Source organism: Oncorhynchus mykiss, chromosome 30 (genome assembly GCF_013265735.2).
Source record: "Oncorhynchus mykiss isolate Arlee chromosome 30, USDA_OmykA_1.1, whole genome shotgun sequence".
Classification (NCBI taxonomy): domain Eukaryota; kingdom Metazoa; phylum Chordata; class Actinopteri; order Salmoniformes; family Salmonidae; genus Oncorhynchus; species Oncorhynchus mykiss.
Window position 1 is genome coordinate 30,806,074 of NC_050570.1, and position 128,979 is coordinate 30,935,052.

Here is a 128,979-nt window from a genome sequence, read left to right on the forward strand (position 1 = left end):
CCTGAACGTGAAATAAGAGTGTGCTCCTAATCTCAGTTTGTTACCTGTATAAAAGACACCTGGGAGCCAGAAATCTTTCTGATTGAGAGGGGGTCAAATACTTCTTTCCCTCATTAAAATGCAAATCAATTTATAACATTTTTGACATGCGTTTTTTCTGGATTTTTGTTGTTGTTATTCTGTCTCTCAATGTTCAAATAAACCTACCATTAAAATTATAGACTGATAATTTCTTTGTCAGTGGGCAAACGTACAAAATCAGCAGGGGATCAAATACTTTTTCCCTCACTGTACATGGTGTATGTTATTACAGCATAATCAAAGTGAGGACAATCGGCAATCTGCTGTATACTTATGGCCTATTGTAACCTGGAGTCACACCTTTCCAGTACTCCTCACTTGCAATCTCCTCACAAAAGCTGCCATCCACCCATGATGGGCTATTAGCAGGACAATAGACTCTTAAACCTTTATAAAAGGATAGCTTGACTAGGACTGGAAAAAAATCCCCCAACTTGCAATGTATTAAGTACTCGAAAGTTTTACATTTCTAACTCTTAACCTAATGCAACCGCAAAATGTTGGATACAGCATAATAAACATAGTAAACATAAACATCTGTATTTTGAAAGAGTATTTTTGTTATTATTTTATTAACGAAAGCATAAAGATGTTGAAGAAATATTGTACGGTATGTACAATATTTCTTTAACATCTTTATGCTTTCGTTAATAAAATAATAACAAAAATACTCTTTCAAAATACAGATGTTTATTTCAACTATCAGCAGGACAATAGACCTGCAGAGTTTAGGGATAAAAAAAATATTAATGGATCCATAACGAATTACTATGGGAATAAATATCACAGAATGACATAGTATGGGGACTGGTGTTGATAAATCAGTCAGATTTTATTTAGAAATGTTAGGATTATTTATTATTTATTATTATTTTATTTTATTATTTATTTTGCAAATTGTAAATTATATCATAAATAGGACTGGTGGAGTTATGTCATACATGCAGCAAACACAAATATATGGAAATGTCTGCTCTACCCAAAATTACAACCAACTAATTGCAGCATTGCACCGTACCCAAACTGGACATGTGTGTGCGCATGATCGTGCTCAAATTGATTTTGTCCCCCCACACCAAACACGATCATGACATGCAGGGTGAAATATCAAGACAAACTCTGAACCAATTACATAAATTTGGGGACAGGTCGAAAAGCATTAAACATTTATGGAAATGTAGCTAGCTAGCTTGCAGTTGCTAGTTAATTTGTCCTATTTAGTTAGCTTGTTATTCCTAGCTAATTTGTCCTGGGACATAAATGTTGAGTTGTTATTTTACCTGAAATGCACAAAGTCCTCTACTCAAAATGTGTCCACACATAAAACGGTCAACCGAATCGTTTCTAGTCATCTCTCCTCCTTCCAGGCTTTTTCTTCTTTGGACATTATATGGCGATTGGCATCAAACTTTCGCAGGTGTATTACCACGACAGACCGACCGAAGTTCATCTTTCAATCACACACATGGATATAACTAATGAGGAGATGGCAAGTGGGTATCTGCTTCTATAAACCAATGAGGAGATGGGAGAGGCAGGACTTGCACCGCGTTCAGCGTCACAAATAGAACTGACTTCTAGTTTAGCGCTTGGCAACGCAGACGTTCGTTGTCGCGCGAGCAGTGTGGGTGCAATGATTGTATAACATGTATGTGTACATTTATTTTGCAACGGTCACGCACGTGACGTGACGCTAGCGGTGTGGTCAGCATGTTACCGCAAAAATGGAAGAGGCAAGTGGAAGGGGGAAAAAGTAAGGAATTTCTCAACAGACAAGTTCCTTACCTGGAAAATATGTTTTCAAACACTTGGTCCCGAAAACACCTATTTGACATAGGGTCCAGCATATCTCTTGATGATGTCATTGAATGTCTCACCAGCTTTGATCTATGCCTGGGCCTGCAGCACACAAAGATCTTTGTTTGTCAAACGAATCATTGGGTCAAAACTACAGAACAGTACAAAGCAAGAGAACACACATGGTTAACGTTCTGGATTTTTTTAAAATAAAAACTAAATATGTATGTATATATACACACACACTGCTCAAAAAAATAAAGGGAACACTAAAATAACACATCCTAGATCTGAATGAATGAAATATTCGTATTAAATACTTTTTTCTTTACATGGTTAAATGTGCTGACGACAAAATCACACAAAAATTATCAATGGAAATCAAATTGATCAACCCATGGAGGTCTGGATTTGGAGTCACACTCAAAATGAAAGTGGAAAACCACACTACAGGCTGATCCAACTTTGATGTAATGTCCTTAAAACAAGTCAAAATGAGGCTCAGTAGTGTCTGTGACCTCCACGTGCCTGTATGACCTCCCTACAACGCCTGGGCATGCTCCTGATGAGGTGGCGGATGGTCTCCTGAGGGGTCTCCTCCCAGACCTGGACTAAAGCATCCACCAACTCCTGGACAGTCAGTGGTGCAACGTGGCATTGGTGGATGGAGCGAGACATGATGTCCCAGATGTGCTCAATTGAATTCAGGTCTGGGGAACGGGCGGGTCAGTCCATAGCATCAATGCCTTCCTCTTGCAGGAACTGCTGACACACTCCAGCCACATGAGGTCTAGCATTGTCTTGCATTAGGAGGAACCCAGGGCCAACCTGCACCAGCATATGGTCTCACAAGGGGTCTGAGGATCTCATCTCGGTACCTAATGGCAGTCAGGTTACCTCTGGCGAGGTTATGGACTGACCCACCGCCAAACCGGTCATGCTGGAGGATGTTGCAGGCAGCAGAACGTTCTCCACGGCATCTCCAGACTCTGTCACATGTGCTCAGTGTGAACCTGCTTTCATCTGTGAAGAGCACAGGGCGCCAGTGGCGAATTTTACAATCTTGGTGTTCTCTGGCAAATGCCAAACGTCCTGCACGGTGTTGGGCTGTAAGAACAACCCCCACCTGTGGACGTCGGGCCCTCATACCACCCTCATGGAGTCTGTTTCTGACCGTTTGAGCAGACACATGCACATTTGTGGCCTGCTGGAGGTCATTTTGCAGGGCTCTGGCAGTGCTCCTCCTGCTCTTCCTTGCACAAAGGCGGAGGTAGCGGTCCTGCTGCTGGGTTGTTGCCCTCCTACGGCCTCCTCCACGTCTCCTGATGTACTGGCCTGTCTCCTGGTAGCGCCTCCATGCTCTGGACACTACGCTGACAGACACAGCAAACCTTCTTGTCACAGCTCGTGCCATCCTGGATGAGCTGCACTACCTGAGCCACTTGTGTGGGTTGTAGACTCCGTCTCATGCTACCACTAGAGTGAAAGCACCACCAGCATTCAAAAGTGACCAAAACATCAGCCAGGAAGCATAGGAACTGAGAAGTGCTCTGTGGTTATCACCTGCAGAACCACTCCTTTATTGGGGGTGTCTTGCTAATTGCCTATAATTTCTACCTGTTGTCTATTCCATTTGCACAACAGCATGTGACATTTATTGTCAATGAGAGTTGCTTCCTAGGTGGACAGTTCGATTTCACAGAAGTGTGATTGACTTGGAGTTACATTGTGTTGTTTAAGGGTTCCCTTTATTTTTTTGATTAGTGTATATAAAAATGTCTTACAGAGCCTTTCCATAAGCCCACTCAAGTTTCTTCAACTGTCTTTCACCGATCATGGCTTGAATAGTCTCGCTGGAAATGGAGTACAGTGTAAAAATGTGTAGCATACAGTAAAGACCAGCAGTCGATTTATTTAAGCATTATTTTTTTGCATTATTAGGCCTGGAGTTCTTTTAAGAATACAATAGACTCTTACCGAGTCCACCAAATGCATTGTTTTCTAATGTCATCTGGATGGATCCATAACGAATTACTATGGGAATAAATATCACTGAATGACAGAAATATTGGAATAAAGCAGGCTAATGAATGCAGGAAATTGTTGCTTACTGGAACACCCAAAGTCATCCAATTGTTATAATAGGATTTGATGCAATAGCCTACCCGCATGTGGTCAACTATCTAAGCACCGTTTCACACTGTTCTGAGACAAGCATGGGGACTGGTCTTGATAGATCAATGAGATTTTTATTTTCACTGAATCTCTATTTCGGTATTGGTTAGCCTACAATTAGGGTGTGTAAATGTTAGGATTATTTTGCTCTTCACTCGCAGTCACTTAGTCGCCTAATCCCAACCGGTCACGTTGTACAGCACCATATTTTCCTAACGGAAACCCTGAGGGTTTCCTTTTTCCTTGAATAGAAACACCATAGTATTAATCTAATTAATTCACTGTTTAATATTTTGTTTTCTGTGTAATGTAAGTAAGTGCCTTCATGTGTTTAGACCCCAGGAAGAGTAGCTGCAGCCTTGGCAGCAGCTAATGGGGATCACTAATAAATACAAATACAAATTCCATCATGGCCACCTAATCGTCCCCCTCATTCCTTATTTCTTACTGTAAATCACTCCTCACATCTCCACCTATTAGCTGATGTGTGGTGAACATTCTGGCAAAACAATTGTCACCGTGCATCACCCAGGTGGGTGCTACACATTGGTAGTGCATGAGGTGAGTTTCCCCCTACTATGTACTATGACTACCTCAGTTGGTAGAAAAACGCTTTATAAATCCAATCAAGTATTGTTTAAGGACACATACTCAATTATACAATGCATGCATTCACACAGCAGTCTCTTTCAAAATGAAGTGCAGGAGACTTCCCACTAGCTGAGAGCCTATCTGAGAGGCATCCACAATCTCTCTATCAGATGATGATCAGCCCACCATGAGTAGATTACATGGGGCTAACCCATGAGGCTTCCTCCATAATTACTTTACTGATCAGAAAAATAAGAGCCCCTTACGAGCTCTGTCAATCAACCATGCTGGTATGTTCAGATACTCTCCCCAACTGCTGCCTAGTTAAATAAAGGTTAAATAAAATACAAATACATGTATTTGTACAGTGAAGCTAAAACTTTTAATTTGTCTCTTTGCTCCAAACAATGTTTTATATGAAGTGGCAGTACAGAATATCACCTTTTATTTGATGGTATTTTCATAATTTTCTATTTAACCATTTGGAAATGAATGCACTTTATGCATCCCCCTATTTGTATTTGGACAAATTCACTGGCATTTTGTTGAAAGTTTAGTATTTGGTCTCATATTTCTAGCACACAATGATTACATCAAGCTTGTGTGTATTTGAAGTTTGTTTTGGCTGTGTTTACGATTATATTGTGCCCAATAGAAATGAATGGTAAATAATGTATTGTGTCATTTTGGAGTCACTTTTACTGTAAATAGGAATATAATTTCTGAACACTTAGGATGAAACAGTCAGAGGTCACCAAGCACAACATAGCTTCAGCGTGTAAATCAGCTAGAAAGATGTGTCGGCATCGGATAATTGTCTCATGCCCCCTCCCAGTTAGGGGGAGTGATGAGCTCTACAGCAGAGTCTACCAACTCAATCGCTGGTTGAAAACTGTTTTCTGCCCCTCACAAAAGATAGAATTTGTAGATAATTGGCCCTCTTTCTGGGACTCACCCACAAACAGGACCAAGACTGACCTGCTGAGGAGTGACGGACTCCATCCTAGCTGGAGGGGTGCTCTCATCTTATCTACCAACATAGACAGGGCTCTAACTCCTCTAGCTCCACAATGAAATAGGGTGCAGGCCAGGCAGCAGGCTGTTAGCCAGCCTGCCAGCATAGTGGAGTCTGCCACTAGCATAGTCAGTGTAGTCAGCTCTGCTATCCCCATTGAGACCGTGTCTGTGCCTCGACCTAGGTTGGGCAAAACTAAACATGGCGGTGTTCACCTTAGCAATCTCACTAGGACAAAGACCACCTCCATTCCTGTCATTATTGAAAGAGATCGTGATACCTCACATGCCAAAATAGGGCTACTTAATGTTAGATCCCTTACTTCAAAGGCAATTATAGTCAATTAACTAATCCCTGATCATAATCTTGATGTGATTGGCCTGACTGAAACATGGCTTAAGCCTGATGAATTTACTGTGTTAAATGAGGCCTCACCTCCTGGCTACACTAGTGACCATATCCCCCGTGCATCCCGCAAAGGTGGAGGTGTTGCAAACATTTACGATAGCGAATTTAAATTTACAACAACAAAAAAAATACGTTTTCGTCTTTTGAGCTTCTAGTCATGAAATCTATGCAGCCTATTCAATCACTTTTTATAGCTACTGTTACAGGCCTCCTGGGCCATATACAGCGTTCCTCATTGAGTTCCCTGAATTCCTATCTGACCTTGTAGTCATAGCAGATAATATTCAAATTTTTGGTGACTAATATTCATAAGGAAAAGTCCACAGACCCACTTCCAAAAAACTTTCGGAGCCATCATCGACTCAGTGGGTTTTGTCCAACATGTCTCTGGACCTACTCACTGTCACAGTCATACACTGGATCTAGTTTTGTCCCATGGAATAAATGTTGTGGATCTTAATGTTTTTACTCATAATCCTGGACTATCGGACCACCATTTTATTACGTTTGCAATTGCAACAAATAATCTGCTCGGACCCCAACCAAGGAACATCAAAAGTCGTGCTATAAATTCACAGACAACACAAAGATTCCTTGATGTCCTTCCAGACTCCCTCTATCTACCCAAGGACGTCAGAGGACAAAAATCTGTTAACCACCTAACTGAGGAACTCAATTTAACCTTGCGCAATACCCTAGATGCAGTTGCACCCCTAAAAACTAAAAACATTTGTCACAAGAAACTAGCTCCCTGGTATACAGAAAATACTCGAGCTCTGAAGCAAGCTTCCAGAAAATTGGAATGGAAATGGCGCCACACCAGACTGGAAGTCATCCGACTAACTTGGAAAGACAGTACCGTGCAGTATCGAAGAGCACTTACTGCTGCTCGATCTGTCATGTACTGTCATGTTGTGTCTTGTCTCTGTCCTTTCCTTTCACCCTGTCTCCCTCTGCTGGTCGTATTAGGTTACCTTTTCTCCCCCGCTTTCCCCCAGCTGTTCCTTGTCTCCTCTTGACTACCTCGTCACCCCTTCTCCCACCTGTTCCCCTTTTCCCTCTGATTAGGTCCCTATATCTCTCTCTGTTTTTGTTCCTGTCCTTGTCGGATTCTTGTTTGTTGTGTTTCATGCCTGAGCCAGACTATCGTCATGTTTGCTGTAACCTTGTCCTGTCCTGTCGGAATCTGCCGGTCTATCTGAGCCTACCTATGTTTGGTTATTAAAGAAGCTCTGTTTAAGTTAGTTCGCTTTTGGGTCCTCATTCACTCACCGTAACAGAAGAATCCGACCAAGAATGGACCCAGCGACTTCGGATCCTCTCCACTCAGCCGTCGGGATCCAGGGAGCGATGCTAGGCAGACACGAGCAGGAAGTGTCTGCTGCTCGACATGCCGTTGAGACCCTGGCCACCCAAGTCTCCAACCTCACAGAACAGGTTCACCATCTCCGCCTCGATCCACCGGCCACTTCCAGGGCTTTCGAATCTCCGGAGCCCAGAATCAATAACCCGCCGTGTTACTCTGGGGAGCCCACTGAATGCCGCTCGTTCCTCACCCAGTGTGATATTGTGTTTTCTCTCCAGCCCAACACTTACTCCAGGAGCACTGCTCGTGTTGCCTACGTCATATCTCTCCTTACTGGACGGGCTCGTGAGTGGGGCACGGCAATCTGGGAGGCAAGGGCTGAGTGTACTAACCAGTATCAGGACTTTAAGGAGGAGATGATACGGGTTTTTGATCGATCTGTTTTTGGGGAGGAGGCTTCCAGGGCCCTGTCTTCCCTATGTCAAGGTAATCGATCCATAACAGACTACTCTATTGAGTTTCGCACTCTTGCTGCCTCCAGTGGCTGGAACGAGCCGGCTTTGCTCGCTCGTTTTCTGGAGGGTCTCCGCGCAGAGGTTAAGGATGAGATTCTCTCCCGGGAGGTTCCTTCCAGCGTGGATTCCTTGATTGAACTCGCTATTCGCATTGAGCGACGGGTTGATCTTCGTCACCGAGCTCGTGGAAAGGAGCTCGCGTTCTCCGTTGCCCCCCTCTCCGCATCACTACCATCTTCCTCTGCCGGCTCGGGTGCTGAGCCTATGCAGCTGGGAGGTATCCGCATCTCGACTAAGGAGAGGGAACGGAGAATCACCAACCGCCTCTGTCTCTATTGCGGTTCTGCTGGTCATTTTGTCACTTCATGTCCAGTAAAAGGCCAGAGCTCGTCAGTAAGCGGAGGGCTACTGGTGAGCGCTACTACTCCTGTCTCTCCTTCAAGATCCTGCACTACCTTGTCGGTCCATCTACGCTGGACCGGTTCGTCAGCTTCCTGCAGTGCCTTAATAGACTCTGGGGCGGAGGGCTGTTTTATGGACGAGACCTGGGCTCGGGAACATGACATTCCTCTCAGACAGTTAGAGGAGCCCACGGCCTTGTTCGCCCTGGATGGTAGTCCTCTCCCCAGAATTCAGCGTGAGACGCTACCTTTAACCCTCACTGTTTCTGGTAATCATAGTGAAACCATTTCTTTTTTAATTTTTCGTTCACCTTTTACACCTGTTGTTTTGGGCCATCCCTGGCTAGTTTGTCATAATCCTTCCATTAATTGGTCTAGTAATTCTATCCTCTCCTGGAACGTCTCTTGTCATGTGAAATGTTTAATGTCTGCTATCCCTCCTGTTTCCTCTGTCTCTTCTTCACAGGAGGAGCCTGGTGATTTGACAGGGGTGCCGGAGGAATATCACGATCTGCGCACGGTGTTCAGTCGGTCCAGGGCCACCTCTCTTCCTCCACACCGGTCGTATGATTGTAGTATTGATCTCCTTCCGGGAACCACCCCCCCCCGGGGTAGACTATACTCTCTGTCGGCTCCCGAACGTAAGGCTCTCGAAGATTATTTGTCTGTAGCTCTTGACGCCGGTACCATAGTCCCCTCCTCCTCTCCCGCCGGAGCGGGGTTTTTTTTTGTCAAGAAGAAGGACGGGTCTCTGCGCCCCTGCATAGATTATCGAGGGCTGAATGACATAACAGTGAAGAATCGTTATCCGCTTCCTCTTATGTCTTCAGCCTTCGAGATCCTGCAGGGAGCCAGGTTTTTCACTAAGTTGGACCTTCGTAACGCTTACCATCTCGTGCGCATCAGGGAGGGGGACGAGTGGAAGACGGCGTTTAACACTCCGTTAGGGCACTTTGAATACCGGGTCCTTCCTTTCGGCCTCGCTAACGCTCCAGCTGTCTTTCAGGCATTAGTCAATGATGTCCTGAGAGACATGCTGAACATCTTTGTTTTCGTTTACCTTGACGATATCCTGATTTTTTCACCGTCACTCCAGATTCATGTTCAGCACGTTCGACGTGTCCTCCAGCGCCTTTTAGAGAATTGTCTTTTTGTGAAGGCTGAGAAGTGCACTTTTCATGCCTCCTCCGTCACATTTCTCGGTTCTGTTATTTCCGCTGAAGGCATTAAGATGGATCCCGCTAAGGTCCAAGCTGTCATTGATTGGCCCGTCCCTAAGTCACGCGTCGAGCTGCAGCGCTTTCTCGGCTTCGCGAACTTCTATCGTCGTTTCATCCGTAATTTCGGTCAGGTGGCAGCTCCTCTCACAGCCCTTACTTCTGTCAAGACGTGCTTTAAGTGGTCTGTTTCCGCCCAGGGAGCTTTTGATCTCCTCAAGAATCGTTTTACATCCGCTCCTATCCTTGTTACACCTGACGTCTCTAGACAGTTCGTTGTCGAGGTTGACGCGTCAGAGGTGGGCGTGGGAGCCATTCTTTCTCAGCGCTCCCTCTCTGACGACAAGGTCCACCCATGCGCGTATTTTTCTCATCGCCTGTCGCCGTCGGAACGTAACTATGATGTGGGTAACCGCGAACTGCTCGCCATCCGGTTAGCCCTAGGCGAATGGCGACAGTGGTTGGAGGGGGCGACCGTTCCTTTTGTCGTTTGGACTGACCATAGGAACCTTGAGTACATCCGTTCTGCCAAACGACTTAATGCGCGTCAGGCGCGTTGGGCGCTGTTTTTCGCTCGTTTCGAGTTCGTGATTTCTTATCGTCCGGGCTCTAAGAACACCAAGCCTGATGCTTTGTCTCGTCTCTTCAGTTCTTCAGTAGCCTCCACTGACCCCGAGGGGATTCTCCCTGAGGGGCGTGTTGTCGGGTTGACTGTCTGGGGAATTGAGAGGCAGGTAAAACAAGCGCTCACTCACACTCCGTCGCCGCGCGCTTGTCCTAGGAACCTTCTTTTCGTTCCCGTTCCTACTCGTCTGGCCGTTCTTCAGTGGGCTCACTCTGCCAAGTTAGCCGGCCACCCTGGCGTTCGGGGTACGCTTGCTTCCATTCGCCAGCGTTTTTGGTGGCCCACCCGGGAGCATGACACGCGTCGTTTCGTGGCTGCTTGTTCGGTCTGCGCGCAGACTAAGTCCGGTAACTCTCCTCCTGCCGGCCGTCTCAGGCCGCTTCCTATTCCCTCTCGACCGTGGTCTCACATCGCCTTAGATTTTGTCACCGGACTGCCTTCGTCAGCGGGGAAGACTGTTATTCTTACGGTTGTCGATAGGTTCTCTAAGGCGGCTCATTTCATTCCCCTTGCTAAGCTTCCTTCTGCTAAAGAGACGGCACAAATCATCATCGAGAATGTTTTCAGAATTCATGGCCTTCCGTCAGACGTCGTTTCGGACAGAGGTCCGCAATTCACGTCTCAATTTTGGAGGGAGTTTTGCCGTTTGATTGGGGCTTCCGTCAGTCTCTCTTCCGGCTTTCACCCCCAGTCTAACGGTCAAGCAGAACGGGCCAATCAGACTATTGGTCGCATCTTACGCAGTCTTTCTTTTCGCAACCCTGCATCTTGGTCAGAACAGCTCCCCTGGGCAGAATACGCCCACAACTCGCTTCCTTCGTCTGCGACCGGGCTATCTCCTTTTCAGAGTAGCCTCGGGTACCAGCCTCCGCTGTTCTCATCTCAGTTCGCCGAGTCCAGCGTCCCCTCCGCTCAGGCTTTTGTCCAACGTTGCGAGCGCACCTGGAAGAGGGTCAGGTCTGCACTTTGCCGTTATAGGACGCAGACTGTGAGGGCTGCTAATAAGCGTAGAACTAAGAGTCCTAGATATTGTCGCGGTCAGAGAGTTTGGCTCTCCACTCAGAACCTTCCCCTTAAGACGGCTTCTCGCAAGTTGACCCCGCGGTTCATTGGTCCGTTCCGTATTTCTCGGGTCATTAATCCTGTCGCAGTTCGACTTCTTCTTCCGCGATACCTTCGTCGCGTCCACCCGGTCTTCCATGTCTCCTGCATCAAGCCCGTCCTTCGCGCCCCCGCTCGTCTTCCCCCCCCCCCCCCCATCCTTGTCGAGGGCGCACCCATCTACAGGGTCCGTAGAATTTTGGACATGCGTCCTCGGGGCCGTGGTCACCAGTACCTCGTAGATTGGGAGGGGTACGGTCCTGAGGAGAGGAGTTGGGTTCCCTCTCGGGACGTGCTGGACCGTGCGCTGATCGAGGATTTCCTCCGTTGCCGCCAGGTTTCCTCCTCGAGTGCGCCAGGAGGCGCTCGGTGAGTGGGGGGGTACTGTCATGTACTGTCATGTTGTGTCTTGTCTCTGTCCTTTCCTTTCACCCTGTCTCCCTCTGCTGGTCGTATTAGGTTACCTTTTCTCCCCCGCTTTCCCCCAGCTGTTCCTTGTCTCCTCTTGACTACCTCGTCACCCCTTCTCCCACCTGTTCCCCTTTTCCCTCTGATTAGGTCCCTATATCTCTCTCTGTTTTTGTTCCTGTCCTTGTCGGATTCTTGTTTGTTGTGTTTCATGCCTGAGCCAGACTATCGTCATGTTTGCTGTAACCTTGTCCTGTCCTGTCGGAATCTGCCGGTCTATCTGAGCCTACCTATGTTTGGTTATTAAAGAAGCTCTGTTTAAGTTAGTTCGCTTTTGGGTCCTCATTCACTCACCGTAACACGATCATCCTATTTTTCCAACTTAATTGAGGAAAATAAGAACAATCCGAAATTCCTTATTGATACTGTCGCAAAGCTAACTAAAAAGCAGCATTCCCCAAGAGAGGGTGGCTTTCACATCAGCAGTAATAAATTCATGAACATCTTTGAGGAAAAGATCATGATTATTAGAAAGCTAATTATGGACTTCTCTTTAAATCTGCGTATTCCTTCCAAGCTCAGTTGTCCTGAGTCTGCACAACTCTGCCAAGACCTAGGATCAAGAGAGACACTCAAGTGTTTTAGTATGATATCTCTTGACACAATGATGAAAATAATCATGGCCTCTAAACCTTCGCTGCATACTGGACCCTATTCCAACTAAACTACTGAAAGAGACGCTTCCTGTACTTGGCCCTCCTATGTTGAACATAATAAACGGCTCTCTGTCCACCGGATGTGTACCAAACTCACTAAATGTGTCAGTAATAAAGCCTCTTGAAAAAGCCAAACCTTGACCCAGAAAATATAAATAAACTATCGGCCTGTATCGAATCTTCCATTGCTCTCAAAACGTTTAGAAAAGGCTGTTAAGCAGCAACTCACTGCCTTCCTGAAGACAAACAATGTATACGAAATGCTTCAGTCTGGTTTTAGACCCCATCATAGCACTGAGACTGCACTTGTGAAGGTGGTAAATGACCTTTTAATGGCATCAGACCGAGGCTTTGCATCTGTTCTCGTGCTCCTAGTCCTTAGTGCTGCTTTTGATACCATCGATCACCACATTCATTTGGAGAGATTGGAAACCCAAATTGGTCTACACGGACAAGTTCTGGCCTGGTTTAGATCTTATCTGTCGGAAAGATATCAGTTTGTCTCTGTGAATGGTTTGTCCTCTGACAAATCAACTGTACATTTTGGTGTTCCTCAAGGTTCTGTTTTAGGACCAATATTGTTTTCACTATATATTTTACCCCTTGGGGACGTCATTCGAAAACATAATGTTTCACTGCTAGGCGGATGACACACAGCTGTACATTTCAATGAAACATGGTGAAGCCCCAAAATTGCCCTCGCTAGAAGCCTGTGTTTCAGACATAAGGAAGCGGATGCAAACTTTACATTTTTAAACTCGGACAAAACAGAGATGCTTGTTCTAGGTCCCAAGAAACAAAGAGATCTTCTGTTGAATCTGACAATTAATCTTAATGGTTGTACAGTCGTCTCAAATAAAACTGTGAAGGACCTCTGCATTACTCTGGACCCTGATCTCTCTTTTGACGAACATATCAAGACTGTTTCAAGGACAGCTTTTTTTCCATCTACGTAACATTGCAAAAATCAGAAACTTTCTGTCCAAAAATGATGCAGAAAAATCAATCCATGCTTTTGTTACTTCTAGGTTAGACTACTGCAATGCTCTACTTTCCGGCTACCCGGATAAAGCACTAAATAAACTTAGTTAGTGCTAAATATGGCTGCTAGAATCCTGACTAGAACCAAAAAATGTGATCATATTTCTCGAGTGCTAGCCTCCTGACACTGGCTTCCTGTCAAGGCAAGGGCTGATTTCAAGGTTTTACTGCTAACCTACAAAGTATTACATGGGCTTGCTCCTACCTATCTCTCTGATTTGGTCCTGCCGTACATACCTACATGTACGCTACGGTCACAAGACGCAGGCCTCCTAATTGTCCCTAGAATTTCTAAGCAAACAGCTGGTGGCAGGGCTTTCTCCTATAGAGCTCCATTTTTATGGAATGGTCTGCCTACCCATGTGAGAGACACAAACTCGGTCTCAACCTTTAAGTCTATACTGAAGACTCATCTCTTCAATGGGTCATATGATTGAGTGTAGTCTGGCCCAGGAGTGTGAAGGTGAACGGAAATGCTCTGGAGCTACGAACCGCCCTTGCTGTCTCTGCCTGGCCGGGTTCCCCTCTTTCCACTGGGATTCTCTGCCTCTAACCCTATTACAGGGGCTGAGTCACTGGCTTACTGGTGCTCTTTCATGCCGTCCCTAGGAGGGGTGCGTCACTTGAGTGGGTTGAGTCACTGATGTGATCTTCCCGTCTGGGTTGGCTCCCCCCTTGGTTTGTGCCGTGGCGGAGATCTTTGTGGGCTATACTCGGCCTTGTCTCAGGATGGTAAGTTGTTGGTTGAAGATATCCCTCTAGTGGTGTGGGGGCTGTGCTTTTGCAAAGTGGGTGGGGTTATATCCTTACAGTTTGGCCCTGCCCGGGGGTATCATCGGATGGGGCCACAGTGTCTCCTGACCCCTCCTGTCTCAGCCTCCAGTATTTATGCTGCAGTAGTTTATGTGTCGGGGGGCTAGAGGGTCAGTTTGTTATATCTGGAGTACTTCTCCGGTCTTATCCAGTGTCCTGTGTGAATTTAAGTATGCTCTCTAGTTCTCTCTTTCTCTCGGAGGACCTGAGCCCTAGGACCATGCCTCAGGACTACCTGGCATGATGACTCCTTGCTGTCCCCAGTCCACCTGGATGTGCTGCTGCTCCAGTTTCAACTGTTCTGCCTGTGGTTCTTATTATTTGACCATGCTGGTCATTTATGAACATTTGAACATCTTGGCCATGTTCTGTTATAATCTCCACCCGGCACAGCCAGAAGAGGACTGGCCACCCCTCATAGCCTGGTTCCTCTCTAGGTATCTTCCAAGGTTTTGGCCTTTCTAGGGAGTTTTTCCTAGCCACCATGCTTCTACACCTGCATTGCTTGCTGTTTGGGGTTGTGTTTCTGTACAGCACTTTGAGATATCAACTGATGTACGAAGGGCTATATACAGTGGGTCAAAAAACTATTTAGTCAGCCACCAATTGCGCAAGTTCTCCCACTTAAAAAGATGAGGCCTGTAATTTTCATCACAGGTACACTTTAACTATGAACGACAAAATGAGAAAAAAAATCCAGAAAATCACATTGTAGGATTTTTGATGAATGTATTTGCAAATTATGATGGAAAATAAGTATTTGGTCACCTACAAACAAGCAAGACTTCTGGCTCTCACAGACCTGTAACTTCTTTAAGAGGCTCCTCTGTCCTCCACTCGTTACCTGTATTAATGGCACCTGTTTGAACTTGTTATCAGTATAAAAGACACCTGTCCACAACCTCAAACAGTCACACTCCAAACTCCACTATGGCCAAGTCCAAAGAGCTGTCAAAGGACACCAGAAACAAAATTGTAGACCTGCACCAGGCTGGGAAGACTGAATCTGCAATAGGTACGCAGCTTTGTTTGAAGAAATCAACTGTGGGAGCAATTATTAGGAAATGGAAGACATACCAGACCACTGATAATCTCCCTCGATCTGGGGCTCCACGCAAGATCTCACCCTGTGGGGTCAAAATGATCACAAGAACGGTGAGCAAAAATCTCAGAACCACACGGGGGGACCTAGTGAATGACCTGCAGAGAGCTGGGACCAAAGTAACAAAGCCTACCATCAGTAACACACTACGCCGCCAGGGACTCAAATCCTGCAGTGCCAGACGTGTCCCCCTGCTTAAGCCAGTACATGTCCAGGCCCGTCTGAAGTTTGCTAGAGAGCATATGGATGATCCAGAAGAAGATTGGGAGAATGTCATATGGTCAGATGAAACCAAAATATAACTTTTTGGTAAAAACTCAACTCGTCGTGTTTGGAGGACAAAGAATGCTGAGTTGCATCCAAAGAACACCATACCTACTGTGAAGCATGGGGGTGGAGACATCATGCTTTGGGGCTGTTTTTCTGCAAAGGGACCAGGACTACGGATCTAAAGGAAAGAATGAATGGGCCATGTATCGTGAGATTTTGAGTGAAAACCTCCTTCCATCAGCAAGGGCAGTGAAGATGAAACGTGGCTGAGTCTTTCAGCATGACAAATATCCCAAACACACAGCCGGGCAACGAAGGAGTGGCTTTGTAAGAAGCATTTCAAGGTCCTGGAGTGGCCTAGCCAGTCTCCAGATCTCAACCCCATAGAAAATCTTTGGAGGGAGTTGAAAGTCCGTGTTGCCCAGCAACAGCCCCAAAACATCACTGCTCTAGGGGAGATCTGCATGGAGGAATGGGCCAAAATACCAGCAACAGTGTGTGAAAACCTTGCGAATACTTACAGATAACGTTTGACCTATTTTCCACCATAATTTGCAAATAAATTCATTAAAAATCCTACAATGTGATTTTCGGGATTTTTTTTCTCATTTTCTCTGTTATAGTTTAAGTGTACCTATGATGAAAATTACAGGCCTCTCTCATCTTTTTAAGTGGGAGAACTTGCACAATTGGTGGTTGACTAAATACTTTTTTCCCCCACTGTAAATACATTTGATTTGATTCCACTTTAATATGGATGCTACCATGATTACGTATAGTCATTAATGAATCGTGAATAATGACGAGTGAGAAAGTTACACATGCACAACGATCATGCCCCAAAAACATGATAACCTCTCACCATTACAATAACAGGGGATTTTTTGGAGGGTATGATGTTTATGCTTCTTTAAGTTTCTCACTCATCATTATTCGTAATCATGATAGCCACATTAATATAGAAGTGTTCAGAAACATATTTTATATTTTTTACAATAGACTCCAAAATGACACAATACATTATTTAGTAAAAAAACATTCGGCACAGAAAAACATCCAAATCACACAACCACTGCAAATGCATCCAACAAGTTTGATGTGGTCATTGCGTGTTATGGGACCAAATACTACAATGTGGTCCAAATACTTATGACAGATTCAAGCATTTCAATGTAAGGTACACCTGTTGTATTCAGAGCATGTGACAAACACAATTTGATTTGAAATGGGGGGGGACTAGATAAATAAAGTGCTTTCATATGTAAATGAGAAATTAGATTTGAAAACACCATCAAATGAAAGGTGACCTTTTCTACTGTCACCTCAAACATTTGATCTCAAATCCAAAATGCTGGAGTATAGACCAAACTGAACATTTTAGCTGCACTATCCAAATAAATACATAGCAGAGTGTATATTACAGGGTGAGAAATCACCCATTCTTCTTGGTTTTACATTCTGGGAATTATGCAGCATACCTAAAGGTTGGCCAATTTACCAATTTCACAAACAAACACTGGGAAATGCATCAACCTCTCACATATAAATATGCAGACGTTTAAGCTCCAGTGATCACAGCCTGCAAACATGTTACCAAATCTTGAAACAGCTATGAAACGTGTATGTGTGTGTGTTGTAAGTAGCCTAGCGGTTAAAAGTGTTGGGCCAATAACCGAAAGGTCACTGTTTCGAATCCCTGAACTGACTAGACGGAAAATCTGTCAATATGCCCTTGAGCAAGGCACTTAACCCTAATTGCTCCTATAATTCACTCTAGATAATAGCGTCTGCTAAAGGACCGAAGTGTATGCCTGCTTGCAGGCTGAGCAAACATTTCATTAAATGTGGTTTTTGTTTACTTTGTTAGATAGCCTGGCCTTGTTATTCTCATTCTGCTGTGGAATGGTTTGCTTGGGAGAACTCTGGCCTCTGCAGACCTGGGGCCTCATTTATAAACGTTGCATATGCACCAAATATACCGACAAAATATTTGTGCGACCGTTTTCACGCAAAAGTTTGCATTTGTTTAAATGTTACTTGACATGAGAATGTGCTTGTCCATTTGACTAAGTGTACGCACCGTCTCTAGTGGTTGAAGTACTGCATGGCATGTAAGCAAAAACCTAGTAGTAGCCTTGTGCAAATGGGGAATATATGATGACACTCTTATTCACAACAAAAAAACAGGTAGCTATATATAATAACAAGATGCAATAATTTGCCATTAGTGAGAACAGCTAAAAATCTATTTATTTTCTCTTTACATTCTAAAATAATTAGATAAAGGGGGAATAATAAAGAGGGATAATGCCTTCTGGAACATGTGAACTTTCATGTGCCTTAACAATAAATGTGTGTGCCATCTGTAAATACGAATACAATTATTAAATTATAGCTCAGGGGATAGAGAAAATTCTGGCGTTTGAAAAGAAAACACGCAGAAGGCTGTTGTATAAAACACCTATCTCCGGATTACATCTTCAAACTAAGGGCAACCGTGGCATCCGTGATGGAGAGGGAAAAGCATCCATCCATGTATACTGGTAAGATAGTCTAGCTAGCTACATTTTCAAAATGTAATACTTTTCTAATTTTATCAGAAAGCCCTTTTCATTTCAAGTTAAAGTGTACAGTTAGCTATCTAGCTAGAGTTGTGTATGATCTGTGTAGTAATATTATTTGTATCTCAAAGCTATTTGCATTGTTAGTTATAGCTTAATGTTAGCTAGCTAGCTAACATTGAACCCAGTTGGTTAGCTACCTGCAGATTCATGCAGGGTAGTAACATTATGAGTTGGGATTATGGTTCATTGTTTAGCTAGCTAGATGTCTAAACAAAACACTCCACTATGCAAGTAACCATTTAACTACACCTTCTGTATTGTGTGCATGTGACAAATTAACTTTGATTTTATTTGATATAATATTTATTTACCAGAAATGGTAATGTGAAGAACATGATGAGCACGAAAGTCAAATTAGAATATAACGTTAGGCCAACAAGATAGTGTCCAAGTTCTAAAATTCTCCAGTAGAATGCCCTCCTTTTATTTGATCACACTCACAACCATAAGGTATTGTATGTAACTGGCTCGCCATTAACTTGTAAATAATGATCTTGTTGTGAGTTTATTTTCCTGTAATAATGATGACAAATTAGCTAAAGTGAAGACGTTGTCAGCAATATGATATGATCATTATTTGAACTAGCTAGCCAGCTAAGTTAACATTAGCTGATTAGCTAACAAGTTAGAAACTAAACAAAACATTGTTTAGAAAGTTGCTTTTAGTTGCCTGGTTTGTATAAATTGACATATACTATATTCATTTTTAAACGGGTGGGTTTATTGGTGTTAAAATACACTAGTTATGCTATTTTGGATGACCAGGCTGCTGATGTCATGCAACCTGCAGTTTTTGTGTTCATACTTTCTCATAACGACAAGTTTGATGTCGGACGACATTAGAATGTTCATGATGTCAATGCAACAACTGTCGATAGACGTAGTATAAACCAGCCTATAGTCTTTGGTTGCTTGGTCCATGGCCTCACATGTGAATGCTTAAAGAGATAGGTGGGGCTAAGGCTGAATGGGTGTAGACAAAGAAGGGCTCTCCAGTACGCTCACCAAAACATTTTCCTATAAGTGAGGTTACAAGTTTATCAACTTTCAAAGCAGAATTACCTTCCCATTTTTCCTCAACTGTAGTGTATGATACAGTATATCATTTTCTAGCTCCGAGTCTCTACTTTTATCCAATGTAAAAAATAAAAAAAAACACAATTTCAAAATGTTGCTACATAAGACCGAGTCGAGCCAGTCGGTCACATTATTTCTTTAATAAACATAATGCATGATACATATACTGTAACATAACCATTGCATAATACATCCCTCACATTTTATGGCCATGATGAATTCATATTCCCGAAGTAGCCGTAGAAGATATTACCTTCCTCATCTGTCATTTCATTGGGCCAATTAGATAGATATTATAATTTCAAGTTTTTGCTCTCCGAAAGGGAGCACGGTTTATAACATACAGTAGAATTTAACAGGTGAACAGACAGTTGCTCTTTTGCATTGAAGTGTGTAGGCTTACCACTGTAAGTATAGCCTACTGAAGTTTTTTTTTAAACAGTAGGCAATGTTTCAGATTTCGCTGGCAGTGCAGCATATTTAGGGTCGGGGAAAAAGTAAATGCAACATTATTGAATTCAAACTATTTGTTTACAAGTCCACAACAATTTGCAATTGTTTCTGTCTTTCAGAAATGGTCAGATAGTCTACCGCAAATGTCATTGCAAAAGAAAACATTCTGGCCAACACCTCCAAAGACAGTAGATCAAGTTAGCCATTGCTATTTCCTTCAGATAATGTCTTGGCCTAATTCCAATACTTCCAAATTATACAGTAAATAAGGGCATTATTGTCGCCATAGAAGGTGAATGATGGGAGTTTTTCAGGCAGAGTTTTAATGCTTGTTCACATGCTCAGTTTTACGATAGGTCTGATTTATAACGGGAAACATGCGAATGTATGACGTGTGCAAGTTTATAAATCTCCATATTTTTGTGCATGCAGTCTTTTCAAAATGACGCACGTAGATATTTGGTGTAAAATGTACACAACGGTTATACATTTGGCCCCTGGGCACTGTCAGTAATGTGTGTGTGCAAAACTGTATGTTTGTGTGTGTCTGACCTTCCATTCCGCTATACCATTAGTAGGGCTCTGTCAAACGGCTTACGAACAGAGGACCACAGTGCAGTGGGGAGGGCACAGGGCAATGGAGTGCAGAAAGCCAACCTGTGGTGCGTTACAGACCGACGCACACACCTGCTCATCATTCTGACACCAACATGCAGGAGGCCTGTCAGAGATCCATGGCATGGTGCTCTGAGTGTTTTTGCATTAAACACTGTAGGGCAGAGGTGGGCAACCCTGAAAACAAAAGCATGCACACATGTTGGCTGTCGCTGCCTAAGATTGTCCACCCCTGCTTTAAAGAATTGTGAAATAAAATAAATATACCTAGTGACATGTGTTTTATCCTGTATAGGAAAACAGCATATCTATTATTACATCTGCAGCAACAGCTAACAGGTCCTGTATGGTTACCAATAGGATCAAGAGAGATCAAGAATCATGGTTATTCACCTCTAATATGTGACTCATTTCAGGAAACTAGGTGTATGTCGCAAGTCACAACTTCACAGAAGTAGAGGAGAGTAATTTGAACATTATTTTAAATGTTTGGAGGGGGTCTCTCGAGTGGTGCAGTGGTCTAAGTCACTGCATCGCAGTGCTAGCTGTGCCACTAGAGATCCTGGTTTGAGTCCAGGCTCTGTCGCAGCCGGCCATGACCGGGAGACCCATTGGGCAGCGCACAATTGGCCCAGCATCGTCCAGGTTAGGGGAGGGTTTGGCTGGCCGGGATGTCCTTGTCCCTTCGCGCTCTAGCGCGAACTCCTGTGGCGGGCCAGGTGCTGACATGGTCGCCAGGTGTACGGTGTTTCCTCCAACACATTGGTGCGACTGGCTTCCGGGTTAAGCGGTCATTGTGTCAAGAAGCAGTGCAGCTTAGCTGGGTCGTGTTTCAGAGGACGCATGGCTCTTGACCTTTGCCTCTCGAGAGTCTGTACGAGAGTTGCAGCGATGGGACGAGACTGTATCTACCAATTGGATCCCATGAAATTGGGGAGAAAAAGGGGTAAAAAAAATCTAATTAAACCTGTTATGGATGATGCGAATTTTCGAAGCTTTTTGTTAAAAAATTGCGCAACATTTCAAAGTCCTGCTACTCATGCCAGGAATATAGTATATGCATATGATAAGTATGTGTGTATAAAAACACTCTGAAGTCTCTAAAACTGGTTAAATCGGGTATGTGGCTATAACAGAACGTGTTTAGGAGTAAAAATCCCTGGTAAAACTGTTTACCAGAAACACAAAAAAATATTTGTCCGCCATTCAATGTATTGTTTAAGGCGACCTAAAATAAATGAGGATCCCCTGTAAACGCCTACAGCTTCCACACGATGTCGCCATTACTGTCATTTTCTGAGTCATTTGTCCTTGGTTACAACACGAATAGGCCCCTCCTTTCTTGAGGCGCACCACAGTATGTTGTGAAACTGAAAAAATGGACGATGATTTCCAGACTTGCTGCTATCGAATACAGATCGCCCCGTGATCAATTTGATACATCATTAACGTTTATTAATACCTAAAGTTGGTTTAGAAAAGTCGTTTGAAGTGATTTGTAAAAGTTTATAGGCGACTTTTGTCATTTTAAAAAGTGACGTTGCGTCTTGTAAATGGGCTTTTTGCAGCATCAGACTGGCCTTCAGCAAATGACATTTTGGGTATACAATGACGGATTTAATCTGGAAAAATACCCAATTGTGATGTTTATGGGACATATAGGAGTGCCAACAAAGAAGCTCGTCCAAGGTAATGAATGTTTTATATTTTATTTCTGCGTTTTGGGTAGCGCCGGCTACCGCAAAATCTGTTGTTTACGTGTCATGCTGGTATTTTGGGGGGGTGCATGCTATCAGATAATAGCTTCTCATGCTTTCGCCGAAAAGCATTTTACAAATCTGACTTGGTGGCTAGATTCACAACGAGTGTAGCTTTAATTCAGTATCTTGCATGTGTATTTTTATGAAAGTTTGAGATTTATCGAGTACTATACTATAGTACTATAGGTGGCGCTCTGAAATTTCCGCTGAGCTGTTCCTGTGCAGGGACCACCTCCGTAACAAGTTCAAAAATTAAAAAATAATACATTTTTGGCAGAAATGCCTTCTGGAATATTTCAAATTTTATGTGCTTGAATAATAAATGCGTATGCCATCTGTAAATACAAATAAAATGGTTAAATTACGAGCCTAGTTGGTTTAGCCGCAGAATAAGAGCAACCTTCCCGCTAGCCGAGAGATGAGTTTGGCAACAACACCTGACTCCGTACTTCAGGTCAAGCATTACCAGCACTTCAGGTGAATATCATTTTCATTGCATTGTATGAGGTTATTCTTCTTATCTAAACTTGGGAGATGAATTGATGTTGTGCAAGGTTGTAATGTATTCTCAATTTTCTTTGTTATATCCTGTTTTTTTGTGTGTTATTGTCGCCTAGGAGCGTTCGGAGTCAGTCGGGACCAGGTTTCAGCTGCTGCGCAACGCTGACATCTTTCCTCCCAAGCATCACCTGGACTGGACACAGCTAGACAAACTTATCTTTTTGAGAAGATCAGGGAGCTTTGCGACAAAGAGTCTATGGACATCACATGACCTGCACCAAAGTCAAGGGCAGGACAGAAACAGGCTCTCCGAATATAGATTCCCTTGTTCATGCGTGGTTTGGACAGACCAGTTCATCACTAGGAGCGAGTCCACAGTCATCAGTACTATCTTCAGTGCCTCTATTCAAATGAATCTCAGCTAACACACACACAATTTCTTTATCCTGCTGCTCAGCCACTTTACCCCTGATTGTATCTATATAACTACCTCGTCTATCACTGATATCGTTATTGATATTGTTCTTGTACATACTGTATATTATTTTCTTTATATTGACATTATCTATTTCTGATATTGTTACTATGCAAGTAATCATTTCACTGTACCATTTACACCTTGTGTAGAGACAGATCCACTTAGCAAGATGTGGCTGGGGGTTATAGCATTTATTGAAAATGTGTCTGAGTAAGTGCCATTTAATATTTTCATCTGGACACTTTGTTTGCCTGGATTTTTTCCTTATTGTAGGCTACTACTTCTACCACTTTTAATCTTAATATACTACTCACTGTTTAGCATATGACCTCACATGTGAATCCTTAAAGAGATGGGTGGGGCTGGTTTAAGAAGGTGTGAACAATGCTGAATGTGTCACGTTCTTACCTTTATTTTGTCTTTAGTTAGTTGGGGTGGGCAGTCTATGTTTTGTGTTTCTATGTTTACGTTTCTGTTTCGGCCTAGTGTGGTTCGCAATCAAAGGCAGGTGTCATTAGTTGTCTCTGATTGAGAATAATACTTAGGTAGCCTGGGTTTCACTATTGGTTTGTGGTTGTTTGTTTCCGTGTATGTGTTTGTCACCACACGGGACTGTTTCGGTTTTCGTTCATGTTCACATGTATTGTTTTGTATTTCTTAGTGTTCAGTTTATGTTTTATAATAAACGATATGGACACTTACCACGCTGCGTTTTTGTCCGATCCCTGCTACACCTCCTCAGACAAAGAGGAAATCTGCCATTACAGAATGGGTATAGACAAAGGAGAGCTCTCCAGTAGGTACCAAAACATTCAAAGGAACTTTGATGAAAAGTTTATCAATTTTCAAAGCAAAATTACTTTCCCATTGTTCCTCAAATGCAGTGTTTGATATACCATTTTGTAGCTCTATCTCTGCTTTTATCTAATGTATGAAACACCATTTCGAATTTTGCCAAATAACACAGAATCAAGGCGGTCAGTCACATGTCTGTGTTAGACCACAGAACACCCTGCTGTGAGGGTCTGAATGGAAGAGAATATAATGTATTATTGCCCACATGTCCTATCTTTTCTCTTCTCATCCATCTGTCTGCTGAATTACCCATTTAGACCCTAGTGCAGTCCTTGTACTTGTCAAAAGGGAAGGGATCACAAAGCTTTTGTGATGTGAAGTCTACCATTAGCCCCCTCCACACTCTCGCAAGTGTACTTAAGCTACAGTATATAGAGTACCAGTCAAAAGGTTAGACACCTAATTCAAGGGTTTTTCTTTTTGTACTATTTTCTACATTGTAGAATAATAGTGAAGATATCAAAACTGTGAAATAACACATATGGAATCATGTAGTAACCAAAAAAATGTTAAATCAAAATAAATGTTATCTTTTAGATACTTCAAAGTAGCCACCCAATAGCTTTGCACCCTATTGGCATTCTCTCAACCAGCTCACCTGGAATGCTTTTCCAAAGTCTTGAAGTAGTTCCCACATGCTGAGCACTTGTTTTGCTGCTTTTCCATCACTGTGGACCAACTCATCCCAAGCCATCCCAATTAGGTTGAGGTCAGGTGATTGTGGAAGCCAGGTCATCTGATGCAGCACTCCATCATTCTCCTTGGTTAAGTAGCCCTTACACAGCCTGTAGGTGTGTTTTGGGTCATTCCCCTGTTGAAAAACAAATTATAGTCCCACTAAGTGCAAACCAGATGGGATGGCGTGTCATTACAGAATGTTGTGGTAGCCATGCTGGTTAAGTGTGCCTTGAATTCTAAATAAATCTCTGACAGTGTCACCAGCATAGCACCCCCACACCATCACACCTCCTCCTCCATGGTTCACAGTGGGAACCATACATGCGGAGATCATCCGTTCAACAAAAATCCCACATTTTGACTCATCAGACCAAAGGACAGATTTCCACCGGTCTAATGTCCATTGCTCGTGTTTCTTGGCCCAAGCAAGTCTCTTCTTCTTATTGGTGTCCTTTAGTAGTGGTTTCTTTGCAGCAATTTGACCATATAGACAGATTTACGGTCTCCTCTGAACAGTTGATGCCGAGATGTATCTGTTACTTGAACTCTGAAGAATTTATTTGGGCCATAATGTGAGGTGCAGTTAACTCTAATGAACTTATCCTCTGCAGCAGAGGTAACTCTAGGTCTTCCTTTCCTGTGGCGGTCCTCATGAGAGCCAGTTTCATCATAGCGCTTAATGGCTTTTGCGACTGCACTTGAAGAAACTTTCAAAGTTCTTAATGTTCCTGATTGACTGACCTTCATGTCTTAAAGTAATGATGGACTGTCGTTTCTCTTTGCTTATTTGAGCTGTTCCCTGCCATAATATGGACTTGGTCTTTTACCAAATAGGGCTATCTTCTCTATACCACCCCTACCTTTTCACAACACAACTGATTGGCTCAAACACATTAAAAAGGAGAGAAATTCCACAAATTAAGTTAACAAGGCACACCTGTTAATTGAAATGCATTCCAGGTGACTACTTCATGAAGCTGTTTGAGAGAATATTATCTTCTTAAAATTAGATTTTATACCTAATCCTAACTAATGAAGGCCATGATTGATGAGTTGGTCCAACAGACCTTTCGTACATTTGGGCGGAAGTGTCTGGGAACGAGATTAGGTGTAATTTGACTAACATGACATCACTTTAGACCGTATTCTAATCATTTGACCAAAAATGTCACCCTTTATAAAGCACATGTTTATATCATATTCAACATAGTGGGTTATGTCACACAGTTATGCCACAACTATGAACCCTTTATAAACCTCATGACATAGGGTTAGATACTTTATAACACATTTATGTAGTGCTTATGAAGGCATTATGAAGGCTTTATGAAGCCTTTACAAGCTGAACATCATTTAAAGCGGGACCCAAGCAATCTGTTTTACAACAGCAAGAAATGAACAAACTCTATGCCCTGAGGCTAAATTTGCCTAAAATTGCCTAACTACCCACTAAATGTGTCGCAGGTGACTACTGCAAGAACATTTCAACACAACTGTCTTTTAAGTAAGCCAAAAAATCTTTGACTGTTGCTGTGCTTTTGTAAAAATTTAGAGAGCCCTTCAGAACTTGTTGCTGCTTTTACTTCAGGATAAAAGAGCCCATTAGACATCCATTATTTCCCCATCTGTTACTTATTACTCACGTTCTTGAGAATGTGGATTGTTAATGGAGTTACACTTGTTGATGAAGAGTTTCTGCCCATTCTCTTCCACCAAGACATTCATCACACAGAACGACTTCTTATTTCTAGTAAGCTTCAGTGAGGAGGACGGAAGTAATGGCCGCTCTGACATAGACTATACAAACTATACCATACTAATATTTACACATGGCTCCATTAGATAAACTGGCGGCTAATTGTACCATTCCACAACTCATAACAACTCGTGGCCTCCATTAGCGCCAATGTAATTAGTTGTAATTTGCATCATTAAAGAGCAAACAATGGCCTAATCATTTATGAATACTCAATCAGAAGATAATTACCGTAACTTGATCTGCATCTTCAGGCGGCAGGCTGGAAAGGAGAGGAGGAGAGGACGTAGTCAGATTACAGGACATTATCTTTCTCTCTCTCTCTCTCTCTCTGTGTTTGTCTCTCTCTGTGTGTGTGTGTGTGTGACTCTTTCTCACAGCTGAAACAAACACACTAATTTAGTCACTGGGAAACAACTGTGTTTGTTCATGTCTGGTGGCTTGTCATGTGAAATTGTAAAATATTTGTCCTTCTCATGTACAGTATATCACAATAGTGAGTACACCCCTCACATTTTTGTAAATATGAGTGTTTCTTTTCATGTGACAACACTGAAGAAATTACACTTTGATACAATGTAAAGTAGTGAGTGTACAGCTTGTATAACAGTGTAAATTTGCTGTCTCCTCAAAATAACTCAACACAGCCATTAATGTCTAAACCGCTGGCAACAAGAGTGAGTACACCCCTAAGTGAAAATGTCCAAATTGGGCCCAATTATCAATTTTCCCTCCCCGGTGTCATGTGACTCGTTAGTGTAACAAGGTCTCAGGTGTGAATGGGGAGCAGGTGTGTTAAATTTGGTGTCATCGCTCTCAACAATGCACCTCATGGCAAAGAACTCTCTGAGGATCTGAAAAAAAGAAATGTTGTTCACATAAAGATGGCCTGGGCTATAAGAAGATTGCCAAGACCCTGAAACTGAGCTGCAGCACGGTGGCCAAGACCATACAGTGGTTTAACTGGAGAGGTTCCACTCAGAACAGGCCTCGCCATGGTCGACCAAAGAAGTTGAGTGCACGTGCTCAGCATCATATCCAGAAGTTGTCTTTGGGAAATAGACGTATGAGTGCTGCCAGCATTGCTGCCGAGGTTGAAGGGGGAGGGAGGGAGGGGGGGGGTCAGCCTGTCAGTGCTCAGACCATACGCCGTACACTGCATCAAATTGGTCTGCATGGCTGTCATCCCAGAAGGAAGCCTTTTCTAAAGATGATGCACAAGAGAGCCCGCAAACAGTTTGCTGAAGACAAGCAGACTAAGGACATGGATTACTGGAACCATGTCCTGTGGTCTGATGAGAACAAAATAAACCTATTTGGTTCAGATGGTGTCAAGCGTGTGTGGCGGCAACCAGATGAGGAGTACAAAGACAAGTGTGTCTTGCCTACAGTCAAGCATGGTGGTGGGAGTGTCATGGTCTGGGGCTGCATGAGTGCTGCCGGCACTGGGGAGCTACAGTTCATTGAGGGAACCATGAATGCCAACATGTACTGTGACATACTGAAGCAGAGCATGATCCCCTCCCTTCGGAGACTGGGCCGCAGGGCAGTATTCCAACATGATAATGACCCCAAACACACCTACAAGACGACCACTGCCTTGCTAAAGAAGCTGGACGTCAGGTCAGCGTAACACAGCCACAGGCAGATCAGTTGAAACTGGGGCAGCAGCATGACCAGGTGGACTGGGGACAGCCAGGAGTCATCAGGCCAGGAAGTCCTGAGGCATGGTCTTAGGGCTCAGGTCCTCCGGGAGGGGAGGGAGAGAGTGAGAATTAGAAGGAACATATTTAATTTCACACAGGACACCAGATAAGACAGGATAATTACACCAGATGTACAGTAACATACTGTCCCTAGCCCCCCAGCACATATACTATTGCAGCAAAGATACTGGAGGCTGAGACATGGAGGGTCGGTGACACTGTGGCCCCGTCCGACGATACCCCCAACCAGGCAGGATATAACCTCACCCACTGTGCCAAAACAAAAAACCCTCCTGGAGGACCTGAACCCTTCAGATGGTTTGGGATGAGTTGGACCGCAGAGTGAAGGAAAAGCAGCAAACAAGTACTCAGCATATGTGGGAACTCCTTCAAGACTGTTGGAACAGCATTCCAGGTGAAGCTGGTTGAGAGAATCCCAAGAGTGTGCAAAGCTGTCATCAAGGCAAAGGGTGGCTACTTTGAAGAATCTCAAAAATAAAATATATTTAGATTTATTTAAGTTTTTTGGTAACTACATGATTCCATATGTGTTATGTCATTGTTTTGATGTCTTCACTATTCTACAATTGTAACGGTATTCCTGTGGTGAAGTAGAGGCGGACCAAAAAGCAGCGTGATTATATTGATTCATGTTTAATACAAAAGGATAAACCCGAACACTACAAAACAACAAACGTGGAAAACCAAAAACAGCCCTGTCTGGTGCAAAACACAGAGACAGGAACAATCACCCACAAACACACAGTGAAACCCAGGCTACCTAAGTATGATTCTCAATCAGAGACAACTAATGACACCTTCCTATGATTGAGAACCATACTAGGCCGAAACATAGAAATACCCCAAAACATAGAAAAACAAACATAGACTGCCCAACATAGACTGCCCAACAATGTAGAAAATAGTAAAAATAAAGAAAAAACCTTGAATGACTAGGTGTGTCCAAACCTTTGACTGGTACTGTATGTACAGTGGATTTGGAAAGTATTCAGACCCCTTGACATTTTTCATGGTCAACCTGACAGCTCTAGAGTTCCTTTTTGGAGATGGGAGAACCTTCCAGAATGACAACTATCTTTGCAGCACTCCACCAATCAGGCCTTTATGGTAGAGTGGCCAGATGGAAGCCTCTCCTCAGTAAAAGGCACATAACGGCCAGCTTGGAGTTTTTCAAAAGGCCAATAGGACACTCAGACAATGAGAAACTGAATTCTCAGGTCTGATGAAACCAATATGGAACTCTTTGGGCTGAATGCCAAGTGATACCTCTGAAGAAAACCTAGCACCATCCCTACGTGAATCATGGTGGTGGCAGCATCATGCTGTGGGGATGTTTTTCAGGGTCAGGGATTGGGAGACTAGTCAGGATCGAGGGAAAGATGAATGGAGCAAAGTACAGAGAGATCCTTTATTAAGATTTGCTCCAGAGTACTCAGACTGGGGCTGAAGGTTCCCCTTCCAACAGGACAATGACCCTAAGCATACAGCCAAGAAAACACATGAGTGGCTTCGGGACAAGTCTCTAAATGTCCTTGAGTGGCCCAGCCAGAGCCCGGACTTGAACCTAATTCAACATCTCTGGAGAGACCTGAAAATCGCTGTGCAGCGACACTCCCCATCCAACCTGACAGCTTGAGAGAATGCAGTAAAATATGGGAGAAACTCCCCAAATACAGGTGTGCTAAGCAAAAAATTCTAAAAAGATATTTTAAAAACATATAATGGGGTATTGTGTGTAGATTGATGAGGAAAACAATCCATTTAAGGATAAGGCTATAACATAACAAAATGTGGAAAAAGTCGAGAGGTCTGAATACTTTCCAAATGCACCATATGTATATACAGTTGAAGTCGGAAGTTTACATACACTTAGGTTGGAGTCATTAAAACTAATTTTTCAACCACAAATTTCGGCATGTCAATTAGGACATCTACTTTGTGCATGACACAAGTCATTTTTCCAACAATTGTTTACAGACAGATTATTTCACTTATAATTCACTGTTTCACAATTCCAGTGGGTCAGAAGTTACACTAAGTTGATTGTGTATGTAAACTTGTAAACAAAAGTTGACTGTGCCTTTAAACAGCTTGGAAAATTCCAGAAAATGATGTCATGGCTTTAGAAGGTTCTGGTAGACTAATTGACACCATTTGAGTCAATTGGAGGTGTACCTGTGGATGTATTTCAAGGCCTACCTTCAAACTCAGTGCTTCTTTGCTTGACATCATGGGAAAATTAAAAGAAATCAGCCAAGACCTCAGAAAAGAAATTGTAGACCTCCACAAATCTGATCCATTCCTGGGAGCAATTTCCAAAAGCCTGAAGGTACCACGTTCATCTGTACAAACAATAGTACGCCAATATAAACACCATGGGACCACGCAGCCATCATACAGCTCAGGAAGGAGATGCATTCAGTCTCCTAGAGATGAACATACTTTTGTATGAAAATTGCAAATCAATCCCAGAACAAGAGCAAAAGACCTTGTAAAGATGCTGGAGGAAACAGGTACAAAAGTATATGTATCCACAGTAAAATGAGTCCTATATCGACATAACCTGAAAGGACGCTCAGCAAAGCAGAAGCCACTGCTCCAAAACTGGCATAAAAAATAGACTACAGTTGCAACTCCACATGGGGACAAAGATCGTACCTTTTGGAGAAATGTCCTCTGGTCTGACAAAACAAAAATAGAACTGTTTGGCCATAATGCCCATCGTTATGTTTGGAGGAAAAAGGGGGTGGCTTGCAAGCCGAAGAACACCATCCCAACAGTGAAGCACGGGGGTGGCAGCATCATGTTGGTTTAAGGACAACAAAGTCAAGGTATTGGAGTAGCCATCACAAAGCCCTGACCCCAATCCTATTGAAAATGTGTGGGCAGAACTGAAAAAGCGTGTGCTGCAAGGAGGCCTACAAACCTGACTCAGTTACATCAGCTCTGTCAGGAGCAATGGGCCAAAATTCACCAAACTTATTGTGGGAAGCTTGTGGAAGGCAACCCGAAATGTTTGACCCAAGTTAAACAATTTAAAGGCAATGCTACCAAATACTAATTGAGTGTATGTAAACTTCTAACCCACTGGGAATGTGATGAAAGATATAAAAGCTGAAATAAATAATTATCTCTACTATTATTCTGACATTTCACATTCTTAAAATGAAATGGTTTGTCACGACTTCTACCGAAGGCAGTTCTTCTCCCTGTTCGGGCGGTGCTCGGCGGGCGGCCTCACAGGTCTACTAGCCATCACCATTCCCTTTTTCCTATTTGGTTTGTTTTGTCTTTGTTTCTTTTTCACACCTGTTTTAATTTGATTTAATATCTGTGTGTAAATATTTACCCTGTTGCCTGCCTAGGTTTGTGCGGGATTATTCTTTCATTGTGATGTGCTCGGTGAGGTTATGCAATTCTTTGTTTTCACGGATTCATAAGAGTGTTATTGTCGGAACTTTGTTTGTTCCTCCGTGCGTTTGTAGGGGTTCTCTGTTGTCGAAGTATGCTTCTCAGACATCTCTGCTCTCCTGCGCCTGACTCCAACTACCTCCTAAACGCAACATTATCACATGGTTATCCTATCTGACCTAACACAGGGAATTTTTACTAGGATTACATGTCAGGAATTGTGAAAAACTTCTGTCTTCAACTGTATGTATGTATGGAGCATAATGTATTTACAGTTTTATTCACGTTTTCAAGTTCTGGTGAGAAATAATGCATTCTGATTATTGCATAAATTGACATGATGTGTGTAAAATATTTTTTTGAAGGTTGTACTGATTATAATTAGCTAATGCTAAGCTATTTGCCAGCTATGTGTGGCTCCATGTCTGTTAACATTATACATTGCATTCTGGGTGTCACAAATGTCTGTCAGACCAAAGATGTTATAACTAGGTGAAGGAATGGTTCACTCATCTTTCGAGTAAACCTCCGGAAGTGAATGAAGGGAAGTGAATTATTGTTGATGATACAACCCTTCAACATGCATACTGCAAACAGACCAAATTCATATTGTCTCCTCTTATTGGCTTTGATAGACACGGGAAAAAAAAACATTGCGGCGCGCACAAACTACCCATTGTCAGATTACCTTCGATTTCTAAAGTTTTACTCAATTATTTCGATCAATGTTGTGCTCACCCGTGATGTGATGAATTATAAATAGTAATTGCTGGTTTCTGTCAGCCGAGAGTACTCTAAATATGACCACTTGTGTTACATCAATCTTTCCTCAGTCAGCGCTAAGACTAATGTAGCCAACATTTTCTGGTTTGGATGATTGTATGCTGTCGCTACTTCTGTGAATGTCTGAACATTGCATCCAAAAATAAACTGGTCACATTCAAGACACCGCTTTGTAAGCACTATGTATGTGCAAATGTTTCTGTGGAAAAACAGTGTGGCTAGCTCAAATGTTGACTGTTGTGTCAATCGAGTAAGTAAGCTCTCTAATCACACCGGTTTGAGCTTACACTGCAAGGACCACTGTAGAATGATCACACCTGTATGTTGGTACTTGTGAAAAGGTTAAAAGGTCGAGACAGAGTCTGCGTCTCTCACATGGATAGGCAGACCATTCCATAAAAATGGAACCCTGCCTCCAGCTCTTTGCTTAGAAATACTTGGCACAATAAGGTGGCCTGCATCTTGTGACAGTAGCATATGTGTAAGTATGTATGGCAGGACCAAATCGAAGAGATAGGTAGGAGCAAATCCATGTAATTCTTTGTAGGTTAGCAGTAAAACTTTGAAATCAGCTGTAGCCTTAACAGGGAGCCAGTGTAGAGAGGGTGGCACTGGAGTAATATGATCACATTTTTTGGTTGTCTTGAAACACAGGCATTCTGTTTGTCACATTTATTTGGGGGCTTCACCATGTTTAATCGAAATGTACAGCTGTATTTCGTCCGCATAGCAGTAACAGTTGACATTGTTTTTCCTAATGACAACACCAAGAGGTAGAATATATAGTAAAAACAATAGTGGTCCTTAAACGGAACATTGAGAAACACTGAAACATACAATTCATTTGTCAGAGGAGAAACCATCTACAGAGACAAACTGATATCTTTCCGACAGATAAGACCTAAACCAGGCAAGAACTTGTCTGTGTAGACAATTAGGGTTTCAAATATCTCCAAAAGAATGTGGTGATCGATGGTGTTAAAAGCGGCACTAAGGTCTAGGAGCGTGAGGACAGATGCAGAGCCTTGGTATGATGCCAATAATAATTAATTTACCACCTTCACGAGTGTAGTCTCAGTCCTATGAAAGGGTCTAAAACCAGACTGAAGCGTTTCGTACACATTATTTGTCTTCACGAAGGCAGTGAATTGCTACACAACAGCTTTTTCAAAAATGTTTTACTTCATCACCAAAAAGTAGAGGAATGGGAGATTCAATATATTTTCTGAATGAAGGTTTGGTTTTTTCAGGAGAGGCTTTATTACTGCCAGTTTTTGTGAGTTTGGTACACATCCGGAGGATAGGGAGCCATTTTTATTATGTTCAACATAGGAGGGCCAAGCACAGGAAGTAGCTCTTTCAGTAGTTTAGTTGCAATAGGGTCCAGTAGGCAGCTGGAAGGTTTAGAGGCCATGACTATTTTCATGAATGTGTCGATAGATACAGGATTAAAACACCCGAGTGTTTCCATTGATCCTAGTTCCTGGCAATTCTGTGCAGATTCAGGACACTGAGCTTTGGAGAAATAGTCAGATTCAAAGAGGAGTCCGTAATTTTCTTTCTAATGATTATAATGATCATGGTCTTCTCATTGAAGAAGTTCATGAATTCATCACTGCTGAAGTAAAGGCCATCTTCTCTTGGGGAATGCTGCTTTTTAGTTAGCTTTGTGACAGTATCAAAAATACATTTTGGATTGTTCTTAATCTCCTCAATTAGGTTGGAAAAGTAGGCTGATCGAGCATCAGTGAGGGCTCTTTGATATTGCAAGGGCTGTATTTTCAAGCTATTCGGAAGACTTCCAGTTTGGTGAAGCACCATTTCCATTCCAATTTTCAGGAAGCTTGCTTCAGGGCTTGGGTAGTGGATTTTCTGTATACCAAGGAGCTAATTTCTTGTGACAAAAGTTTTTTGTTTTTAAGGGTGCGACTGCATCTAAGGTATTACGCAAGGTTATATTTAGATCCTCAGTTACGTAGTGATTTTTGTACTCCGAATTCCTTGGGTAGGTGGAGGAAGTCTGGAAGGGCATCGAGGAATCTTTAGGTTGTCCGAGAATTTATAGCGCGGCTTGGTTTGGGTCTGAGCAGATTATTTGCTGCTATTGCCAACATAATAAAATGGTGGTCCGATAGTCCAGGATTTTGAGGAAAAACATTTAGCTCCACAATATTTATTCCATGGGACAAAACTAGATCCAAGGTATGCCCGTGGCAACGCGTAGGTCCGGAGACATGTTGGACAAAACACACTGAGTTGATGATGGCTCCGAAACCCTTTGAGTGGGTCTGTGGACTTTTCCATGTGAATATTGAAGTCACCAAAAAGTAGAATATTATCTGCCATGACAACAAGATCCGATAAAAATTCAGGGAACTCCAAGAGAAACACTGTATTCGGCCCAGGAGACCTGTAAACAGTAGCTATAAAAAGTGATTGAGTAGGCTGAAAACATTTAATGAATAGAAGCACAAAAGACAAAAACGCAGTCTTTTTTAAAATAAATTATTGAAATTTGCTCTTATAAATGTTAGCAACACCTCCACATTTGCGGTATGCGCGGGGGATATAATCACTAGTGTAACAAGAAGGAGAGGTCTCATTTAACACAGTAAATTCATGAATCTTTAGCAATGTTTCAGTCAGGCCAATCACATCAAGGTTATGTTTAGTGCCTAGTTAATTGACTATGATTACCTTGTAAGTGAGGGATCTAACATTAAGTAGTCCTATTTTGAGATGTGAGGTACAGTATTATCACAATCTCTTTCACTAATGACAGGAATGGAGGAGGTCTTTATTCCAGTGAGATTGCTAAGGCGAAAACTTCCATGTTTAGTTTTGTTCAACCTAGATCGAGGCACAGACACGGTCTCAATGGGGAAAGCTGAGCTGACTACACTGACTGTGCTAGTGACTAACAACCTGTTGCCTGGCCTGCACCCTATATCATTGTGGAGCTAGAGGAGTTAGAGCCCTGTCTATGTTGATAGGTAAGATGACCCCTCCAGCTTGGATGGAGTCAGTCACTCCTCAGCACTTCAGGCTTGGTTCTGTTTGTGGGGGAGTCCCAGAAAAAGGGCCAATTATCTACAAATTCTACCTTTTGGGAGGGTCAGAAAACAGTTTTCAACCAGCGATTGAGTTGTGCGAGTCTGCGATAGAGCTCATCACTCCCCCGAACTGAAAAGGGGCCAGGGACAATTACTTGATGACAACGCATCTTTCTAGCTAAGTTACACACTGAATATATGTTGCACTTGGTGACCTCTGACTATTTCATCCTAACATCGTTGGTGCTGACGTGGATAACATTATTCCTATACCATCTACACTTGCCAGTTTAAGTCTCAGCCAGCACCATCTTCTGATTAGCCTTTACGTCGGTAGCCCTGACCCCTGGTAAACAATGTATGATTGCTGGGGATTATTTTTAAGTCTAGTATTGTGGGTAATGGAGTCAGCTCGGTCTCCGATCCGTTGCTTAAATGGGAGAACCGGTTGAAAGTTTCTGTCGGCTGAATGAGCGACATCGGTTGAGCATACCTACAGCATTTCTTCGAGAAGCCTTAAGTAAGTAGTCAGGCTGTGGAGACTGTGCAATAGGATTTATACTACTATCTGTACTTACTGGTGGCAAAGACGCTGTTTTATCCTTTCCTACACTTAAATTGTCCTAACGATTGCGTCTGAAGCTGGGCTGGCAACTCACCTATCCTCACTAAGGTGATAGTTCATAGTGTAGCATAGCGTTAATGTTTCCAATTCGTTTTCCCGTCTGGTGGAACTCCGCTGGAACCATGTCCAGGTAAAGTGTCTGGCGTGAAAAAGTTGAGCAAGGAAAAAACTAAGACTTTGGTAAATATGTTAAATGCAGAGTTTTGTTTAAATGGTTAACAAATTAAAAGTTTGGCAGGGATCCAAGTAGCAACAAACAGCACAGTACCACAGAGACAAAGCGGAAATGATTAAATGAGATTAAGGAGAACAAATACATAAACAGCAAAGACTGTGTTGAATATGGATGTTGTACAGCCGCTGTGAATGTAAGCGTTATTGTGGGGTGAGCCTGCAGACAGACTGATGTTATTTAGGATAAACACAGACCCACTGAGACTGACAGATTACATATTACATACCTACAGCCAGACAGCAGCAGTAACCCAGACAGTCAAAAAAAATAAACATTAAATGGGAACCCTGAAAGAGAAAAGGTTATAACTTTCTAAGTATTTACATTGCTGCTCTCCATCGGAAGTGCCAATAAGGGAAACAATAAGGAGATGACTTGTGGTTGAACACAATGAGTACATCCAACTACATTAAACGTAGCCCTAACCAATAGGTGTGTCCTGCCACTGAGACACATAGATCCAAACACTTAGGCCATGGAGCAGTGGTAGCTGAGCTTTTAACATGAGCAATAGTGGCCACAGCAACTCTGTGCTTGGCCAGACCCACTGTCAGAGGAGAAGGAGAGGGGGAGAGAGACGAGGATAGGGAGAGAAGCCTAATAGAGACAGAGCTCCCCACAGTGGCTGATAATATGTTAGTTATAGGATGTCAGCTGTGGATTTGGCGATGCATACAATCAAATACTATACTGTACACCAAACGAAAATAAAATGCATAGAGTGTATATATGATTGTGTCTGTGGGTCAAAGAGAGAGAGAGAACGAGAGAGAAAGAGAGAGAGAGAACTTTATGTAGAGCATCGACAGTTAGATGCATCCTCCGCTATGGTAATGTTTGAAACAGTGGAGAAAGGAACTCAGCCAGGCCGCCAACGTACCGGAGAACAAGCGCCCACGCGTGGACTATTCAGCCATAACATCCATCCAGTCCAGATTTATATACCCCCCAGAATGATCCAATGGAGAGCCGCACCTTGAATTGCTTGTTGCGCCCCCTACCTGCTCGGAGAACGAGCGAGGCACATCGCTGTGGGTGGGTGAGTGTGTCTGTCTGCCCATGTGTCTGTGTGTCCGTCTGTCCGTCTGTGTTTTAATGTGTCTGTGTGCACTGTGGCTGGCGCAACCTCGCCGCAACCATAACCCGAGCTCCTTGAAACGTCCCGTGGCTATGTTCCTCTGCATCACCATGTTGGCCCTCCTTTGAGGGATTTGTTCGGCCTAAGCACACCGAGGGAGACTAGGGGTGTGGTTGAACCAGCCCCTTTGCCAGCCAGCTAGTTTTCAACCAGCCAGCCGCCACTGTCTTTGTGTGTGAGAAAGTGAGAGAAGGATGGAGGGCGAGCGATTGAGCGAGTCAGGCCCTGGAGTTGAGCCCTCTCGGCAATCCTGTCCTGAGTCTGGAAATCCAAACACGCTCCCGCTTGCACCTCCGTGCCTGGGACCCCCGATTGTGCTCCAGCCCCATCATCGACAGGAAGGAAGGGTCGTGCTGCCTCAAGAAGTGCCCCACCAGCGGCATATAGGTGTGCCTCTGCATGGCGATGTTGTACAGGAGCTGAGCCATCCTCATCTGCATCGCGCCGCCCATCTCCCCTATGTACGTCACGCCTGACAGACAGCAGTGGATGCCGTACATGCAGTGGGTCGTGTGGAGGAACATGGCGACGGGAAGCGGATTGGAAGCATGGCCCTCGTCGAGGCGTAGAGGACGTTGAGCAGCTGGCAGAAGTGCTCCCCCGGCACCTCCCGCTAGCCGCTCATTAAGAAGCCTCAGATAGCTCTGCACCAGGAGATCCCAGAGGTCGGAGTTCTTCATATTGCAGAGATCCCCCCCGCCACCGCACTACCGGGAATGAGCACCTGGCCGACTGCAGGAAGCCCCGCTGCCGCGAGCAAGGTGTTGACCGCATCCTGGAAGTCATCCTGTTGCTTACAGATGCAATGGAAACGCAGCAGCTGGGACTTGGCCAGGCCTCTGAAGGTGTGCGATGGGTGGTAGCTGGACAAGGGTTGCATTTAATTACATTTTGAGAGAGAGCGAGAGGGAGAGAGAAAAAGAAAGAGGATTTGGAAGGAAATACAATTGTTATTGTTACATTGGAAGTGAACAGGGATTTTTTCCAGTACGCCTGGTGGTCAAATGCTATGTAATTAGGGAGTAGTGTTGCCACAGAGCAACCAGAACAGAACAGAGGAGGGAGAAGAGGAAGGCTGCTGGCTAATCAAGTCTCCAATCAGTATGGGGTGGTAATCACCATGAGTCCATGTGAAAATGCAAATCACATTCATTAAAAATGGATGTCCCAGTCCTGTTTCTCCTGTCATAACAAAATATAATTAAAGTCCCAGTGCAGTCCAATTTTTTCCAGTGTTTTATAAATATTTCCACACTATGAGGTTGGAATAATACTGTGAAATTGTGATAATGCGCATTAGTGTAAGAGCTGTTTGAAAAGACCGCATGAACTTTCTACCTGTTTTGATGGGATGCAGTTTAGGCCTGCCTGGTGACATCAATTATTTAATCAACCAATAAGAAGGAGAGTTCCAAACCTCTCTACCAATAACAGCTAGTTCCCCTCCCCACTCAGATTACTCCCAGACAGTCCTAGCAAAGTTATTGTTTGAGAAATTGCTCATTTTAATTGAAAACAATCACAGTCAGGTATTTCATTGTTACCCAGAAAAGATTTGATATTGAGATAAAATCGTCTGCATTGGACCTTTAAGAAATAATAACGATATTAAAATCTCGTATCCGCTCTCTCTCCATCTCTTTCTGTTTCTCTCTGCTTTTCCATCTTTCTCCATCTCTCATTTTCTCCCACTAGAGAATGGATTTGAGTGAATAGAGAGATTTGATTGTTGTTATTTTCTTCTTCTTATATAAATGAGTCCTCCACAGGTTTGATTCAGTACACATGGAGAGCAGTGGTGGTTATTCAAATCAGGAGCTAATCCAAACTTATTCAGGGGGTCTATATTGCCTATACAAATATCTAGAAGTTTACACAATGTTTACCTAAGGTGTCATTTACACTTGTGAAATCTTTGTAGCTCATTAAGAAATCTTGACTAACTTGGCGCAGTGTTGTAAAAAAAAATATGCATTATCTACTGAAGAAGTCTGCTTCAAGAGCGTAGATGTTGTATATTTTACAGGCATCATTCATCACTCATGTATCAGAATAATTCCCAGCTGGACCACCTCTCATCTCCAGTGCAGCCCTTCCCCTTTACTCAACATCTCTGCTCTCCTTCCACTGCAACCTTTCCCCTGGTCATTGTTGCATAGGAGTAATGCCCTCTCAAATACATAACCTGGTGGGATGAAGGTCAATAAATAAAGGTAAAGAAACGATTTCATCACAAGCCTCAACAGGACTGAGTGTTCTCACCTTGTGAATGGATGAATAGAGGGAGGTTGGCTGGAAGATGAATGGCTGTTTCATTCAGCTTGGCAGAGGCACTGAGCCCAATGGATAAACTGGCCTTCACCTGCCCTTGTACACAGCAAAGCCATGGCCATAGTTCAGAGGGAATTAATGCATGACAAATACATGACAAATAGGAAAAGAGCTAAGATGGGTTTTATGTCTGCACCTGGACACAGACCAAGTGAAAGGCTGGGGGAAACCACATAAAAGAAGCATGGCCAATCATGACCATGGAGGCCAGCATGTGTGTAAAGGCTTTTGTAACATACCTGATTCAACACCATCCACCTAATACATGGTCTTAAACACTGTCCACGGTTAGTTGAGTCAGGTGTGTAAGTGCTGGGCTGTAGAAATGCCTGCATACATTGTGGCACATGGCACATAGGCTCCTGAGAAGGAATGATAATGTTAGCCTGTGCAACATGAAACACAGGCTCATATCTGACAGGTTTGGTTTGTGTTGTCAGGTTTCCAGCTGCAGCAGCCACAGAAGCAGTGTTTTTATAGCACCTGTTCTCATTCTCCCACAGCGTCTCATCGAGGGCTCACAAATCTGCCGGGAGGGGTGGACAGGTAGAGACACTCTGCTGCGTCTGTCCCCAAAGCTGTCGCTTGTCCCCCTTGCTCACTACACTGCCAGTTGTTCTGTCATCAGTCATTTTCATAGCCCTTGTAACTGGGGGACGACGGTGTGTGTGTGTGTCCCCGTCTCCCTCACTTCTTCCTTTCTTCCTCCTTCTTACCCTCTCCTCTGCTGCCTGTCTTCATGGGAGAGTGATGGGCAAATGGTTTATCGTTGAACTGAGTCGAACATCTCTCTCTGATTTTTCAAGCTTCCTTGATTCCCACCCTGGGAATTCCAAAATGCACAGTAAAATCTCTGAATCACCTCTTAACCCTCCCATCTGCCAATCCTCCTCCCAGCCCAACATGTGGATACTTGTGTGTTTTAGCCAGAGGGGAATAGCAAACGGGGGAATAGAATAGGGAAGTCCAACTAGAAGTAGGAAAAAAATCAGTTGTTGAGCATATCGACCAGTGCTAATTTTTCAGGAGTACAAACTAATTTTCAGGGATTTTGAAGGGATTTTGGATAACTATATATATACATTGTAAGTATGAGCTTTATACTTTTCTTTTCCTGTATAGAGAAATAGAGAGAACCTTGGGTTGGGACCGTTCCTTTCACATTCCTTTAATTCTGTACTGAACATCAACTGGCTGACCTAAATTGTTTTGCTGCTTTTGTTTGCATTTCTAAGCACAAAGGAATGATGCTTCATTGTAAGTGATTAGTAGTTCATATATCGTGAGTCTGATACAGAACACTGATCACTGATAAATGGTCAAACATGACAGATTATTGCTTGTTTTAAACTATTTTGACATGGGGAATGCTCCTTACTTCCGTAGCAAACTGTTGGTTACTCATTTTGAAGTAATACTTGTAATCTATTAATGAATCAATAATCATAATGGATGATCAGTGTCTTCTGAAACATCAGCAGATTCTGTAAGCTGAAGTTTAGAGGTTTTCTTTTTCCGTCCCATAATTCATAGCGATACTGTCCAGTTGCTGTTCTGCTTCTGCATTTTTTGGCACAAAAACATCTTTGACTAGACAGGCTTCCTGTGCTCTGTTGCCTCTCTCTCTCCGTCTCTCTGTCTGTGTCTCTCTCTCTGTCTCTCTCTCTCTCTCTCTCTCTCTCTCTCTCTCATATCTGTCTCTCTCTCTCTCTCTCTCTCTCTCTCATATCTGTCTCTCTCTCTCTCTCTCTCATATCTCTCTCTCTCTCATATCTGTCTCTCTCTCTCTCTCTCATATCTCTCTCTCTCTCTCATATCTATGTCTATCTCTCTCTCTCTCTCATTTTAGATCAGCTGTTTCCATCCTCCATCTCTCATGTTAGGTCGAATATCAGGCACAGGGGCATGGACAGGAAGTAAGTCAACATCATGTTCTGTTTAAATGTAAACCATTGGATCATCATCATCATCACCAATATCGCATTCATCATCAACAACAAACAATTAAGAGTCTCTAGGCTTTTTTGTTGTTTCTGTAGGGCCCCCAAGCCCCCGAACGATGAAGTTGTGTCATGGCGACAGTCCCTCAAAAAACTTCTGGAGTGTAAAAGTAAGACAATGTACTCTTCTTTACTCTCTGTCTTTCTCCACTGATACTGTTGATACAGTCCTACCAAAGCAAGTGCAGAGAAGTGGTGCCAGTATAAGTCTGAAGTCCTTGGAATAGGGGGGACAAGTTGGCTGCCATTGTACATATTTTGTCTTGTGTCGATTTAAGTCGGTTCTCCAGCTGTGATTTATGTAATGCAATTAGTGTGAGTAATGTATGTTTGTGTTCCCAAAAGACGAATAACAATTGGCACAGGACCTTTAAGTAAGCTAAGCATTTTGAGAAGGCTACAGTAGGTTACAGGACACAAAGGACAACTATTCCCATATGACATCTGAAATAATGACTCACTCACATCTAAAACAAATGTCATGTTTTTTTGGCATTGTACATTTAACACCCTTATTATGTTGTATATTCATTTACTGTAACAACATTGGAGGTTGCAAAATAACAGTAGAGGACCATTTTAAAATTGAAACCCAGAACATCTGTTGTTGTGCTTGAGCAAACATATTCCTTTAACAAGTCTCTGGCATTTAGGGACTCACTCAAACTAAACCAGTTTGACAACTTCGTGGGCCAGCCTACTCTCTCTCTAAACCTGCAGGTCATGGGCAGTGGCCATGCTCACATGTGTGTGCCTGCCTATGTGAATGTGAGCGTGATTCGGTCTGTAATTCTAATTTCACACCATTCTCCTTTTTCTGTCTCTACTGTGTAGCAGGGCAGCTGGCCTTCAGAGAGTTCCTGAAGACAGAGTACAGCGAGGAGAACATCTTGTTCTGGCTGGTCTGTGAGGAATACAAGACCATCACCTCCAACACTGAGATGGCTGAAGCAGCGAAAAGAATCTACACAGAGTTTGTACAGGTCGACGCCCCCAGACAGGTGCATATAGACATCAGATGGAACATCTCTTTCGGTGCAACTTTATCTTCTTTCTTTCTTTCATTTTCTCTCTCTAGCTCTCTCCCTATAACTGTCTCTGTCTTTCTCTCTATTTCCCCCTTTCTCTGTCCAACATAATGGTTTCACAAAGACAATGTTTCATTCATTACTCAATTCCAGATAAACATCGACTGTGAGACCAGGCAGGAGATTACAAACAGCATGTCTCAGCCGACCCTGAGCTGCTTCGACAAGGCACAGAGAGTGATATACAAGCTGATGAAAAAGGACAGTTATCCCAGATTCCTGAAATCTGAAATCTATCAGGCTCTTTTTGAACCATCAGACGCCAGCTGAGGTTCCAGGACCAGGTGAAGAATAATACCTGTCTACAACCATCAGACTGTGGGCTGACAGTGATTCAACTCTCTCTCTTCTCTAACTACCTGTCCATGTTAGTTCAGCGTGGTTTAACTTTGGGCTGGAGCACAAAACACAGGGCTCTCTCTAATGATAATTCATCATCTAGCTTAGTGGCTCCCAATCGTGTTCTATTATTGTAAGGCGGGATAATCTATCCTTATAAAAATGCTACAATTATAGATATGATTAAACATTTTATACTATAAATACTTTATTTACAGTGTTATGTATTATGTATGTTTTATAACTTGTATTATTTTTTACAAGGTTAGTATTATCCATTGGTTATCCATTGATTGTTACTTTGCACATGAGCTGTAATTATTTATGGTATTTTCCCGCTGTCTATGTAAATTAGGATACTGTATGTCAGACTTGCCATTAATGTACAAGACAACATTTATGTTGATTTGTTCATTTCTGTGTTTTTGTCTATGACAGGAATTCAACAGGCCAACCAATACAATTTTGTGTGTGTGTGTGTGTGTGTGTGCATTTGTGTGTGTGCATGTGTAATTGCAACTCAAAAGGCCAAGCCAACACAATCAGTGCAGCATCAACTGAGGTCGTAGTCTCTGTCTCTCAGTCATACCCTCATGGTGTTCCTCTTTATCTCTCATAACCAGACCAAACCCAAACATTCTGATCCCTAGGCCACCAGGCCAATGGGCCATCGTTTGAAACATCTCTCTCTCTCTTTCTCCCCCTCTGCTTCTCCCTTCTGTTTTCACACATTGCACAACGTGATTTCATGTTGTCTACATTAATCTAATATAGTGCTATGTCTAACACCAGTCCAGGTGTATAGTCTCTCCTCAGCAGGAGTCTATGTACTGTAGAAGCACCACACTATAACACCCATGACATTCCCCTTTTTGCACACAGACCCCCTGCAAGGATACACACCTGGTGTCTTCCACTAGTAAATGTGGATACATGCAAGTGTAGCATGTACAAACCTGCTCTGGGATACAATATCATGCTCACTTGAGTTACACATCAATGTTCTCTCAGTGAGTTACACATGCATGCATGCACCCACACACAAATGGGACTTTAATTGTGTTTCTGGCCAAATCTACTGCATGTGTTGCTGGTATACATCACTCTCTGCAGGAGGCTGTATCATGCTGAGAGGAAACAGCAAGGAATACTGAGACTTAACACAGTCTGTTAAGTCCTGGACTGTAGTCTTATTACTGTCACTATGTCTTCCTCTCTCCAAAAGCTGTGGCAGTTTTTAGTATACTTTTCCATTCATATCAACAAATCTAATCACTGTTCCAGCTGTATGTGCACATGGACATCTTTCCAATTGGTCATAATACATTAAAGCCCTGTCTCCACAACGCTGTCTGAATCAGATGTACTGTAATCATTAGCTCTGGGATGGGATGTGGATTTCTGTTTTACAGATGGATGAAAGTAAGTAGAGTTAGGATTAGTATGTGCAATAGTGTTGCCTTTCCAGGAACACATTGAGAGAATTTGATGCTGATGTTTCTGCCAAAAGGCAGGAGGTTCAACAATGTGACCAATTTGTTACTGTCTGTCTGAGTGTGTGTGTGTGTGTGTGTGTGTGTGTGTGTGTGTGTGTGTGTGTGTGTGTGCGTGTGCGTGTGCGTGTGCGTGTGTGTGTGTGTGTTTCTGTCTCACTACAGAGGACTGGAAAGTTCTCCAACCAAGACAGCATCTGACATTTGGGATATGAAACTTGAAGACAGTGTTAATAAGACAGTAGGGTGATGAATCTGAGATGAGACCTGTAACACAGCATTAAATCAACATAATACTCCGCCAGGCAGGGCTACAGCAGGGATTTAGGAGTCTGCCTCTACCAAACATACTATTACATTCAAATAATCTGTTCCTCTGTCTTCCTCTGTCTCCTTTTCCTGGGATGACAATACAAATGTGCCTGAACCAATACAACGATTCTCAAAGCCATATAAACACAATAATAGGACAGGGCATTGTTTGGGCCTAAAGAAAATACAATAACACTGCATCCTGTATCTGGAAACAAAGAAACCTTACTTCAAGTTCCAAGTTTATCGTGAATTCATGTCCGGTAGCCTAGCTCAAGTTGGCATTACACAGAAAAACACTTTTCTGTGTTTATTCCTTTATACCCTGCTTATGTACACAACATCGAGCAGGTAGGGACAGACAACAACATTGTGTGTGAAATCTCACAACATGACTAGAGGCTTCATGCCATCCAAACCACAGATCCCTCTGGATTGGAAGAGGGCTGGGGACATTGGGAACAAGTATAGTTTTGAAATGCTCTCTACCATCTCTCTCGGTGTGTGTGTGTGTGTGTGTGCGTGTGTGTGTGAAGGACGAACGCCCTCCTGCCTATCTGTGAGAAGGCAGCAATCTTATTCCATTCCGTCACTATTCTGATGGACCCCTGTGAGGACTGGGTGCTGAGTTGGGAGGCAGGCAGGGAGGGGAGGGAGGTGGCATGGCCCCAGCAGGCAGGACTACTCTGGGCTGCAGAGGAGGAGATTACTCCCTAGGACTTTGTGTCTGGCAAAGTAGCTCACGGAGGAAGGGAGATTAGGTGTCTGGGACTCTGCTGAGTCCCACAAATTGTCCCTGGTCCTGACTGGGGAAGGTTTCTTTCACAGTTTAGCTCCTGTAGTACAGCTTCCAGCAACCTAAAACCAAGCTTTAAAGGTTTAGAAATGGGTTTCCTACATTATCTGGGAATGTACCTTATCCCAGGGGTTGGAACCGGTTCAGGGAACAGAACAGAAAACCGGAGAATAACAACATTTTTAAAGGAACAGAAATGTTATTTTAAAACCATGAAACCGGTTAATACCATTATTTTACATTCCAGGCATTTTTTTTCTAGTCCCACAACAAAACACAACAAAGCGCCTATATGCAAAGCCTTTACTCACTCAAGCAGAAACCTATTCCAGTGTCTGCCTGCAAGCTGGTGTTTTTTTTCCTGTGCGTATTTAGGCTACCTGCCCCTCCCCACTCCGAGGCATACGCTACTGTACTGATGTTACAAGCTTGATTCAGAAGACAGGGAGAATGATATTTAATTAGCTTGAGAAGAATGGATTTACTTTTTCAATGCTAGTTAAGGATACTATAGGTCTAGTTATCACGTTTCAAGTTGGATTTATTAACTACAAATGGGTAAGACGTGTTTTTAAGTCCGGTGCTGTTCTGCACAAACAAGCTTGTTAGCTAGCTAGCTCAAAGGACATTCAAAGTTCCTCTATATAAGCCGCTCCTCCTTGGACCTAATTCATATAATGCATGGCATAACACGATAACCAGCACTTCAAGCCTCCTCCCCAACCCTCTCTGGCTCTCTCCCCCACCCACAAGATTTCCTTCGCATCTTGCGCCATAGGCTACACTTGACTATCCATCACGCATGTAAATAACTAGCTTGTCTGCTCTATCCGCACTGATTGATGAAGTAATTTAATAAGCTAAATGTAAAAAATGGTTGATTTCACAGGCTAAAAAAAAGGAACAGAAAATTACAATCTAAACTGTTCTGTTCAGAACAAAAGTGATTGGAAAGTAATTTTGGTTCCAACCCCTGCCTTATCCCAAGTTCTTTCTGAACACCCCAGTCTGAACACATGCTTGTGCTCACACACACACCAACCTCACCTCTGATTCCCTCACTGCATACGCTGTTTGCAGGTTTGTTTGGTCAGTGAGTATCTGAGGAAAGTTAGATTAGATTTTTGTCTATTTTTGTGAATCATATGTTCTCTGTTCTCAGCAGTACGCTGCTACTGAATGTACAGTGCATCTCTCTGTTTCTTATTAAGTCCACTAGATGGCAACAAAGACAACATTGCAAGTGCACGTTTCTGCCCTGTTACAAGCAGCAACAATTTATCTTATGTTTCAAACTAATCTAAAGTCAAGTTTCAAAGACAAATTCAACTTCATGACCAAATAAATCATGGAACAACTTAAATTTAGATTCTTGTCCTAAACATTGAACATTGTATCTTTGAATAATGCCATTGCATAAACTTATTTCACTTATGTGAACAAGTAATTAGTCTCTTGCAACCATGTCAAATAGACACACATGAGGATTTGGATTTCGTAATGCCTGAGCTGGTTTTTCTCTGAGGGGATTTCAGAAACCACACAATGTGAAACTGTCAGTCTGACTTCTGCCTGAAGCCCCTGTGTTTCCTTGGATGCCAAGCCGTTTCACTTCCACCTCAGTTCAGAGGAAGTCTGCGAGGGTTTCAATAAATTACTTGCAACACAGACTCCCACACTGTCCTCAGAGCTGTGGAGAATGGTGCCCCTCATTCCAACACTCTGAAGCCCTGACAATGGATGCCAGCTCTCTAGCACCCCCTACACACTCATACGCACATGCACGTGCACAGGCACACACTTTTAGCTTCCTATTTCCTCATGCACCACTCCCTCTTTTCCAATTTCTAGGTTAGATGCCAGTTATTATCAAATGTTTGCCGCCAACCCATACTTGGAATCAAATTGAATGAAGTTGAGCATTAAGAAACCCATGCATGTTCAACTCAATAGACAGGAGTTGTACTGAAACCAAGCCCAACTGGTTTCTGCTTCTGTTGTCTCCAGCTCTGTGAGACAGGATATCACTCTCTCCTGAAAGGCAAGTTCAGGCAAATTATGTGAGAGATCAGTCCCCTCATCCTCTCAGCTTTCGCTCCGAGGCTGCTTCTCAATAGTCTTAACTTCATTCCTTTCCCCTTCTCCTTTCCTCTATATGTACTGCCATCTATGAACTGAAAGCAAATTATTAGCTGACATCCACCATATTGCTTTCACTCCACCAGGTTTCCGATTGCAGGTAAAGGAAAGAAGGAGGACAGGAAGCCACTTTAGACTATTGAGATGCACCTACAGTGTCCTGCATCACAAAACTGTAATTACCTCAACTATCCTAGGTGTGTACGTCATGAGAGGCAGCAGAATAGGAAGTGTGTGCTTGTCCACATGTCCACACACGACAATAAAGCATCAGCAGCACACAGTCATTTTAATGTTGCTTTGCGTAGTTCGACAATATAATTGGCACCCCTTAGATGAGATTGTCCTTGACATATTTGCACATTTTCCCAATATAGCTACAATGCTTATCTGATAATAGGGCTCTTCATATTGTCTACTGTACCTCCATGTTGTAACACAATAGTAGTCTGCCCTCCTGTTCTAACACTATGTAAATAGTTATTATTGTAAAGAGAATTTGTTTGCTAAATACGAGGTGCCAATGCACTGCAACAATTCCTGATAGTTGGTCAGATATTATTGACAACAGTAAGAACCTCTCAAGAATCAAAATAACTCAGAACTGAGGCAAGACAGTCTTCTTTCTGTTTGTTTGGAATATTGAAATACTGAATTTCACAATTTATGCTATGTTGCTAAAATGAGTTAAAATCAGTAGCACTTTTGCAATAGGGATTGCCAAAAAAAGTGTAATTGGAGGAAATAAATGGTTACATTGACATCCTGAGGCGTTAGTTCACTCATGAGTGTGAGAAAAGTTGTGTTTGCAGTCATATCAGAGGTGGATAGGTGCAAGTGGATTTGAGTGCATTCTATGTAAACCAAAATAACATTTTATCAACCACATCTAGGACCTCTTTCTTGGTACCACACCATCTCATTATCATTGAATTACCACTAAATTAAATTAGCCAGCTGTTTAAAGAGCTTCTAATTGGAGTCATAGGCTGAGGCTCCACTTCAGAGAGAGAGAGAGAGAGAGAGATAGGAAGAGGGTTAGCTGCTCATTGAGGGTCTTTCTTTCCTGGCAGATACAATGGCACAGCATAGTTCCGCTGTACATTTAGGAATGTCCCATCAGCTTTCACAAGTAAGATCATTCCCATCAGCGTTTAACCTTGAGGTCATAGACTACAAATATAAATAATGGTGATTTTAGTGACAATTAGTTGTGATAATTAACCTTCATAAGGGAAGTAAATAATTCAATGAAGAAGATGTTGACTTTGAATGTAAAATAATCTAAACATTTGACTGAAGTCCAAGTGAGGGTAAAAATACAGATGGACCCATTTACAGCATTAATCATTTACTTTCAATCCTGTTTGCTTTGTCAACATGTCCCAATGTCTGCATCCTATGACGCAACATCATGACTGACTGGTCGATACACATCCTGTGATGAAATAATAACAACTTGTAGCTCCACCCTTCAGACCTCACAGACACTACAATACAGTGTTCTTTCCTCCTATAGAATTCCGGTGTGTCTGCAGGCATTTGTTCCAGCACAGCACTAACACCCGAGTCAGCGAATAAAGGGGTTGTTCATTAGTTGATTATATGTTGATTACTGATTGATTGATCCATTTAGCTTGAGTACAATGCTCCATATGTTGGTGGCCTCCTTCCCATCCTCAACTTCAGTTCCATTACATACACCTGGACAAAGAGAGTGAATGGAAATAGAATAATGTCAGAACTAACAGGGGAAAGCACAATTACTTCTGTTTCGTTAAATCACATCAATAGACCTTGGATGAGCATCTGGATCACCCACAGTGATCTTTTCCACCCTGCTACCCAATCTTCAAAATTAAGCACCTGCTATTATAGCTCCTAAACTGATTTGATTTGGAAAAAAACAAACAAAAAAACACACAGTCTTTGTATATTGTATATTGAACAAAAATATGAAAGCAACATGTAAATGTGTTGGTCCCATGTTTCATGAGCTGAAATAAAAGATCCCAGAAGATATGCACAGAACGCTTACTTCACTCAAGTTTAATGCACACATTTGTTTACATCCCTGTTAGTGAGCGTTTCTTCTTTGCCAAGATAATCAATCCACCTGACAGGTGTGGCGTATCAAGAAGCTGATTAAATTGTGCAGGGGACAATAAAAGGTCACTCTAAAATGTGTGGTTTTGTCACACAACACAATGCCACAGATGTCTTATGTTTTAAGGGAGCATGCAATGCTGACTGCAGGAATGTCCACCAGAGCTGTTGCTAAAGAATTGAATGTTCATTTCTCTACCGTAAGCGTTTTGGAGAATTTGGCCTCACAACCGCAGACCACGTGTAACCTCTCCAGCCCAGGACACATCCGGCTTCTTCACCTGCGGGATCATCTGAAACCAACCACCCAGATAGCTGATGAAATGTGGGTTTGTATAACCAAAGAATTTCTGCGCAAACTGTCAGAAACCACCACAGGGAAGCTCATCTATGTGCTCGTAGTCCTCACTGCAGTTCGGCATTGTAACTGAGTTCAGTGGGCAAATGCTCACCTTCAATGGCCACTGGCATGTGTGCTCTTCACGGATGAATCCCGGTTTCAACTGTACCGGGTAGATGGCAGAAAGCCTGTATGGCGTCGTGTGGACGAGCAGTTTGCTGATGTAAATGTTGTGAACAGAGTGCCCCATGGCATTTGAATGCACCGAGATACCATGACAAGAACCTGAGGACCATTGTCGTGCCATTAATCCGCTGCCATCACCTCATGTTTCAGCATAATAATGGACAGCCCCATGTCGCAAGGATCTGTACACAATTCCTGGAAACTGAAAATGTCCCAGTTCTTCCATGTCCTGCATACTCACCAGACATGTCACCCATGTTTGGGATGCTCTGGATGGACGTGTACGACAGTGTGTTCCGGTTCCCGCCAATATCCAGCAACTTCGCACACCCATTGAAGAGGAGTGGGACAACATTCCACAGGCCACCATCAACATCCTGATCAACTCTATGAGAAGGAGATGTGTCGCGCTGCATGAGGCCAGCGTCCTGGAGTCGCCTCTTCACTGTTGACGTTGAGATGGTGTTTTGCAGGTACTATTTAATAAACCTGCCAGTTGAGGACTTGTGAGCCGTCTGTTTCTCAAACTAAACACTCTAATGTACTTGTCCTCTTGCTCAGTTGTGCACCGGGGCCTCCCACTCCTCTGTCTATTCTGGTTAGAGCCAGTTTGCGCTGTTGTGTGAAGGGAGTAGTACACAGCACTGTACGAGATCTTCAGTGTCTTGGCAATTTCTCACGTGGAATGGCCTTCATTTCTCAGAACAAGAATAGACTGGCGAGTTTCAGAAGAAAGTTATTTGTTTCTGGCCATTTTTAGCCTGTAATTTAACCCACAAATGCTGATACTCCAGATACTCAAGTCTAAAGAAGGCCAGTTTTATTACTTCTTTAATCAGGACAACAGTTTTCAGCTGTGCTAACATAATTGCACAACGGATTTCTACTACTACTATCAATTACCCTTTTAAAATGATACATTTGGATTAGCTAACACAACATGCCATTGGAACACAGTGATGGTTGCTGATAATGGGCCTCTGTACATCTATGTAGATATTCCAATCTGCCATTTCCAGTTACAATAGTCATTTACAACATTAAAATGTTTACACTGTATTTCTGATCAATTTGATGTTATTTTAATGGACAATTTTTTTACACTTTTTTTTTCAAAAACAAGGACATTTCTAAGTGACCACAAACTTTTGAATGGTAGTGTACATCTAATTGAAGAATGTGTGTACAACAAACTATTCCATAATTAGATCAACAGTTAAATGGAGTAACAAGTAATCCATAAAAAAACGTGTAATGGAATTATCACTCCATTAATAACCCTATTATTACATTATTGATGCAAAAGTTACAAAAATCACCACAAAAGGTCACATCTATGTGAGTATATTAACTCTTACCACCTGGGGTTCTATCTTTCCATTTCCACAACCACAAACTGCATGACATTACAAGTCTTGGTGTGTGTGTGTGTGTGTGTGTGTGTGTGTGTGTGTGTGTGTGTGTGTGTGTGTGTGTGTGTGTGTGTGTGTGTGTGTGTGTGTGTGTGTGTGTGTGTGCGTGCGTGTGTGTGAATAGGACTGGCCACCCCTCCGAGCCTGGTTCCTCTCTAGGTTTCTTCCTATTTTCCAGCCTTTCTAAGGAGTTTTTCTTAGCCACCGTTCTTCTACATCTGCATTGCTTGCTGTTTGGGGTTTTAGTGTGGGTTGCTGTATAAGCACTTTGTGACATCTGCTGATGTAAAAAAGTGCTAGAAATGCATAACTACATTTGATTGAATGAATGAATGAATGAATGAATGAGTGAGTGATGAGTGAATGAGCTTGTGTGTGTGTGTGTGTGGGCGTGCGTCTGCCTGCATGCGTGTTATACGCACAACAGTGTAACTAACGCCTACCCATTCAGATATTTGAGAGGAAATATATTGCCATGCCTCCTTTCCCCATTACATATTATTTGCCCTCTTATGTCATTTCCCTTTATACTATTCACAGTAAATGAAAGATGTTCTCAGAAAATAGTGAAAGAGTGTGGCTGTGAGTAAACACTGAAGATTATATTAAGGTGGGCAGACAGACACTTCTCTCTTAACAACTGCTCCTTAACATGCAATGTCTTCAGAGGGAATTATTATTGTGTTTAATCTATAAGATGTGTCTTAGGAATTATTTGTAAAAAAAAAAAAAGGGAAAAATTTGTAATAGGAATTTTACAGGAATGTAATATCCATGAGTCAAAGACGTTGCGTCCTAGGGGAGTTTCGGTAAGCGGTGCCAAGGCATCTAGGGGCCTGCACCAGCACACCGCATACATCACCATAACACACCTCTCTTGAGATGATAAATACCTGCCCAGGATGGGCCTGGAATGTTTACTAAGACCGTACGGTCTACATCTAATTCCTAGGAGGAATCGCTGTCAATTATGTGAAGATGCCCAAACTTTTATTTTCAAAGATTCGGATCTATGAATTGAAGGATATACCGCAAAATAGAACACAGAGAAGAAGGTAAGTTAAATTATCTATCTAGGAAAGGGACCTTTATAGGCAGTTCATGATACATTTCTGCTATCATAATAGATTGGATGATAATACATACTACTTCCACAGGATCGATATCCTTCTAAGCAGAAAAAGACAGAAAAAAGACATCCAGTGTATTCTGGCACAAAAGATAAATGATGAGTCCTTTTCTACAAAAATCAAGTAAGTACGGCAACAGTGGAGACTATTTCATAACAATAACATGTCAAATAGTTTTCTTAGTAATATTTACCCATATAATCCCCCCCCCCCACACATTTTTTTTCAATCTTTTTAAGTCTAGAGGACAATAGAGGAATCCAGCCAACTCTTGAGACCTTGTTGAAGGACGAAAGTAATGACAACTGTTTTAACTATGTTGGCCCAGAGTACATTCATTATCATCAATAGTACAGTCTGATTAGACCACCTTCTGACTTTAGCATTAATAATCCCCCAGGGTGCCTTGCAGCCTTCCGAGCCTTCCTGCGGTCCGAATTCAGTGAGGAGAATATTGAATTTTGGCTAGCATGCAGAGACTACAGAAAGACCATCTCACCGGCTGACCTGTTCTGGAAAGCAACAGAGATCTACCAGGAGTTCCTCCATCCCCAGGCCCAGAGAGAGGTCAGTTAGTCAGGCTATGCATCAGCATTCACCTTGGCAGTATCTGGATACAGTTATCCAAAATACTAACATAATATAAGCTAAAGTAGCAGATATAGCTATAATTCCTAGGGTGTGACTATGTAATTCCATGTACTTTGCTGATGTGGGAAATGGACTATTTCAAATATAACTTAGCCTATCACTAGAACAATTTGACAAGCACTGAAACTTTCTGATGTGATAAAATCCCTCCTTCAAAAATACAGATAACAACCTGTTGGGACAAGATATGATTTCAACAAGCTCACGTAGTGAATAAATGAATTGGCAAGCTTAGGGTGGAAAGGTGACCATATTGCTCAGCTCAGGCTTTTCATAACATTAGCTTCACAAATGTGCGTAGAACTTTCCCTTGGCACTCATTGTAATGGTTTGTGTTTTCCCCCTACAGATCAACGTTGACCACCACATCCACGAGAAGATCAAAAGGTCCATGAAAGCCCCTGCTCTATGCTGCTTTGACGAGGCAGTGAGACATGTGTACAAACTGATGGAGAGCGACTCGTATTCCAGGTTCCTCAGGTCAGATGCCTACCTGGGGCTCAGACGCAAAGCCAGGACCTTCTGGTAGAGGTTACGGGTCAAGAGTTTGTGAATCAAAATTCACCAAGTCCAAACAAGGAGGATTCCAAACGAGTCATGGAAACATGAGACTTTAGATCCTGAGGATAGAACTGAAAGATCCCCACAGGAAGTGACACATAATGACCACAGGAAATTAATTATGAGTTGGAGAAGAAGAAAAAATGAGTATAAAGTATGGAGAAGCATTGAGTGTTAGAGATGAGTGATGTGTGGTGATGAGTAGTGTCAATGATTCAGAGTGCTAAACAGTACATTTATTCAAACATCTAGACTGACTGATGCATCAAAAGTGGCGTTGGTGTAAAAATAAATTGTGTATAGGGAATCGTTTTAGGTAAGAACAGAAGGTACAGAATGTCTAAATGGAAGGACTTACATTACAAATGGTTACAGAAATGAGTTACGTATGGTTACAGAAATGAGTTACGTATGGTTACAGAAATGAGTTACGTATGGTTACAGAAATGAGTTACGTATGGTTACAGAAATGAGTTACGTATGGTTACAGAAATGAGTTACGTATGGTTACAGAAATGAGTTACGTATGGTTACAGAAATGAGTTACGTATGGTTACAGAAATGAGTTACGTATGGTTACAGAAATGAGTTACATATGGTTACAGAAATGAGTTACGTATGGTTACAGAAATGAGTTACATATGGTTACAGAAATGAGTTACGTATGGTTACAGAAATGAGTTACGTATGGTTACAGAAATGAGTTACGTATGGTTACAGAAATGAGTTACGTATGGTTACAGAAATGAGTTACATATGGTTACAGAAATGAGTTACGTATGGTTACAGAAATGAGTTACGTATGGTTACAGAAATGAGTTACGTATGGTTACAGAAATGAGTTACGTATGGTTACAGAAATGAGTTACGTATGGTTACAGAAATGAGTTACGTATGGTTACAGAAATGAGTTACGTATGGTTACAGAAATGCAGCACTAAAAGGCTTTTAAGTATTCCATTCAAGTGTTATTTGTTTTGGCAAAGACAAAAATCAGTTTTTTCATTTCATGCTTATTTGACACCCATGATATGGATCTGTCAGCAATATGAAACATGAATATGTAACGGTTCTCTTGTGGTGAAGTAGAGGCGGACCAAAATGCAGCGTGGTTTCTTTGATTCATGTTTAATAACAAAAAGATAAACACGAACACTACAAAACAATAAACGTGGAAAACCAAAAACAGCCCTGTCTGGTGCAAAACACAGAGACAGGAACAATCACCCACAAACACACAGTGAAACCCAGGCTACCTAAATATGGTTCCCAATCAGAGATAATGACTAACACCTGCCTCTGATTGAGAACCATATCAGGCCAGACATAGAAATAGACAAACAAGACATCCAACATAGAATGCCCACTCAGATCACACCCTGACCAACCAAAACATAGAAACATACAAAGCAAACTATGGTCAGGGTGTGACAGAATAACTGTTATTCATTTAACTCTTAATACTAATATAGCATGGATGGACCCTGTCAGTTTAAATATACAGTATACTTCCATAAGTCAGGATGTTGACGTTGTCAGAGTGAAGGGTTATCTTTAATTTGTCCTGTGACACTGAGTAATCGCGTGTGGTCGGTGGGCAGGGAAAATCGGAGAAAATGATTTTCCACAGCCTGCTGACTGTAAGTCTGTTGTGATCACATGTCAGCTGTCTCAGCTAATTGCCCAGAGCCAGCCCAGCGACTATGTATTGAAGCTGGAAAAAAATTGCCCTGTCACCGTTGACCCCACTCTATAGATGGCTCTATTTCTCAAAGTTGTCTCTTAAAAAGGTAATCTGGATGGCTCTAAGAATAACTGTGAGTTTGACCCAGAAACTCCCACCAGTGGATTGGAGTCAGTGGATGCTCTGATGCATGTCAAATTGGCCTGAATGTGTCCCCTTGTTAGGGAAGTAATCTCATCACCAAGGAACAACTGTTCTGTGATGACTTTTAGCATCAGCATGGCGCACTATGGACAAATGTCTGGAGGCTAGCACAGCATGATCTTCAATTGAGCATTGCACAATAATTATGAGAAGAACTCAATGTTATTACTACATACAAGGTTATAAATAGACCACAGGAAGAGTAGCTGCTGCTTCAGCAACAGCTAATGGGGATCCTAATAAAATACTAAATACCTAAAGCAGTCTTCAAAGGGAATGTTTTATGTGAGAGTTGATATGTTCAAAGAGGACTATTAGGTAGAGGGAAGACCAGACAATGGCAACTTCTATTGCAATTTTTTTGCTCGGTAAGTCAATAGTATGGTATAATATATTCAATTAAACAACATTTTGTTAAATAAATTTAAAAAAGGGAAGGGGGAGTTGGCATGAAGGGATATTCTTGCTCGATGACAGGGATCTCACGCCTCTTGCCTCACGACAACATCACACCACTTTGTCCTTCACAGTCTGACGCTGTTTTCCTTTGTCCCAAACGGTTGCCATGACAGCTGAGGGGAAGTGAGTAATGTGCAATGTATTTCTGATACTGTCTGAGTTACTCAATACCGTCACGCAGGAACTTCTAGAATGGATACTGTTCATATTGGTGTAAAGCAGAAGTAGAAAGGAGATTCAGCAACTCTTGGAGGACAATGTTGTTCAAAAAAAATGTTTAAAGCATATTTATGGTGTCAACCACACAGGTGATTGTGGTTTGTTCGTTTAAACCTCAGGTCAGTTTTTACTGTATGATGTAAAGGTCATTGTGTGGAATTGAGGGCACAAGGCAGATTAACTGTAAGTGGACATGTTTTGGTGTCACTTGGTTGTGCTTGACTGCTTGTGGCCATCTTTGGGTAAGTTGAGGAGAACCACATCAGTTACTGTGCGGAATGACAACGGACAGGTCATTGGACATTGCTGCCTAAAGTCACATTGGCCATGAGGTGTCTGTGATGTGACTCTGGCTAATGTATGCAAAGACTATAAACCCACAATCTGCAAACTGAACAACTGACTGTCTATATTGGATTTAATCATCATATCATTTAAGTAAAGACACACCTTGCCGCTGGATACAGTATAAGAAATTAAACATCCCAATGACATTTCAACAGGGTACCGAAACACACACCAAGCGAAGGTCATGATTTGCCTATCACTGTCACTGTCTCTGTCATTTGCATCTTAGCAGCCCAGACCAAAAAATATTGTGGACATAAAGAGCACACTTTGAACGAGGAGCAGTTAGGCTGCCTGGAAAACCGGACCAAGAGAGAGAGAGAAAGCGAGAGAGAGAGAGAGAGAGAGAGAGAGAGAGAGGGGTATCCATAGAGAGAGACGAGAGAGAGGGAGAGAGAGCATGACACAGAGAGAGGTTGAAAGAGAGTGTCGCAAAAAGACAGAGAGCGCATGTCACAGAGAGAGAGAGATAGAGAGAGAGCGTAGGGGCTTCCTCTCTTGCCACGGTTCACTGGTCTGAGTCTGTGTTTCACCTTCCAGCCCTGCATATAAAGGCCTGAGGTGGAGGGAGACCCCACTATACAGAGAGTGATTCACCCCAGCATGAGCAGCAGCAGGGGACAGAGAGTGTGGGGTTAAAACATGCCCAGCCTAATCATCACAGAGACACTGATACAAACACAGCACTTCAATATGGAGCAGGACGACAGGAGGAGGAACAAGAACTTGTGAGTGTAGCTTATAGCTTTTTTATACTCTCAACAGCTGGCGATTTTGGAAAATGTATTGTGGAGCTTATGTATATTTTGTCAATATTAGGCTATATATTCAATGTACTCTCGTAATACTATGGATGTGTCATATACTTTCTAAATACTAAAATGCTTGTACAAATACTTTAGCGTCATACTACATACTTTAGGCCACACATTGTATATAAACACTGCATATGTTTTACTAAACCTGTGAATACCTTCAACCAAGATACTACATACTGAGATGTCCTTATACAGCAATGGAATAAGTTGTTTTATGAGATGATCATGACCGTTCTTTTTTTCTCTCCATAGGGGAAAGAACTTTATGTGCCGACTGCAATGCATGTTCTCACATTCACCCACCTCTGAGAGGTAAGGATTCTTACCCTTTCTTACTCTGTTACTCTGTGTTGATCCTAATGGTTATTATTATTATATTATTTGAAATATGTATTGTATTGTTCAAAATCAAATACCACATATGTTGTAGTGTCCATCTGTGGTAGTGTGTGTGAATTCAAATGAAACTTCAGAAAGCAGGCACGCACAGAGGCACACACACACGCACCCATGTGCGGCTATAATTGTTTCCTAATTATGTTGGTTCTATGTGCCCTTTTGCCCTCACATCAAATACCAGTTTTATTTTTACCCAGATTTGATTCTAGTTGAGTAATCACCACACATTTTCTTCCTAGCAGGCTAAGTTTAGAAGATACCCAACAATGGTCTCAGTCACTGGAGAGACTCCTCGAGTCTAAATGTGAGTTTCACTTTATCAGACGATCAAAATAGTTCAAGATAAATAGCTAAATTAGATCAAATATCTAACTGAAAACAGCCAGATAGAAATGTTGTACAAAAACAGCACGTGTTTCCAGGCTTGGGGCTGTATCTTTGTTTCATGTCTTGGTATGTTTTTATATTCTTCCCCACAGATGGACTGGCGACCTTCAGAACCTTTCTGAAGTCTGAATTCAGCGATGAGAACATTGAGTTCTGGCTGACGTGTGAGGAGTACAAGAAAATCAAGTCTTCATTCAGAATGTCATCGAAGGCCAAAAAAATCTATGAGCATTTCATAAAGGCTGAGGCTCCTAAAGAGGTACGACTGTTATAGTACAGTATATATTACAGTACATGGCTACATGCTAGAGATTCAAATAGCTGCAGTGACATTTCTACAGAAAGCAACCCTGCATTTGAACTCTTTGTAACCTCATTGATGTTTCAATGTATTTCATCAACATCATCTGGTTAATAAACCCCCCTCAAATGTTTATTTCCAAACATGCTATATGAAATCCATCTGTACTTTGTAAATCTAAATGAATCTTGCTCTTGTTCCAGATAAACATTGACTACCACACGAGGGAGCAGATCAAGAGGGCCGTGAAGAATCCTACACTCCAGTGCTTTGACGATGCCCAGAAGATTGTCTATGGGCTGATGGAGAGAGACTCGTACCCTCGCTTCCTGCGCTCAGACATTTACCGATCCCTCCTGGATTCCCTCGCCGCTGACGCCGTCAAGGGCTAATAGGAGCGGATTAGACGACAGGAGAACGTGACAACAGAAACTGGAATGTTTGGGATTCTACAGGATGGAAGGCTGACCAAGCATAGAGAGACTGACAGGCCTGTGTCCCTACGAACCGTGGTCGCCACAACACAAGACCACACCCTAAAACACTGCAAGTGGGATTCGCCCAGAGAAAAAGAAAGACAGAAAGACAGAAGGAAAGGCAGAGAGGATATGAGGAATGCTACAGCGCTGCGATTGCACTGGATGCTGCTGTCTTATCTGTAACTCTGGCAGTGACATCATATCATAGGTGATTAGATCGTCTTTGACAGTGATCACCGAGTGAATGACGATCGAACTGAAACACAACGTCAGCAACCATGCAGTCCCCACTCAACCGGAGGTGCTTCCTGTCCTAAAAAGATGGAGAAGAGAGTGTATGTGTGTTTGTGTGTGTGTTTGTGTGTGAGTGTATGTGCGCAACAGGATGCCTATGATACTGTGATAAGATAGGAGATGCAAGGTGGACTTTCACTAGCAATACTAAAGTACGTGGTCTGGAGTGAAACAAAGGAGAGAGCACGCATACAATGGATACCGGCCCAAAATACTATACTATCCTTAATAATATTCACATTTCGTCTCTAAATTCAAACCAGTTTTTCAAAAGGTGGTTGAATCTTTAGATTTGCAAGGCAGTTAAAGACTTCTTACACTGTCTATCATTGAATGATTACCCATTTAGAAGTAGAGGTTAAGTTGTCTGAGTGCAATTGTAGACAGAAGGGTAGCCTATGTCCCACTTTGTATAATGAACTTTGAACTCCTACTTCTCTGATGCAGAATATGTTTTGATTGCTTACAAAGAAAGCACAAAACAATGTTGATAAATTAAGATTAGAATGTTGTACTATTTATTACACAGTCACTGTTAGGATGCTGACTTTTGCAATGCTTGTAAAAATGTTCACGATTAGATTATTAAATTATATTAAATTAAATTATTAAATTATTTGCAAACAAAATATTTATTGTCAATCACTCTCTTCTGGCTTATTCTCAATTAACAACTAAATTAAAAAACATTTCACTTTGCGGTTGCTCCTGTATGTGTAAGCCCTTATATCTACTAGGCTAGCATATGGAATTGATTTAAGACAGTCATAAAGTTTATAATTTAATTTAATTTTGGACCCCTGTAGGCATACTACATATACAGTACCAGTCAAAGTTTGGACACACCTACTCATTCCAGGGTTTAATTTTGTATTTATTTTTTACTATTTTCTACATTGTAGAATAATAGTGAAGACATCAAAACTATGAAATAACACATATGGAATCAATAGTGCTGTTAAGAAGATAGAGCAACATTTTATTATGGACATACAGTAGCAGTCAAAAGTTTGAACACACCTACTCATTCAAGGATTTTTCTTTATGTTTACTATTTTCTCTTTTTTTATGTCTCTCAGATATAGGAAACCTCGAAACCTTGTCCTTATGATAGATTTTGACTGTCTTGTTTTGCCATGTACAAATGTGTTATTCCATGCATTTCTATAGGCAAAAAAAACGAAATCCCAGCATTTTTGGGACCCATGTTTGGTCACTTTATTCGTGGCACATTTTATTCATGGCACATTTCACCCTCTATTAACTTTTTGCACATTTTACACCCCGGTACTGGTTTACCTTGAGATGAATCCCCTGAATCGTGTGTGTCGTAGACCAGAACACCTGCTCTACGAGGTGAATGTCTCCTTTTTTCATATTGGTGACATTCGTTTGTAGCTCCAAAGGTTCGGTCTGGACAGTCGCTTTTGTGATCTCTTCAAAATGAAGTGGTCCTCAACAGAGACTTCAGACGACTGCAGTACAGCTTGTGGATGCCAAACAACCGACACTGTAGTATTCGTGAGTCTCATCTTTCGATGGTGGTGACTTATTAGTTTCTGTCTCACACAGTTTGGGTTTTACAGACAATTTCGTGACAATTGTCCTGTCCGGATCTTCTCATGTGAAAAAGGCCGCTTCAGAAGCCCATTTTATGGAATAGGCACAAAGAAGGGATTGAGCCGCAGCAATTACAAGAAACGGTAAGTCTCTAACCTGAACACATGGGGAGCTATTCAATATTCAAAATTACGTCACCGTGTGATCCTTGGGAGCATCATACGATTATAGGGGGTGCTTTAACCCTAAAAGTCTCTAGATCATAGCAAAAATGGGCTTTTCATTATTTATCTGACTTTCATTTATCTACATTAGACTCACTATGAAATATTTTACCATTTTCTTTTCCGGACAACCAGGGCTTCAAGTAAAACACAAAACATTTTGACATGAACAATTGCATTCATGAGTTTAATTGATAAATGTACATTTAAAAAAGAACCAAAGAAAAAATGTATTCATATGAATGCTGTAAGTACAGAAATAGTATACTCATTGGAAAATGAATATCCAACTAGTCAGTGATATTTGTGTGAAATTTGGAGTGTGACAGCACTATGTCCTTGGATTTCCTATGATCTTCTATGTAGAAGAACCCCTTACCTTCTAACAACTATTATGTCACTTTTCATAGATAGCTTTTAATCGTTTGTAGCTCAAACCGTGTCCTTTTTACTGGGCCCCTTCAGGATCACCCTTGTCTCACAAACACAGCTCGAGCTCAGTCCCCCTTAATCACACAGACGAATGGTTGGTATCAATGGATGCAAAAGAAATAGATTAAACCATTGGTATAGCCTGGAAGTATGTAACACACAATGCTTTAAAGGGGTTAGAAGTACAAAACACACATGGTGGGACTGTAGGAGTTCAAGTTCACAGCTCAGTACAGATTAAATGGCTCAAGATTCCATGATTTCTTACTACAATGTTTAACCAGCGAAACATAAGTATAACATAACCATTCCATGAAAAGTGGTATACAATTACAATTGTGTGGCAATAGTATTAACAAATTAATGACACGTGATAAATTTGATCCCTTGACACACCTTATTCAAAGATATACATGGGAAGTAGTGAGAGGGCTATGACCACAAAGAAAATCACATGACAGCATGATGAGTTTGAGTACACCTGATGGTCTTGAATGTACAAAAATAATATTTTTCAATAACAAGATACGCTACATTACCAAAACTATGTGGACAGCTGCTTGTCGAACATCTCATTCCAAAATCATCGGCATTAATATGGATTTGGTCCCCCCTTTGCTGCCTTAACAGCATCCACTCTTCTGGAAAGGTTTTCCACTAGATGTTGGAACAATACTGCAGGGACTTGCTTCCATTCAGCCACAAGAGCATTAGTGAGGTCGTCCATCGGACTGCCAGATGGTGACGCATGACTCATCACTCCAGAGAACACGTTTCCACTGCTCCAGAGTCCAATGGCGGCGAGCTTTACACCACTCCAGCCGACGCTTGGCATTGCACATGGTGAACCTAGGCTTGTGTGCGGCTGCTCGGCCATCGAAACCGATTTCATGAAGCTCCCGATGAACAGTTCTTGTGCTGACGTTGCTTCCAGAGGCAGTTTGGAACTCGGTAGTGAGAGTTGTAACTGAAAGCAGACTTTGCAGTCCATTTCTGTGAGCCTCTGTGGCCTACCACTTTGTGGCTGAGTCGTTGTTGCTCCGAGACCTTTCCACTTCACAATAGCAGCACTTACAGTTGACTGGGGCAGCTCTAGCAGGGCAGAAATTTGACGAACTGACTTGTTGGAAAGGTGACATCCTTTGATGGTGCCACGTTGAAAGTCACTGAGCTCTTCAGTAAGGCCATTCTAGTGGCAATGTTTGGATATAGAGATTGCAAGGCTGTGTGCTTAATTTTATATAACTATCACCATGGGTGTGGCTGAAATAGCCAAATTCACTCATTGAATGGGTGTCCACATACTTCTGTAAATATAGTGTGTCTCTTCATCATTGTGGTTAGATATTCCTTCATGCTTTTGTTTTTCATGCTTTTGTTATTTATTTGAAAGACACATCTTCTCTCTTATTTCTACGGTGTCTTTTCTACAAAAAGGGAAGGTGTGAGTTTCAGTTTAATGACAAGGGGGTTTATGAGAAGTAATGTGTTATTACAGTAAATTGAAAGTTAAATAAACCATGTGTGGCAAGAGACTATGATCCTTGAGATATTAAGAACCATGACGTTGCAGATTAAGGTGTTTCATCATCTCAATGACAGTGGGCCCTCCTCATCTGACAAAGACCTTCATGGCTGTTTCTCTCTGCTGTATGTTACAAACAAGGTCTCTGTGCATGATGAATTCTCCATTTGTCAGCATTTATACTGTCCAAGGTATGGCCCTCACCTATGTTCCTCGCCAACTGTTTCAGAGGCCCTCATGTAAACTACTTTAAAAAAGTCCAAAAACACGTTGTTATTTTGCATTGCTTGAAGTGGTTTGGCATGTGTTTAAAGGGTTTTAAGTGATCATTGTGTTCCATCCCATGCATTGCACATTACGACCACTGCCGTGTTTGCCAAGTTTTACAGTACACAGTTGCTTTAAAGGGAAGGTTCACCCATTTTGAATGTTATGTCGTTTTTGTGCATCGCTGTGTGAGGTTCTATCGATTCCCTAGGTCAATTCATGTTTTCATGTGTATCTGAGTTACTGGCATTCAAGCAGTCAGAAATCCGTCCGGTATTGGGTAGCACCGTGACAAAGTCACTCTCCCTACACTGGAAGTTAATAGGAATATGACTTTTAGATCACGAAAAAAATCTATCATACATGTCAGATTTCAATACTGGTCGCATCAATGGCATAACTCAAGAGGATGTCTTCTCTCAAAATGAGCCATTGATAATATTTTTGTGATATTCGTACCTTGAGAAATGTGTCATTTAATGGAGGGTCTAGCACATTTTTCCTATTTGTCTGCCTCTTTAGTCCTGTGTACATTGCAATGAACGCATAATGCCCTACCCAGCAGACTGTTGACCAATCGCGTTCACGTTGTCATGCTGCGTCAAGCAGTTGCTAAACTAATCTTAACGCAATCCCTTCTCAATGTCAGTGTATATTGTATGTTGAGAAATGTGCCTATTTTCCTTAAAAGTATGTCATGTCACGTTTCCAAAGCTATACGATATTACAAATAGTAAGTTAATTATCTCACATCTCAGAATTATATTTTCTATTTATGTACTTCTTGTTGATGAAATTCGTACTAATGTTAGGTTTTTGAACTAGCGCCCAATAGACTCCCATTCACTCCTTGAAGGACAGTGCTCCTTGTGCCAGAATCGCCCAGAATGCACCGCTCGGACCATTGATGTAGCCTGTGCAACATTTCCCATCTCCTCAAAAGTACTGAATATCTTCCGTTGCGAGTAATTTGAAGAACGTCACTTTTATTTTCCCTCAGAAACAACACAACAAAACACGCACATGCTGCAGGAGCACAACTTGTACTTTCGGACTCTGGGATGCTTAGGAATCCTGTCGGGGACAAAATATGGTTCAGTGCTGGGAATTACCTGCTACTACTACGTAAAGCTTTTTGGAAGCAATAGTCTAGGTGGAAACTTGGCTCTGCTCCCTATTCTCTTCTGAACAATCCGATGCTTACACACTGTCTGCACATCATAATAAACAGAACAGACCAGCCCCCTCTCTGTTTTTTGGTCCTCAGCAGGCCTGGTGATTTACCTGCTAGTGCCAATTCACAATGAGAATCACGACAGAGATGCAGACGTACTGTACTAATAATGATCTAGTACAAAAATACCAAAGTGTTGGATGCATGGCCTCTGCTCAAATTTTGTCAAAGATGGATGGATGAATAGAAGCTGTGAGAGTTGACCCACTCATACAGTATTAGGAAGGATTATGTACATGTCACAGTCATTTGAAGGAAAACAGACCCCTCACCAAAATCAAAATGGCAGTCAAACAAATCAACAGGGATGTGGTTTCTTAATGTGGCTAATGGCTTTCATCTGATCAGTTGAGTACATTATGCCTGGGCAGGATAATATGTGCTTTCAGAAGGTATTCACACCCGTTTACTTTTTCCACATTTTGTTGTGTTACAAAGTGGGATTAAAATAGATTCAATTGTCATTTTTTTGTCAACGTTCTACACAAAATGTTATTGAAAAATAAAGCACTAATATATTTTGATTAGATAAGTATTCAACCCCCTGAGTCAAAACATGTTATTATCACCTTTGGCAGTGATTACAGCTGTGAGTCTTTCTGGGTAAGTCTCTAAGAGCTTTGCAAACCTTAATTTTACAATATTTGCAAGTTGTGCCAAAGATTTTCAAGCCGATTTAAGTCAAAACTGTAAATATTTTTATTTTATTTAACTAGGCAAGTCAGTAAATAACAAATTCTTATTTTTGACCTTCTGTTTCAGGTTATTGTCTTGCTGAAAAGTGGATTTGTCTGCCACTGTCTGTTGGAAAGCACACTGAACCAGGTTTTCCTCTAGAACTTTGCCTGTCCTACGCGCTATTCCTTTTCTTTGATCCTAAAAAATTCCCATGACATGATGCAGCCAGCACCATGCTTGAAAATATGGTACTTAGTGATGTGTTGTGTTGGATTTGCCCCAAACATAATTCTTTGTATTCAGGACAAAAAGTTAATTTCTTTGCCACATTTTTTCAGCATTACTTTAGTGCCTTATTCTAAAAAAAGATGCATGTTTTGGAATTTGTATTCTGTAGACTTCCTTCTTTTCAGTCTGTCATTTAGGTTAGTATTGTGAAGTAACTACGATGTGTCACTGGTGTAGAGAGTAGGAAGGAGGCAGTCGCAGGTTTAGAACTACTGCATTTATTTAAGCATCATAGATCGACATGGGACGAAACCCAAACGTTGTTGTGCTCAAAATATATCTTCACAAACAAAAAGTCACAGGGCAAACTCAAATTTCCAAATATAAAGTACACAGAAAAAAGTAGGAGAGATTCCTCTTAGGAAAACAAATAACATTTACAACGACCAACAAAGACAAATGGCAGAGGGAGAATATATACAGTGATAAAGTGGGGATTGGAAGCAGGTGTGTGTAATGATGACGAGACAAGTCCGGGGATGATGAGTGAAGGGCCTTTGCCAGCAGTAGGTTTGGCAGAAGCTAGAAGGCCGGCGATGCCGAACACCTGAGCTGGACAGGAGGGGGAGCCAAAGCGAAGGCTGGTGTGACACAATGTTGTTGATCCATCCTCAGTTTTCTCCTATCGCAGCCATTTAAATCCGTAACTGGTTTAAAATCACCATTGGCCTCGTGGTGAAATCTCTGAGCGGTTTCCTTCCTCACCGTTGACTGAGTTAGGAAGGACACCTGCATCTTTGTAGTGACTGGGTGTACTGATACATCATCCAGAGTGTAATTAATAACTTAACCATGCTCAAAGGGATATCCAATGTCTGTAAGGGACCTTACAGATAATTGTATGTGTGGGGTACAGAGATGGGGTAGCCATTCAAAAATCATGTTTTAAACACCACTATTGCACACAGAGTTAGTCCATGCAACTTATTATCTGACTTGGTAAGGAAATGTTCACTCTGGAAGTTATTTAGGCTTGCCATAGCAAATGGAGTTGAATACTTTCATTTCAAATTTTCATTTATTATTCATTTGTAAAACATTCTAAAAACATAATTCCACTTTGACATTATGGGGTATTATATGTATATCAGTGACACAAAATCTAAATTGTATCAATTTGGAATTCAGGCTGCGCTGTATAAATATTGAACAATCCAGGTTTGCAAAGCTCTTACAGAGTTACGCATAAAGTTTCACAGCTGTAATCGCTGCCAAAGATGATTATTTTCTTATATTCTCCTTACAGTGTGATTGCTTGCATGTGTGGCTGTCATCGATGACCAGACGCAAGCTGCAGCTCGACCGTAAATGGCCTTAACATTGTCTTAAGACTATTCCCCTTTCCTTCCCACTTGAAAGCCCTCAACAGCTCCACAGTTCCTTCTCAGGGTCTCTGACCAGACAAAATCCTAGAGAACCGAATGGCCCATCTCAGTTCTGCCACTATCCCTTTGGTATTGCTCATACTACCCAGTCAATCTTTTCAGATCTATGAGAAGTCAAAGGGTAGCAGCTAGGGGTTGAGGTTGGACTGGGTCTACTGTAAGTGTGACCTTGGACACCCAATAAGAGCGGACATTAGGAGACCACTCCTCATCCAATGGCAAGATCCCAACACATTCTGTCTACATGTAATACTAGCGACTGCCTATGACTTTGAGCACTAATTCAATGACACTGATATAAACGATACCACTTTGTATTTACGGAACATTTAAAACTTTGTTCCTGTATATGCAAATTCACAGATTTCCATCACCTCTTTGTTCATGCCACACTGGCATACTGTACCTACAGGCAGCTGTAATTTCTGGGTAAGGACAAACATTTACGTCATCCACCATGCATTTGCATGAAACCAATGGGTGAATGGAAAGATGCAGCACTACTGGCAAGGCAGGTGATTTGTGTGCTATTATATTATCTTGCTGGTGGGGCAAGAACCAGTCATTCAGGTTGGAGCGCTGCGCTGATAATCCACATTATCACTCTGGGTCAGTTGGACATATACACAACTGTATTTTCTTTCATATGAAGACAGGAGATCATATTTGTTGAGTCTAGATCAGGGGTCTCGAACATGTCGCTCATGAGCTACCAGTAGCTCACAGCCCAGCTACGAGTAACTTTACAAACAATTCTGAAAGTGAATGCAACTTTTTATGTGTTCCATCACAAACGGTCATAAACAAAGTATCAGACACTGCAAGGTTCCAGCTACTATCTAATCAATGCAACTTTGACATTATCCCACCCCTGGTTAGCAACTATTGGCTTAAAAAGACAAACCTAAGATAATTTCTTTGACTTTCCAGCAATATTGCCATTCTCTTTCTGTGTGGGGTGTGCGTTTGTCTATCACTCTGTGTGTAGTCAGTTGACGTGATAACCGTCTTGTGGATTGACAGAAATATTTCCTCAAAACCTTCTCAATTAAATGTTAACTACCAAGTAGGCTTACCTCGCAGAAGTCTATCATGAGTAAGTATATCATTAATATATGTATTATTTGTTATTTGCAAACTTTGCCAAGAAAAGAACAGCAGCAGTACAGAACCATCACTCCTCTTGCATATTAGATGACACATTCCTCATCGCTAGAAGCGTAATTAAAGGGCCAGATGCGCAATTAAAGGGGAATTACACTTCAAAATATATTTGTACATTTTTAGACATAGATGACCGTCAGACGAGTCTTGGTGTGTAGCCCAAACTGTTCGGACACTAAAGACAGAAATTGGTAGATCGGCTGTACCGACTTCAGGCGAGTCCCAAGACACTTGTGAGGGTTGTAGAGCAAAATGGAGAACACAATTTTGTTTGTGAGGGTCTCATCTTTCCATAGATGGGTCATAATAGTTTGTACTGTTTGAAAGCTACAGGCGATTTTGTGAGAAGATAAATTTTCGGGATTTCTCATGGTCTGACAAACACCGCTCTAGCTCTGTCAGCTTTCACAGCAGATGCGGAAGTGCGACATAGGCGGATACGGTGGATTGAGATGCAATCCATGCAAAAAAAACATATTTCTATCTTAAACTGGCAGATTTTTATGGTGATTTTTGTGTTATGCTAATTAGATCTTCAGCGGGGTGCAGACAACGAACTTAGGGGCTTTTAAAGAGATTAGAGGTGAAATGGTTTGGGTCATCTTTACAGAAAAAAAACTGGTTGACCTTCAAAACCTGACCAGTGACCGTGCAAATATTTCCAGATAGTGGTTAACTGCATTAGCTTGCACACTGAATTAGGTAATGTCCCTCTTCTTTCATATCAATCTAACAAAGGCACTTATTAAGTTAATTGCAGGTGAGCACATTTCTACAAATTGACTGAGAAGCACTGTCAAAGACAGAAATGCTTGCAGAATTGCAGCTAAAGTAATTTATTTCCAACCACTTCTTCCCACCTTTCTATTTTTACATCTAAGACTCTATTTATAGAGCATCAACAGGAATGTAAGAAAACGAGTTCGATGTGCTATGGCATTCCAATCAGTACTCTCATCTGACATCTTACTTTGTGTTGTCAAGCGGATATTGCATCAAGTTAAGTCCTCCTCATCATACTTTCCATGCATTATTTTCTTGGCATCTCCCACTGCTTGAAAAGATCTGGTTGGATTAATTCATAAGATATATTTTTGTGTCTATAACAGGACAATTTTTCTATTTGATTTTCAATTGGAAGACCACTTGAAGTATGTTAAAAAAACATTTACAAAATGATTTGATAACATTTTTATTTTGGCCTTCCTGCTATTATCCCATTCAAACGCAATGGATAAGAGACTCACTACATGGAACAAAAGATTCTAAAGGATGTTTGTTCTGAAATGTCTGTACTACAGTTGAAGTCGTAAGTTTACATACACTTAGGTTGGAGTCATTCAAAATCGCTTTTCCACCACTCCACGATTTTCTTGTTAACAAACTATAGTTTTGGCAAGTTGGTTAGGACATCAACTTTGTGCATGACACAAGTAATTTTTCCAACATTTGTTCACAGACAGATTATTTGACTTATAATTCACTGTATCACAATTCCAGTGGGTCAGAAGTTGACATACACTAAGTTGACTGTGCCTTTAAACAGCTTGGAAAAATCCAGGAAATTATGTCATAGTTTTAGAAGCTTCTGGTAGGCTCATTGACATCATTTAAGTCAATTGGAGGTGTACCTGTGTATGTATTTCAAGGCCCACCTTCAAACTCACTGCCTCTTTGCTTGACATCATAGGAAAATCAATCCTTGGACGCAATTTCCAAACACCTAAAGGTACAAAGTCCATCTGTACAAACAACAGTACGCAAGTATAAACCCCATGGGACCACGCAGCCATCATACCGCTCAGGAAGGAGACACGTTCTGTCTTCTAGAGATTAACGTATTTTGGTGCGAAAAGTGCAAATCAATCCCAGAACAACAGCAAAGATGCAGGAGAAAACAGGTACAAAAGTATCTATATCCACAGTAAAACTAGTCCTATATCAACATAACCTGAAAGGTCGCTCAGCTAGGAAGAAGCCACTGCTCCAAATCTAGCATAAAAAAGCCAGACTACGGTTTGCAACTGCACATGGGGACAAAGATGATACTTTTTGGAGAAATGTCCTCTGGTCTGATGAAACAGAACTGTTTGGCCATAATGACCATCGTTATGTTTGGAGGAAAAACGGTGAGGCTTGCAAGCCGAAGAACACCATCCCAACCGTGAAGCACGGGGGTGGCAGCATCATGTTGTGGGGATGTTTTGCTGCAGGAGGGACTGGTGAACGTCACAAAAATAGATGGCATCATGAGGATGGAAAATTATGTGGATATATTGAAGCAACATCTCAAGACATCAGTCAGGAAGTTAAAGGTTGGTCGCAAATGGGTCTTCCAAATGGACAATGACCCCAAGCATACTTCCAAAGTTGTGGCAAAATGGCTTAAGGACAACAAAGTCAAGGTTTTAGAGTGGCCATCACAAAGCCCGGACCTCAATCCTATAGGAAATTTGTGGGCAGAACTGAAAAGGCGTGTGCGAGCAAAGAGGCCTACAAACCTGACTCAGTTACAGCAGCTCTGTCAGGAGGAATTCACCCAACTTATTGTGGGAAGCTTGTGGAAGGCTACCCGAAACATTTGACCCATATTAACCTATTTAAAGGCAACGTCCGAGTGTAAACTTCTGACCCACTGGGAATGTGATGAAAGAAATAAAAGCTCAAATCATGCTCTCTACTATTATTCTGACATTTCACATTCTTAAAATGAAGTGGTGACCTAAAACAGGGAATTCCTAACCTAACTGACCTAAAACAGGGAATTCTTACTTGGATTAAATGTCAGGAATTGTGAAAAATTTAGTTTAAATGTATTTGGCTGAGGTGTATGTAAACTTCCAACTGTATATCTGAGAGATATATGAAACTTTTTTATTTTTACATATATTACATGTATTTAACCCCTTATGTATAAACAGTCTCCATATATAGTAACATACATTTTTTCAACTGGTACTGGGGGACCTTCAGACGAGTCTTGGTGTGTAGTCCAAACTGTTTGAACGCTAAAGACAGAAGTTGGTAGATCGGCTGTACCGACTTCAGACGAGTCCCAAGACACTTTTGAGGGTTGTAGAGCATTGTGTTTGTGGGGGTCTCATCTTTCCATAGATGGGTCATAATAGTTTGTACCGTTCGAACGCTACAGGCGATTTTGTGAGAGGATCGATTTTTGGGATGTCTCATGGTCTGACAAACACCGCTCTAGCTCTGTCACTTTTCACCACAGATGCGGAAGTGCGTCAGGTGGATACGGTGGATTGAGACGCAGCCCATGCAAAAAAAAACATATCTCTAGCTTAAACTGACAGATGTTTTAATGATTTTTGTGTTATGCTAATTAGATCATCCGAGGGGTGCAGACATCGACCTTAGGGGCTTTTAAAGAGATTAGACGTGAAAGGGTTTGAGTCATCTTTACAGAAAACAAACCGGCAGAAATGCTTGGAGAATGGCAGCTAAAGTAATTCATTTCCAACCACTTCCTCCCACCTTACTATTTTTATAACTAAGACTCTATTTATAGAGCGTGAACAGCAATGTAGGAAAACGAGTTTGGCGTTCCAACCAGTATGCATCTTACATCTTACTTTGTGTTGTCAAGCAGATTGCATCAAGTTACGTTCTCCTCATCATACTTTTCATGCATTATTTTCTTAACGTCATCCACTGCTTGATAAGATCAGGTTGGATTAGTTCATAAAATATATTTGTTCTATAAGAGCTGATGTGTGTGTGTGTAAGGGGGGGTCCTCTAAACTATATTTTAGTTTTGGGTGGACTTGGTGCGCCTCTATGTCATTGGCCTACCCGGAGTTAAATATGGAAGCACTTTCAGTAGTGTAACCGTTTACACTAAACAACCAATCACATTCCCTAGCACTTATTTTACTGCCGCAGGCTCTCACTGTCAGCAGATGGGCTAGCCAACTGTTCACAGAGTGGGCCAATCAGGTTACAGATCTGTTACTCTAGGCCGGCCTTCCTAGCATGACGATATCAGAAGGAAAATATAAAGTGCTCTGACTGCTCTAGAGGGAGGTAGATTCATTTGACTGCTATAGTCTGCTATATTCAGTTTTTTTACCACAGAATATTGAGTGTGTTGTATCAGATAGAGACATGGCATGTACAGACTGTATGAAGGCGTCAGATTTCTCTATTGATAAAAAAGGAATCAAGTGAGTTAATTATTCTGTTTGTGTAATTCCAGCTGATTATCATGACCTTGTTAAGCAATGATAGCAGTCACATGGAATGATACTAACAGAAAAAAAATATTTTTCAGGAAGAGAAACTGGAGGACAAGGATACGATATCTCTTGAAGATCACATCTTCTTCAAAATCCATGGCAAGAAGAAGATCTTACAGGTAAGGCTCAGGGGTCTGAATCATGTAGTATTGTGGATGTAAATTTGGGAGTACCATACGGCTCCATATCCTAATAATGATCAACCTTGATACATGTATCTAAAAGCAGTAGGTGCTACTACTACTTGTATGCAAGTAGTATATACAAGTCGTTTTTACTACTTGTTTACTGCTACTACTACAGGCCTCTAATGTGACTGTTCTCTCCTTCCTAAGGCCAACAGTGGATGAAGTCAACCAATGGGCACAGTCACTTGACAAACTCCTGAGTCACAAATGTAAATGCCACACCCTGTCTTTTATAGCTCATATGATATCAGCATGACTGTATGAAATGGGCACAAATGTTATAGAGTGAAAATGTACATGAATGAAGTGAGTCATCTTGAAGTACAGTTGGATCTAAACTGCACCTCTGATTGGTTGATATTTGACCGTTCTCAACTCAGCTTGAAGACATTCTACTGCTTGAGAGCTGCTTTGACATTCTCTCTCCTTCCCTCCCTCCTCTCCTGCAGATGGAAAGGCAGCATTTCGGATCTTCCTGAAGTCAGAGTTCTGTGAGGAGAATATAGAGTTCTGGACAGCCTGTGAGGAGTTCAGGACCATCTCGTCTCTAGAGAAACTGTCGTCGAGGGCCAGAAGCATCTATGAAGAGTTCATCCAGTGTGATGCTCCTAAAGAGGTGAGTTTTCCTTTCACTACGTTCAGGAGTCATTCTTAAAGTGCTGATATTAAGCAACAATCTTATAATAAAAATATGGTAACGATAAAGTGATAGGAAACATAACTATTTCCAAACAACTTATATCTAATGCCAATGTGTGATCACTCTGATTGTGCAAAGACTTATTGGTGTTCTTGTCTCTATTTGGTTGCAGATCAACCTGGACTACCAAACGAAAGATGCTATCGTCCAGAGCCTGTGTCTGCCCAGCCTGACGTGTTTCCTGTTGGCCCAGAAGAAGGTGTTCAGCCTGATGGAGAACAACTCGTACCCTCGCTTCATCCACTCTGAGCTCTACAAGGAACTCTGTGCCATTGCCAGGGGAGAAGGGCAATATCTCAAGTCCTAAGATTAACCACTTTCAAGGATTGTCTATGCAGTCCCACATGACATGTTGCACTGACACCATGTAGTTACATGGGATGTAAAACCATTTCACATTTGAGCCATGTGGTCAATGGCAATGCTGTAGTGCACTATTTATAAACAGTACTCTAATGTAGGAAGTACAGTGAATAACTGAAAAGCTTTTCGTTTACATTTTAAAAATGTAAATTCAACTTTGCGCATCCTGCTTTTGAAGATTGAGAAAAAACAATGCAGATCAGACGTAGTCATTTTGATAATGGCTTAAAATGGAACTGCCCATCCTGTGGGGTTTGAATATTCAATTGAGTTAGTTTCACCAAACACCAATACCAGTAAATAACTGTCTAATAACTATTTGCAACTATATGATGCGAGTAAGCACTTTCTGGGACCAGTGGTATAGGTTTAAAATTGGTAACTGTTTTGTTGGAGAGCTGAATGGAGGTGAATGTTTTGCGTCGCATAAAGGTGTTTACACTAAATATTGTAGCGGATGTTGCTTCAAACCACGGATGGGCAGACTTTTTGGTTCGAGGCCCACATCAGGATTTCGAAATTCAACGGAGGGCCGCACAGATATATTATTTTTTTTACAGAAAAAGGGCAGTTATTTGAAAATATATAGGTTCATTATAGTTTCTACATATTTTCTATGTAGTTTTTTTTAACCCCCTGCAGTTCATTGTGGGTGAACTTACTGTAAATAAAACAATAGACAGAGGCAAAGGTATGGTGGCAGCTGGACTGCAATACTGTGTTTCTTTTTTTATTTTGTTGAATACACACATGTCCAATGTCAAGTCTAATAAAATATTGAATTCAGAACATGTCCAGTTATTGGGCCCTGAAGGCTTTAACACTGTGTTTTTAATGATAAAAAGACACTTCAGATCCAATTAAAATTGAACTCCGAGTCATAACAAACCATCATGTCATCGAAAGTGAATGAAGTCCATGACAGGATCAACTATACAGTACGTTTTACCTTGCAACTTCACAGCAGTACCTTGAGGCAGCTGAGGAAGGGGATGTTTTGGTGTAAAGAGATTCCATATATGAGGCCTTCCCAGTCTGCTCCCTTCCAGACCAAATATTTACTCAAAACACAAAATGTCAAAGATATAAATACCTGCATCATATCAATTCCCTTTCCTCACAACTCCTGGATGGAATCTATCTACTGTACACTACCAGACAAATTGTCTGCACAACATCATCTGCACAACACATCCTTTGGCTTCCAGTGGAACAGTGCTCACGCAGCGGAATGGGGTCATATGAATATGGTTCCAGTAAAAATGGTGCTGTGTTCCCGAAAAAAAGATCATGACTGACGCAATGTACAATATCTCTGTGCGTGACTATGGGGATGTGCAGACTTTTGTGTTAATCCTGACATGACAAAGTGTTGTTGGTACAGATGAGCATGAACTCGTGTTAAAAGCTGACACTGAGAAGACAGCTCTCCTCTCTGACAGCTGTCCGGTAGTACTAGGACCCATGGACTCTGTTATGATATTTGACCATTTCTGTTATGAAATGTGACCATTTCTCACCTTACACATCTCAACCCAAACAGACCCAAAATAACTCCATACGCTCCGAACATGCAGGCATAATAAGACATCCATCTAACACATTCTCCCAAATAGACCAAACATAGCTCAATGTTTCTTAGAAGCAGGCTCAATGTTTTGCAAAGGGCAAGTCTTTTCACACTAAACTTCCAGTCAAAACTTCGCAGGAACTATTGTGGTTGGTTTTGGTCGTTTCATTTGACACAGACAGTTTTTCCATCCTAAAAATTACCACTTAGACTGCCCGCCTAAGAATTTCATACACAGCAGAAAAAAACCTGTAATTAACTCCAATGACTGTAATTCTATATTTTAAAGGGAAAGTATACATTCTGGTAATGAAACAATATATATACTGTATATTGGAGTCATTAAAACAATTTTTTCAACCACTCCACAAATGTCTTGTTAACAAACTATAGTTTTGGCAAGTCGGTTAGGACATCTACTTTGTGCATGACAAGTAATTTTTCCAACATTTGTCTACAGACAGATTATTTCACTGTATCACAATTCAAGTGGGTCAGAAGTTTACATACACTAAGTTGACTGTGCCTTTAAACAGCTTGGAAAATTTCAGAAAATGTCATGGCTTTAGAAGCTTCTGATAGGCTAATTGACATCATTTGAGTCCATTGGAGGTGTACCTGTGGATGTATTTCAAGGCCTACCTTCAAACTCAGTGCCTCTTTGCTGGACATTACATTTTCATGGGAAAATCTAAAGAAATCAGCAAAGACCTCTGAAAAAAAATTGTAGACCTCCACAAGTCTGGTTCATCCTTGGGAGCAATTTCCAAACGCCTGAAGGTACCACGTTCATCTGTACAAACAATAGTACGCAAGAAAAACACCATGGGACCACACAGCCGTCATACCTGGTGCTCTTCCATGCCATCCCTGGGAGGGGTACGTCACTTGAGTGGGTTGAGTCACCGATGTGATCTTCCTGTCCGGGTTGGCTCCCTCCTTGGGTTGTGCCGTGGGGGAGATCTTCGTGGGCTATACTCGGGCCTTGTCTCAGGATGGTAAGTTGGTGGTTGGGGATCTCTCTCTAGTGGTGTGGGGGTGGGGTTATATCCTGCCTGTTTGGCCCTGTCCGGGGGTATCGTCGGACAGGGCCACAGTTTCTCCTGGCCCCTCCTGTCTCAGCCTCCAGTACTTATGCTGCAATAGTTTGTGTCGGGGGGCTAGGGTCGGTCTGTTATATCTGGAGTATTTCTCCTTTCTTATCCAGTGTCCTGTGTGAATTTAAGTATGCTCCCTCTAATTCTCTCGGAGGACCTGAGCCCTAGGACCATGCCTCAGGACTACCTGGCCTGATGTCTCCTTGCTGTCCCCAGTCCACTTGGTCATGCTGCTGCTCCAGTTTCAACTGTTCTGCATGCGTCTATGGAACCCTGACCTGTTCACCGGACGTGCTACCTGTCCCAGACCTGCTGTTTTCAATCCTCTAGAGACAGCAGGAACGGCAGAGATACTCTGAATGATTGGCTATGAAAAGCCAACTGACATTTACTCCTGAGGTGCTGACCTGTTGCACCCTCTACAATCACTGTGATTATTATTATTTGACCCTGCTGGTTATCTATGAACATCTGAACATCTTGGAAATGTTCTGTTTTAATCTTCACCCGGCCCAGCCAGAAGAGGACTGGCTACCCCTCATAGCCTGGTTCCTCTGTACAGCACTTCGTGACATCAGCTGATGTTAAGAAGAGCTTCATAAAATTGATACCACTCAGGAACGAGATGCTTTTCTGTCTCCTAGAGATGAATGTACTTTGGTGCGAAAAGTGTAAATCAATCCCAGAACAACAGCAAAGGACCTTGTGAAGATGCTGGAGGAAACAGGTACAAAAATATCTATATCCACAGTAAAACAAGTCCTATATCAACATAACCTGAAAGGCTGCTCAGCAAGGAAGAAACCACTGCTCCAAAACCGCCATAAAAAAGGCAGACTACGGTTTGCAACTGCACATGAGGACAAAGATCATACTTTTTGGAGAAATGTCCTCTGGTCTGATGAAACAAAAATATACCTGTTTGGCCATAATGACCATCATTATGTATGGAGGAAAAAGGGGGGGGCGCTTGCAAGCCGAAGAACACCATCCCAACTGTGAAGCACGGGGGTGGCAGCACCATGTTGTGGGGGTGCTTTGACTGCAGCAGGGAATGGTGCACTTCACAAAATAGATGGCATCATGAGGATGGAAACTTATGTGGATATATTGAAGCAACATTTCAAGACATCAGTCAGGAAGTTAAAGCTTGGTCGCAAATGGGTCTTCCAAATGGACAATGACCCCAAGCATACTTCCAAAGTTGTGGCAAAATGGCTTAAGGACAACAAAGTCAAGGTATTGGAGTGGCCATCACAAAGCCCTGACCTCAATCCTATAGAACATTTGTGGGCAGAACTGAAAAAGCGTGTGAGCAAGGAGGCCTACAAACCTGACTCAGTTACACCAGCTCTGTCAGGATTAATGGGCCAAAATTCACTCAACGTATTGTGGAAGGCTACCCGAAACGTTTGACCCAAGTTAAACCATTTAAAAGGCAATGCTACGAAATACTAATTGAATGTATGTAAACTTCTGACCCACTGGGAATGTGATGAAAGAAATAAAAGCTGAAATTAATCAATCATTCTCTCTGCTATTATTCTGACATTTCACATTCAGAAAATGAAATGGTGATCCTAACTGACCTAAGACAGGGAATTCTTACTCGGATTAAATGTCAGAAATTGTGAAAAACTGATTTTAAATGTATGTGTAAACTTCCGATTTCAACTGTATATACACACACTACTGTTAAAAAGTTTGGGGTCACTTAGAAATGTCCATGTTTTGAAAGAAAAGCACATTTTTTGTCCACTAAAATTATCAGAAATACAGTGTAGACATTGTTAATGTTGTAAATGACTATTGTAGCTGGCAGATTTTTTTAATGGAATATCTACATAGGCGTACAGAGGCTCATTATCAGCAACCATCACTCCTGTGTTCCAATGGCACATTGTGTTAGCTAATCCAAGTTGATCATTTTAAAAAGGGTAATTGATCATTAGAAAACCCTTTTGCAATTATGTTAGCACAGTCAAACTGTTGTGCTGTTAAAAGAAGCAATAAAACTGGCCTTCTTTAGACTAGTTGAGTATCTGGAGCACCAGCATTTGTGGGTTTGTTTACAGGCTCAAAATGGCTATAAACAAACTTTCTTCTGAAACTCGTCAGTCTATTCTTGTTCTGAGAAATGAAGGCTATTCCATGTGAGAAATTGCCAATAAACTGAAGATCTCATACAACGCTGTGTACTACTCCCTTCAAAGAACAGTGCAAACTGGCTGTAAACAGATTAGAAAGAGTGGGAGGCCCCGGTGCACAACTGAGCAAGACGACAAGTACATTAGTGTCTAGTTTGAGAAACATTAAATAGTACCAGCAAAACACCAGTCTTAATGTCAACAGTGAAGAGGTGAATCCGGGATGCTGGCCTTCTAGGCAGAGTTGCAAAGAAAAAGCCACATCTCAGGCTGGCCAATAAAAAGATTAAGATGGGCAAAAGAACACAGACACTGGATAGATGAACTCTGCCTAGAAGGCCAGCATCCCAGAGGCACAGTGATTTGAGCTATCCGATTGGCCAACGCCGTAAACGCACTCAATTTACATTTGTCATTTAGCAGACAATCTTTTGCAGAGCCACTTACAATAGTGAGTTCAACCCTGGCACTGCAAGCACCATACACTACTAACGAAGCCACACGGGAGATCAATTTAGCCACAGATCTCCCAGTCAAGTAGGCAGAGTTTGTCTTTCAGACTAATAAAATAGTTAAAAATAGGCACATTACGCTTACCCAGTAGGGCTTCTGAATCAAGTTCACCATCCCCAAAGAGGAGGATTTTTTTTTTTTTAAAAAGGGCAAGTCTTTATCGTTGACTTTTCTACTAAAATGTTTGGTGACCAACTAGGAATGCCTTGAGGATTGACAACCACTGATCTAAAGCATTTTAACTTGGTGTGGTGGTACGTTCATTTAAGACCAGTGGTGGAAAAAGTACCCAATTGTCAAACTTGAGTAAAAGATAGGAGTCATTTTCTATTAAGGTAAGTGAAAGTCACCCAGTCAAATTATACTTGAGTAAAGTCAAACTATTTGGTTTTAAATATACTGAAGTAACTGTAGTTTAAAATATATTTAAGTATCAAAAAGTAAAATAATGGTTTAAAATTCCTTATGTTAAGCAAACCAGACTACACAATTCTTGTTTTTTTAATTTACGCAAAGCCAGGGTCACATGCCAACACTCAGAAATAATTTACAAATAAAGCATGTGTTTAGTGAGTCCCCCAGAGCAGAGGCAGTAAGGATGACCAGGGATGTTCTCTGGATAAGTGTATGAAATGGACCATTTTACAATCCTGCTAAGCATTCAAAATGACACCCAAAAGTACTTTTTGGTGTCAAGAGAAAATGTATGGAGTAAAAAGTACATCATTTTTTTTTTTTAGAAATGTAGTTGTCAAAAATATAAATAGTAAAGTACAGATACCCCAAAAAACAACTGTAGTATTTTTACACCACTGTTTAAGACCGAGTGGCACTTGTTTATCTAAAGATAAGGGGCGCTTATATTTGTCATGTTTCAAAGATGTGCACTCCGATGGTTAAGTCGTGGCCAGGGATCAGACAGTATTGACGGCGGCCCTGGAGCAATTAGGGTTAAGTGTCTTGCTCAAGGGCAGATTGACAGATTTACCTAGTCAGTTCAGGGATTCAAACTAGCAACCTTTCAGTTACTGGCCCAATGGTCTAACCGCTAGGCTACCCAACAACTATTAAAAATGACACACTTGACCATGTAGGCCACAATGATGAAATGCATTTAACAATAAAACTACAGCATGTTCGAACATCTAAACATTTTATTATGAAAATAAGACAAGCCCATTTAAACATATCTTTCCAGGCATGCATTACAGCTGAAGGGTAGACCTGGGTGGGACAGTGAACACAGTTCTCTGTCCCACCACATGTGCTCATGTCTGGCGGGGGGGGGGTTCACAGGATACAATTGTGGGGAGAGGGTCCATGGCCTTTCACATGAATAAGATGACTGACAAGTGCGTGTGTTTGTGGGGTCACTTTGCCTCCTGGACTTTTTTGGCACTCTGCTTCTCTTTTGCCTGGGGAGCAGAACACACAAATACATGAAATAGTTTAGCGCCAGTGAGCAGGTGTCTATGATAGGTCAATACTACCCTCTAGTGGGCATCAGTTGTATATCAAGAACTACACTCAAATGAGTTCAGAACAGGCATGGCAGAAAAAAAATACATTCTGAACCGGTTCGAACCACAAAAAGGTTAATATTTTTCCTTTGGCTCATTTTTATTTACCTGTGAAATCAACATTGTTTTTACATTTCGCTCATTAAAATGCACTCCACCAATTAGCACAAAAGCTCACTGTGAAACAGGTAAGATAGTTGTTTAGATGTTTGATTGGTGAGAAAAGCGCAGGCGTGAGATGCGACTGAAATTTAATGGGTGGGGAGAGAGCGAGAGAGGGGGTGGACATTGAGGGGGCTTGGCATGAAGCACTGATCATCATGGACTGAATTGGAAAGTGTTTAGACTACTACAAACATAACTTCACCAAATCACATACTAGACATGAGGAATATTTTTGGAACTAAAGATGACATTACCAGTTCTCAAGACTGGAGTGGTGCCATGAAAATAACCTCTCCCTCAATGTCAACAAAACAAAGGAGCCAATTGTTGACTAGAGGATATAGACACACAGACAGGACCGCGGTGGAGATGTGCACGCCAAGGAACTTGAAGCTTTTGACCGAGGGCCTGAAATGGTCCCACCACACCGACACTGTGGTGAAGGTAGAGCAACAGCGCCTCTTCAACCTCAGGCAGCTGAAGAAATTAGGTATGGTCCCTAATACCCGGTGTTAAAGGAAGCCCAAGAAGATCATTAATCCAATCCAATGTCTGATCACTGCTAGCAGATAGAGAAGGTAAAGGTGCATCAGAGCCAGGAACAAGACACTGAGAAACAGATAGCCTGGTGATATCAGACTGTTGAACAGCCATCACTAACCAGCTATCTGCCCAGTACTCTGCCCTACACCTTTTGTATTTATTAGGGATCACCATTAGCTGTCGCCAAGGCAGCAGCTACTCCTCCTGGGATCCAAACACATTAAGGCACTTACATTACACATAACATTATAACACATCTACACTACAATACACATGTGTAGAGTGTGTGTGCAAGCGTCTGTGTGCGTGTATTTCTCTTCACAGTCCCTGCTGTTCCATGAGGTGTATTTATTAGTCGGATTCTACGACTTGCATCAGTTACATGATCATTGACTACAGCTCAGTGTTCAACACCATAGTGCCCTCAAAGCTCTCCACTAAGCTAAGGACTCTGGGACTAAACACCTCCCTCTCCAACTGGATTCAGGACTTCCTGATGGGCCACCACAAGGTGGTGAGGGTAGGTAACAACACATCTGCCATGCTGATCCTCAACACGGGGGCCCCTCACGGGTACGTGCTCAGTCCCCTCCTGTACCCCCATAACTGCACGGCCAGGAACGACTCAAACACCATCATTAAGTTTGACGACACAACAGCTGTAGGCCTGATCACGGAAAATGATGAGACAGCCTATAGGGAGGTCAGAGACCTGGCCGTGTGGTGCCAGGATAACAACCTCTCCCTCAACGTGATCAAGACAAAGGAGATGATTGTGGACTACAGGAAAAGGAGGACCAAGCACAGCACCATTCTCATCAACAGGGCTGTAGTGAGCAGGTTGAGAGCTTCAAGTTCCTTTGTGTCCACATCAAACTATCATGGTCCAAACACAAAGACAGATGTTTATTTTTATTGATTTATTTGACCTTTATTTAACCAGGTAGGCAAGTTGAGAACAAGTTGTGTGTGAAGAGGGCACGACAAAGCCTATTCCCCAGATCCTCAAAAATACCTACAGCTGCACCAGAGCGCATCCTGACTGGTTGCATCACTGCCGGGTATGTCAGAGGGAGGCCCTAAAAATTCTCCAGCCACCCTAGTCATAGACTGTACTCTCGGCTACCGCATGGCAAGTGGTACCAGAGCACCAAGTCTAGGTCCAAAAGGCTTCTTAACAGCTGTGTGCACACTACCCCAGACTAATTGCATTGTCGTCGTCCCACACCCACTCTTTAACGCTGCTGCTAATCTGGTTATTATCTATGCATAGTTACTTTAATAACTCAACCTAGCCTCCCAGGTGGCGCAGTGGGCTAGGGCATTGGATGCGGGTTGGATGCGCGCTGTGTTAAAAAGCAGTGCGGCTTGGTTGGGTTGTGTTTCAGAGGACGCATGACCTTAGTCTCTCCCGATGCCCGTACGGGAATTGTAGCGATCCTAATAATTGGATACTACGAAATTGGGGAGAAAAAAGGGGGGGTAAAAGTAAAATAAATATATATATATATATATAATACCTGAACCTACACATTACCTCAATTACCTCGACTAACCTGTGCCCGCGCACACTGACTTTGTACCGGTACCCACTGTATATAGCCTCGATACTGTTATTTTACTGCTACTCTTTAATTGTGTTATTTTTATTACTTAATTTATTTTTCTTAAAACTGCATTGTTGGTCAAGGGCTTGAAAGTAAGCATTTCACTGTAAGGATTACAGCAGGATTACTATTGCAACAACATCATCAGTATGGTAAAACTAACCTGTCTCACGGTCTAATCCCGGCTCACGTTCCCTATTAGTGGATGAACAATCCAACGCTTGGTGAATTGTACACCGACACCGGTTGTATTCGGCGCAAGTGGCAAATTAAATGTGATTTGATGTGGAATAGAGTTCCATGTAGTCATGGCTCTATGTTGTACTGTGTGCCTCCCATAGTCTGTTCTTTACTTGGGGATTGTAAAGAAACCTCTGGTGGCATGTCTTCTTGGGTATGCATGGGTGTCCGAGCTGTGTGCTAGTTGTTTAAACAGACACCTCGGTGCATTCAGCATGTCATCACTTCTTACAAAAAACAAGTAGCGATGAAATCAACATCTCCTCCAATTTGAGCCATGAGATATTTACATGCATATTATTAATGTTAGCTCTCCGTGTACATTTAAAGGCAAGCTGCGCTGCCCTGTTCTGAGCCTATTGTAATTTTCAAAGGTCCCTCTGTGGCACCAGACTACACGATTGAACAGTAATCCTGGTGAGAAAACTAGGACCTGTTGGACCCGTCTTGTTGATATTGTTGTTAAGAAGCTTTATTATGGACGGACTTCTTCCCATCCTAGCTACTGTTGTATCAACCTGTGGTGGTCAGTGCCGTTTAAGACGAGGGCGGACAATTTTCTCTCTTTCTTCACAAGCATAGCCTTATATCTATTACAGCGTACTGGATAACAGCCATTCATATTCCATACACCCAGTTCAATGCAACAGCGAAATGATAATCAAATTTCCCCTATGCCCATCATGAGGTTGCTACAACCTAGCCTATGAAAGTTTACACAGGTTGAGAGACTCATTTGAAGTGACAGACAGTGAGATTCAATACCGCCTTGCAGTCTTGCCAGCATCTAGCTGATATAGGGTGTAATCATCAGTCCAACAGTTGCAAACAAATTCAAGTATGTGGATCCCCATTTTGTTCCTTTTAAGAAACATTATCAGAAATCGGCCAAAAGAATACACCCTTGATCACACTTAAAAACAGAGTTCACTCTCATAACAGCCACGTTGTATTCCTTTTCTTCCCTTGTGGACTTTAGTGCACAACAAATCAGCTGTATGTGACCAGACAACAACAAAGAATTCCAAGACAAACCTCTACAAACAGCCTATATCGTTGTCACCATATTAGCTAAACTAACTTCATAGTCAGCATAGCTAATAGAACGTGTTAGTCAACCCGCTACAATCATGGAGTAACATTAGTGTACCGTCGGTAATTAGTTATACCGGTAGGCCCCGGTGGCAATAAATTAGTAATACCAAAAGCTTACCTTGGAAGAGTTCCAGTGTTGTGTTAGATAGCTAGTTTAGCCTATTCAAACAGAGGGATGCCATCTACATTTGCTAGGTAAGTGAAACAAAACAAATTAGAAATATCAATTTCTCTTGCTTCTCCTTCATTTTGGAAGAATCACTTTTTTCAAAACTGTTAAACTATTGTCTCTCTCAGTCAACTAAACACCACATTGTATACAGTGCAGTGATAGCTAGCTGTAGCTCATGCTTCCAGTACTAGGTACAGTGCCTTGCGAAAGTATTCGGCCCCCTTGAACTTTGCGACCTTTTGCCACATTTCAGGCTTCAAACAAAGATATAAAACTGTATTATTTATTTTTTTTTTTTTGTGAAGAATCAACAACATGTGGGACACAATCATGAAGTGGAACGACATTTATTGGATATTTCAAACTTTTTTAACAAATCAAAAACTGAAAAATTAGGCGTGCAAAATTATTCAGCCCCTTTACTTTCAGTGCAGAAAACTCTCTCCAGAAGTTCAGTGAGGATCTCTGAATGATCCAATGTTGACCTAAATGACTAATGATGAAAAATACAATCAACCTGTGTGTAATCAAATCTCCGTATAAATGCACCTGCACTGTGATAGTCTCAGAGGTCCGTTAAAAGCGCAGAGAGCATCATGAAGAACAAGGAACACACCAGGCAGGTCCGAGATACTGTGGTGAAGAAGTTTAAAGACGGATTTGGATACAAAAAGATTTCCCAAGCTTTAAACATCCCAAGGAGCACTGTGCAAGCGATAATATTGAAATGGAAGGAGTATCAGACCACTGCAAATCTACCAAGACCTGGCCGTCCCTCTAAACTTTCAGCTCATACAAGGAGAAGACTGATCAGAGATGCAGCCAAGAGGCCCATGATCACTCTGGATGAACTGCAGAGATCTACAGCTGAGGTGGGAGACTCTGTCCATAGGACAACAATCAGTCGTATATTGCACAAATCTGGCCTTTATGGAAGAGTGGCAAGAAGAAAGCCATTTCTTAAAGATATCCATAAAAAGTGTCGTTTAAAGTTTGCCACAAGCCACCTGGGAGACACACCAAACATGTGGAAGAAGGTGCTCTGGTCAGATGAAACCAAAATTGAACTTTTTGGCAACCATGCAAAACGTTATGTTTGGCGTAAAAGCAACACAGCTCATCACCCTGAACACACCATCCCCACTGTCAAACATGGTGGTGGCAGCATCATGGTTTGGGCCTGCTTTTCTTCAGCAGGGACAGGGAAGATGGTTAAAATTGATGGGAAGATGGATGGAACCAAATACAGGATCATTCTGGAAGAAAACCTGATGGAGTCTGCAAAAGACCTGAGACTGGGACGGAGATTCGTCTTCCAACAAGACAATGATCCAAAACATAAAGCAAAATCTACAATGGAATGGTTCAAAAATAAACATATCCAGGTGTTAGAATGGCCAAGTCAAAGTCCAGACCTGAATCCAATCGAGAATCTGTGGAAAGAACTGAAAACTGCTGTTCACAAATGCTCTCAATCCAACCTCACTGAGCTCGAGCTGTTTTGCAAGGAGGAATGGGAAAGAAATTCAGTCTCTCGATGTGCAAAACTGATAGAGACATACCCCAAGCGACTTACACCTGTAATCGCAGCAAAAGGTGGCGCTACAAAGTATTAACTTAAGGGGGCTGAATAATTTTGCACACCCAATTTTTCAGTTTTTGATTTGTTTGAAATATCCAATAAATGTTGTTCCACTTCATGATTGTGTCCCACTTGTTGTTGATTCTTCACAAAAAAATACAGTTTTATATCTTTATGTTTGAAGCCTGAAATGTGGCAAAAGGTCGCAAAGTTCAAGGGGGCCGAATACTTTCGCAAGGCACTGTAAATTCTCTGATCCTTTGATTGGGCGGACAAACATGTCAGTTCATGCTGTAGAGCTCTGATAGGCTGGAGAACTTCCGGAGGACGTCCTCCAGCCTGTCATAATTACTGTTTAAGTCTATGAAGGGGGTGAGAACCGTGAGCCTACTAGGTTTTGTATTGAAGTCAATGTACCCAGGGGAGGACGGAAGCTAGGTGTCCTCCGGCTACACCATGGTGCTACCCTACAGAGTACTGTTGATCTTTGCAAAATAGTGTGAATTAAATCAGTCATTTGGTGACGTGATTATATTTAGAATAGTTATCTAAAAGAAGGACAACTTTGAATGTTTTAGAATTTAACTTATGAAATTTACTGAGGATGGTCCTCCCCTTCCTCAGAGGAGCCTCCATAATACCATTATTTACATGGTTTTGACCATGACAGTTTACAATCCAGGGTAACTCCAAGCAGTTTAGTCACCTCTACTTGCTCAATTTCCACATTATTCATTACAAAATTTAGTTGAAATATTTAGGACTAACTTATTCCTTGCCACCCATTCTGAAACTAACTGCAGCTTCTTGTTAAGTGTGGCAGTCATTTCAGCCACTGTAGTAGCTGGCATGTATAGTGCCGAGTCAGCCGCATACATAGACACTCTGGCTTTACTTAAAAACATGTCATTAGTAATGTTTGAAAAAAATAAAGGGCCTAGACAGCTGCTATGGGGAATTCCTGATTCTACCTGGATTATGTTGGAGGCTTTCAATAAATAACACACTGTTCTGGTAGACAGGTAACTCTTTATCCACAATATAGCAGGGGGTGTAAATTCATAACGCATAAGTTTTTCAAGCAGCAGACTTTGGTCGATAATGTCAAAAGCTGCACTGAATCATAACAAAACTCCCCACAATATTTTTAGCATCAATCCCTCTCAGCCAGTCAGTCATTTGTGTAAGTGCCCTGCTTGATGAATGTCCTTCCCTATAAGCGTGCTGAAAGTCGGTTTAAAGTAAACTAGCATTGGATCTGGTCAAACAATTATTACCCAAGTTTTTACTAAGGGTTGGTAGCAAGCTGATTGGTCAGCTATGAGCCAGTTAAGGGGGCTTTACTATTCTTGGGTAGCAGAATGACTTTTGCTTCCCTCCAGGCCTAAGGGCACACACTTTCTAGTAGGCTTAGATTGAAGATATGGCAAATAGCAGTGGCAATATAATCTGCTATTATCCTCAGTAATTCTCCATAGACAACTTATTTTTCACCGCTTCCACAACCACTTCACAGAATTCAAAATTACAATGCTCGTCTTTCATGATTTGATCAGTTATACTTGGATGTGTAGTGTCAGTGTTTGTTGCTGGCATGTCATGATTAAGTTTGAGACGAATGCCATATATGAGAGACATTGAACACTGGTCACTTCACATACTGTTGTTTACTTACTGTGTAGTTATGTACAGTGGGGCAAAAAAGTATTTAGTCAGCCACCAATTGTGCAAGTTCTCCCAATTAAAAAGATGAGAGGCCTGTAATTTTCATCAGAGGTACACTTCAACTATGACAGACAAAATGAGAAAAGAAAATCCAGAAAAATCACATTGTCGGATTTTTTATGAATTTATTTGCAAATTATGGTGGAAAATAAGTATTTGGTCACCTACAAACAAGCAAGATTTCTGGCTCTCACAGACCTGTAACTTCTTCTTTAAGAGGCTCCTCTGTCCTCCACTCATTATCTGTATTAATGGCACCTGTTTGAACTAGTTATCAGTATAAAAGACACCTGTCCACAACCTCAAACAGTCACACTCCAAACTCCACTATGGCCAAGACCAAAGAGCTGTCAAAGGACACCAGAAACAAAATTGTAGACCTGCACCAGGCTGGGAAGACTGAATCTGCAATAGGTAAGCAGCTTGGTTTGAAGAAATCAACTGTCGGAGCAATTTTTAGAAAATGGAAGACATACAAGACCACTGATAATCTCCCTCGATCTGGGGCTCCACGCAAGATCTCACCCCGTGGGGTCAAAATGATCACAAGAACGGTGAGCAAAAATCCCAGAACCACACGGGGGGACCTAGTGAATGACCTGCAGAGAGCTGGGACCAAAGTAACAAAGCCTACCATCAGTAACACTACGCCGCCAGGGACTCAAATCCTGCAGTGCCAGACGTGTCCCCCTGCTTCAGCCAGTACATGTCTAGGCCCGTCTGAAGTTTGCTAGAGAGCATTTAGATGATCCAGAAGATTGGGAGAATGGCATATGGTCAGATGAAACCAAAATAGAGCTTTTTGGTAAAAACTCAACTCTGCAACTGAGTTGCATCCAAAGAACACCATACCTACTGTGAAGCATGGGGGAAACATGCTTTGGGGCTGTTTTTCTGCAAAGGGACCTGGACGACTGATCCGTGTAAAGGAAAGAATGAATGGGGCCATGTATCGTGAGATTTTGAGTGAAAACCTCCTTCCATCAGCAAGGCCATTGACGAGGAAACGTGGCTGGGTCTTTCAGCATGACAATGATCCCAAACACACCACCCGGGCAACGAAGGAGTGGCTTCGTAAGAAGCATTTCAATGTCCTGGAGTGGCCTAGCCAGTCTCCAGATCTCAACCACATAGAAAATCTTTGGAGGGAGTTGAAAGTCCGTGTTGCCCAGCAACAGCCCCAAAACATCACTGCTCTAGAGGAGATCTGCATGGAGGAATGGGCCAAAATACCAGCAACAGGGTGTGAAAACGTTGTGAAGACTTACAGAAAACGTTTGACCTCTGTCATTGCCAACAAAGGGTATATAACAAAGTATTGAGATAAGTATTTGGTCAATAACAAAAGTTTATTTTCCACCATAATTTGCAAATAAATTCATTAAAAATCCTACAATGTGATTTTTCTGGATTTTCTTTTCTCATTTTGTCTGTCATAGTTGAAGTGTACCTATGATAAATTACAGGCCTTTCATCTTGTGGGAGAACTTGCACAATTGGTGGCTGACTAAATACTTCTTTTGCCCCACTGTATATACTGTATTCTCAATGTAGTTCATCCTAATATACCTACTACTGTGCATACAATTTTGTTTTACAAATTACATATGGTCTACACACACCATATATTTATCATTCATGCATTTCTTGATTTGAATTTGCTAGACATTCTGTTGCACTGTTGGAACTAGTAACATAAGCATTTCGCTGCACCTGCTATAATATCTGCAAATCTTTTTATGCAACCAACAAACTTGATTTGAAAATAAAAAGTTTGTTTCGTTCACGGTTCCGTTTCTCTCTCTCAAAAAAAAAAAGTGTGCTCTTGTTCGGTTTTGTTCCCCTGGTAGAGAACTCAAAATTGTGCATTTAACACAACGGTTTGTAGAGTACCTTCAAATATCATAACATAAAATAATATTATACACCAAATTCACGATCCTGGCCTCAGCTGTTCCTCACCTTTTCCACCAATGGTATCAACTGCTGGTATTCAGCCAGTGTCTTCAGCAGTTCCATGATGAAGGGTAGGTAGTTGTGCTTTCGTCGGATGTTTTCAATCTACAACAAAAAATATGTACACACACACACACAATGTTCAAGAAAAACATCAAGCGTTATAATATAGTATTGAAATGACTGCATATCTTCTAAAATGCCCATATTATATTATCTGACGGTCAGCGAACACACCTTGTATCGTTGGAGCTTCTGATTCTCCTCATCGATCAGCAGCTGATACTTTGCGATTTCTGATTGGAGGGAGCTGAGGAGAGTGCTGCTCTGGTCTGTGTCCATTGGCTCTTCCTGGAGAATGGGTGAGACAGAATTTCCATTCGGTCAAATGTCAAACCAGATTTTAGTTTGCCGGACAAATGCGAGATTTACCACCCATATCAAATAGAAACCCATCTGAATACCGCCACGTGTAGGGCAATGTGTTTTGAGGAGTGTCCACTGCATGTGCATGGAAGAGACTGTAATTAATATGCAAGGAAGATTGTTAGCCAACGAAGTGAATGGTAGCTAGAACAATGCACGTCTCCCTCTGTCCACCAGGCTTGTAAAAATCCTCAGTTTCTGTATAAATGTATATCTCCACTTGTGTGTGCCTTCATCCTTTATATAGTTGCTAGTTAACCAGCTAGCTTAATTTGTACTGTTTTGGGCATTTTTAAGCTAGCTGCTCAACCAGGCTTTAGACTAGAGGAAGAGAAGGAAGCAATATCACTTCATCTAAATACTCCTCCTTGGTGGACATTTCTGTAAATTGTATTTTAGGGAGATTAATCGAGCAAAACGTCAAAATACCTGAACATTCGTCCCCTGTTTGCATACAGTCATGTCTGTCACAGACTCACTTGTGCCGGGAAACATTGCGGGCACTACCATGATACAGTGTTGCAAGTTTGTCAGTGAGAGCGCAAATTCAAGACAAGACAGGCAGAGAAGACAGGCAAGATAGACAAATAACACGAATGAAATACAACCTCCCCATGCATAGCTAATTTGATTTATAGAGGATATTTATCTCATCCAAATTATTATATGTCGGTTTTTATGTTTTTATATCAGCAAAAACCAGGCAATAACCGGCTAACGGAAATTCTGGGATGACACTAACATTACTTAACACAGTTAGGATAGATGTTTCTTTCATCATAAGCAGACATTTTAAAGGACTTGATCAATGGCAGTGACATGGGTGGAAGTCTATTCGTGGCCTTGGTGGCAGGTAATTGTATCGTCCAGGCATGAGGGCTGCACCATGAATAACTGCAACACCACTTACCTCTGTTAGCTGGATCTGCAGTTCGGCTATCTTCCTCTCGTAAATCATCTTCCTGTCGGACACAATGGCCATCAGGTTGAAGCGGATCTCTCCCTCACTGTACCTGATACCAAGGACGGAAGATAGTTGTTTTAGATTTTATTTTCTGATAATTGAGTCGGTTAGAAGTTGCGTAGCACAATGAGCAACACAAACAACAACCATATATGACACTTATTTACCATGGTAAATTTACTTGTAAAAAATATATTTACTTCTGTATTCTTTTCTCAATTACTGGCCGAACTGCGTTGATCCAATCGTCCTGGTTGCACACACCTGAAACACAAAACAAGCATAAAGTGTAGATCATGGCTCAATCATCAACTAGATTTATCCACGGGACGATTTTTCTTGAGCGGATGGTCAGGGGGCCAGAACCTAATGACAAATCATTTATAGACTGCAAATTGACCAAGAAGCCCAAACAGATTTCATATTTGACTAAAACAATTTCAAACCTTGCTTAAATTTGTATAGGATGTTGGGGCGGCAGGTAGCCTAGTGGTTAGAGTGTTGGGCCAGTAACCAAACGGTTGCTAGATCAAATCCCTGAGTTGACATGGTAAAAATCTGTCGTTCTGCCCCTGAACAAGGCAGTTAAACCCACTGGCCGTCATTGTAAATAAGAATGTGTTCTTAACGGACTTTCCTAGTTAAATAAATTGTATATTATGTGTAGGAAAACTTTGGAACAGATTCCAAAATTAAGATAATTTGGAGCTGATTTGCTTGTGTTTTTAAAGTATTTTATGTCCAACAATAAAATAAAAACACGCCAGTTGGGGAACCTTTGTGTAGATAATCATCAAGGGTGTTTCTGAAGAATGTGTCAGGTTCAAGACGAGATTAACTGCACTACTGGCCGCACAGTCACAATTCACTAGAATTTTTACAAATAAATAAATATGACCAGTATGTGCGTACCGAGGTCGATGGGTCCTTCACGTAGGCCGTCCAGCTCATAGAGCCTGCCGTTGACAGGGACGTAGCTCACAAAGTGGAACGCATCCTCATCCTTTGCAGAAGACTTGGCGTCAAACTCAAACATCTGCTGTCTGAACACAATAAAGACGACAGTTTTAGCTTTCATTAGCAGAGAAACTAACATGGTATTAAAGCCAAAGCCTTTATTCTCTTCATTTTCAGCTCTGTGGGTAATGTCTTATGAAAAACATTCAATCAAAAATGGCAGTTTGTCTACTTAGAGCCAAGCCTTCGATTAATCTAGTGACGTTAGCAGTGATAAACTATCCCGCTGAAATGAAAAGTCAACTCACCTGGCAAAGCTGTTGTGAACTTGTCGAATAACTTCAGAGTTGCTGAGAGCCAGACCTTTCATCTTTATAGGAGAGAGAATATCATCAATGTGTGAGTTTTATGTTGTCTCCTGACTTCAGGGTCTGTTTAATGTCTGCACGATGCATCAATAACGAAGGTGGCTGGGATTTTACTGTGGATGGTTACCCTCCGTTTCTCTCACTCCAAAAAAGACATTTAAAGCCACACACATTTCCCGAGCAACACCCCCATCCCTTACAACTGTTGCATTTTCAAATCCAAACACCACGAGTTCAGACCCCAGAGGGAAGAACTTTTAAGAGAACCAAATCAAAAGTCTCTCAATGTCTGGGCAAATATTATACCAACAAATTGCCTCCTGTCCAGACCAGTATGTCACAGCTCTTCTTCGCTGTGTACCACATGGGTCACGTCAACAGGGCTAGGTGTTATGCACATCTCAAGGACAAAAAACAGACAGATTTTTTTTAAAGGCTTGCAAAAACTAAATGCTGCCCCAATAATCAGTATCAACTTACAGCTGCATCAAAGCTGAGTGAAAACTCTCTGAACTCTGTGAGTGTCTCTCCCAACAGCATGTCAGAGTGGGTACAGTTCAGCAGCACGCTCACAATGGCCTGGGTAGCACATGCATTGTTTATCACCTGAAACAGCACACATAGCAGGTTATTTACATTTATTGTCATGCGTCTTTCCCTAGAGGAAGAACTGAGCAGTTTCCACTGAATGGGCCAGCTGCAAAGACAATACTGGCTAGATTGTAAAAATTCATGAAAACAAAACTGTGCTTTTTGGTATTAAACTTAAGGTTTGGCATTAGGCTTAGCAGTGTGGTTAAGGTTAGGTTTAAAAATCGTTCTTTATAACTTTGCGGCTGTGCCAGCTAGTGACCACTCTCCAGAGCTGCCTCCAGTACATGAGTCATCTCAATAAATGCCAACCTGCACACACACAGGAGAGACAGGAGAGACATCAAATGAGATCCTGTAATTTTACATTTTAGTCATTAAGCAGACGTTCTTATCCAGAGCAGACTTAGTCAACACACTGAACTTGAAGTTAAAAAAACAACCACATCACAATAATAATGCACAGGTAGACTCTTCGAAATAGCCGCTATCAGCAGAATCTGTGCCAGAAAGAAAAACAAGAGACTTCTGAGAATACTTCAGAGAGCAATTTGGATATGTTCTAACTCTGCAAAACATACAATGAATACAGATGTAAAAACCAAACCATGTACCTGCTTGGCAAAGAAGATGTTGTCAAGCCTTGAATCCTGAACGATAGATCCTCCTGGCTCCTCACCTGGTTGCCACTTGAACAGGAAGATCAACCCATGAACTGGTCTTGAAGGAAGAAAGAGAAACCTAGTACCACTGCAATACTATGAACTTGTAAAAGTAAAGAGTTTAGAAGTAAAGAGATTAGGGCATGGGCCATGGCTTACTTGAGGTTTTCAAAATTCTCTGGTTCCATACTCCATATTTCTTCCACCTGAGCTCCTTTACAACCTGGGTTAGTAGAAAGGAGAAAGCTGTGTTAACTACTACATAATTACATAAACCAGGGAAGGGCAAACTGGCCCCTCTTCTGGGATGGGCAAAATGGCCCCTCTTTTGTAGGTCCAAGAACCCCAAAATGTTTTATCAGTCATGGTCTCAACTTACTGTTGAGGTTTATTATAACAGAATACACAAGGTGCAATTTCGAAATTTGGTTGTGCATTAGCGGTCACTAAAGTCAGCAAATGTTTTTTTTTAGATTGTCTAGCGGCCAGCTAATTTACCAGTCTAAACTTGTAGTAAGCAAGGTTGAATGAATTACCGACCTGGGTGGGGCCCATTGATTATCAGTTGTCATTAAAAACTGGAAACATTTGCCTCAGCCCTATAGCAAAATGAGTAAAATTGCATTAAATTAGTTATAAAATTGCAAAATCTTCTACGCCCAATGGCAAAATGTGTAGAATTGCAGGAAATTAACTTTAAAAATGAAATGCATCTTAGCTGTCACGGGGGGATATGGATATGCGGCCTCTCACTGCGGCCTCTCATGACGAGTTCCGTTTTTTGTGGCCCCCACCTCCATCAAAGTTGCCCATCTATGACATAATTTAAACCTTTAGTTAGTGGACAGGACTATCCATCTAACGTTAGTTTGCCATTTGAATTTGCAGAGAACTGCACCAACAAGCTGTTTATCCATCGAGTTGATCATATTGAGTACAATATTCAATCGAAAGGCATGCAGTGAAATTGATTTGTCAGTTTCTAAAGGAATGTCAGCTAGCTAAACTACTAACCGCCGATTCATACACACTTAAGTGTCGTGGTAGCATGCTTATTCGCTCTCATAATTATCCCGTAGTGGAATCAACGACGCCACCTGGCTAGCATGTTCGCGGTTTCAGATAACTAGTTGAATTTGGTTCGCAAATAGAATCATGAAATTTGCTGGACTGCAAACTAACACCAATCATTTATGTGCATAGCCAATGCTGCACAGACTTGACTAGAACTCGTTGGCAATCGAGTAATAGTAGACTAGCTAGTTGACATACAGCACACTCACCAAAACCTTTGATCAATTCTGTGAAAACACCAGGATCACTTTCCATAAGACACCATTCTCCTGCGCTTCCAGACATGACTATGTTATGATTTCAAGAAAGATTGTAGAGCATGTGATTTTACTGCAATCTAATATTCGTAGTGGTTGGTTAGCTTAGCTAGCTACCTAGCTAACAAAATGAATCAATATGTCACGCAAATCGGAGATTTATAAGAACTGGAAACCGCATCAAAGATGTCCGCCAGTTGTTTGCAAGAAAATCTACTCACGTCCGCATACGCCGATTCATGGACCGCCTATATCCGGGTTGTATCCGGTTTATACGGACTAACAGCACACGCGCACAGGGAACCGCACGATCAGAGATGATGTCATCACTTCATACAGAAACAAGGCAGACATTGGATGAATATAAAATGTTAATATCTTCGAACTTGAGTGATGAAAAAATTATCGGCCTCGGCGACAATTATTTAAATAATTCAATTCATGTTTTGCAAGGGTGTGGACAAAACAAGAATCGTAATGATATGGGAAATTTTCTGGATGTAATTATGATCTGAGTATTTTTTGCTGGAGTCACCTCTTCACTGTTGACGTTGAGACTGGTGTTTTGCAGGTACTATTTAATAAACCTGCCAGTTGAGGACTTGTGAGGTGTCTATTTCTCAAACTAGAAACTCTAATGTACTTGTCCCTTTGCTCATTTGTGCACCGGGGCCTCCCACTCCTTTCTATTCTGGTTAGAGCCAGTTTTCTCTGTGAAGGGAGTAGTACACAGCGTTGTATGAGATCTTCAGTTTCTTGGCATTTTCTCACATGGAATAGCCTTAATTTCTCAGAACAAGAATAGACTGACTAGTTTCAGAAAAAAGTTATTTGTTTCTGGCCATTTTGAGCCTGTAATCGAACCCACAAATGCTGATGCTCCAGATACTCAACTAGTCTAAAGAAGGCCAGTTTTACTTATTTTTTAATCAGAACCACAGTTTTCAGCTGTGCTAACATAATTGCAAAATAGTTTTCTAGTGATCAATTACCCTTTTAAAATTATAAACTTGGATTAGCTAACACAATGTGCCATTGGAACACAAGAGTGATGGTTGCTGATAATGGGCCTTTGTACGCCTATGGAGATATTCCATTAAAAATCAGCCGTTTCCAGCTACAATTGTCATTTACAACATTAACAATGTCTGCACTGTATTTCTGATTATTTTTATGTTATTTTAATGGATAAAAAATTGCTTTTCTTTCAAAAACGAGGGCATTTCTAAGTGACCCCAAACATTTTAACACTAGTGTACCACAGCCACAAAGTCATAAGGCCTGCCTACTCGACCAATCAGATGAGGGAGTGTGATGACACAAATTCCAGTTTACGGTTCTCAGGCAACGACCAATCAGAGTAGGTGGTGAGATGACGCGTACAGTTGAAGTCGGAAGTTTACATACACCTTAGCCAAATACATTAAAACTCAGTTTTTCACAATTCCTGACAATTAATCCTAGTAAAAATTCAGGTCAGTTAGGATCACCACTTTATTTTAAGAATGTGAAATGTCAGAATAATAGTAGGGAGAATGATTAATTTCAGCTTTTATTTCTTTCATCACATTCCAAGTGGTCAGAAGTTTACATACACTCAATTTGTATTTGGTAGCTTTGCTTTTAAATTGTTTGGGATGGTGTTCTTCAGATGGCAAGCATCACCCTTTTTTCCTCCAAACATAACAATGGTCATTATGGCCAAACAGTTTTATTTTTGTTTCATCAGACCAGAGGACATTTCTCCAAAAGTACGATCTTTGTCCCCATGTGCCGTTGCAAACCGTCATCTTTTTTTTATGGCGGTTTTGGAGCAGTGGTTTTTTCCGTGCTGAGCGGCCTATTGGGTTATGTCGATATAGGACTCATTTTACTGTGGATATAGATACTTTTGTACCAGTTTCCTCCAGCATCTTCACAAGGTCCTTTGTTGTTGTTCTGAGATTGATTTGCACTTTTCGCACCAAAGTGCATTCATCTCTAGGAGACAGAACGCATCTCCTTCCTGAGCGGCAAGATGGCTGCATGGTCCCTTGGTGTTTATACTGGCGTACTATTGTTTGTACAGATGAACTTCGTACCTTCAGGTGTTTGGAAATTGCTCCCAGTGATGAACCAGACTTGTGGAGGTCTACCATTATTTTCCACCATAATTTGCAAATAAATTCATTAAAAATCCTACAATGTGATTTTCTGGATTTTCTTTTCTCATTTTGTCTGTCATAGTTGAAGTGTACCTATGATGAAAATTACAGTCCTCTCTCATCTTTTTAAGTGGGAGAACTTGCACAATTGGTGGCTGACTAAATACTTTTTTGTAGATATCATTAATAAGTCATATCCGTGTGACCGTAGACAACACCACCTCCAAGCGTTTATTCAAGTTGGATAATATTTGGATGCCAACAGTAGTCGCACCGTTGAAAGAAATAGCTTTGACTGTAGCCAACAAATTACCTGATCTTGTCCAGAAATTGATCAAACACATTTGGTGTGTCATAGTGGTCTCTGACTTGTGGTCAGACTCGCTCAGGTGGAACAAACTTAAACTTGCACCTTTTTTCAATGCTAATATGAATGTCAATGAGAAAGCAAGAGGTCAAAGAATTTTTCACACGCATCCTTTCTGAATTTAAAAAAAATCCTCGAAGTAACCAATCTAACATCTAAAATCTGTTTTTATTTGTTTAACACGTTTTTGGTTACTACATGATTCCATATATGTTATTTCATAGTTTTGATGTCTTCACTATTATTCTACAATGTAGAAAATAGTACAAATAAAGAAAAACCCTTGAATTAGTTGGTGTTCGAAAACTTTTGACCGGAAGTGTACTTCTTATATATACTCTCTCATCTGAAAAAATATATTTATTTACCTGGCCAACAACTGCATGTGAGCTATAATCAGAGAGAGGGGAACCTGACACAGTAGACAACCTCTGCCTTCACTGAGCTGGGATTTTTCACTTAGTGCTGACATCATAGTTTGGGAGGTCTCCTTTTTAGAGCACATTGTACTTTCCTCAGTCTAGACATTAAATAATGGGGTATTTGTTACATGTGTACTGTTATTATGTAAAGCGTTAGGCTGTGTTTACACAGACCAATTCTGATATTTTTTTCACTAATTTAGCTTTTGACCAATCAGCTCTTCTGCCCATAATTGGAATTGGGCTGCCTATGTAAACAGAACCTTAAACGTTGGCCAACGGTAGGCCTTTATATACTTTTTTATATTTACCTGTAAACCAGGATAACATGGGAGATTATAGCCTTGCAGTCCACCTTTTTGGTATTTTGTACCTGTCACACCCTGATCTGTTTCACCTGTCTTTGTGCTTGTCTCCACCACCCTCCAGGTGTTGCCAATCTACCCCATTATCCACGGTGTATTTTTGCCTGTCATCTCTGTTTGTCTGTTGCCAGTTTGTTTTGTTTCCTGAAACCTACCTGTGGTTTTCCCTATGTTCCTGTCTGCTCTAGTTCCTGGTTTATACAGGCTTCACACAAAGAGTTGCCTGTATTGTGGGCTTACTGGTCAGTTCCTCTCGACCTGTCCACAAAAAAAAACAGGCTCACCATTAGGAGCGAGTTCTCTGGTGGGCCATACGGATAACTTTTCCTCTCCCCTTACTCGCACCCCTTTTCATGCCATTTTGCTGTGGGGGAACCTGTCAAAATCTCTTTAAGGACACTATCCTGGTTTCCGAGCTGGACATCCTCACTCAGCCCCTCTCCATTCCCATGGACGTTAGAGCACTTTTAACAAGGCTAATCTGAAAACAAGACTCCCCAAATTTTATCAGCATATCGATTGCGCAACCAGGGGTGGAAAGACCTTGGATCATTGTTACTTTAACTTCCGCGACGCATATAAGGCCCTGCCCCGCCCCCCTTTCGGAAAAGCTGACCACGACTCCATTTTGTTGATCCCTGCCTACAGACAGAAACTAAAACAAGAGGCTCCCACGCTGAGGTCTGTCCAACGCTGGTCCGACCAAGCTGACTCCACACTCCAAGACTGCTTCCATCACGTGGACTGGGACATGTTTCGTATTGCGTCATACGCTGATTCGGTGTGCGAGTTCATTAGAACGTGCGTTGAAGATGTCGTTCCCATAGCAACGATTAAAACATTCCCTAACCAGAAACCGTGGATTGATGGCAGCATTCGCGTGAAACTGAAAGCGCAAACCACTGCTTTTAATCAGGGCAAGGTGTCTGGTAACATGACCGAATACAAACAGTGCAGCTATTCCCTCCGCAAGGCTATCAAACAAGCTAAGCGTCAGTACAGAGACAAAGTAGAATCTCAATTCAACGGCTCAGACACAGGAGGCATGTGGCAGGGTCTACAGTCAATCACGGACTACAGGAAGAAATCCAGCCCAGTCACGGACCAGGATGTCCTGCTCCCAGGCAGACTAAATAACTTTTTTGCCCGCTTTGAGGACAATACAGTGCCACTGACACGGCCTGCAACGAAAACTTGCAGTCTCTCCTTCACTGCAGCCGAGGTGAGTAAGACATTTAAACGTGTTAACCCTCGCAAGGCTGCAGGCCCAGACGGCATCCCCAGCCGCGCCCTCAGAGCATGCGCAGACCAGCTGGCCGTTGTGTTTACGGACATATTCAATCAATCCCTATACCAGTCTGCTGTTCCCACATGCTTCAAGAGGGCCACCATTGTTCCTGTTCCCAAGAAAGCTAAGGTAACTGAGCTAAACGACTACCGCCCCTTAGCACTCACTTCCGTCATCATGAAGTGCTTTGAGAGACTAGTCAAGGACCATATCACCTCCACCCTACCTGACACCCTAGACCCACTCCAATTTGCTTACCGCCCAAATAGGTCCACAGACGATGCAATCTCAACCACACTGCACACTGCCCTAACCCATTTGGACAAGAGGAATACCTATGTGAGAATGCTGTTCATTGACTACAGCTCGGTATTCAACACCATAGTACCCTCCAAGCTCGTCATCAAGCTCGAGACCCTGGGTCTCGACCCCGCCCTGTGCAACTGGGTACTGGACTTCCTGACGGGCCGCCCCCAGGTGGTGAGGGTAGGCAACAACATCTCCTCCCCGCTGATCCTCAACACTGGGGCCCCACAAGGGTGCGTTCTGAGCCCTCCCCTGTACTCCCTGTTCACCCACGACTGTGTGGCCACGCAAGCCTCCAACTCAATCATCAAGTTTGCGGACGACACAACAGTGGTAGGCTTGATTACCAACAACGACGAGACGGCCTACAGGGAGGAGGTGAGGGCCCTCGGAGTGTGGTGTCAGGAAAATAACCTCACACTCAACGTCAACAAAACTAAGGAGATGATTGTGGACTTCAGGAAACAGCAGAGGGAACACCCCCCTATCCACATCGATGGAACAGTAGTGGAGAGGGTAGCAAGTTTTAAGTTCCTCGGCATACACATCACAGACAAACTGAATTGGTCCACTCACACAGACAGCATTGTGAAGAAGGCGCAGCAGCGCCTCTTCAACCTCATGAGGCTGAAGAAATTCGGCTTGTCACCAAAAGCACTCACAAACTTCTACAGATGCACAATCGAGAGCATCCTGGCGGGCTGTATCACCGCCTGGTACGGCAACTGCTCCGCCCTCAACCGTAAGGCTCTCCAGAGGGTAGTGAGGTCTGCACAACGCATCACCAGGGGCAAACTACCTGCCCTCCAGGACACCTACACAACCCGATGTCACAGGAAGGCCATAAAGATCATCAAGGACATCAACCACCCGAGCCACTGCCTGTTCACCCCGCTATCATCCAGAAGGCGAGGTCAGTACAGGTGCATCAAAGCTGGGACCGAGAGACTGAAAAACAGCTTCTATCTCAAGGCCATCAGACTGTTAAACAGCCACCAATTACATTGAGTGGCTGCTGCCAACACACTGACACTGACTCAACTCCAGCCACTTTAATAATGGGAATTGATGGGAAATTATGTAAATATATCACTAGCCACTTTAAACAATGCTACCTTATATAATGTTACTTACCCTACATTATTAATCTCATATGCATACGTATATACTGTACTCTATATCATCGACTGTATCCTTATGTAATACATGTATCACTAGCCACTTTAACTATGCCACTTTGTTTACATACTCATCTCATATGTATATACTGTACTCAATACCATCTACTGTATCTGCCTATGCTGCTCTGTACCATCACTCATTCATATATCCTTATGTACATATTCTTTATCCCCTCACACTGTGTACAAGACAGTAGTTTTCAGGAAACAGCAGAGGGAACACCCCCCTATCCACATCGATGGAACAGTAGTGGAGAGGGTAGCAAGTTTTAAGTTCCTCGGCATACACATCACAGACAAACTGAATTGGTCCACTCACACAGACAGCATTGTGAAGAAGGCGCAGCAGCGCCTCTTCAACCTCATGAGGCTGAAGAAATTCGGCTTGTCACCAAAAGCACTCACAAACTTCTACAGATGCACAATCGAGAGCATCCTGGCGGGCTGTATCACCGCCTGGTACGGCAACTGCTCCGCCCTCAACCGTAAGGCTCTCCAGAGGGTAGTGAGGTCTGCACAACGCATCACCAGGGGCAAACTACCTGCCCTCCAGGACACCTACACCACCCGATGTCACAGGAAGGCCATAAAGATCATCAAGGACATCAACCACCCGAGCCACTGCCTGTTCACCCCGCTATCATCCAGAAGGCGAGGTCAGTACAGGTGCATCAAAGCTGGGACCGAGAGACTGAAAAACAGCTTCTATCTCAAGGCCATCAGACTGTTAAACAGCCACCAATTACATTGAGTGGCTGCTGCCAACACACTGACACTGACTCAACTCCAGCCACTTTAATAATGGGAATTGATGGGAAATTATGTAAATATATCACTAGCCACTTTAAACAATGCTACCTTATATAATGTTACTTACCCTACATTATTCATCTCATATGCATACGTATATACTGTACTCTATATCATCGACTGTATCCTTATGTAATACATGTATCACTAGCCACTTTAACTATGCCACTTTGTTTACATACTCATCTCATATGTATATACTGTACTCGATACCATCTACTGTATCTGCCTATGCTGCTCTGTACCATCACTCATTCATATATCCTTATGTACATATTCTTTATCCCCTCACACTGTGTACAAGACAGTAGTTTTGGAATTGTTAGTTAGATTACTTGTTGGTTATTACTGCATTGTCGGAACTAGAAGCACAAGCATTTCGCTACACTCGCATTAACATCTGCTAACCATGTGTATGTGACAAATAAAATTTGATTGATTTGATTTGATTTGGATGGGCGCTCTATAGGCCGGGTCACCCACAATACCACCCCCATCAACCTACGAGTGTCAGGGAACCACAGCTAGTTGATCCAATTCCTGCTCATTAAGTCTCCACAGGTTCCTGTGGTATTGGGATTCTCCTGGCTCCAGTGACACAATCCCCTCATTGACTGGTCTGCTGGTGCCGTCATGGGCTGGAGCCTGTTCTGCCTCGCCCATTGCCTGAAGTCAGCGCAGCCTGCCCTGAGACGTCTTCCTTGGGGCTTGGCAGTTGCCCCGGACCTCTCCGCCATACCTGCAGTGTACCAGGACCTCTGGGAGGTGTTCAGGAAGGCACGTGCCACTTCTCTACCGCCACAGCAACCATATGACTGCAGGATTGACCTTCTCCCAGGCACCACTTCGCCTCAGCGACGACTGTACTCTGTGTCGGGTCCAGCAACCAAGGCTATGGAGACCTACATTGAGAACTCCCTAGATGCAGGGTTCATCTGTCCTTCTGCCTCCCCTGCCGGCGCAGGGTTCTTTGTGGAGAAGTACACCCAAGAGCACGTGCTCTACGTCCGATAGGTTCTGCAACGCCCCTCCTGGCCAACCAGCTGTCTGGTTGTAGAGAGACAGAGGGGCGCTGTTTCGCTCCGTTTCTTTCTCCTGTGAGATACATTCTTGCGAATTGAAGGAAAATTATGAAACACAGAGAGACAAAATATACAATTATTTATGTTTTTTATATCTTTAATGGTATATTTTTGGGGGGAAGCGTGACTTCTCTTGGCATCCATGAATACACACCACTGGGTAGGCTTAGGTTTTTTGCCATTTTCTTTAATATAAGTTAGGCTTATGGCATACCCCCTCAATTCGAGTCCTGGGTTTAACTTAACAGCCCTTCACTGACACAGAGATAGGCTATTTAAAGAGTGCGTGGCGTTGGGAGGAATTGGCCAAAAGATCCATGGATAGCAGCCTATAGCCTAATTTTGTCTGTCAAACAGGTAGGCCCAGGGGCGCAACTTTGGTTTTAGAAGTGGGGAGGACATAACTTTTATTTTATATCCAGTCGGATATACACTACGATTACTTGGAGGTGTCATCATGGTCCTAAAACACATCGTTGCCGTGTTTTGTATCACATTCCAAATGATAAACCTGGGGGGGAAAAAAATGATATTTCAGAATGTGGGGTGGACATGTCCCCCCATCCTACCCCTGGGTAGGCATACCTCTTATTTCTTAAATTGGAGGAAATACGCTCCAACATAAAGCCCTCTTGTTGTTAGTAAAGTCGAATTAAGATGAAGACAGTTTAAATGATTATGCCTACTCGAATGCCCCTACTTTCAGCACCATGATTGTTTCGATTGATTGTTGCGCAGCTTTCGCTTCAAATTTCAGCACCAAGTTACTTGAATCTGGCTCATTTTGAGGTCAATACCTCTGATAAATACATAATGTCCAAGAAACATAATTGATTTTAATAAAAACTATAATGGTAGCAAGCTATCAATGTTGACCTCCGGTCCTCCTCATATTCATGCTCTTATTCTCAAACTGAACAGAACATATAAGCTTGACTTCGAGCACAACATTGCATTTCATGGACAAGGCTCAATTAAATATGATTTATTTACAGCATCCCAGCAGCACAAAAGACTCGGGAAGGAAGTACATTTTCTTAAAAATATAACATTGCTCTGTGCTTCTACAAGCATGCTCTTCATATAGGCTATGGGTAATTTGTTTGAAACCACACTAAATAGCCTATAGCACAACTAGTATTGTGCGCCCAGCATAAAATCAGAGATGAGGAACATCATCTGGAACACATCGATATATAGCCTAATAAGCAACTAATTATAAAACACTGAGAAATATCGACATTTGATCAATTACAAATTACATGGCCCTCCCCTGGACTAGACAAAAAAAAATAGTGGAAAGCTATCCACTAGATGTTGGAACATTGCTGTGGGGAGTTGCTTCCATTCAGCCACAAGAGGCTAAGGGGCCTAGCCCAAACCATGAAGAACAGCCCCAGACCATTATTCCTCATTCACCAAACTTGACAGTTGGCACTATGCATTGGGGCAGTAGCGTTCTCCTAGCGGTCGCCAAATCCAGATTTGTCCATCGGACTGCTAGATGGTGAAGCGTTTCCACTGCTCAAGAGTCCAATGGCGGCGAGCTTTACACCACTCCAGCCGTTGCTTGGCATTGCGCACAGTGATCTTAGAATTGGAAACCATGGAAACCCATTTCATGAAGCTCCTGACGAACAGTTCTTATGCTGACGTTGCTTCCAGAGGTAGTTTGGAACGTGGTAGTGAGTGTTGCAGCTGAGGAAAGACTATTTATACAAGGTATGCACTTCAGCACTCAGCGGTCCTGTCTGTGTGTAAGAACCGATGCAGATGATGAGAAGCAGGTACAGGGAATGATGATGGTGGCAGGAGTGCGTAGTGCAGGGCAGCCTGGTGCTCTCGAGCGCCAGGGAGGGAGAGCGGGAGCAGGTGTGACACTGTGAGCTTGTATGGCCTACCACTTCGTAGCTGAGCCGGGGCAGCTCTAGCAAGGTAGAAATTTGACAAACTGACTTGTTGGAAAGGTGGCATCTAATGACGTTGCCACGTTGAAAGTCATTTCAGTACCGGCCATTCTACTATCAATGTTTGTCTATGGAGATTGCATACGTGTGCTCAATTTTAGACACCTGTAAGTGGTTGAAATAGCCGAATCCACTCATTTGAAGGGGTGTTCACATCCCTTTGGCCATGTAGTATCTGTCATAAGACGAAGGTGGGCAAGGATATCATTGCTACTTAATACGGATCCAAGTTCAGTTTTGAGATCCAAAGGTGTCATTAGCGTAGAGTTAGCTGGAATATCTGACTGGTCTTGGAACTGTGGCAATGGGTAGCCTCTCTATCCCAGCCTCTGTGATATGTAGTGTTTTTGCCAACACAGCCATATATGTAGAGAAGGGGGTAGCTGCAGTATGGGCAAGTGGGTGTGTCGAAAGGAAAGTAGTGGGCGTGTGGAAAGGAATGGGTGTGTCAAGTGCTCTGCTATAGGTTAGAAGGTTTTGATTGAGCTGTTTTATTTATTTTTCGTTTCTTACCACGCAACTACCGTACATTGAGCTACCCTACTCGGAGAGTTTGGACTTCAGTTTTTAAGCCAGAGGATGAGTCTAAGTCATATTTCACTGTTAGTTTTACACAAATAGTTTAAAATGTTCAGTTATAAAACTGACAATTGTTTATTTTTGTTTAAAAGTATTTTTGATGGGTGTAGGCCTACTGTTACTTCATGCGTCGTATGCATGTACTGTCGTGGAACTTTACAGTTAATCATATTTCTCAAATACCTGTGAGTTCAAATATACTTTTACTACAGCATAATAAAAGCCGAGCTGGTTCATGAAACAACTAACTTTCCAGTCTTGGCACAGACTTCTAAAACATTTTTCCTCCTTACGTCACACCCATAGTAACTCCTCTTAATGACTCATCCCCTCTGGCATTTAGCCACCGTTATCTTATTGCCTTGCACTACGTTTAGTTTGGTTTCATAGTAGGGCATGGAAACTGTAGAGCCACACCAATAGTTAAAAAATACAAACATGTACTCTCCTTAAGACAGGTGCATGCATGTAGGACCATAGCAACAGTCTGTGGCACTTTATAGAAATAACCAAACATGTCATCCTGCTAACTCCTCTGAAAGGGACACCTATGTTCTGGAAAAGACCCAAGAGGTGTAACTATAGCAACAGTACATATTAGGCCATAACAAAATTACAGGAATAACTAGTCGTGTCCACTTCCCAGACAGGTGCATGTCTAATGGTGTCTAATGAACCAGAGCACATATAGAGAGCTCTAGTTTTGCTGACTGTCCTGAAATGTATAATGGCCACACATGTTCTGGAAAGTTCTCAATAGTACTTACTGTAACTCACACTGATATTGGCCACAAGGTATCTACTTTCCACACTGTTGCCGGACAGTAGTGCTTGTTAAGAGTGAGAAAAGGGCACTGTTTCTCTTAGTTGGCGTTCATGCCCTCCCCATTGAGTAGTAGACTGTATGTAGGCTGTGTGTCACGGTGACATCTAGATGGTTATCACTATTTGTTCAATCGAGTACAGGATTAACTGAATGACAACAGAAGTAAAATACCAAATTACATTTTATTGAATAGTTTGGGGTAGACCCAAACGTCTGATTGCTCCTCAGAGCCAGATGCTGATGACAGGTTGCCCTATGCTGGGCAGCTGGCACCGAACCCCCCCCCCCCCCCCCCCCCCCCCCCCCCCCCAAAATGTCAAGTAAAATGTACGCTATTACACCACTTTTTATCATTACCACATGTCAGAGGCATGAAAAATGTTGAATTTCAAAACATTTGGAATTTAACACATTAATGCTTCTCATAAAAAGAAGTGATGCAGTCAGTCTCTCCTCAACTCAACTCTTTTCCAAGAGAGACTGGCATAGTATTTATATCAGCCCTCTGATTACAATAAAGAGCAAGACGTGCCACTGGGCCAGCTGCAGCTTAACTAGGTCTTCCTTAGCAGCACCTGACCACATGGCTGGACAGTAATCAAGATAAGACAAAACTAGAGCCTGCAGGACTTGCTTTGTGGAGTGTGGTGTCAAAAAAGCAGAACATATCTTTATTACTGTCACACCCTGACCTTAGAGATCTTTGTTTATTCTCTATATTTTGGTTAGGTCAGGGTGTGACTAGGGTTGGTACTCTAGTTTTTGTATATCTATGTTTTCTTTTTCTTTGTTGGCCTAGTATGGTTCCCAATCAGAGGCAGCTCTCTATCGTTGTCTCTGATTGAGGTCATACTTAGGCAGTCCTTCTTCCCACCTTCAGTTGTGGGATCTTGTCTTTGTTTGGTTGCATGTATTTTGCACAACGAAGCTTTTCGTTCGTTGTATTGTTTTTTTCCCTGGTTCACATTTTAATAAAATATGATGAACCCAAATCACACTGCGCCTTGGTCTACCCTTAACGATGAACGTTACAATTACAGACAGACCTCTCCCCATCTTTACAACCATTGAAACTATATATTTTGACCATGACAGTTTACAATCTCAGGTAACACCAAGTTAAGGGTTTCAGTGACTTCATTAGCTGTGGTTGCTGACACGTATATGGTTGAAACATCAGCATACATGGACACACAGGTTTTGTTTAATGCCAGTGGTATGTCATTGGTAAAATAGAAAAAGTAGAGGGCCTAGAGAACTGCCCTGCGGTACCCCACACCCTACATATTTGACATTAGAGAAGCTTCCATTAAAGAAAACCCTCTGAGTTCTATTAGATAGATACACCTGCTCATCAAACAATTAATTCCAAAATCATGGGCAGTAATATGTAGTTGGTCCCCCCCGTTGCCGTTATAACGGCCTCCACTCGTCTGGGAAGGCTTTCCACTAGATGTTGGGACATTGCTGCGGGGACTTACTTCCATTCAGCCACATGAGCATTAGTGAGGTCGGGCACTGATGTTGTGCGATTAGGGCTGGCTTGCAGTTTGCGTTCCAATTCATCACAAAGGTGTTTGATGATGTTAAGGTTAGGGCTCTGTGCAGACCAGTCAAGTTCTTCCACACCGATCTCGACAAACCATTTCTGTATGGACCTCACTTTGTGCCCGGGGTATTGTCATTCTGAAACAGGAAAGGGCCTTCCCCAAGCTGTTGCCACAAAGTTGGAAGCACAGAATCCTCTAGAATGTAATTGTATGCTGTAAGGTTAATATTTCCCTTCACTGGAACTAAGTGGCATAGTCCGAACCATGAAAAACAGCCCCAGACCATTATTCCCCCACCACCAAACTTAACGGTTGGCACTGTGCATTCTCCTGGTGAAGAGTGATTCTTCACTACAGAAAACGTGTTTCCACTGCTCCATGGTGGAGATCTTAGGCTTGTGTGCAGCTGCTCGGCCATGAAAACCTATTTCATGAAGCTCCTGACGAACAGTTATTGTGCTGACGTTGCTTCCAGAGGCATTTTGGAACTTGGTAGAGAGTGTTATGTGAGCTTGTGTGGCCTACCACTTCGGGGCTGAGTTGTTGTTGCTCCTAGAAATTTCCACTTCACAATAACAGCACTTATAGTTGATCGGGGCAGCTCTAGCAGGGCAGAAATTTGAGATGTGATGGTGTGGGGGTGCTTTGCTGGTGACACTGTCAGTGATTTATTTAGAATTCAAGGCACACTTAACCAGTATGGCTACCACAGCATTCTGCAGCGATACACCATCCCATCTGGTTTGCACTTAGTGGGACTATCATTTGTTTTTCAACAGGACAATTAACTAACACACCTCCAGGCTGTGTAAGGTCTATTTGACCAAAAGGAGAGTGATGACCTGACCTCCACAATCCCCCGACCTCAACGCAATTGAGATGGTTTGGGATGAGTTGGACTGCAGAGTGAAGTAAAAGCAGCCAACAAGTGCTCAGCATATGTGGGAACTCCTCCAAGACTGTTGGAAAAGCATTCCAGGTCAAATCAAATCAAATCTTATTAGTCACACGCTGAGTAGACCTTACAGTGAAATACTTACTTACGAGCCCCTAACCGACAGTGCAGTTTCAAAAAATACAGATAAGAATAAGAGATAAAAGTAACAAGTAATTAAAGAGGAGCAGTAAAAATAACAATATATACAGGGGGGTGCTGGTACAGAGTCAATGTATGGGGGCACTGGTTAGTTGAGGTAATATGTACATGTAGGTAGAGTTAATTAAAGTGGCTATGCATAGATGACAACAGAGAGTGGCAGTGGTGTGGAGAGGGGAGGGCAATGTGAATAGTCTGGGTAGCCATTTGACTAGATGATCAGGAGTCTTATGGCTTGGGGGTAGAAGCTGTTTAGAAGCCTCTTGGACCTAAACTTGGCGCTCCGTTACCGCTTGCCGTGCGGTAGCAGAGAGAACAGTCTATGACTAGGGTGGCTTCAACACTGAGTAATGGCACTCAAGCTGCTTGATTTGGATTACAGGCACATTTTGTCTGAATTCAAGGCCTTTGGATCTCAAGCCTAAACCTCATGCAACCCCACTCATTTGGGCTGCTCAGTTGGCCTACTCAGTTATTGAAGGTGGATTACTGCCATCTGCTGGAACATAAAAATACTGTCACTGTACTTCATTATATTTCCACTCCTGTATTTATACTATTGATCACAAACAGTCATATTTAGTATCCATCAAAGCAACATTCGCATTGCAAATTAAGGGCATTCCATTAAATTTGGATATTTTCTCCGTACTTGAAGGGTGTCATTTCCAATGCTACCAAGTTGCAAACACTGATTGGCTGGTGAGTGTTGAGACATGATCTTTTCTGTGTCAATCTGAAAATCCAGAGGTATTTGGGAGTAGGTCTTCTGTTATCCTGGTCAAAAATATTCTGGTAGAAAATTCCCATGACTTCCTGAATCATAATCTAGCTTTATTGTGGCCATGGAACCTTTGGGCCAGCATAGTGCCAACCATATTTCTAATGATAAACACCATACAAGAGCTTTTAAACCTAAGCCCTAATTTTAGCATTGCACACTTTTTTTAATGTATCCTATGGGAGCAGCCAGAACATTTTGGTACTGAAGTTGAAAATAGGTGGAAAAATATGACTGAGTTTCCGAAACAGGGACACAAATGAGCAAGATTTACTTACCAAAAAATACCAAACATACCACATTTGTACACATTGTTGAAATTAAGAGATGGAATGGTGTGTTTTACTTTGTTTAACCCAGAGCCAAAAAAACTACTGTCAGCGTGGGATTGGTGGGATTGGTGCCAACAGCAAAGCAATTTCCCATAATGTATCATGGCGAGAAAGACAGAGCATGTGGCAGTGGAGGAATCATTCAAATTATGTGAAAGGGACGCATTATTCTAACACACAGGTAGCAAGTAAATAGCCTGATGTGGACACCAATTTAGAGGCAAACTATGTGAAAGTGTGTCTAGGAGTCATCTATAGGCAATATACCACACAACATGACAAAGAGGCACACCTTGAGATCATCATGCCAAACAGGAAGTGTAAAGTAGGTGCTTTCCTTGAAAGACTGGGAAGGAGAGGTGAGTCTCAGCCGAGGTCCAAGCATTCTGATATGTTCTGTCCAGTTGTCCCTCAAACAGGCCTGTAGGTGCCATCACCCAGCCTATTGGCTGAGTGAGTGAACTGTGAGCATGGCAGAGAGAGAAAGAGAGATCATTGCATAACTGTTAAGCATTTTATTTTAAAAAATGGTATAATACTGTTCTAGAGTCTGATTGTCTCAGCATGGCAGGGTACTGCAGGGTTAGAGAGATATGCAAATTGCTGTCATCGGGCCAGGCTTTTTGCTTCTCATCAGGGTGTTGTAGGAGGAAGTAGTGTAGGACCATGAGAGTTTCTGGATAGGGCTGAGTGACTGGACTGTTGGAATAGTCCTGTGAATGAGAGAGAAGGAGAGTGTAGGGGGAATCCGTAATCAAGTCATATCAGACTGGATCTGTAAAATAGATTATCAGCCCCCTGAAAGGTGGCATGTATACATTCAGAAAAGAAGGTCAATTGTCCTAGCGATTCATGTAGTATCCTCACACATAGCCTTTTCTATATCTGCCTTTCTGTGAGCAGGCAAGGAGGTTTGTGAATTATACCCACACCAATAAAAAGGCTGATTTTAAAAACTTACTGCATTGGCTGATGTAACTGAATGAAGTTCATGATGATCTGTTCAGATGCCATACTGTGCTCTTCTCCTGCGGGCATATTATGAACCCACACACACACAATATCAGCATTGACTGTAGTTTAACTGGATATTGTTGTGTTTTATGTGCAAGAAATACATATGCAAAGGCCCAGACAGGTAACCATTTACATTAACTAATTATTAACCTACTCAGTTAATAAGCACCAACATCAGCCAGCAAGAAGATCTAGTGAAGTTAGCTGCAAAAAGCAATGTAGAAATATCACCTTTCTGCAGCAGGTACACCTCTGACTGGGCAGCTTCATCTTGTAGCAGGTTGAGGAACTAATTGACTTTCACTAGCTAGCATAACGATAGCCAGTAGCCAGGTAGGGCTGGCTAGCCAGCCTGCTAGCTAGTCGGTTAGCCAGCTTGCTAGCTAGTCAGTTAGCCGGCTAATGCTAGCTAGCCAGGTGGTGCAAGCCAACTTTGTTCAGTTGTTGTTGAGTTATACGTATTTATCTTAGCTAGTGTTCCAATTTGTATCATCCTGTCACACAAATGTCTAATCCAACATTGCAGTTTAACCCAGATTGTAACCAAACACCCATTATGCACAATCAATATTCTATTAGAGGGCATGTACTGTATGAACAAAATGGAAAACAAAATATGGGATATATTTTGGCGCTATTTGTTTTCTGTTAATCAATGCCCCATTTGCACACCATAAACGAGAAAACTTGTTGATTTCCGATTTTCATTCATAAAATTCTGAAAAGAAAACACAATACATGACCCATTTCCTGCTTTTCCACTGATTTGAATGGAATAACCAATGAACAGACGATACACAGACCTTTCCACCAGACACTGGAAGATGAATTCCCCTTTTAGCAGGACAATAACCTAAAACACAAGGCCAAATCTACACTGGAGTTGCTTACCAAGAAAAGAGAGAATGTTCCTGAGTGACAGAGTTACAGTTTTGACTTAAAATCTACTTCCAAATCTATGGCAAGACCTGAAAATGGTTCTCTAGCAATGATCAACAACCAATTGTACAGAGCCTGAAGAATTTAGAAAATAAAAAAATGGGCAAATGTTGCACAATCCAGATGCAGAAAGCTCAGAGCCTAACCCCAAAAAACTCACAGCTGTAATGGCTCCCAACAGTGATTCTACCTAATATTGCCTCTGGCGTGTGAATACTTATGTAAATTAAATATTTCTGTATTTAATTTTCAATAAGTGTGCAGAAAGGTCTAAAAACATGTTTTCACTTTGTCATTATTGCTTATTGTGTGTAGATGGGTGATACTTTTTTATACATGTTTAATTCAGGCTGTAACGCAACAAAATGTGAAATAGGTGAAGGGGTATCAATACTTTCTGAAGGCACTGTAAACCATTTTTCTCCACTTCCTGTCTGAATGACGTGCCCAAAGTAAACTACCTGTAGCTCAGGCCCTGAAGCCAGGATATGCATATAATTGGTACCATTAGAAAGAAAACACTTTGAAGTTTTTAGAAATGTTAACATATGTAGGAGAATATAACACAATAGATATGGTAGGAGAAAATCCAAAGAAAAACCAACCAGAATCTTTTTGTTGTTGTTGAGAGACCATCCTCTTAGAAATGCAAGAGAAATGTCATATTGAAAATTAGCTCCCTAGATGCAATTCCTATGGCTTCCACGGGGTGTCAGCAGTCTATGTTCAAGGTTTCAGGCATATAACTTCAAAAACGCATAAGAAATATCAGTTTTATTAGAGGGACACAGTCTTGGAAATTCGAGTTTGCGCGTGCCATGAAGACATTATGCACCTGCTAAAATCGGTTTCCTATTGAACATACTTCTTTCCAAAATAAATATTATAATTTGACGACATTTTAGGGTGTCTGAGAAGTAAATAGAAACGTATTTTGACTTGTTGAAACAAAGTTTTCTTTGAGGAGAGCTCTCATATCACATCTGACATTGTCGCCATCATCATGGCAAACCTTCAGTTGGACAAATATCAAATTCTTGTTGCTAGGCTACCAGTTACAGTGCTTATAGCTTGCGGATTGATCACACCTTTAAAAATTATACCTAGTGTCTGCAAGAATGATATGGATTTAATATTTGTCAAATTATTGTGCATGTCCTCAAAACTCAAATAAGCTTCAGGAATTGTTCTTATTTAGCATATCAATATCCTGATATGGACCTCAGTCAAGAGCATGTGCTGAGAAAATATGCCATGTGGGCCAACTGTCAGTATTTGTCATCATATAGAGAAAATAAGATGTACACATAAGCCTATCTCAGGATATCTAATGAGTCAATATCCGGCAATACCTTGTACGATATATTTTCACACTTTTTATTTAACATTTATTTAACTAGGCAAGTCAGTTCAGAACATATTCTTATTTACAATGACAGCCTAGGAGCAGTGGGTTAACTGCCTTGTTCAGGGGTAGAATGACAGATTTTTACCTTGTCAGCCATGTCAGGATTTGATCTAGCAACCTTTTGGTTACTGGCCCAATGCTCTAACCACTAGGCTACCTCAAACGGCCTGTTTAGCATGTTATTTTAGCATTAATACGTGTCATATATCAGTTTGCAAACCATGTAAAAACTAAAAAATTGTTAATAACGCTGCATACAAACTAGGTCTCTTTTTTGCTTTCTTGAGTAAGGCAGCTCCAAAATACAGGTGTTTCAGCCTAGATCAGTGCTTTCTGTGGTGGTGGTGCAGCCAGCGGAAATACAGAGCGTAGGGGTTGATAATGTTCTCTAGTTGTGCCGTGATTGGCTCAGTGTTCTGTCACTCATGGAGACACTACATCACTGCAGAATTATGGGGAGAGCTCGAAAATTCAAGCCCCTTGGGTGCTGCTATAAGCTACATAAGAAGTGCCCATTCAAGAAGGCTCAAGGTCATTGACCACAGATAGAATTACATCAAATCACGTTATATCTACAGTAGCTTTGATTGGACTGATCATGTCAACATCATACTTTCATAATCTTAGCTAGCAAGCTAGCAGTCATCATTATGACTGAAATTGACAATCTACCAGCAAATCCTTCTCAATCCTTGTCATGTGAAGAGAAATTAGATATAAAATGTATTGGTGCTTATCGGCAATTGGACATAAACATTACACAAGTCGGAAATTGCAAATTCAACGATGAGTGGTTTGGAAGGAATCAGTGGCTAACTGCAAGCATCTCGAAGCAATCACTATTTTGCATCCCCTGCCTGCTATTCAGTGGGGTGGGTCTGGGTTTAACGATTTAAAACGTGTCTGAAAGTGTCTCAAAAACATGACAATTGTGCATCACATATAGACAAAGCTGTTAAACACTGATTACTGGGGAAATCAAACGTTGTGGCTCAGCTAGACACTGCATATAGACGACCCATTGACCTTCACAACCAACAAACGGAGGAGAATAGGTACGTGTTTGCCAGAATTATAGTATGCATTAAATTCTTTGGCAATTGTGAGACAGCACTGTGGGGCCATGACGAGTTGACCGACTCCTTGAACCCAGGCGTTTTCTGGGGAATTTTTGAGACCATGCGTGAAGGAGATTACAGGCTACAACGGCATTATGACGACCAACCAATTTTTAAGGGTACATCAAGCACGATCCAAAATGAACTTTTGGGATTGTGTGTATGAACACTGCCCATTCCCAGCTTGACAAAAGGAACACACGTCACCGCAAAAGAAAATGTGAGAATGCTGTTCATTGACTACAGCTCAATGTTTAACAAAATAGTTCCCACGAAGCTCATCAATAAGCTCGGACTAAACACCTCCCTCTGCAGCTGGATCCTGGACTTCCTGAAGGGCCGCCACCAGGTGGTAAGAGTAGAAAACAACACGTCTGCCACGCTGATCCTCAACACTGGGGACCCTCAGGGGTGTGTACTTAGTCTCCTCCTGTACTCCATGTTCACCCACGACTGAGTGGCCAAACATGACTCAAATAAAATTAAATGCGCCGAAAACAACAGGTGTAGACCTTACAGTGAAATGCTTACTTACAAGCCCTTAACCAACAATGCAGTTGTCAGAAAATACCTAAAAAAGTAAGAGATAAACAAATAACTAAAGAGCAGCAGTAAATAACAATACTGGGGCTATATACAGGGGGTACCGGTTCAGAGTCAATGTGTCAATGTGCGAGGGTACCGGTGTCGAGGAAATTGAGGTAAATATGTAAAAGCAGGTTGTTTGGTCAGTTGATTGGGTTAATTGGTTTTGCAAAATGTTGATGCCATTTATTAATAATAGTATGCGATGTCCAACCCAAATGATAAGCTCATTTTACTCCATTGTTTGTAAACGATATAATTGTACCAAAATATTATCAGTTGCATAAATATTGGTTACTAAATGTCACATGAAATGAAAAATATTAAATATCAAATCTGAATGGAAACCCCTGTATTGATATGAATTGGAAATAATTAAATGAATGGTGAGTAACGCCACGCTGGATGTTTGAAATATGAGTAGGTATGATTAACTGGGTATGATTTTTCTACTCATTGATGTATACATTTGTATTACCTGTTCATTTCCCACTGTGATTGGCTCTATGCAAGAATATTGAGAAGCGGGCACTCTAGAGAGGGTGTGCTGAATTTGGAACTCCATTATCAACGACTCCTGAAGAAAGCTGGGAAATAATTGTGCCAAAATAGAAAGTTGCACTGTATCACATATAGAACCAACCTAGCGATATCAGTCATGACTTTGTGTCCTCATACACAAAGGACTGGCTGGAACCAAGTGTCCATATCCTACATGTAGTACATTCGTTTTTACAGAACAGACAATATAATGGTTAATTCCAGACTCTTCAGTGGGGTTGAAGAATATTGTACATGGGGCATTGATCTTGAAGTAGATCGCGCAACTATCCACTGACTACCAGACATCAGGGCTAGAGGCATATCACGCTCTGACGCTGCACTTCCTGAGGAAAAACACTGCCTTCTCCTACAAGGGAATGCATGCAAGGTTGGTAAAGCCATTTCAAAGTAAGATCATTTTCAACTACTGAAATGTTCATTATAACAGTCAAGTCTATCAAAGCCCTTTCCATTGTTTGTCTCTCAATTGTCACCAACCCATCAAATGTATCCTATGCTTATTTTGTATTAGAGGTCGACCGATTAATCGGAATGGCCGATTAATTAGGGCTGATTTCAAGTTTTCATAACAATCGGAAATCGGTATTTTTGGACACCGATTTGGCTGATAAAAAAAAATAATAATAATAATATTATTTATCATTTATTTAACTAGGCAAGTCAGTTAAGAACACATTCTTATTTTCAATGACGGCCTAGGAACGGTGGGTTAACTGCCTTGTTCAGGTTTTTACCTTGTCAGCTCAGGGATTCAATCTTGCAACCATACAGTTAGTCCAACGCTCTAACCACCTGATTACATTGCACTCCACGAGGAGACTGCCTGTTACGCGAATGCAGTAAGAAGCCAAGGTAAGATGCTAGCTAGCATTAAACTTATCTTATAAAAAACAATCAATCAATCCTAATCACTAGTTAACTACACATGGTTGATATTACTAGTTTGTCCTGCGTTGCATATAATCGATGCGGTGCGTATTCGCGAAAAAGGACTGTCTTGTGGACCTAACCATAAACATCAATGCCTTTCTTAAAATCAATACACAAGTATATATTTTTTAAACATGCATATTTAGTTAATATTGCCTGCTAACCTGGCTCGTTGCGAACTCTGTGAAGACTATTTCTTCCTAACAAAGACAGCCAACTTCGCCAAACGGGGGTTGATTTAACAAAAGCGCATTTGCGAAAAAAGCACAATCGTTGCACGACTGTACGTAACAATAAACATCAATGCCTTTCTTAAAATCAATACACAGAAGTATATATTTTTAAACCTGCATATTTTGCTAAAAGAAATCCAGGTGAGCAGGCAATATTAACCAGGTGAAATTGTGTCACTTCTCTTACGTTGCACGCAGAGTCAGTGTATATGCAACAGTTTGGGTCGCCTAATTTTATGTAATTATGACAACATTGAAGGTTGTGCAATGTAACAGGAATATTTAGACTTATGGATGCCACCCGTTAGATAAAATACGGAACTGTTCCGTATTTCACTGAAAGAATAAACGTCTTGTTTTCGAGATGATAGTTTCCGGATTCAACCATATTAATGACCCAAGGCTCATATTTCTGTGTGTTAGTATGTTATAATTAAGTCTATGATTTGATAGAGCAGTCTGACTGAGCGATGGTAGGCACCAGCAGGCTCGTAAGCATTCATTCAAACAGCACTTTTGTGCGTTTTGCCAGCAGCTCGTCGCTGTGCTTCAAGCATTGAGCTGTTTATGACTTCAAGCCTATCAACTCCCGAGATTAGGCTGGTGTAACCGATGTGAAATGGCTAGCTAGTTAGCGGGGTGCGCGCCAATAGAGTTTCAAACGTCACTCATTCTGAGACTTGGAGTGGTTGTTCCCCTTGCTCTGCAAAGGCCGCGGCTTTTGTGGAGCGATGGGTAACGTTGCTTCGAGGGTGGCTGTTGCCGATGTGTTCCTGGTTCGGGCCCAGGTAGGGGCGAGGAGAGGGACGGAAGCTATACTGTTACACTGGCAATACTAAAGTGCCTATAAGAACATCCAATAGTACAAGGTATATGAAATACAAATCGTACAGAGAGAAATTGTCCTATAATTCCTACAATAACTTGTCACGTTCTGACCTTAGTTCCTTTTTTATGTCTTTATTTTAGTTGGTCAGGGTGTGAGTTGGGGTGGGCATTCTATGTTGTTTTTCTATGCTTTGTTCTGTTGTTATATTTCTATGTGTTTGGCCTAGTATGGTTCGCAATCAGAGGCAGGTGTCAGTCGTTGTCTCTGATTGGGAGCCATATTTAGGTAGCCAGGTTCTATTGTGTTTTGTGGGTGGTTGTATCATGTGTTAGTGTTTTCACCATACGGGACTGGTTCGGTTGTTTGTATTTTTGATCAGTTGATTTATTAAATATATCATTATGGAGACTTACCATGCTGCACATTGGTCTGATCCTTGCTACTCCTCCTCTGAAGGAGAGGAATTCCGTTACATAACTACAACCTAAAACTTCTTGCCTTGGAATATTGAAGACTCCTGTTAAAAGGAACCACCAGCTTTCATATGTTCTCATGTTCTGAGCAAGGAACTTAAACGTTAGCTTTTTTTACATGGCACATATTGCACTTTTACTTTCTTCTCCAACACTTTGTTTTTGCATTATTTAAACCAAATTGAAGATGTTTCATTTTATTTGAGGCTAAATTGATTTTGATGTATTATATTAAGTTAAAATAAGTGTTCATTCAGTATTGTTGTAATTGTCATTATTACAAATATATATTTTAATGGGCCAATTTAATCGGTATTGTCTTTTTTGGTCCTCCAATAATCGGTATCGGCATTGAAAAATCATAATCGGTCGATCTCTATTTTGTATCCTTTCATTTTATTTTAGATCATACCTTGCATTACAATGAGAACAGTGGATTGACGCAGGCAGTGAGAAAAGACAGCCTGCTCAGGTACTCCCTCTCCTTCCCAAATGCCAAGAAGGGTGGCTACACAATTCAGCCAGTGAAGACCAAAACCTACGGTAAGATTGCTTTATATCCTATCAAGTATTTTTTTTTTTATTATTGAAGTCTACCAATATTGCTGAAATTCCTGTTTATTATGTGTCTTTACAGACTATGTTGCCAAAATAGTCAAAGCTGTGGTTTTGGCCCCCTGGAGGAGGAGTCAGACCCCAGGATCCTGGAATCACCTTCACCACTCTGTAGCCAGTTTTAGCGTCCCATGAAGGACCAGGCAGTGAGGGAGTAAATATGTTGTTTTAAGGCTGCTCGCACACCATGAGCACCTGTCTTCACACATTTTAAATTACATTCGAGTCATTTAGCAGATGTAGTTCTCCAGACCGACTTACAGTAGTGAGTGCTAAGATTGTTTTCTTACTTTTTCATACTGGAATTTCGAGTCTTTGGCTGAAATGTAGCAGTTTACACTAATCGTACAGTGGTGCAGTGATTTCTTTATTGATTCGTCTGGCTTTGTGGAAGGTTCTGGATTTGTGGAGTGATGAGATGCCTTGGCACTTGACACTGCAGACCTTGCTCGAAATGTTGACTGTTTTGTGAATTGTTGGTGTTCGTTATTGACAGTGAACCATACCAGTTACAGCGTCCTGTCCTCGCCCCTTCTACTTGTGCTGCCTGTGTGACTGAGCCCCTTTTTCATCAGGGAGTACCTCCACGTGTGGGGAATGCTGATTGGTAATATGGTGTAGTGGAAATTCACCACTAAGGACTATATCTCAATGTAAATGAATTCATCTTTATTATCACGGCCGGAGAGGTTCACAAACTCATTCCAATCTTATTAATGAAAACACTGAAAAGGGTGTTCCCTCTCAGTCCTTTTATTCTGCTATACAATCAAGTCATATAAGCATGATATACATTATTCATTATTAGCATTGGTTCCTGCATGTGACTGAACATTGTTATGGGCGTACTGCCAATTGGTCTGAGGTCACATTCACCTACACGAACCAAGGAGATGCTGTTTGCAATTCAATGCTAGCTTTTCAGACAACATTTTCCCTCACAATGGCTTGCTATTTTGCTACTGAGAATACACATCTGCTAGAGTAGATCTGTACCTGCCATTATTTTTATTTATTTTTTACAGAGTTGTTCTCCCTCTGCTCATGTTTACTACCCATTACTGAGCTGCGATAATTGAATAAAAGGAGCACTTTTATTCTGTAACAGGACAGTGGGCTCCTTGAGCCTTCTCACACCAATCGCTGCACGTCTGCTGCTGCGCCAAGCTTTCAGTGGAACTTGTTCATCCATAAAAAATAAAACAAAAATAACAATTATTGTATTTCTAAATGTTAGATAATATACAATAATAAAAATATCAATATTATGGGTACTGTGACCACTAAGTGAAATGTGACAGACTATGACTAAAGTGATGCACCAGTATTGGTATAACACATAATATATATATATATATATATTTTTTTTTTTCAAAACTTAATAAAAAGGTAAAAACGTTATTGTATTTTTATACTTGAATCCCATATAGGGCATGTTATCCTAATTTGGGAACCTACTTCTTATCCCATTGACTGCACACACTGGAATTGGCACATGGTCGTACCACCCCAGATAGCCCCAATTCCAGCTGATGAACTGCCTGAAGGCAACTGTCTGAACTTTATAAAAAGGGAAAAGTGTACTACTATTGGTAGGGGGAGTGGTGTAACATTATTTGATTTCATTATTGCATTAGATTCGTGAAGATTCTATTTAAAAATTAACTTGTGGTGAGTATGGAATGTCAGGTTCTTTGGTGTAGTCCTGCCGGTATGTATTGTAGGCTGTGTGCAGCACATTGACATCCAGACAGACCGTGGGGAAGCTAGAATATTGCAATACACCTGCTGCACGAGCACCTACAAGTTATTTTTACATGATTCAGCCGTAGTTACGAAGGACGTGACATTATAGGGTGTATTCTCAGTAGCAAACTAGCTAGCCATATTACCAATAAACAATCACTACATGTGGAGCCGCATCCTGCACTACAAGTTCAGCATCAAATTGGGAAAGTAATCCTGACTCAGCTGCCTGCTCTAGCACCACCTTGACTATATCAGATTCTCCAAAAAGGTCAGGCCCAGAGGAAACCGAGTTCCTGCTATGCTCGGAGTCGCTGCTTCTGCCTGATATTGACATTTCATATCTGGCTGAAGTTTTATCTGCAGTGATATGATAGCTAGCAAGCCTAGTTAGCTGGATAAAATAGCTAAGCTTCTCACAACAGAAGTGCCTCTCTCCCTGGCTCTTGCTTTATTTGGTAGCTGACTCAACCTACTGTCCTTACATATTGACAGCTGGGGCCCATCATGGTAAGTCGCCGGTCTCTCTGCTTTTTCTTTTTATCTGCTGGAGGTTTTTGTTCTGTGGGTTACTGCCTGTGTACGCTGGTCTTCACTGATGTAAGGTTAGCTTGCTAGGCTATCTAACTGGCTCAAATGGCTAACGTTAACTGCATATAACCTTATGGTTAGTTGTGGCTATGTATTTCCAAAACTTTGGTTTACTTTAATGTAGCTGTAAGCTAGGTGTTGATAGCCAGTTGCTAACGTAATAGCGGTCTTTATATGTACCACAGGAGAACCAAGAAATGAAGAGCGACACCACAGCTGTCTTTTATGTTGATCTGCAATAGTATTGTGAAAAGACAGGACAGGAACACATCAGTCTCCAATGCACCATGTGACAAGTTGTTCTTTCTGTGTTTTCTCGGACTATCACAAATCACGTTCATACATTCACACATAGTATAACATAATAACCAGTCCTTAATACAACTAATGTATAATCTTAATTCTTAGACAATAGAACCATACCTGCAATAGTATTGTGAAAAGACAGGACAGGAACACATCAGTCTCCAATGCACCATGTGACAAGTTGTTCTATACAGGAGCATGAAGAAAGCTAAAACACATATCTTGTCTCACATCCCCAATACGTTGCTAGGTGCTTTCAGTGTTGACAGTACCAAAATACAACTCAATTGCAACACAAAGTTACAACGTGAAATCGCCTCTATCCCCATTCAGACCTTAGAGGGCCAAAACGACATCTCCCATAATGCAATGCAAGCACCAGTCAGCAGCTCAGCTAACCGTCTGCATCACAGAAAGGCATGCAAGCCAGCAACAGCAGCACTTTTAGCACTCTGTAAACTATATTAATAACAATAGAACTCTGAAAGTTACATGTTTCAATAGTCTCACACTCCCTTATAATAATATCTACAGCATTAACATTGGGATGTTTTATTTATTTCACTTTATGGACTTCTACAAAGGATAAACTGCAGCACATACCTTTCACTCTGTGTTCTCTCGGACTGAGGAGAACGGGAGCTACGGGCAGTACCAGGGTGTTAGTAGGTGACACAAGCACCCAGATGAAATAAAATACATTTAATGAAACAAAACCCAAAGATGTTATCATTTAGCTACTGTAGCTGCCTTAACTAACATCAACAGGCAGCACCAGTAGCGCAACAATTAAAAATAGACAAAAAGTAAAGCTCCTGGCGATCATAGCGATCTGACTCCGCCCTTCTGTATGAACTTGGAATATTCCTGTTCGCGGGCTTTGGCCACTGACCCTCAACCTGGTTGTTCTGTTCTGCATTGTGTACTATTCTAATTATTTGAAGTTTGATTGAATAACCTTTTTAACTCTCCTACACTGGTAGGGCTAATGTTAGCAGGCTGGTAGGGCTAATGTTAGCAGGCTGGTAGGGCTAAAGTTAGCAGGCTGGTAGGGCTAAAGTTAGCAGGCTAGTAACCTTGCAAGCTGATTTGTAACAATATATAAATCAATTATTTGCTTGTAAATTGGCTGAACATTTATTGAAATCAGTAGTGATGAGTGCAAAGGATTTAGTTTAATTTTAAGTTATTTTGGTTGGATTTTACATTATAGGGAATAGGCCGGCTTGCCGGGTCCTCCATATTATATCGCCCCACAGAAAAAATAATTCTGGCACGACTTAGGCATTCTTCGGAATTCTGATCAGTTTCATGTGATAACTCAGAAATTAGAAAAAAAGTGAGGTGTAAATTTGCAAATGGACTTATAATGCGTATTCTAATGCAAATCAACATGTTACATGGTTGCGTTTATGCTACCTACACTTTAACGTTGATTCTTTACATGTCACGGAATATAGCTAAATGTAAGGTTTTTGTTGATCTCTATGATTTTTATTTATTTGTCTTGCGCTGTTGCCAATAGGTGGCCTCCATTCAGCTGCCCTAGGCACCGGGTAGGCAAAGTGTTTCCATTTCATGTGTCTGAAGATACAAATTCTGCCTTCCCGGCGGTCCCGGAGAGAAAATCAAGTGCACTATAGGCCTTTCGCAGGCCAATCGGTTGGCCGTGTCAGATTACCAATCGGTTGGCCGTGTCAGATTACCGTGTCTGCAGTAACGTAACAGGCCTAAAAGAAAGTTAAAGCAAAGTTGATACTGTGAGATTTCAAAACCATGACTAGAGAGAGACTGTCAAGAAATATAGCAACGTCCTGTTTTTATAAGTGAGTTCATGTTTAGGTTATTACTCAGCACTGTCAACACTTTTTATTCAACACTTTTATAAGCCATAAAACGTGCGTTCTTCCTACTTCCACTGGTGCTATAACCAGCACTGCAGTTGTAATGAAAGAGTAGGAAAGTGTCGATAGGCTTGCGTTGTCGTTATTATTAGCGCCTTGGGTATTTTTTCATATCAAGGAATATTTCACTTTCTCTGTTCATGGGAGTAAAACATGAATTTGTGCATGAGGGAGAAATAATGCAGTGCAACGCGAGTTTCTCTATCAGCTGGAAGACTTCCCTTTTTGGTCAGTGTCAGCGGAGGAAAGGGAGAGCAGAGTAATGTTGAGAGGCGGACCCTCAGTCTGCTGCTCTCTCCCTCAACTAAGACTAATCATCAGATGCAGGCACCATCAGCCCAGTAAAATACAAATGTGTGTATTAGTCAAATAAAACAGATGGTATTCAAAATCAAATCAACCCCCCACAAAAATCTACTAAAATGTAAGGGGGTGAGTATAATTTGTGTAACATTCTAACAGGAATCTGTTCCAAAAACTTTGTAAATAACAATGTTGCCAACAAACAACTTAAACAAAGTTGTGTAGCGGCAGAATAAGATACCAAGTAGGTGAGTGCGAAATTGTTGAGTTTCACTCATCCACGTTTATTCTGAAAAATGTCTGTCCTCACTCTGGTAGCCTCTGGAAAAACATTAAGAATAAGCTACATGGTGAGTTGATGCATATTCGGCAGCTAGTTAGCTAGGTGAATTGATCATGCTACTTTGTATGCGTTGTTTGTTGGCATCCTTGTTATTTACAAAGTTTTTGGAACAGATTCCTGTTGGAACATTCCACAAATTCTACTCACCCAATCTGAAACACAAATGAAAAGCTCAGCTTTGGACAGCCAACAAAGTCTCAAACTTTCAAAAAAAGAAAAGTCAATGCTTAGTTCAGTTCAGAATCTAAGTAAGAAGTCCAATTAATCCAAATGGGGAAAAAATGAAAATAAGGGTTGATCTTACCAGTACAGTTGATCGGTTCAGAAGAATTATCCAAAGGAAATCCACAAAGCTAAAACAATGAATGGACCATGGAATTAGCCTTCCAAAACATTGTTCTTTGCTTATTTTGTCTTCAAGCAATGGCTTTTTTCTGGACACTCTTCTATAAAGCCCAGCTCTGTGGAGTGTACGGCTTAAAGAGGTCTATGGACAGATACTCCAATCTTCGGTGTAGAGCTTTGAAGCTCCTTCAGGGCTATCTTTGTTCTCTTTTGTTGCCTCTCTGATTAATGCCCTCCTTGCCTGGTCTGTGAGTTTTGGTGGGCGGCCCTCTCTTGGCAGGTTTGTTGTGATATCATATTCTTTCAATTTTTTTAAATAATGGATTTAATGGTGCTCTGTGGGATGTTCAAAGTTTCTGATATTTTTTTTATAACCCAGCCCTGATTTGTACTTCTCCACAACTTTGTCCTTGACCTGTTTGGGGAGCTCCTTGGTCTTCATGGTGCCGCGCTTGCTTGGTGGTGCACTTGCTTGCTTGGTGGTGCACTTGCTTGCTTGGTGGTGCCCTTGCTTGCTTGGTGGTGCCCTTGCTTGCTTGGTTGGTGGTGCCCTTGCTTGCTTGGTTGGTGGTGCCCTTGCTTGCTTGGTTGGTGGTGCCCTTGCTTGCTTGGTTGGTGGTGCCCTTGCTTGCTTGGTGGTGCCCTTGCTTGCTTGGTGGTGCCCTTGCTTGCTTGGTGGTGCCCTTGCTTGCTTGGTGGTGTTGCAGACTCTGGGGCCTTTCAGAACAGGTGTATATATACTGAAATCATGTGACAGATCATGTGACACTTAAATTGCACACAGGTTGACTTTATTTAACTAATTATGTGACTTCTGAAGGTAATTGGGTTTTTTCATTTCACTTCACCAATTTTGACTATTTTGTGTATGTCCATTACATGAAATCCAAATAAAAATCCATTTAAATTACAGGTTGTAATGCAACAAAATAGGAAAAACGCCAAGGGGGGTGAATACTTTTGCAAGGCACTGTATACACATCAATTATTGGCCTATCCCTCTGTGCTGTTACAGATCTACAGTACTATTCACAGGGGTCCTCTCACAATCCCTCAACCTTGACCCATCCTCCTCTACTTTCTTCACTGCCTCAGCATGTGTCATCTTCTGTACTACTCTGACTCTAGCTACCTCAACCTGATTCCTCTCACACTGGACACTTCCGATCCACAGTAACATTTGCACCCTTACAATTGACACACACAACTTTTTCCACCAAAACTACATAATCCTCTGTCCCATGCCCTCCTGCACACTTCCTACATCTTGGAATCTCCCTCCAACACAGTGCTGCGACATGACCATGGAATGTCTGTGCATGTTTTGTAGCCTAACATTACAAGTGTGATTATGAGAGAGCATGATTTTTTAATTAAAGAAGAATGGATTTAAAATATATATATAAACACATGGGTCGCTACAATACTATAGTTACCCCGTTTCACGTTGGATTTATTAACTAAAAAAAGGTTAAGACGTTTTTAATTTTGGTGCCGCTCTGCACACACAAGCTTATTACCTAGCTCATCCATTTCTATGAGCTAGATCTGGTCCTACTCTGGGACGTTCCTCCATAGTAGCCGCTCCTCCGTAGGTATTTTAATTATGTAATTCGGTGAAGTTATGATATACTAATAAAAGCAAAGATACTGATAAGGTTTCCCCTTTTGTTTGTGGTAATAGTCTAAATGTTGTGATGCCCAGCGCTTCAAACCCCAGCTGCATCCCTGTAGCAGATAAAAGTGTCCTCTCACTAAAAACAACAGCCTACGATAGCCATCTACCTAACACACAGGTGAACTCCTTTTACAGGTGAACTCCTTTTCTTTCCTAAATCCCTTTCCTCCTATCTGTGCTCCCTTTAATTTCCTCCTTTTCTAGCTCCCTTTCCTCCCTTTTTTACTTGATCCCTTTCTTTCATCACGATAGCTCCCTTTCCTTTCCTACTTTACTTCCCTCCTTTGCTTTCCTAGCTCCCTTCCCTCCTATCCTGTCCTCCTTTAATAGCACCATTTCCTTCCCTTGCTTCTTTTCCTATATTCCCTTCTTTCTTTCCTTACCTAGCTCTATTTCCTCCTTTCAGTTCTCCCTTCCATTTCCAAGTACCTTTTCTTATCTCCTTTCCATTCCTAGATCCTTTCCTTTCCTCCTTTCTTAGCTTCCTTTCCTTTCCTAGCCTCATTCCTCATATTCTTCCTGAGCTTCCTTTCTATGCTCTCTTTCCTTACATAGCTTCATATCCTGTACTCGTTTACTAGCTCTCTTTCATGTCCTCCTTTTCTTTCATACTATCCTTTCTGAGCTTCATTTCCTTTCCTCCTTTCCTGGCTCCCTTTCCTTCCTTTCTTTCCTAGCTTCCTTTCCGAGATACCTTCCTTCACTATCTCAATTTCCACCTTTCTTTTACTATTTTCCTTTCCTCCTTTCCTAGCCCCATTTCCTACTTTCCTAGATCCCTCCATATACACCTCTCGCTCTCTCCCCACCAGTCGAATCTTGCGCCATACATTTGTCTGTCCAACACAAAACACTAAACCTGCTTTGGAGCAAGCTTCTCAATCCACGCTAATTGGTGGGTTCATTTAATGAGCTAGTGACCTCGTCAAGAAATTTGACCATCTTTGCGTAACGGTTAAGGTGTTGGCTTGACAGTTGCTGGACCCGGGTTCAAGTCTCAGTCGGGGCTACCCTCTGAATTCGCTACATTGGTGTCGGAAGTGGGATGGCGTCCATCAGGCCATCAGAGAGTTGTTTAGGCCTACACGTGAGGTATAGAGAAGTGTGTGGACACGCTCCCACAAAGGGTAAAGGAGCGACAATAACCCAAAAGCTAGCGACCACGTCAAGAGATTCAGATTGCCTTGCTACCCAAACTCCTTGCTCCGGCCAAATGCTATGCCACGCCCACGGACGTTAGTTTCTTGTCCGCAATGACTCTGTATCTGAGTACCTCCTGATGATTTCTAGAATGGAAATCCATTCTAGACCGTCTGATTGGTCCCAGAAACCGATGGGCTGAGCCAGAGCAGGAATACACGTGGGTAAAGTGGCATTATGAGAATTCGTCATTGTCATTGATACTCTGATTGCTTAGACATGATCCAATCGCTGACGTCTTTTTTATTATATTGAATCAAATATTGCAATCAGACATCATTGAGTTCAAGAATTGACAAGAACATAAAATACTAACATGACAACATAAAACAAAATGTGACAATGACAGTGATTCAGAAATTAATTTGTTATAATATTGGACTGTAGAAATTTCAGAGACTTAAATAAAACAAGTCTATCAAAAACACTTTAAAGCAGGTGGTTGATTTAAAAACATTTAGTTTTGTGGATATAAAATTTACCAACCAAAATCATGACGTTATTTAAAAATTTCAAACAATTTTATTTTTACTCAGTATGTATTCCTCCATATCCATAATGCACAAATTGAATGTGAGGTTTGGCTGCCATATCTCTCAAAAAATCTTATAGTGTACAAACAACTGAGAAAAGAAAATGTGTCTTTCAGGATAAGCTACACTTGTCATCAATGTCTGTAAATCTTCGCACCATTGTGTTGGAGGAGTACATATTGTGCAAAATCTTTGGGTGCACCTCTCTTATCTTATTAGAAATACAAAATGTAAAGGGACAAAGCTAAGCCATTCGCCATTGAATGTCTGGTAGCTGTGAATTACAAAAGGATTTCCCTCTTGGTGATATCTTTCTTTTGCTATAAAAATATTATCTCATATGTTTATTTGTACACTTGTGACTTTTGATATCAATACCATTAATACACAGACTAGGTTCTACTCTACTCATCAGTTGGGAAATATCTGAGGGAATAGCATTAACCAGAGCAATATTCTTTGTATTGAACAGGAAAGGCTTTGACTCTTGAGAAAACCTCATAACTTAACATTTGGCCACCTCTATTGAAGATGACACTTACAAATATTATATTTTTCTTTATCCAATGTTGCATAAAAATATTTTTGTTTTTAACAGTAATATAATTTTTTCCCCACAGAATAGCTTTATGAGGTGAAAAGTCAAGCACAAAACACCATTTCCATGCCATAAGTGCTTGCTGATAAAATGTTGATAATTGTAAACCCCAAATGTCCTTAAAATTAGGAATAAAGAACCATAACGATTCAGAAGATTATATGCATTTGTTCAACTACTTAATCTTAAAGCTATTATTCATATCCACAAAATCCAGGTCTTTGTTTTGTACAACATCCCTTATTTTTACATCACCACCAACGACTTCAATGATGGCAGTCTGACTGAAGTACGTAGCGAACG

At 41.8% G+C, this 128,979-nt stretch overlaps 5 protein-coding genes and 2 long non-coding RNA genes across 20 annotated transcripts; 5 read left to right on the forward strand and 2 right to left on the reverse strand.

Moving 5' to 3' along the window:
* The first annotated feature begins 40,607 nt into the window (after positions 1 to 40,607).
* Positions 40,608 to 44,455, forward strand: LOC110521701 (regulator of G-protein signaling 21). Of its 5 annotated transcripts, none has more exons than XM_036969302.1 (5): positions 40,608 to 40,767; positions 41,532 to 41,598; positions 41,701 to 41,792; positions 42,520 to 42,683; positions 42,864 to 44,455. In XM_036969302.1, exons 2-5 carry the CDS (start codon positions 41,588 to 41,590, stop codon positions 43,038 to 43,040), a joined length of 444 nt encoding a protein of 147 aa, XP_036825197.1. In that variant the 5' UTR covers positions 40,608 to 40,767; positions 41,532 to 41,587; the 3' UTR covers positions 43,041 to 44,455. The 5 variants fall into 5 exon arrangements, with proteins under 5 accessions (XP_036825197.1, XP_036825198.1, XP_036825199.1 ...); XM_036969303.1 differs by having other exon boundaries at positions 41,722 to 41,792; positions 42,517 to 42,683; XM_036969304.1 differs by having other exon boundaries at positions 41,722 to 41,792.
* An 8,309-nt stretch (positions 44,456 to 52,764) lies between these two features.
* On the forward strand, positions 52,765 to 54,412 carry si:ch211-117l17.6 (regulator of G-protein signaling 8). Its single transcript, XM_021599484.2, has 5 exons — positions 52,765 to 52,948; positions 53,051 to 53,146; positions 53,263 to 53,318; positions 53,424 to 53,590; positions 54,024 to 54,412. Exons 1-5 carry the CDS (start codon positions 52,872 to 52,874, stop codon positions 54,201 to 54,203), a joined length of 576 nt encoding a protein of 191 aa, XP_021455159.1. The 5' UTR covers positions 52,765 to 52,871; the 3' UTR covers positions 54,204 to 54,412.
* A 3,138-nt stretch (positions 54,413 to 57,550) lies between these two features.
* LOC110521703 (regulator of G-protein signaling 1) lies at positions 57,551 to 60,451 on the forward strand. 3 transcript variants are annotated; one of them, XM_021599486.2, is made up of 5 exons: positions 57,551 to 57,877; positions 58,220 to 58,279; positions 58,609 to 58,670; positions 58,846 to 59,012; positions 59,258 to 60,451. In XM_021599486.2, the coding sequence occupies exons 1-5, from the start codon at positions 57,792 to 57,794 to the stop codon at positions 59,444 to 59,446; spliced, it is 564 nt and encodes a 187-aa protein (XP_021455161.1). In that variant the 5' UTR covers positions 57,551 to 57,791; the 3' UTR covers positions 59,447 to 60,451. The 3 variants fall into 3 exon arrangements, with proteins under 3 accessions (XP_021455161.1, XP_021455162.1, XP_036825172.1); XM_021599487.2 differs by having other exon boundaries at positions 57,555 to 57,877; positions 58,606 to 58,670; XM_036969277.1 differs by lacking the exon at positions 58,609 to 58,670 and having other exon boundaries at positions 57,825 to 57,877.
* Positions 60,452 to 72,612: 12,161 nt separating this feature from the next.
* rgs2 (regulator of G protein signaling 2) lies at positions 72,613 to 74,882 on the forward strand. The gene is made up of 5 exons (XM_021599489.2): positions 72,613 to 72,768; positions 72,876 to 72,959; positions 73,176 to 73,237; positions 73,478 to 73,644; positions 73,841 to 74,882. The coding sequence occupies exons 1-5, from the start codon at positions 72,710 to 72,712 to the stop codon at positions 74,033 to 74,035; spliced, it is 567 nt and encodes a 188-aa protein (XP_021455164.1). The 5' UTR covers positions 72,613 to 72,709; the 3' UTR covers positions 74,036 to 74,882.
* A 5,672-nt stretch (positions 74,883 to 80,554) lies between these two features.
* uchl5 (ubiquitin carboxyl-terminal hydrolase L5) lies at positions 80,555 to 95,578 on the reverse strand. Of its 5 annotated transcripts, XM_036968781.1 has the most exons (12): positions 95,275 to 95,535; positions 94,687 to 94,804; positions 94,151 to 94,214; positions 93,944 to 94,049; positions 93,219 to 93,344; positions 92,679 to 92,740; positions 92,326 to 92,456; positions 91,614 to 91,677; positions 91,360 to 91,462; positions 90,261 to 90,374; positions 90,030 to 90,128; positions 80,555 to 80,833 (listed from the first exon to the last, which is right to left on the reverse strand). In XM_036968781.1, exons 3-12 carry the CDS (start codon positions 94,177 to 94,179, stop codon positions 80,789 to 80,791), a joined length of 879 nt encoding a protein of 292 aa, XP_036824676.1. In that variant the 5' UTR covers positions 94,180 to 94,214; positions 94,687 to 94,804; positions 95,275 to 95,535; the 3' UTR covers positions 80,555 to 80,788. The 5 variants fall into 5 exon arrangements, with proteins under 5 accessions (XP_036824676.1, XP_021455165.1, XP_021455166.1 ...); XM_021599490.2 differs by lacking the exon at positions 94,687 to 94,804 and having other exon boundaries at positions 95,275 to 95,578; XM_021599491.2 differs by lacking the exons at positions 94,687 to 94,804; positions 95,275 to 95,535 and adding an exon at positions 94,532 to 94,668.
* Positions 95,579 to 110,770: 15,192 nt separating this feature from the next.
* On the reverse strand, positions 110,771 to 116,812 carry LOC118945813. 3 transcript variants are annotated; one of them, XR_005040966.1, is made up of 3 exons: positions 116,784 to 116,812; positions 111,380 to 111,446; positions 110,771 to 111,131 (listed from the first exon to the last, which is right to left on the reverse strand). It is a non-coding gene; the product is annotated as an uncharacterized LOC118945813 (long non-coding RNA). The 3 variants fall into 3 exon arrangements; XR_005040967.1 differs by lacking the exon at positions 116,784 to 116,812 and adding an exon at positions 111,667 to 111,978; XR_005040968.1 differs by lacking the exon at positions 116,784 to 116,812 and adding an exon at positions 111,590 to 111,661.
* LOC110521706 lies at positions 115,820 to 120,320 on the forward strand. Of its 2 annotated transcripts, none has more exons than XR_005040965.1 (3): positions 115,820 to 116,416; positions 118,920 to 119,057; positions 119,152 to 120,320. It is a non-coding gene; the product is annotated as an uncharacterized LOC110521706 (long non-coding RNA). The 2 variants fall into 2 exon arrangements; XR_002473182.2 differs by lacking the exon at positions 115,820 to 116,416 and adding an exon at positions 116,806 to 116,901.
* The last annotated feature ends 8,659 nt before the right edge of the window (positions 120,321 to 128,979 follow it).

Excerpts from the sequence above, each read along its gene's own strand:
- rgs2 (XM_021599489.2), top strand. The coding sequence starts at position 72,710 with ATGGCATGTACAGACTGTATGAAGGCGTCAGATTTCTCTATTGATAAA. Across the intron at positions 72,769-72,875 it reads ATTGATAAAAAAGGAATCAA|GAAGAGAAACTGGAGGACAA; the intron begins GTGAGTTAATTA and ends AATATTTTTCAG. Across the intron at positions 73,238-73,477 it reads CAAACTCCTGAGTCACAAAT|ATGGAAAGGCAGCATTTCGG; the intron begins GTAAATGCCACA and ends CCTCTCCTGCAG.
- LOC110521701 (XM_021599483.2), top strand. Across the intron at positions 41,793-42,516 it reads AAAACTTCTGGAGTGTAAAA|CAGGGCAGCTGGCCTTCAGA; the intron begins GTAAGACAATGT and ends TCTACTGTGTAG. Across the intron at positions 42,684-42,863 it reads AGGTCGACGCCCCCAGACAG|ATAAACATCGACTGTGAGAC; the intron begins GTGCATATAGAC and ends ACTCAATTCCAG.
- uchl5 (XM_021599490.2), bottom strand. The coding sequence starts at position 95,350 with ATGTCTGGAAGCGCAGGAGAATGGTGTCTTATGGAAAGTGATCCTGGT. Across the intron at positions 93,345-93,943 it reads ACATCTTCTTTGCCAAGCAG|GTGATAAACAATGCATGTGC; the intron begins GTACATGGTTTG and ends GTGCTGTTTCAG. Across the intron at positions 92,457-92,678 it reads GTTCACAACAGCTTTGCCAG|ACAGCAGATGTTTGAGTTTG; the intron begins GTGAGTTGACTT and ends TATTGTGTTCAG.
- si:ch211-117l17.6 (XM_021599484.2), top strand. The coding sequence starts at position 52,872 with ATGCCCAAACTTTTATTTTCAAAGATTCGGATCTATGAATTGAAGGAT. Across the intron at positions 53,147-53,262 it reads TCCTTTTCTACAAAAATCAA|TCTAGAGGACAATAGAGGAA; the intron begins GTAAGTACGGCA and ends AATCTTTTTAAG. Across the intron at positions 53,591-54,023 it reads ATCCCCAGGCCCAGAGAGAG|ATCAACGTTGACCACCACAT; the intron begins GTCAGTTAGTCA and ends TTCCCCCTACAG.
- LOC110521703 (XM_021599487.2), top strand. The coding sequence starts at position 57,792 with ATGCCCAGCCTAATCATCACAGAGACACTGATACAAACACAGCACTTC. Across the intron at positions 57,878-58,219 it reads AGGAGGAGGAACAAGAACTT|GGGAAAGAACTTTATGTGCC; the intron begins GTGAGTGTAGCT and ends TTCTCTCCATAG. Across the intron at positions 58,280-58,605 it reads CATTCACCCACCTCTGAGAG|CAGGCTAAGTTTAGAAGATA; the intron begins GTAAGGATTCTT and ends TTTTCTTCCTAG.